Source organism: Micropterus dolomieu, linkage group LG08, assembly GCF_021292245.1.
Source record: "Micropterus dolomieu isolate WLL.071019.BEF.003 ecotype Adirondacks linkage group LG08, ASM2129224v1, whole genome shotgun sequence".
In the NCBI taxonomy this organism is placed as follows: domain Eukaryota; kingdom Metazoa; phylum Chordata; class Actinopteri; order Centrarchiformes; family Centrarchidae; genus Micropterus; species Micropterus dolomieu.
Window position 1 is genome coordinate 28,100,651 of NC_060157.1, and position 143,200 is coordinate 28,243,850.

Consider the following 143,200-nt stretch of genomic DNA (forward strand, 5'->3'; position numbering starts at 1 on the left):
TTTTTATGAGTTTGACTTTTTTGAAAAATGTAATTTAGCATGCACTCACCTTTTCTTCTTCACTTCACCAAGTCCTTAAGTCATTCAATGACATTGAATTCCAAAAACTATACCTTTACAGAGAGGATCTGAAGGGTTGAACGAGGATTTTTGATGATCATATGTGACATGTCATTTCATTTTTGCCATTTTTGGAGGTGTTGTGCATAGCCTTTTCTAATTCATAGCATTCATAAATCTATGGATTGAGACCTTCCTATGGGATATTTTTTACCTTCATAAAAGTGATTGTGATTTTTTTTATTTTAAACACAAACGATGTGAGAAGTCATTGCACTATGTTAAGGAAAAAATTGTGAACTCTGTACAGATTTGAGTATAAAATGATACATGTAAAGGAACTACTCTCGTGATCAGCCATCATGCTTGTGCAAGATAAAAGAAAGTCATTGCCTGGAAAATGATAAAGAATCATTTCCGCCTGATCAATCAAACTGCTTTTGCTCCTTCACCATCAATCAACTTCTACGTCATTTCCGGACTCAACTCTCCATCCCAAAGTGTTCCCTGCCCCAGGAACTCGTGAGGGGACGTTTAGAGTTGTACAGTTTACACTCAATGCCTCAACAGGGGACTATATAAAGAATATTTAATTTGTTTATTTTTGTTTGCATCTTCTAGCCTAAGGGTATTGTGGACAATTGTGAAACTGTAAATATTATACATATTTAAAGACTGAAGTAATGTGGAGAGACCAAGTGAATTATTTTACAAGACAGATCATCAAGTTCCAATGTTTTCTTTCTTTCTTTGAGAAGGGGCAAGAGGGTGAAAGGATCTGTTGTATCCAGGAGCGATATTCACAGGAAGGTGTTTTTTTTTTTTTTTTTATTTATTTGTTTTTTTTAATTGATTCAGTGCCAAAATGTCTTTTGCAAACGCTCAACTCACGCAATGTATCTTTAAAAAAAAAACAAAAAAAAAAAAACAAAAGTTGATCAGAACCTATTTTCATATGTGACTTTGTATTTTGCCACTCAGAGGGCAGACTTGATTCATTGGTTTTGTATTGTCCATCAACCCAACTCTGTTACTACAGTGCTTTTACATTATGAAATAGTATCCTCATTTTGAAGGAACCATTGTATTGTAGGGTTGCATTTCTGTTTGTATTCCTTTTATCCTCTCCCTGATGTGGTCCTCTACTGCCCCCTCCTGTCTGAAAATCATCCTCTTGCATATTAAGGACTGCACCCTGAAGTCATTTAAGCTGTGACTTCATGACAGATGTGCTATAGCATGCTTTATTTTCAAATCTCATATTGTAAAGTAAAATCACAGAGGCAAAGAATGTGAGTTGAACTTATCATCATGCCGCTAATGGATGTGTTGATCATAAGTCTCCATCCCTGTCCTTAACTGTCTCCTTGAGCCAAGCTGTAAATACTAATGTCCTTAATCTGTGCTCTTGTGTATTTCCCCCCTTTATAATTGTCTTTCTTCAGGGTCCTTTTTTGTTTTGTGCAACAAAACAAAGCAGTCTGAAAGAGACAGGAGATGAGGTGTGTGAAACCGATGCTGAAAGTAAAACCATGCTTGTCAGTTTTGTGGTGTAAATATTTCTATGACTGCAAGCTGAATACTGTCATGGTTGTGTTGAAGGCACTTATAATTTTTGATAAACAAATGAGAAGAAAATACAAAAAACAAACAAACTTAAAACGGTGATTAATATGAAAACTGTCTTTTGATCAATCTTCATTTTGAGTGTACTTTGCTGTTCCTCCATGAGGACATTTTAAACTGTAAAATAAATGGTTGTTTAACTTACTTCTGAAGATCATTAAATGGTCCGTCACTCTTGGTTTCTGTATTTGTGACTTGTGTTTTGATTTTGATGCTCTGACTGGAAAAGAAATCTCCAGAATTATGACTGTGGATCAAGAAAGAAGACTACAGTATTGAATCTGCTCACTATCTGGATCCATGAAGTTGTGTTGCTCAGCAACATGCTGAAACACTCTCCGAGAGTTGCAGCAGTTTAAACAGTGAAAATACTTAAATACTTACCTGATATACCATCTCTCATCAGAATCAGTGCTGCAGTCCATTCAGCAGTCAGAAGATGTCAGTATCTGCCTAAACTACATTACTGAGGTTCAAGCTCTGACACAGCTTTGTGAAGTGAATCAGGCAACACAGAAGTCAATAGTAATTTCAATTCACAATGAAAGTGATTTGTTATTGGAAACTGTGGCCTTCATCTTGATATGACCATGTATTTCCTGGAGCATAGAATTTTCCTACATCTTTGAATTTGAATGTGTCAAAGGAAAGTGTCCACTATTAGAAGCAGAGAACCACCAAAACATGTCTGTCTTAGTCAGGGAAGATTCTACTATCTACTACCATTGTACTTCATTGTATTGGTGCTTTAATGCATATAGAGAATGCTTTCTCAAGTCATCCCTCATCTTGGAAGAAATAACGAGGAAATTATCATTTTAAAAAGCATTGTCTTTCACATAAGAAATATATGAAAAGGAAAAATGCAGTGTGCAGAAAACACCAGCACTGTGTCAAATATTTATGAAATGACAAAACTTGAACGTAAGTGAGAAATTCTAACAAATATTGTTGTGGCTCAGTTTTTAGAGCGGTGTTCAAATACTGCTACGGAGCAAGACAATTTGAGCACCATGGCTGTCAAGACTGCCGACTCATCCCTGACGAAAACAGCTCCATGGTTTCGGGAATTTTAAGGCCGTGGCTTGAACATAAGGGTTTCCGGCTGCACCCGTCAGTACAGTACACTAGCTAACAGATTCCCCAGAGGAAGGCCTGTGGGAATTTAGTGGTGATTGGAATTCCATTTGGAAACATTTGGTGGTCAGGGCTGCAGGATCTTTCATTATTTTTGGAAGTACTCCTTAGAGTACAATTAATTACAATCAAATGCAGAAATTCTGTGAACATAGTGTAGATTTACTAGGATTTTTAGTTTATAAGAAAACGTTTATGTAACAACAACACTGCTATTTTTCATCTTCAAGTATGATGCTCTAGGTCAAGGCTTCACATAAAAAAGGATGACACTGAGCAGCAGCAAGCTGGTGACTGTGCATCCAAAGGGGAGTACAGAGGGCCAGGCCCATGATTTACTCACTTTCTCTCTGCTGTTATTATGCCTACAGTAGAAAGAAAAGAGGGTAACCTCTGGGAAGAGGTGAGGCATAATTGATTTCTAGTGCCTTGACAGGCCTAGAGTTGGAATGTTAATTGACGCCCTGTTTGCAGGGAAAAGAAGCAGACCAGATTGGGACATGGCAGTGAAAAGACAAGACTTAAGGAGAAATTCAAAATACTTCCCTGCACGTTCCCCCTCCTCCAGATTTGTAGTTCTTCTAAGATTACAGGTTCTGCCTTTGAGCGATGAAGTGAAGTCAAGGAGTCATGTGCCCTTGTCCTTAAAGTAGACCCTTTTTCATATTTCTGAGCCGTTCTCCTCTTGAATTCTTTGCCACAAGATGACATTTTGAAAGCCCAATTTTAGCTAGAAAATGAGAAGAATGTTAAAAATTCAGAGGTTGGTTTTTTAGACACTGATAAGTGCTTGTTTTCTTGTTTGTGTCCTTTTGGCATTGAGTTCCCTACATTCCATGCTGGTGTTTGGACAATTTGTCCTTACATGAGATCACAGAATAAAACGTGTTTGCATGAAGCTGTCCATACATTTTAACCCGTGCCCAACTGGACCTCTCATTATCACTGATTCTGGGCACAACTGGTTGAGTGGTTACATTACTACTGTTCAATGAACTTAAATACGAGATGCATGAACATAGTCATGACAGGAGCTCTGGAAAAATCTGTTTTGACAAGCATTTACCCGTAATCTAACAGCCAATATGAAAACTGACAGAAAGAGTTGTTGAGAGTAATAAAAAAGAAGCTCAGAGGGTTTTGAAAGTGAACTTATGCTCAACAGATGATTGCCTGGCTGCTTTTCTTGCCACAAAAGCCTTAACCTCCATAACCAGAGGCAGCATTAATATTACCTTTTAAAAAGCCACCAACCTTTTGTTGTGAGCCTCAAGCCCGACTTGTGGTTGTAGCTGAAAATTTGGCTCACCTCTGCCCGCAGCTGCTTGGGAGAATTTTTATACAGCAGTGCTGTGATTTGTTCCAGGTCATAGACATTTAGAAGCTTTTGTATTTGTGTGTACTCTTTTGTGGACGATGAGTCCCTCATGTGATTCTGGGATTTGGGATGTTAATTGCAGTTGTTAGCTGCTGGGAATGTAAATCAGGCTTTCTACATAGTTTGTGGATTTTTAGTGTTGTTGTTGCATTTTTGTTTCATGCGATATTAAAAAAAGCCTCTTCAAAATACATGTTCTAGCTTTATCAGCTTTCATAAAACCTTAAAGCATTTCTTTGTCAGCTCATCTCTTAGAACTGTGTTAATACATTTCAGCTTTTTTATTTGGCCTCATTTGTGAAATGAGAAAATACATAAATCCAGATATTTTAATTATTTGTATAAACACATTATATACCGAATAAGTTATAAGAGTAGTAAGTCACTTTTTTTCTCATTGAGAGATTGTAAACAAACTACTTGTGACCATAGTTTCTATAGATTCTTACCCCCCTACTTTCTTTCTTGTATGTTTCTTTTCTCGTATATATTTTATTTAGTTCTGACATCAGTGAATTGCTAGACTGATTTAAGGTGGTCAAGGGCTTGTAAGTGAAAAGGATATTTGTCTATATTGGTGTAATGTTTAAGGTGTGAGTTTTGTGATAATACTGCATGGTTGTATTTGTATGCATGAATATGCATATTAGACACATGTATTTAATTTCATTGTCATGTTTAAAGCACTGCAAAGCACATACACATCACTGTGACTATTTTTGCCATATCCATGATATCCATCCAAGCTCAAGTATTGTTATCTTTCCAACTTTTTAGCTGTAATCTCTGCTGTCTATAAATGTTTACCTTCTATTGCTTGCCACTGAACTAGCCTTACTCTGTCAAGCTGGTGACTGTGAGGCAGTTATGAACAGTCAAAAGTGGCCCCTGGCCCCCCCTTGGCAGTGCCCCAGGCTTTTACTGGTTGTTTCTTGTCACATTATTGGCAAGGATATCAATAGACCAAACTCCCAAAGAAGGAACGAATGAGATGTTGTCTCCACTGGCCTCATCAGTCTCAAAGACGGAACAGGCACTAATGTGAGAGCAGGAGACGTAAGTCAGCATTTTCTAATGAAACAACCACTCACACAAAGTAGACATGGCTGATTTAGATGTTTGCTTGATAAGGTACTATAATACAGATTCTGTTTGTTTATTGTGCTGACATTACTGTTTGCTAATGGTCGAATTAATGATCAGAGCATGTTTGGGAGACAAACATTGCTTGGAGCCTAAGTGTAAATGCTTTAATCTGAGAGATTTAATGTGAACATAAACTGCAGAGAAAGCATATGAGTTAGATTAGATGCTGTTTTAGTGTTTTAGTCGGCCTACCAGAGCATTACAGTCAGGAAGAACAAGAGGCAATGTATGGATAAATACACACAGACTCTATCTAGTAATTTACAAAATGTTTACGGGGTGATATCAGTAAAACTTTAACTTTCAATCCATCTTGTAACCCTGTAAATAAGTTGTCATGCAAACAATATGTCACATAGCTGAATTATAATATCTGTGCATGTAAAGTAAATATGCTTCTCCAGGCTGAATATGAAAGGTCAGCGTAAGGCAAACACCACTGAATGAAATGCAATGATTTCATCGCTCCACTTTACAATTGACATCAGTTAGAAATAGATCAAATGACTGACTGGGTTACATACACATTAGGTGTGGAAAGGCAATTCTACAGCTATATGGCCTCACCCTTGTGACTCAAGACTCATAACACCTTCCTTACGTCAGTGCTTGGTGTCCTTGTAGCAATTTGATATCTGCGATGTAATGCGTGAGCTTTCATATTCTATTTCTCCTTGCTTCATTTGGTTTCATTAAACCTCTGCTGTTCTCTTAGACAGCACTAAAATATTATGTAAATGTGACTTTAGAGGTTTTTAAAAAAATCTGTTCTGTATTTTTTTTCATGTATAAAAGATCTAATAAATGAGATGAGGCACCTGAACATTATTAGTTCCATAGGAATGCACAATTTAGACAGAATGTTTTTCATCAGAGCACTCTCTAGACTATCAGAGGCAAACATGGGCTATTAAGCCATTAGCATTCTTGATTCCTGTGCAGCTGGAGGAAATCACTTCTTAAATCTAATAGTTCGTTTTAATCAATAACAAAGAGCAAAGATTATTACAGCCACATCTTTAACTGTCAGCCATAACAATTTAGCTCAGATTTGTTTTGTGACAATTTGTAAAATTGTAAAAAACAAAAGAGGGACCTACTTGTAACTGCATTGCTGCAAGGACACTACTAGTGGTCAAAAACTCCACAAGGTACCTTTAACTTGTTGAGTAAAATATAAAAATTCAGAACACAAGTAGGCATGAAATACCTTTTTGCAATTAAAAGCATTCAAATGAACAGTAGTTAAATACAGTGCTATGGTCCATATATTACAGTGGGTACTGTGTTCATGTATTGTTCCATTCCTTCTTTCCCGGAGCGGCAGGGTTTGAGTTGTGATCTGGCTCCAGGGAGATGTGAAGTTGATTTGCAGTTCTTTCACTTTTCAGGGAAAATAAAAGACAGACTCGTGTGTTGTCTCTCCCTCCAGAACCCAATTTGTCAGTCAGTGTGAATAAGTGTGAGAGACTTGAAATTGTGCCTTGGGTGGCAAAACTGACCTGGATCCGAGGTCACTTGAGGTGGGTGTTGGTTTGAAAACAGTGTGTATGTGCCTGACTCATTCTGAAATAAGTTTCCAGAGGTGGGGCGGGGGAGTACAAAGAGCTTTTATGCCAGTCAGGATGTGTTGATTGTTCAGCGTGCCCTGCCTGCTTAGTGCTGAGCATCCGCGCAGGGAAAATAATGGGGTTGGAATTTTTAAGACTGGAAAATGCTAAAGTGGAATTAAGGATGAGGTAAAACACAAAGTAAAGCATTTAACAAGAACTGTCAGGATTCCTCAACAGTGTTCTTTTCCATCATGTGTCTGTTTGTGTTTGTTGGTAGGCTAATTGTAAAGTCTCTGCATTGCTGGCTTTTGAATCTCCTCTGCTTAGCATCCAGTGCACTTACAAGCTGTAAGTTGTTTACAAGAATATCACTGCTGCCCTCAAACCTCAACCATGTTATGATTTATGGAAAGTGGTGGTCTCACCAGAGATTTAGGAAATTACCAAAGACTAGTTTCACACAGATTTATATCCTGGTGAGAGACTCTTTTGCCTTTAAAGTTGTGTAAACTGGAACATGGTGCCTCTGACAATAGTAGATCTATAATAATAACTGGCTATTTTGCATTTTTGGTGATGGTTGGTTAAAGTCAAGATTATTTCCCCGAATTCTTATGAAATTGCCTTTAAATTTCTAACTTAGGAATATGTATTCTTGAGCAGAGAAGAATCTTGTTCCATTTTAATCTGCATTGTTTTAGGTGAATGAGCAATCTTTTGTGGCTTAAAGTTACTAGGTAGAAAGTGCCCTGTAAGGTTGGACTTCAAATGCAATTGAAGAAACACAAAAAATGACTATTTTATTAGTTGTTAGCTGGGCCATGGTTAGGATCTTGAAACATTGGGGGCTTAGCCCAGAAGAGAAATCTTCACATTTTCCCCTGATAATTACACCCCCTACCCCACCTCCCGACACGTACCAGCACACTGAAACATACATTTCCCGTCTAGGTGAAATGTACGCCAGGGGCAAGTTTGTGGGGAAAAAAGCTGTTTTTCCTCACCCATGTCCCTAAACCATATCAGACAATGAGGTGTGTGCCAGGTTCTATGAATTTTCAAGCCATTTTCAATTGCACTGCTCAAATGTGATGTCGATCACCACACTTATGCTCCTGAACCATATCAGACACCACAGTACACCCCTTCTGTTTCGTGGTGTCAAGAATCCATAGCTTCTCAAAAAAACAGCTTCCTGTTAAATGGCGAATAATGCCTCGCTAAGGCAACGCAATTAGACTATAACTGACATGTTTTACGGCATTGAATCATCAAGGTTTTGAGGCTTTTCTAAGACAGTTTTTAGCCAAATCACATCAACCTGCCAGGATGAGTTCATCAAAGGATAAAACAGTCATTTCCTGTTGACAGTATGTGGCGCTATAACTATGAGTGAATATTGACAGGTAGATGTATTCAGGGCTGGACTCTTATCAAACCTATGATGTGTGTGGTGTATATATGACCATTTGCAAAATCCATCCTTTTTCATGGTGAAACATCCAAATTCAACGCCCCGCCAGGGACTGTGATGGATCCTAAAAAGCTCTGCAATTTTGTAAAAAGGCTAAAATGCCTTTAGTGTTATAGAGGTGACGTGCAAACCCAAACCCAAATATGACATCAAATCAAAACATTACCAGTTCAAGTGTGAGTGCAAAGTTTCGTGGCTCTTTGAGCATCCTAAAGTCCTCAGACATCTGTTTAAAGAATTGAAAATGATGCAGAAAATGCAAAATGGCTGACTTCCTGTTGGGTAAAAACTCAACTCAAAGAAAGAAAGAAAGAAAGAAAGGAGCACAACATCTCATGAAGATCAAAGCGACTTTGTCCAAAACATAGCATGTGTTTGGGAGTGCCACGCAATTTTCATGTGGATTTGAGTATCCTAAGACCTTAAAAAATGTGTTTCTGGTGGATAATAATATCTGAGCAAAAACAACAGGTTCCTTGAACTTTGTGCCAAGGACACCATTGGTGCCCTGGCACTTTCGTGCTCGGACCCTAATTAGGGGGTGTGGGGGTCCTTCCCAGAAAATCTTGAGTGTAAGGCAAGGCAAGGCAAGTTTATTTGTATAGCACATTTCAACAACAAGGCATTTCAAAGTGCTTTACATTAAACATAAAAGCAACATAGGGAAAGTGAAAAAATAAAACACATACACAACACACAAAACAAGATAAAAAACAGGGTAAAACAGGACAGTAAAAGTTACAGTCAATCAGGGCACTGAAAATCTAAAAACAAAGAAAATGAAAACTGGACATTACAGTGCAGTGAAAGGTACCAATCTATGGCTTTAATTGAATTTAATTAAAAGTGGTGGTAAAAAGAAATGTCTTAATTTAAAAGAACTGACAGTTTCAGCAGACCTGCAGTTATCTGGGAGTTTGTTCCAAATATACGGAGCATAATTACTGAATGCTTCTCCTTGTTTAGTTTTGACTCTGGGGACAGAAAGCAGACCTGATCCCAGACGACCTGAGAGGTCTGGATGGTTCGTAATGAAGCAGAAGATCAGAAATGTATTTTGGCCCTAAACCATTTAGTGCTTTATAAACTAACAGCAGGATTTTGAAATCAATTCTTTGTCATACAGGATGCCAATTCCTTTCCTGCATTCTGGTGACATGCACCAATTTCTGCCTTTTCTGCATCAACGCATGGTGGGAATGTCTTACACAAAATTCAGGCGGCAGGTGACAATTTAAAAAATAAAAATATAATGAAATATAAGGCTTTCAGGAATTCTGTATTGGCCTCAAATATGTATTCATTTGTAGATATAGTATATGTATATTTGTAACGAGAATAAAGTCATAATTTATTTATTAATTTTTTTTACATCTACCTGCATTATACTCTGTTCACACCCGTTTGGTGACAGAGGACCCAACAATACCATATTATTTCTCTGGACAGAGGAGAGCTGATCATACCTGTCACTAGAATTACATTTGGGCCAATCAAGCAACAACCACTAAGACCAGTGTTAATGTAGGAGTTAATGTGCAGTGCCACTGATGGTTAGAAGATGCTGGCCCTAGAACATCTTTCATGACTAAAACCTATTTTAGACATTTAATGTAAGCAATAGTTTGTCACTCAAAGTAGCTTGAAACTAAAATATCAGCTATACATTATCCAGTACACCCAGGATGCAGTTTCTGGAAAGACATGTTGCTGCTGATTTAATCATATGTCACTCTTCAAAGCTTTGATCAATACAAATGCAATTCCATTTAGCTCCATTGAATTTTGGTGGAGGCAGAAATCTCAGACATGGATATCTCAAAACATCAGCAGATAAAACCGAAACTATCTGCTTGGCTACACCCCATAAGGGTATGTGATGAAATATGTTTTTTTGTGATTTCAGTGATCTCAAACTTTGTTTCAGCCTTTGAGAAACCTATTGGGTGTTAATTTTTGCATATTTTCTCAACTCAGCAGCAGACTTCAGAGAAGGCAGTTTGTAAAGTGTAAAGGCCATGACCGTGACATGGAAGTATTAACTGATGTTAATGTATTGTTTTTAGCAATGCTAGCAGCTTTTGTACAAATATTTGATTGTCATCAGAGGATGAATTACAATTATTTTTGGTGATCCTCTGACATTTTCTCTACTGCCACCATGAGGCTCACCTTTTTGGTTTTGATTGAAATATCTTGACAACTATTTGACGGATTAACATTACATATGGTGTAGATAATCAAGGTTCCCAGATTCTCCTGATTTTGGTTTAGTTTTCACTTATCCTGTAAAATATCTCAACTTGTACTGGGTGGATGGGCACACAAATATGCGCCTGAAAAATTCACAGTCATTACAAAACTTATTTTCTCTTTTGTTCTCATCTCACGCCCACATGCTAGCAGGCATACCTCATCAGCCTCACAGGTGCAGAGAAGGACTTGCTGTGGTATTTGGTGTTTGTTGAAAGAGATCAACAGGCAAGAACAGGCTCTTTACGAAGCGGTCCTGACAGACTTTCTTTGAAATGAGCTGCCGTTCCAGCATTGTGATATACATTGCGCCGCTGAACCACTTTTACCACCATCCCTTGTGTTCAGTGACTCTCTAATATGGTGCGCACGCACGCACACACACACACACACACACACACACACACACACACACACGCGCGCACACACACACATACATACATACATACATACGTGCAAGCATGCGCACATCCTGCATTCCCACACTTGAATCTATGGATGTAACAGCTGCAGACAGGCTGTCTAAACACTGCAATACTACAACTGCTTCTGACAGCACTGCATGTGAAAGTGAACTTGTGTGGATAAAGTAGTTTGCCATCTGGAGGGTCATTTTAGGTGTGTTTATGGTGGCAAAGGGTTAAAAGACTCTAGCAGTTTTCTATCTTTTGGCAAAGCCAACAGTTGCATGGCACCACCTGAGTTCCTCTGTAAACAAGGAAATAAAGCGATACCATCTCTTATGCTGGCATTTTAGACACATACCCATACATGCCTCACCCTGCAATATCACCTGACTTGCAAGCTACGCTTTTTTTCTTTTTTGGGGGGACAATTTTGTCTTTCTCATTGACACACCCAGGTGTGGCAGCTAATGAAGATTCAGGTGGGGATACTTTAGAATATTACTTTCAAATATTTTTTCCTGGTATTCCTCAATTAATTTTTTAAACCATTTTTTGTGACAAAAATAAAACTGCAAATCATCACAAGTAATTCATGTTTACCAAAGGAATTGTAAATGCTCTGTATTTGTATAGCGCCTTTCTAGTCTTTTCGACTACTCAAAGCACTTTTACACTACATCTGCATTCACACACTGAGCTGAAGTGCTCAAACAGAAACTAATATTCATACATACACTGGCAGAACAGCCACCAGGCAATTCTGGCTTCAGTATCTTGCCCAAGGACACTTCGACATGCAGCCTGGAGGAACCGGGGATTGAACCGCCGGCCTTCCAATTAATGCGAAACCCGCTCTTTCTCCTGAGCCACAATCACCCCTCATCTCTTGTGTACTTGAAAGGTGGAAAGTGAAACAACACTTAATAGACACACACTAGAACAAAATAACTCCGTGGATAATATTACAACCACTACTGCAACTGCTACGACCACTACTACTGCTAGTTTTGCAACTCTACAACTGCTGCATTCAATCAAAACATACATGTGTAAAATTTGATCACTTCACACATCAACACTTCAAGTCCAGAACAGCAGAACTGAACAATTTCCCAATTATTATATAATCTGGAAAATTTCTTTATACTAGTCATCAGTATTTATAGGGAATGTGTGGCTCTTTAGCTGTGCGATGCACCACTATGTTCACTACCTAGTCACAAACTTTCTTGGTTAATGAATCCCAGGATGTCTAATGTAGTTGCTAACTAGCCGTTTGGTGGGTTTATGCAGCCCTGTTGCTAAGGCGGGCCGCTTTCAGTCCATTACATCATGAAATGTATCAGAACTTCTTAAATGTAGATGTGTGAAGTAGCATTGAATGGAAATAAAATAAACATCCAGCCTACTTCAAGACCAGCATGTGAGCACACACACACACACACACACACACACACACAGACACACACAGCTGTTCCAACACTTTCACTGGCACTGCAGGCCTTCGTTACTTGGTGTCAGAGTTAGACAATCCTAACATGCCTACCTCAGCGAACCACAAACCACCTTGGGGAGGTGGGCTCCAACCACCAGGACAGGTGCTGCTGACATGACATCACTGCCTATTGTGGTGGCTCTCACATATCCAAGACCAAGCAGTGATGACAGCTGCAACTGTGAGATTATAGACATATAATACTAAAGAGAGTGTGACCAACAATCCAAGCGCTAGCACTACTGTGGTCTCTTTAGCCTTACAAATGAAGAATTAAAGCTTTTAGTAGCTGTGGAGATAAAGTGCAGCCGTGACAGAGATTTATGATTAAGGCACGATGTGGGATCTGTGATCACACAGAAAGGAAATGATGCATGAATCATCCTCAACACATCAACTGAAGACTGCAGTGGTTTAATTATTATTATTATTGTATTATTAATGGCTGGCCAACTGTTTAAATAACCAGAGAGCAGCCTTTTGGCTAAAGAGTTAGAGTTCTGCAAGCACGATTCAGACATTTAATTTTTGTGTGAACTCAGCAAAAGTAATACCCATGTTGTATGAATAAAAATAAGTAGTTTTAAATATCAGAATCTTGGCAGAGTTGTCTGTTTGCTTTTTAAAGTTGTGTAGTTTGGGCATCTGACCAAGTAGGATCAACAGTGAAGCATCACTCACCTGTAGCTAATTGCTACTGGCAGTGTGGGTGAAGAGAGGATCGGCACGGAAACTGCAAGTGTTTATCCTACTGTTGATCTTTAAACTTACCTACCACAGCTTTAACATCTGAGGCGCCTTTTTAGGCGAGTCGTCTGCAGATTATACTTAGTCAGCTGGACTGAGAGGAGCTATTTTAGATTTAGTCATTAAGCTGTTGGTAGGTCTTTATCATCCAGCTGAGTATGCACACACAGACTGTCAAAGCATTGGGGTTTGATGGGCTTTCACTGGAAGTCTACGTAAGTGTTCACTGCTAACTATGGAAGGAGCCAGTTGATTTACAACGCCACCCTCTCCTATAGCCATGAGCTTTGGGTAATGACTAAAAGAATGATCGTGGTTACAAGCGGCCAAATTTTGTTTTTTTTCGCTGGGTGTCTGGGCGCAGTGGAACAAGATCCTTTGAAATCCGGAGGGAACTTGGAGTAGAACCCCTTTGTGTCAATAGAAAATTTTTGAGGTGGTTTAGGCATCTGATCAACGTGCCTCCTGGATGCCTCCCTCTGGAGTTAGTCATCCAGACACATCAAACTGGGAGGAGATCAGAACCACAAAGTCCTGGAGGGATGCCCCATCTGACCCGGCAACCCCTAATGGAGGAGCTGGAGGACATGGCTGGGAAGAAAGATAACTCGGTTGCTTTTCTTAGACTTCTGCCTCCTCAACCAGGACTTGGATAAGTGGCTGAAAATAAAAGGATGGATGTATGGCAAAGGGGCAGCTTGTTTAAGGGAAATTAAAATGGGGCCTAAAACAGAATTCTGTGGAACGCCACTAAGAGGAAGATATGAACGAAATGTCATTAGAAATAAATAATAAATAATAATAAATAAATTTGTTGCTATGTCTATTCTTCCAGCCTGTTCTCATCCCAGGACGTCAAATACGATATTTGACACAGAAGGGGGATAACTCCAATGTAACCCATCATCACATCACGTGACGTAACATAGTCAAAGTTCACTTATTTAAACATACATTACATACGTGAGTTATGTCATGTAATGTACTTATTTCAACACGAATCATGATCTTTTCCTAAACCTAACCGAGTAGTTTTGCTGCCTAAACCTAACCAAACAGCAACCTTTTCACAATGTTAACCATGTTAAAAAGGGTCAAATACAAAAGTTTGTCAAAGTCTTGGTATTTGACCCCTGGAATGAGAACATGTTGATTCTGCTGCTCTTCCTTTCTTCTTTTGTGCGCTATAAATAAACAAAACCATAAAATAACATACCGGCTGCCATCCACATATTTAATAGTGTCTAATCCTTACATTCTATCTAATAAAGTGTCTTCTAGAGTTTTATACTTAGCTATGCTTTGTGTTTAGTGCAAATGTTAGCATGCTAACACACTAAACCAAGATGGTGAACATGGTAATCATTATACCAGCTTAACATCAGCATTTTGGCATTTTCATTGTGAGCGTGTTACTATGCTGACATTAGCACTTCACTCAAAGCAAGTCCAAGTACAGCGTCACAGAACTGCTAGTATGGCTGTAGACTTTTAGTCGTGTTTTGTTTGATATTAAGTGTAATTCTTTCATTTGTTATATATATATTTTTTGCTGTAATTGTGTCCTCAGATTTTGACCAACAGAATAGAAGCCCCAAACTCAAAAGCATTAAGGCATGCAAGTATAAACACCTGAACATAAAAGCTAATTTTCACACACTCCCCCATCAAAACACACCTCTCCATTTCCTCCCTCTTTCCATCCCATCTGATATCAGCAAGCCCAGTAGGGTCAACTGGAACTATATCAACAGGTGGATTTCAATGAAGACTCTCAGCAGCCCAGGGGCCCCTAGTCATAGCCCAGAGGATGTCCCTCCTCCTGAGCCCTTCCAGGAATCCAATCTCGACCTTTTTCTTAGCTCTGTCTCCCTTCCTCTGCACTTTAAACGTAAACAACGGCCTTTAGGCTAGCAGTCACTTGATATGGAAGAAGAGGAAGGAGGCGCCTGAAGGAACAGGTCATTCTACTTTGGTGAGCAAATAGGAACATCTGCCACTCCAGTTTGACCCGTGTCTCCAATAAAAAGGGAGGTGTTGTCTGAGAATATGAGCATGTTCCAGCTCAGGGCATAGGAATGCTGAGATAATGTTGTGATAAGAAGTTGAATGAATGGTACGATGCATATATTCTGCCTTTCCCCCTGCAGGGTGCATCTGTACTTTCCAAGGACAGTTACCTCTGCAAGGTTAGGTAATGACTTGATTCTAAGGTTAGATAAGCTTCTAAGTCAGGGGGATGCTGCTGTGAATTGGGTAGGTATTAATTTTGAATACATGTGGACATAGTGAGGGCCCATGTGAATTATGAATAGATTATATTTATATTTTTAATTTTAGATTGTATTATATTTGTAGTAGTAGTTCAATAACAAATGAAACCAGATAAAAATAACACTGTAAAAAAAATGTTGAGCATCTTTTAATTAGCTTAATTGGCTGAATTAGCATTAATTTACAATTAAAATTAAAATTTAGTTTAGCAGTTATTTTGCCACCATTTTACAAGCAATTCACTTACTATTTTCATCAACCATAGATGTCAGAAATTCTTGATATCTCGTAATTAAAATTATACATAGGAGGCTAACATGAACAGGGTTTTCTTCATGACTTCTTGTAATTATGGTCTGTATGATGAACATTACAATACATATTTGAGCAGAGACTATCCAAGGTGGATAAAAAAAAAAGGGCAAATCAAACTCACCTTGGATGACAAAAAGTCTTCTGTTTGATAAATTGAAGTGGGTTCCACTAAATAGTATTTTTAATGGAAACTCTAAAGTATTGAACAGACTGAGAAAATATGTACAGCTCTGAAAATGTGAAAGGTTGACTATGAATGGTATTGCAAGCTCAACTTTGAAAGTAGGGGAGATTAATCTCAGAATCAGCTGTCACTGAATCTTTCTCTTCAGCCTGGCCTCTTTAGCTGTTTGATGTACAAATGACCACACTGAAGCCAACCACACATGGTTGGTTTACATTACAACTCAACACGTAGGTCACACATGCCCTCGAGCTTCCCAGCCTCTCACCTCAATACACACACCAGGGCCATATTAACACCAACATTTGCTCATTACCACATACACACATTTGTATGCATAATATATACAACTTGCAGATGTCTGCCTTGTATGTTGATTTGTGAAAATCCAGCTGCCATGTGTGCAGCTCCTACAGTGACTGACGAAAAGTATTAACAATATGTGGTTTCAGGCTATTAAGGATAAGGGTTTGCAGCAGAAATGGAAATTCATATTGATCATTACCTTTCATTTAACTGTGAACTGTCCATGCTGAATGTAACAAATACATCTGCAACAAATAGCCTGATGTACAATGAACCTGATTTTTAATTAGGTAGCAGTGAAACTGACAAGGCACATGAAACTAGTTTCTCCTGCAGGTTCTGAACATAGCTGGATCAGCAGGATCAGGTGTTGTTGGGGGGTGGGGGGCATATAAAGCTAATCAGACTAACAGATGAGCCAATATCCAGTTCTCGCATTTGCTTGCCTCGGCCACACTTGTTGCGCTATATGTTTGTGTATGTGGGAACAATGGCCCTGCTGTTTGCCCATCCACCACTGCTGCTGTAGTTGCCTTACACCTGTGCTTGGCAGCCCTCCCGGCACCCCCCCACCCCCACCCAAAACACACACATAACCCCAATCTACCCACCCACCCCCAGCCCTCAACCACACTCCCCAATCCACTTTAGTTCTCAGTTTACATCCTGCGTTAGCTTTTAGTGCTGCACTACAAAGAACAATATATACTCAACAGGCTAACCAGGAATGATAATGCACATGTGACATCGTAGGCACGTCTTATTGTTTCATATCAAAATAGAAAAAGGAATGATATCAAGGGTTTTTTTCATTCCTCTGCGCTAGACCCCATCCCCCACCCCCCCATCAATACCTGAACCCGTAATTCTGTAGACCCCCTGTTCATGAGGTGTGACAAGTGAATGGGTGAAGAACAGTTGTGTACACAAGAGTGTGCGGGTGAGTGCTTGGATTTTAGGGGTTCAAAAGCTCAGAGCCATGGCGTTCTTCTGTGGTTTAAGGGGGCCTTTGTGAAACTAGAGCCCCCAGAAGGCCGGGAGTGGGGGATGAAGGGAGGGTACAGGGGGTCTGGGATACAGCCTCAGCCAGCAGAAGCCCACCTCTTTTCCCGCAGTGTCAGCGTCACAGGTGTGTGAATGACAATGCATGTGTGTTTGAGAAAGAGACCCATGTCTAATCATCTATTGTGGGGACAAGGCTGGTGCTCAAAGGTAAACACCACTGGGAATAAACTCTTAGGAATCAGGTACAACCCTCTGGCTAGAGTGCTGTATTCAGTCATATAAAGGGTCAGGGGAAGGATTGAAAAGCAATATGTCCTCCTTATCGTTTCCATAGCCGTTGCTCAACACTTTGCCATAGTAACACTGGGCAACAAACAATGAAAGTAAGTCAGATAAAGCTTGACAGTGAATTCCACTCTGCACCAGTTGCTAGGTAAAGGACTTTTCTTAATTCCCCATATTCATACTGGTTACTCCCACTCCCACTCCCACATACCCTCCTGAGACTGAGAAACCAGATTAAATTTTTTTTGTTCATAACTTGACCACTGTCTATCTACAGGGTTGGCAGGGTGCAACATATTTGGGATATTTCCCATAAATTATGATGGGCTATCAGTAGGCCAGCTGTACTGTGAATTCTGGTGTTCAGAGTTGCTATTATGCTTATATGAATACATCTCTCTCCGCCTGTCAAAACAATTTTACCTCTGTATGTGGGGATGATCAGAACAAAGGGATGTCAAGTAAAGCGGCTCCTGCTTTCCGCTCCTCAGGCCCATTCAACGTGGCAAACAATTCTAAATCAACACCTCCATGTAAATGATTCTGTTGTCCTGCAGCCTGCTAGATAGTCAGCCAAGCAAACTGTAACCAGCGTTATGGTGCCTTCAAGTGCCCCCTGTAAACTCTACTTCAAGGAGGGAGGCTGACAAGTCAGTACTTGAAAGTTAGGAAGACAATATAGTGCAAATTAAAGCTGCATTTAAAGATTATTTTCCTTATTAATTACTATTTAATTAATTGTGAATTAGTAAGTTAGTAATTGTTTTTAAAATGATTTCATTTTTTTCACAAGATGGTGACAAATATCACCAAATATGAAGCCTTCGAATTGCTTGTCTTCCTTTGAGGTGATATAAAATGAGACAAAAGCAGCAAATCCTCATATCTCAAAAACTTGAATCAACAAACGTTTGACATTTTGGCTCGATAAATAAATTAAACAATTAATTGATTATGAAAATTCAATCACTTTTCTATCGATCGACTGATTCATTGGTGGTTTCAACAAGTGGCTATAACTACACATGTTCTCTAGGATCCACGAACATTCATGTAACTATTTATTCATTACATCTATTACCATTTCCTCTCCCTTATTTCAGTATCTCAGGCCACCATGGAAGTCGGCACCAGTTCACCTAGATAAGCAATGACAAAGTACAGCACTTGTTATCAGTGGTGGAAAGTAAGTAACACAGGCCTACTTGTACTTTACTTGAGTATTTCCACTGTATGTCACTTTTGTCATTACATACAATTTGTTGCATTGCTGCAAATTAAACTATCTGACAATATATAAAGTTACTGACTATCAGCTCCCCCTTCACCATCTATGTTACTACTTCAAAATGCTACTCATACATAAATGCAAGCATAATAATAAAAACTCACAGCACTTGTCATATTTTTACACTGTTGAATTGCTACTTTAACTTAAGTAAAAGATCTGAATACTTCTTCCACTACTTCTTTTTAGACTTTGCTTCAGTGAACCCATATAATAAGTTGTTGTGTATATCAATTCCATATGGAACAAAGGACACGTGTTGATTTGCAGGTCCATAATTTACCATATTGTAATAATGCAGATAGGCATGTATATATTTTATCTTGTCTATCAGTTGTCATTACAATTTGTCCCTAGAAATTCCACACATAGCAGTGTTTGGACAGTTTGGACTTGCATTAGATATAACGATAGTAGCCTACAGTTTTTCAAATTTAAAATGTCAACTTTTAGGACTTGTTCACTTGCCTTTCCTATGTGCAGCAAATTCTGAAATGTCTGACAGTCCCTGAAAGTTGCAAAACTTTCTCATGTAACCCCCCTCCCCCCAGCCCCACCCCAAAGCACACCAAGCACACACACACACACACACGCACGCACGCACGCACGCACACACACACACACACACACACACACACACACACGCTCGCGCATGCATTCCAGCAGGCGGAGTCTGTGACGCTGTGGCCGTTTGTGAATGAGCTGCAGAGAGCAGCGCTCACCTCTCAGAGCAGAGTCCCAGCCAAGCCCAGGAGCGGAGACAGAGGAAGGAAAAGTTTGCCAAATGGATTTCTTTCGTGGAGTCAGACCCTTATTATTTTCTTATGTACTCATTAACGGTATACTGATTACATTACAGACTAAGGAAGGTGAGTGTTAAAAAAAACAACAACAGATTTCCCTAAAATTGATCATCTTATTTTATTTTAAGTTTATTGAAGGGAAGCACGCGTACCATGCGATGAGCCTCCTCTAAAGAATTATAACTAGGAAACACACTTTCTTAATTTGGTGACATTGAGTTTTATTTTATGTAAACGATTTAATAGTTAAAAACTGTTTCTCATGTAGTTGTGTAATAACTTGGAACCAATTGAGCAGAGAGCGTAGCCTGCATGTGCGCTGCTCTAAACTTACTCCAGCAGGTGAATTCTGGAGATAGTTTGTTGGTACAGTTCCTTTCTGAGATATATAAATCACATTGTGATCTTTTGTAAACTGTTTTTTTTTTAAATTGTGCATAGTGCATTTTACCTATTAGTGTTTCAAGTATATAAAGAACAAGTATATAAGTTTGTAAGTTTGTAATAAGTATATCAAAGTGTATTTCTTGGTACTGCTAAGTAAAATGCTACATGTGGCCAGTAAAACTTTACTCATTTGAGTATTAATGTTAGAGTTTTTGACTAAAGGTGTTGGTTTTGTTGAATGAGATTGGTAGTTATGCAGCAAATTCAAAATCAGCGTCATTTGTAAGTGTTTTTCCATTTGCAAGAATCTTACAAATGTTTTTCTAAGAAATATACCTGGGTCAGATGATGTCCATCAATTCCAAGTCAAAACGAGTCTTTTCTGATGAGTTTAAAGTTTTTTTTGTGATGTACTGAAGTTGTTCTCGTGTCTTTACAGAGGTGCTTTTGGATATGAAGGCAACAGGAGGTGAACTGGGCTGGTTGACATGGCCCTTAGATCAGGGAGACAAGCCTGGGGTGAGTATTGCTCCTGCTTCTCCTCCAACTCCCACGTTTCCACTCGGAATTTGCCTTAGGATAAATTTGCGTAGAGAAATGCACAGAAAGGGCCCGTCTGAATCGAGAGCCTCCGGTGCAAAATATTTGACCATTTGACTTGAGGTTAGTTGTTCACTGGGCCTCATGTGTGTACATGTCAGGTTTCTATAAAATCTGGCAGTTAGAGCCTAATAATTGCTTGAGTATGGACATGAGAGGGAGTTGTAGGATCCTATCAGGAGTTGCCTGCAGAGCATGTCTGGGCTACACCAAAGCTTAGGCAGACAGAATAGCTGCTAGCTCTGAACTGGGAATACTTGTGGCTTCTTGCGGTTTCAAGGCTTCAGCTTCAGAATTGTATGTTAGAGAGCAATTAACTTTTAAAGTTTGCAGCATATGGTACCCGTTTTTAGAGGGGGAGGGCTTTCACATGGAGCCAATCAGTCAGAGTCACCTTTTGCTTAAACCAGGGTAAAATGTCTACATTTAGAGATGCGTCTAGACAATAGCTACATTATTACACCAAAATGCTGTGGTTATCTTTGTGCCAGTACACGTTTAGTATACAGTATATGTGTGCCTTCTTCCACATTGCGGTTTCAAAGTAATTGACCAGTCAGGCTCATGCAAATTCACTGTAAATAGCCTCATTTCATGTGCTGATGACTCAAAGGCATGTGCAGGCGTGCTGTTCAGTGGCTCACCCAACTTCTTCTAAGAGAGGTTTCATTGCTTAAATAATCACTTCAACACTTAAGTTTCACTTTTTGCACTAATAAGCATCAGATGGTGTTTTTATTTTTTCGAGGTTTGTTGGAAACATTTTTTTTTATTGTGCACTCTTTCCCATGTAACTACCATCACTTATGATAATTATTATTTTAAGTTTGAAAGCCCTCTTATAAAAACAAAAAAACAGTCTCCAGCTGTTTAATAAAGGTGTTGGTTCTACTGTTCATCAAGTTTACAACCAGAGCCACACAGTCAGCCAACATAGCACATTCCTTTAATTAACAGCACAGTGACTACATGCAGAGAGCAAACCACAGCCTTTGCCCCATTGGGGGCAAGTTGCTCCTCAACGGCCAAGGTTGCATTAAAACATGCCATCAGTTTTTTCAAAAATATTTGTGGCAGCATTTAATATGTGAACTGCTATTTCGGGCGGATGCCAATGCCAACAGCCTATGAAAGACTGAACTGGAAATTATTTGGTATCTCTGCTATGTCAGAAATGGTTTGTCACTCAAAGTTTTTGAGGTTCGCTGCATTGATATGCTGTAAAGGCTCATAAAGTGGAGTTCTCCATGTTGCAGAAAGGTATTAGGTATTAGGCCTACTGCTATGAAAGCTAAACATTCAAGGGATTAATTAGCGAGCCATGGGTTTCCCTACACACAGACTGTTCTTGTTTCCAGGTTCAGATTACCGTTGTTGAACCCTAATGTGAAGTCAACCCAGTGTGCTGATGGACTCTTCAGGGATCAGTGTTCGTACCTCTAACCTTCTTGGTTTGTTTGATTTTGTTTCAGTGGGAGGTTGTCCAGAGGACCCTGAACGGCTCTCAGTTCTACACCTACTCTGTCTGCAATGTTGGGGAACGTGAGCAGGACAACTGGCTGCGCACCACCTTCATCCAGCGGCGTCCAGCAGCTTCGCGGGTTTTTGTTGAACTACAGTTTATTGTACGCGACTGCAACTCTTTTGGTGGCACCTCGCTGACCTGCAAGGAAACCTTCAACCTGTTCACGTCTGAGTCGGACGCAGACGTGGGCACTACCTTCCGCAAGGGCCAGTTTAAGAAAGTGACCACCATAGCGCCTGATGAGATCACCAGCAAAAATGAACTGCGTATCAACACTGAGACGCGAGTGGTGGAGAACTTGTCTCGAAAAGGCTTCTACTTGGCCTTTCAGGACATTGGAGCCTGCGTCGCACTTCTCTCCGTCAGGGTCTACTACAAAACTTGCCCGGCCACAGTGAAGAGCCTTGCGTTGTTCCCTGAAACCATAGCAGGAGGTGAGAACCAAGCGCTGAGGGAAGTGAGTGGGGTGTGCGTGGAGAACGCCATCAGTGAGGAGTTGCCTCGCATTTACTGCACTGTGGATGGCGAGTGGGTGGTACCCGTTGGACAGTGCCAGTGCAAACCAGGCTATGAAGAAGTTGAAGACACATGTCAAGGTAAGGGCGTTCTCTTGAAGCTTTGGTATTTGTAAAGGTCTTTGTGCTCCCAGGCACTTGGCCCTGTCTGGATGTAAATCCTGGAAGCAGTTCCCATGAGAATGTGTTTTTTTTTTTACCTTTATTTCAATTGCTGTAGGTTATAAAACAAGCCCATATGGCAGACTGTGGATATTTATCAAAGGTGTTATTATCATTGTTCAATGGAATTCTCCCTTTGGCACATTGCTCCACTGCAATGGAAAGAATGCTTAGGCCTACTTGTACATGCCCCGGCATCATCCCTGACCTTGAACCAATACCTATAAAATTAGGAAATGTGCTTTTGAGTTTCTTCTATGATTTGAAGATGTACAGTTCTGTGGAATGCTATGTACAAGTCTTGATCACTTGCTTGTGCCTCATGTGTCATCAACGCTTAAATTGGGCAGTGAGAAAAGTCAATCTGAAGGTGTTAAGAACTCACAATCAGGTTGCATTTGCTGGTTTTAAAACCTAAATGAACACTTTACCATTTTGTTCTGAAATAAATTTCTCCTAATTAAAAAGTTGTTTAATGAATGTTGAAGTCATGCTCAAAAGCTTCACCTTTCACTACACTTCTCATTGTTCATAACTTACATGCCCGTTGCATCAGGTGATTTCCTGCTCCCTCAGTATCATCTGTTCTCTTATCTTTTAATGGGCGTGCTACGTAGTCCAATCATATATCAGTCCTTTGACTCTGTAGTTGCGTTTTAAGTCCTGCAAAGAAGGCTTTTGTTGTTGTGGGAAGGGCTGTCAGGGTGACTGAAAGTGATCAAAGAAGCCAGAGAGCTACTGTACTGTGATGGATTAGCATCTTCAAGGGTGGTGGAGGGTGACAGCAGGGAGGAGACAGGATGAAACTCATGAGCCTCACTGACTTTGTTCATCCCAAGCATCACAGAAAACAGAGGCCCACCTCCTGTGAGCGGACATGCCGACTACATGTTCCCCAGTCTGTCACTGCATCCATCTCTCACTCTTCCCTCTCTGTTTTCTTGAATTTACTGATCCTCAGCTTTGGGGTGTATTGTGTAGCTCCTGCAGTGTATGTGAACATACAACACATGCTGGCATGCAAGGGCCTGTTGAGATCTGCTCCATGACAGAACACCTTAAGACTCCCATCAGCCCTAAGTACTCCTCCTCCGCTGCTTTTTGTGGAACTTGTTTGTGCACACACACACACACACACACACACACACACACACACACCTAGACACGCACACCCATAGATGCATGATCTGAAACACGCAAACGCAGTTACCTTTAAATACACTCTGGAACACACTCTGAACTAGTTGTAAATCCACATGCATCCTGCCTACAATAGATTTGCTTTCTCATTTCGTTTCTATCCAATTGGCAACAAACCGCTAAAAGCGATGAAGTTTTCTGTCAGTACATCATTTTTAGCTGCGGGAAAGTGCCAGGTAAGATGATTAGAGAGGACGAGGAGAGGCAGAGAGGAATGAAAGAAAAGTTATACAAATGTGACAGAGGTTGTGTTTAGTGTGTGTGTGTGTGTGTGTGGGGGGGGTGATTTTAAAACAGAGAGAGGTGAGGAATGGAATGTAAAGGTAGGAGAACAATGAAGCGCTGTGTTTCCCTGCGAGGCCGGAGGAACCCACCTCCACCTCCTTTCCCCCTTGCTTGGTACATTCCTGATCAGTTTGCCGAGCAGGAGCCTCCCAACAGTACTTGGGACCTGTGGAATTCCCAGGGGAGGAAGAGCAGCTCCGGGTCAAGCCCTCACATAAAAATGACTAAACAAAGAAAACCCCCCAAAACTACTGAGATGAAGTCAAATTAGAGATTGGAAGACGCATGAGGGCAGTTATAGATGAAGCTGGAAATGAATCATAGGCCTTCAGTGCGAGTCCAAGATGAATGGTTTGAAGGGCTTTAAGTGGAATCTCATACAGACACACAGTTAATCATTCTCCCTACTTCTTTCCTGTGCTGCGTGCTGTTCGGGGAGAAACCACAAAACTTCAATTGTGGTGTTTTTTTCTTACTTAAGGTTAAAAGTTTCCATGTTCACCGATGTGTTCACTCAGTTTTATGACTCTACAACCCCGTGGGACCTGTTAAAGTAGAAATCTGTGACTCTATCTGGTTTTTGTCTCCGTCTCCTCATCAGCCCCTACCACTGTGGTGTTTTTGGCTTTGAGATCACTCGTCCGTCAAACTGTGCTTCTAGGATCTTTTTTTCCTTAAACTGCCTGTTGAAGTCTCTGTCTGTGCCGTGTGGTGCTCTTCTCTTGGTGGCCGTCATTGCTAAAGTAAAAGTTAGTTAAAGAGTACTTCTTTTGGACAAACAAACTAGAGATAAAATACAGCACTTCCTGTGCTGCAGAGACCTACCAGAGTGTTTAAAGCAACAATTGTAAAAGCTTTTATGAACCGGTTGTAAATCATATCAGTCAGCAGTAGGGAGGCACAAAACAGGCTTTTGTTTTTTTTTATGAAGGCATTACAGAATACAATTAAAGCGAATTACTTTGGGTCTCAAAATACATAAGCGGCAATTATACATGAATCGGAAATAGAGTAAGCACAGTGTGAGCTGCTCTCAGGATTTATGCTTATTACCACAATCCTCACAAGACTGATGAAGGCCTGGTGTCTTTCTTGTCTATACTCTTTATGGTGTGTATTTGATTTTTGTCTCTCATACTCTCTCTTACGGCTTTACCAGCTTATGCAGTACTAAAACAAATAGGCCTATAGAAACAAAATATTGCATCGAGAATAAAACATTTTTAACTGGTGAAAGAAGTAGTCAAATCTTTTACTTAAGTAACATGTAAAAATACTCATTACTTGTAAAAGTCCTGCATTCAAAAGTTTATCTTGGTGAAAGATTATTAGCAGTAAATTATTATGCAGAATGACTCAAAACTATACTCACTGTAAGCACAGTACTAGTCATTTTTCATGACTGAAGCTTCCAGTGTGTGGACTGACTTGGCACCTGTTTTAGATCAGGATGCCGTGATTTCAGTCTCCTTAGTGAGAAAAATAAACACTTTCTTTTTAATTCTGGGGGGAAAAAGTCTTTTTGTCAAAACCTTTTTTTGCAATTAAGTGGTTGGCTTTTAAATTGACAGCAGCACTGTGGGTTTCTACATTTGACTCACTGTTTACACTGACACAGTTTTCCTCCGTTGCCTATCACGCCCTTCCTTACCCATAATCCTCCCTGTCACAATAGAACAGCATACCGTGTGTCACCCCACAAAGGACCATGGGCTGCCCGGCTGGTCCTCAGGATTGTGTTTAATTGTCCAGGTCCACACCTCATCAGACGTACTAAAGTCTCAACAAATAAGGCTTAATCCCACATCATGGTTTCCACAAGACACAATGTGGAATATTTGGACTGCTGAGGGCAGTTTTGGTGTAAATGGCGTCTTGGTGGAACAACTGTCCACTGAGTTCCAGTAAAGTTATTATTCCTCTCGCCAAAGCGGTTCCAGTAACCATTTTCTCTTTTTCCCCTCCTTCCCTTTTCTGTCTGTCTCCAAACTCATCCTCAGCAGCAGTTGGTGACTAAGTTGTAGTTGTGTGACTACGTGCTGTGGTGAGTGATTTGTATGGGTAGTAATTGACTTGGGTGTGTTTGTGCTTTTAAGTGAAGTAACTACTAGCTCTATGTGCTTTTTTGCCTTTGTGTCATTTTTTGCCGTCCTCTACCTCTCTCCCCGCATCCTGCCTGTCCCTGAAGATTATCTCTATTTTAGCCTCATTCTTCTGCCTCCCGTGTCCTATTTATTTGACAGATTCTTATCTCAACACATAAAACCCAACATCATTTTACAGTTCTTAATGTGATTTACTGAGACGTACACTGTTGCACAAAAGTATAACAAACTGACAAACAAAACATTTTTCTTTCGTGTGTTGTGTACTTGTGTGTGAAATCACAGAGCAACTGTTATTTTTGGCTGTTGTGCAGGTCATGAAAATGACACCAATATAGTTTAAACATCCCGTTTCACACGGGCCTGAGGAGACTGTTTAGCCTGTGCACAGATCTCATTCTCACTGGTATACATTTCTCCATGACTGACTTATAAAGATAAATAGAGGCTACAATTGAACAATGCTGCCAATCAGAGAATTTTTAGTGGAGGGAGAGAAAAACAACTGGCCCTGTTCACATAGTATTTAAGATATAAACATTTAGTGAAGGTGAAATGTAAACTTTAACTGTCAGTTTTTGTTTTCATTGGTGAACTTTAAGATTAGGATTTGGAATGCTGATTGTTCACTTGGACACACATCCTACAGAAAGCATTTCATGGCCAATAGTCTTTAAAACTGTTCGTGCCGGGAGCCAACTGGTTTATCATAATCACCCAAAATATTTTAAGACCGAAGTCTTGTGCAATTTCAGTTTATCTGATGGAGAGAATACAAAGGAAACACAGCACCACACCTCAGGATCTCAGGGATTTTATTTACTAGGCTTACGGTGGTGTCACATAGTGATATCATCTCATTCCATGCAGGATAATCCTCACACTGAAATTTTCTGCTCTGCTGAATTCCCTTGGCTCTTGTTCCCTGTAGCCAGTCAGAAATAAATAAAAAGTCACAAGTCAACGACTTATCGGAGAACGATGCTCATTTAGATGCGCAGTCTGGATATAGCCTCTTTTTTTTCTTCCCCAGCTCTCAAAAGCCACCGTGATTACTTTGAATTTGTGGATTGCTCAGATCTTGTGCCAAGGTAACGTCTGCCTAGTGGGCTGAACTTCAGGAGTTGGTTAGATAATGGGGGGACTCTGAAGGCACTTTCAAGTGGTGTCATGCACCGTCTTGTTGGGCCATGTTTGGAGTGAACAGAACACTGGCTATTACTGCGAATAAGATGACAGGAAATGTAGCAAAGAGGAGATCTGGTGGCCCCTATCACTCTTTAATGTGGATTGGAGCAAATCGTACTGTTGTGGATTAAAAAGTGTCGTCACTGTGAAGGTGGAGCATTATATCAGATATGTTAACTTTTGAGGCACTGCGCACAGATATTAAAAAATTACTTGGCTACTTGACACGCACACTACAACACAACAGTAAAGTTAGCTCATTTACACATCCAGCAGATACACATTCATTTCAAGTTTTTTCCAATAATAAATATTTCAGCTCTGGTTTGGCCTCGTACCAATTACTAGATGTTACTGATATCTTAATAACTAAGACAATGAGTAAAAAGAGGCAGAGATGTTACTTCAGGTTTTAAGCAAACTGTGACTATTTTGTTTTTTATCAACCAATTATTGTGTTTAAATGTCTCCTAATTTAGTTTCTAAATGTCTGCCATTAGTCAAACAACTTAGTTGCTGCAATTCTTGGCTTTTTAGTGTGTGTGTTTGGTTATAGTGGGGAAGTTGGGACATATTTCCTCCTGGTGACATTCCTGAGCCTGTGTGTGTGTTATGGTGGGGGGAGTCCAGAGCAATGTGAAGCACACTGTATTGTACTGCTGGTGTGTGAGGTCAGCACTTTCCTTCCACCATGTCAGTCAGTCACCCCCCCTCCCCCAGCACAACACACCACACCACCCACCCACCCTTCACTGCTAACAGGACGAGCCCGTGGCGGAAACCGGAGGTCACCTAATCCCTTGGTGACTCCCCGACCCGTTGGCTCAGGGCTTTCCATTGTCGCTCCGCACTCAGCGGCCTCGCTCAGCCACTTTCTATTTTGTTGTCCTGCCTGATAAGTCATTTTGTTTATTGGTGCATTTGGTCCAACTTTGGCCCGTTCCCCTAACCAGGAAGCAGACAGTTGTCGGCATCCAGTGTGTGACCTGTTGGCTGAGCGTGGTGTAGTGAAATGGTGTTGTGTTTGCCACCTGGCTGTCTGAATTTGACCAGCGACATGGAGAAAAGTGGCCAAATGACCATGACTGTGGTCTAGCTGGCCTCTGGAAGCTGTTTGGGACTTTATGGTCAGCCAGGATTATAAAGTATCTGCTTTACTTTAGACCATGTTGAATTTGTTTTGTGCCTCCTTGACTCCACTTTTCACTCCCTCTAACCCTCCTTCTGTCAGTGAGCCTGAGTGGACAGAAGGAGTGAGAGGAGAAAGGGGATCAGGGAATTTATTGTGTTTGTTAACAACCCCCAGATGAAAGCCTGAGTGCAATTGTAAAACAGATGTAATGCCCTTACAGCTGCTCCATTGGTCAGTTAATCCTTTTGACTAATGCCCCCTCCCGCACACGTGCACACACTTCCATCAGCCCCTACACCTTTACTGCCCCCCGCCCCCCATCTACCTCAGTGACCCCTGCCTCATGTTACCGGCTCACATCCCCCATCAGAGGCCTCCATTGTTCCACCACAACCCGACTCCCCCAAAATGCTAATGACATGTTGTCACCCAGCATACAAACAAAATGACATGACATATTGCAATCACGGGTCTGACCAACTCTGGAATGAAAATCGGGGGGTGGGGAGGAGACGTGAAGTAGATGAGGGCACAGACCAAGCGAGGACTCACATGCCTCCAGATATATTTGGGGAGCTGCCCTGATAAAGATCTTGACATTGTGTTTATTTCTTATGGATTTATTTCTCCAAGATGTTTTTTTTGTTCAGTGGCCATACTTCTGGATTTAACCTCTTTTCTCATGAGACGTGCCACCGTCTGCTGCTGCAACTCTTATCCCTCCTCCTCACTGCGAGGAGGCATGTGTTTGTTTTACTTGGCCACTGACTCCCTGTAAGCCATGCACAGTTTAACTCACAACTACCCCGAGGCAGACATGACCTTTCTGCCTTTTAAAAGCCCAGCGCCGGACTCAATTGTGCGGGGGCCCCCTACCACTTACTTCTGCAGTCCTGAGGGTGATTTCTGTTGTCAAGCCACCATGTTACCCATTCATCCATCTATCCGGCCATGCATTCATCACTGTCGCCATCTCATCCATCTTAACTTCTGCCGACAAACCGGGGGGGCCCTCGGGGGCTCCCACTCTAATGCCACTCAGGCTCCCAGAATGTAACAGGGCCCTGTACTCACTATCAATAAACAAACACAGAACCACTCAAGGCGCACAAGGCCTCTCAAATGACAAACAGGTCTTTGCTCTCAAGAAATAGGGAGGGAAAAAATGGCCGTTTGTCAGATGTTTCAACTCAGAAGAGGCTGAGAGACTTTTGTTTATGAGAGAGAAAGCGTTCATCTCAGGAGCCCCCCCTTGGGTTTAGTGCCCGCGTTCATGTCGGGTCAACACATTTTGGCTTCCTTTTCAGTTGTTATTATTCTTTCTCAGTACTCTGGTAGTCTCACCACAAGTTCTTCATTTGGTCACGCTTCCCTGTGTTTCCATGCTTTGATTGGCTGCTTTAGGAAGGAAGGCTGCATCAGCCTCACACTTCCTGCTTCCTGTTGTGTCCAGCAACAATCCTCCACCTTCTCCATGGAACCAAGAAGTTTCCTTACACCGGACTTTGCTCTATTGTCGAGGAATCCTCTTGTTAAATACCTCCGCAGAGAGTCCACTAGTTTAATTTACTGTCACTGTGACTCATGTGTGAAAGATACACAAACTCATTAACCTTTTCACTGGAGAACTGGGCTGAAACCGAAGCTGCAGCGAAGGCGCTCTGCTACAGGCCTCCTGTTGGGTGGTGTGCACTGGAATGCATCATGATTATAGAGGCGGCTCACAGTGTAAGGCCATCATCTTCGCAGACCTGACCAAAATGCATTGCAGCCTGCACTGTAGCGCCAAAAAGAGGCTAGTCCTCCTCTATTCAGTTGCCATGTGGCATTTCAGCTATTCCCATCTGCAATGCTTGTGTGTGTGTGTGTGTGTGTGTGTTTTCTCTTTCAGCACTTGAATGGCATGGTATTCTCCTTGCCTGCTGGTCAGTGGTGAATAGCAATGTTAATGGGTTAGCTTGGAGCCTTTTTAGTGAGGACTGGGAGGAGAGAAAGGAGGGGAGGAAGGAATTTGGGGATTACGAGGAGGAGAGGTAGGGGTATGAATTTGGGTTTGAGACAGCAGCTGTTCCCCCTTCTCAATGGAAGAGTTCGCCCTGGCCTGTCGGTTTTCTTTCCCCCCTATTTTCTTCAGTCCTCAGCAGGATACAGTATACCTCTCTTTCTTTCTTGAGCCTTCTGTTCCTTCATAGCTCCTCTCTTCAGCCCGACCTCATTCGCGTTAATGAGTAGCAGTGGCTGTTAGAGAAACAGCTGGCCAAGACAGAGAGGCGATGCTGTCTTGAGGGAAGGGTAGAGTAACATGCAAGCCCATTGGACAAACTTACAAATTCTTCTCATGCTGCGATGTTTCTTTCCACCGTTGTTGCCAGTTCTCCAGTCAATACACACCTCTTCACAGCAGCTCTGCCTCAACTTGATAAACCGCAATGATAGAAAAGCTGAATGGAGTCGAGAAGAAATTCATGGTCAATCAAGTTAATCCCCTTGATATGACTTAAATGGAGCGGGAGCCGTTTGCTTTCTGTTTTGTGTGTGGTCACTTGTGGCTTCCAAATGAACTTCATACAAGTGAACCGCAGTGAAAAGCAGTCGTAGACTGAGACAGTATCTCTGAGTGAATCTGATATTGTCTTTGTCCTTGGTTTTGCTTTTCTACTTGCCCGTGTTGGAATCTGACATCCAAACTGTGTGTTTGCCTTTGACCTAATGTTTCATTGCTTCCCTCCGGTCACCGGTGTGAACTTTAATCTCTCGCACATGCTTCATTTCATTTGGCTATCATGTACTCTTTTTACCTTGTCTGATTGCTCTCTCTTGCCATACTCTTTTCCATTTCTCATTGCCAGTCTTTCTTTCTTTTCCCTCCTGCTTCTTTCTCCTCTGGAGTCCTTTTGGCCTGAATCTTCACTGTCATTTGCATTGTCAACATCTTAAGACTCTCATGGGCTATTTAAAATGCTCCAGGCAAATGACTTGGAAGGAAGGAAGGATGGAAGGAAATGTCTGTGTATATTATACATGTGTATAAATACATATAGCATACACACACATATACATACGTGTGTGTGTGTGTGTGTGTGTGTGTGTGTGTGTGTGGCTGAATTGCCTTGGCAGAGGGACATGAACAGGTGACAGGCAGCGAACATATTGTAATCCCCCTTCTGATGTCAGATTTACCCATGTGTCCACGAGTGTGCTTTCCATACATGTACATGTATTTTGTGCATACATATGGGAGTGGGTGGATGTGTGCAATGCATACATGGACGTGTGTGTGTGTGTGTGTGTGTGTGTGTGTGTGTGTATGGATGAATGTGTGATGGTGTGAGGAGTGAGCAGCAGCCGTTGGAATGCTCTTGCAGAGTTAAAGGGGGGGCTTTCTCGTTTTCACTCGCCTTTATGGCGCGCTCTCTCAAAAATTTCACACCATATTAAGTTCATATTTCACCACTGCTACGCACAGCTGGTTCCTCTACCTGTATTTCTTTATTCTGAGTTGGATGTGTGAAATTAGGTGTCATCTTATCTAGACGATACAGTTTCAAAAGTCTGCATGTGGCTTTCTGAAAGAAAAATTATAATTGACTGTGAAGCACAAACGGAGGCTCTTTTTTGGGCGGCTTTACTTTTATTTCTTGTAGCTTTCCTGATTTTTGTTTCCTTTTAATCTGTCTGACTTACTGTCATGGAATGTGGGTTGACTTGTTATGTTTGTTGAGAGAGAGATAGTAAGAAAGAGACCTTAAGAAAGCAACATCAGAGGGGGGTTGGGTGGTTGAAACAGTAAAGAGTAGGAGTGCCGGCTAAGCAGGAACTCTGCATTTTTGTTTCAGGGTTGGGCTCATGCGAGAAGCGTCTTAGCTGATGTTTTTGAATGAGTAGAGTAGAGAACAGAGTAGAGTGCAGAGCCTTGCCTTTGTAATCCCTCTCATATCTCTTCCACTTGTCCAAATCCAACCTTTAGCCATGACATAATAACATGTCCACTCTACTTTGCTGTGTTGCATGAAAGGTGAGAAGTTCACAGCGTTAATGATCTTTCAACAAGACTTGAATGATCTGGAGGAACTGGCTATGCACTGTGTTGTATGATGTTGCCTGAAGTCGCTATTGTCCTTGTACAGCTGCTCATGCAAATGTCTTTGGGTTTGCAGAATGTCAACCTGGCTTCTTCAAAGCTGCAGCATTTGGTGACAAGTGTGAGCCATGTCCTGCTAACACCCAGAGGCTGGACTCCGGGGCTTTGTTTTGTCCCTGCATGAATGACTTCTACCGGGCCCCTACTGACCCCCCTACTGGACCCTGCTCAGGTAACGAGTCCCCTTTTTCTCTAATGAGAACCTAGCAATAAGTACATTTTGAAATATTAGCTGTCACTTTCCTAGTGTGAGCTCAGAAAGTAAAAAAATAAATTGAAATTTTGAATTTTCTTGTTGCACTTGTTTTTCCTGCACAAAGTAGTGTGTGGTTTAAGGACCATGGTTTCTGATCTCAGAATGGAGGTGTGAGTTTGAGTCTCAGATTGGGAATTATAATCTTGATTTTTATGACATCCGTTAAAATTCAAAACAGTGCTCTCGACTTTCTAATGTTACTGTCATGTCTGAAAACAGTCCCCCGCATTTTGCTTCTCATGGTTCTCTTCTTCTCTGTTTCTACCTAACATCCCATGTCCTTGTTTTCAACAGGCCCCCCCTCTGCCCCACAAGACCTTGTGGCCACCACCACCCAGCTCTCTGCCGGAAAACTCCTCCTCTCTTGGAGCCCGCCTAAAGACACCGGAGGTCGAGCCGACATCACCTACAGCATTGAATGTCAGCGCTGCGAGGGCATTGTGTGCCAGACATGCGGAGAGAAAATCCGCTATGAGCCAGCAAGCACGGGCCTGACTGACACCAAGGTTTCAGTGAGCGAACTGGACGCTCACCTCAACTACACCTTCACTGTGGAGGCACATAGCGGTGTGTCGCTGTTTGCTAGTAAGGCAACGCCTAGGGCTAATAGACCACCATCCACCAGTGCTCTGACTACATCTCTACACTACACAGGTGAGAGCTGCTGATATGAGGCAGTGGAGTGATGCTATCTGTGCTGCAATCATGCTGCAGGGGTGAAATGAAATGAGGTTTTCATGTCCCAAAGGTACTGAAGTATTCTATACCCTCTGTCCACAGATCCCCCCAAGATTACCTTGATGCGACTGGTTGAGAGGACCTCCATCAGCTTGTCCCTTTCCTGGGATATATCCCCCCGACCACTGGTTCAAGCCCGGCCCATACGCTATGAACTTACCTACCGCAAGAAGGTGGGTCACTCTTGGTTATTCTCCTGCTATATGTTTAAATTAAAGATTAAAGAAGGATTCTTTTTGAATTCAAGAATTTATCACTGTATATGTTTTAAAACTACTTCTAAGATATTTAATTGAAATAACACATACACGCATTCAAGAGATAAACATAAATTTCATGTGCAAAAACTGAAAGGACACATCACAGTACTGTGACAGGTGACAGGAAAGTCCACTTGCTACCATAAATGTCTAAATTTCTCGCTAACTTAAATGCTACAATTTAATCTGTGGCCTCCATCTCCAACATCGGTCTTTCTCTTCCTGAATTTTGCCCTGATCTTTCTTTTTCTGTGTCCCAGGATGATAACCTGGATGTCACTACCTACATCGTGCTCATACTTGAGAAAAATTTTGTACAGATCAACGATCTGGCCCCAGGCACAGCCTACCTGTTCAGAGTGCAGGCCCTCAGCAGCGATGGCAGCCCTGGAGGCTCTAGCATGGAGGAACAGTTCGAGACCTTGCCCGAAGGTACAGAGGAGAACCACCATTGAAAAAGTTTCACAAGCTTTATTTAGGAATGGGATTCATTTGATGTGTGTTTCCTTTACTTTTCTAGAACATCTTACTCAAAACAACACGGCAGTCATCTTTGGCGCAGCAGTTGGAGGAGCGGCCATGTTGTTCATTGTGGTCGTAGTCCTATTCCTACGCAGACGGTCAGTATCCGCCCCCCCCCCCCACTGTTGCTCTCCCTGTCTTTCTGTCCTGTTGATCAGTCAGCATGCACCCTCCTTCACTGGCTTCCTCTCTCATTCTTCTGCCTTTCCTTTGTGGGGCCTCCAAATGGCCTTTGCATTCACTCTGTCCTCACCTCTCTCTTTCTCTCTTCCTTTAGCCAACTTTTTCTTTCTCTTTATCTGGATATGTGTCCCAGCACTCACTAGGGAAGAATTTGCGTTGAATGCGCCTTGTCATTGCTCAATGGTTATATTCTACTGAGTGTTGGGGCCTTTGAAAGGAAATTGGTCCGGGGTGGTACATTGTTGGTGATAAGAGGCGCTTGGTTCTTTCTGTACCAGACCGCATGCCCTTTGTAAAGGTGACCTAGGCCTGTACTGTAGCAGACTGTAGCCCGTCTGTCCACCTCCCTCCTGCTTGCTTGTCTGTCTTTCAGTCTTTAAATCGGCTTGGCAAACACAGTCTATCATCAGCCTTTATCAAAGGGCCGCTTCTGTATGAATGGACGCATTGCACTAGTGTTGGGATCCTTTTGAAAGCCTCAGAACGTCTTGAAAATGATAACAAAGGTTGCTATGTGCTACTGATATTAAGCAGGCAAATGGTATAAAGACAAAAGTTCATTTGTTCTTTGAAAGTGGGATATTCATTTGCAGAGGGTTTTTTTTCTTTTTATCCAGGAAAAGGAACTCTCACACCAGACAAGGACCAGAGGACACCTACTTCTCCAGCTCAGGTAGACGAAAAGTCTCTCTCATCTCTTCATGTCATTGTATTCAATTTATTTTATCAATTTGTTAACAATTTTCTTTTTTCACAGAGCAATTGAAGCCTCTGAAGACCTACGTGGATCCACATACATACGAGGACCCCAACACAGCTGTCATGAAGTTTGCAACTGAAATCCACCCTAGCCACATAACCAAACAGAAAGTCATTGGAGCTGGTGAGTGACAACCCTGCTGAGACAATCTGCTGTGGGGCTTAACTCCGAGATGTTGAAAGATTTTCCCAATCCCCAAATTCGCTGTTTATGTTGTGCATTTTCCACATCTTAACAGGCTGACTGACAGTGGTTCTTTAGTGCGATTAACATCCATCTGGCTGAGTTCTCACACAACAAGTTGAGACATTTTGTTGTGTGCCAACTCTTGGCTGTGAGATCTATGTGTTTTGACTGAAGTTGACATTAACAATTACATAAAAGAAAGTGTTGCAGAAGCAGTATTTTGGAAGGAAATCAGAGCACTGCCCAGAGTTTTTATGATTGTTTATTTAAGTGCAACCACCTTAACCCTTTGAACCGGCAGTCTTTTTCAACATACACCCCCTCCTCAGTTCCCACGACCTTGGCCCCCCTTTCTCCTCATGTGACAGCTGATTCTCATGCTTCTGCACCACAGATCCTCTACCATTTTTACAACATAGGCTCTCTTTCAACACCCAGAACACACCTCTGTGAGAGAGCCTCAGGCTAAACAGCCGCAGAGACTTCCTTACTTGCACTGTGTTGCATAGCAAACCACTGCAGCCAGAAACCCAAGAAAACTTATCAAACTGGTATTCATCTGGTATCCCTTTTCTAAACTGATTGTCCCATTGATGTTGTTTTCCTGCAGGGGAGTTTGGTGAGGTGTACCGTGGTATTCTGAAGGTGCCCGGAAGGAAAGAGGTGGCAGTGGCGATCAAGACGTTGAAGCCAGGCTACACAGAGAAACAGAGGCAGGACTTTCTAAGCGAGGCCTCCATCATGGGACAGTTTTCCCACCAGAACATCATTCGCCTGGAGGGGGTGGTCACCAAATGTAAGGACTTTTGTGAGTTTTGCTACTTTTTTTCCTACTTTTCCCACAATCTTGACTGTTTTTGACCAGTTTGTGCAAGCAATTTATTCTTTATTTGTGTGCTTGCAGTCAAGCCTGCTATGATTGTGACTGAATACATGGAGAATGGAGCACTGGACAGATACCTGAGGGTAAGCCCACCGCATACCATTTTTGTAGATGGAACTGTCTTTACTATGACCGTTGACACAGTGATGATACACAGTATTTGCAAACAGAAAAACTTCTATATCTAGATATATTTCTGGGCCCTGATATCTTTTTTTTTTCATTTTGCACTATACTATCATGTCTATGTTTAATTTTGTTTGGGTCACACTAAAATTGATCTGTGCTAATATTTCTCCCATCAGGACCACGATGGAGAATTTCCCTCCTTCCAGCTGGTGGGCATGCTGCGTGGCATTGCTGCTGGCATGAAGTACCTCTCTGACATGAGCTACGTCCACCGTGACCTAGCTGCCCGCAACATCCTTGTCAACAACACCCTGGAGTGTAAAGTATCAGACTTCGGCCTGTCCAGGGTGCTGGAGGATGACCCTGAGGGGACGTACACAACAAGCGTAAGTTTTGAAATGTTTGCCTCAGTCATTGCAAGGTGCAGCGTGGTGTCAAGGGGCAGCAACGTTGGTTTTAAGATTCTTACGTCCTTTTTTTGTCTCTAACCTGAAGCTTTTTTTTCATAAACAGGGAGGCAAGATCCCCATTCGCTGGACAGCCCCAGAAGCAATAGCATACAGAAAGTTCACTTCAGCTAGCGACGTGTGGAGTTTTGGCATCGTCATGTGGGAGGTCATGGCCTTTGGCGAAAGGCCTTACTGGGACATGAGTAACCATGAGGTAAGTGTTGCTTTTTTATGTTAAGCGATAATTTCAGAAATGTCAACACAGATTTGAAGAAACCTACCAGTGAGAGAAGATCTGATTATTCATCTGAAAAACTTCTTGTAGGTGATGAAGGCCATCAATGAGGCTTTTAGGCTTCCGGCGCCGATGGACTGTCCTTCAGCCGTTTATCAGCTGATGCTGCAGTGCTGGCTCCAGGATCGCTCCAAGAGGCCACGCTTTGGAGACATTGTCAGCCTGCTGGACAAGCTGCTGCGGAGCCCGGACTCTCTGAAGACCATTGCGGACTTTGACCCACGGTAAGATCTATTTATATACCAGACTGAGGGCTTGAAATGCATATTTTTCCATATTTTTCACTGAAACATCCCTGTGACCAAAACTACTTCTAATATAAATTCCCTTTTAGTCTCACTCCTTTTGTACTCTTATCAGTTTCCCATCTGGTTGATGTTTTTTACTCATGTAGCATAAAACCCTGATAATATGCACCCGAAATTATGTGGTCTCCTCTAATTGCTCTGTGAGCCTAAAAAGAAACAACAGTTTCGACTGACTTGAAACTTGACTTTTGCCTGTCTCAACGTTCTGGAGACTTGACCTGGATCAGCTTCAAAACATTTAAAAACAGCTCAAGCAGCAGTTCCCCATTTACTTTAAGTTAAATTGATGCTGGGTGTTTAGGGTAGTTTGGGAAAGAAAGGGGAATAGCTTTAAGATGTTCTACTTAAACCATTAAAAGGACATACTGACACGTACCTTGCCTGCCAGGCTAATGAAAGAAATGTGTGTACACTCCTGCCGGCGGATTACTAAAGCTTTGTATTTGATTGTGTGCATGAATGCATATTTTCCCTTTTGTGAGGGCGCATTAAAACCAGAAATGTTAAGAAAGGACAAAAGGCTGCAGTGCTCATGTCTTAATGGGCTCTTCTGACTGCTTAAACTGGTTTTTATCATCAACAAGTTTCCAGAACAGTAATTACAGTCCTCAGTCATCTGCCTTTGCTGTGGGTAAAGCTTGTTGATTATTATGATTTGGATCTACTGTTCTTTGCTTGCAGCATATCCATACGCCTGCCCAGCACTAGCGGCTCGGATGGTTCCCCCTTCCGGTCGGTGTCTGACTGGCTGGAGTCAATCAAGATGAGTCAGTACAGTGAGAACTTCACCTGCGCTGGGGTCGTCACCATGGACCAGGTCCTGCAGATGAAGAACGAGTAAGTGGGACATGATTTCTTTGATTTCGTTGTCAAATTATAAATGAATCAAGCATTAAAACAAACAAGTTGCACATTGAATGGTTTTCCTCTGAAGTGGTTTTCCAAGATAAAGTCTGTTATAGACTTCCACCAAGTAGTTTATGTATTTGTTTTCCTAAAAATGTTGCTTTTTAACAACCAGCGGAATAGTTTGTGTACAATATAATCTCCAACCTCAGTTACAACTTGAGAAATGTTTGAGATGGAAAAAATAATGGAGGGAAGGAGAAGGAGTGGGCTCATTTGTGGTAGTTTGGTGGTGGTGGCTTGTGGTCGCTGCAGTCCTTATTCTTCTTTCCTGTCTCCATTCTTTCTCTCATCCCGCCCTTCACCCACACACACTAGCTGCACTTTTGCCTGTTTAGGGCAAAAGCCTTTTGTGGCTTCTTCAACATTAAAGGGGGGAAGGAAGAGGAGAGAATAGTCTGTGGAGCAGGCGCAAGGAGAGGTGATTAAAGAACTGAAATAGATGGACGAGATTTGAAATCCCATAGTCGGCACATTTGTACTTCTAGAAAGATTGAAGAGGTGTGCTTAGAATGTATCACCTGAACTTATCACATGGTATCTGAAGGCAAGTGGATCTTCTCAGATGTGTAGGAGCGCGAAGGGGGCAATTTAATGAAATGAACTCAACCCTTTGGAAAAAAGGCTAAGTGAAGGTTGTTTTAGAGCAATAACGAGGGCCAGAGCTTTTCCTAACCACATGACCAGCTAAAAGGAATCCCCCCAGCTGTGGTATACGTATCTCAGTTGGTCTTGCTTGTGATTTTGGAAGATGGGTAGACTGTAAAGCAGACGACAAACCCTTTTGAAGTATTTGTCATATGGAATGGTGTGATTTCATGGCACCATGTTTCCATCTCAGGGCATCTGGTAGCACTCTCGGAAAACCAGCAGTCATTTACGACCCACCCTCTGCTTGCCAGACAAGTGATTCATGGTCAACAGGGAGAATCCTTGTTAAGTAATTAAGGCTGTAATTAGGGCTTTGGCTTTGGACTGCTGTGTTGCAGGGCATTTGCAGGTTTGCATCAGATGCTTGTGAAGGATTCTCCTTTAATGTTGAAGATAAATTTAAGCCGTGGTAGATTATTAACTTGGAACACACCCCACCTTGTTGCACTGGTTCTATGATCAAGCTAGACATGAATGGCTGGCATTTTGTCATGTGAGTGATTATTAAGGCTTGAGAACTAGGAAGTGTGTGTGAAAAGGGTTTCAACAAGGCCAAAGTGTAAATCCATGTGCAGCTCCTCTTTTATTCTGTCACGTCTCTCTCTTTTACAGGGATATTAAGAACATCGGGGTGAGGCTGCCTGGCCATTTGAAAAGAATTGCCTACAGCATCTTGGGTTTAAAGGACCAGACCAGCACCCTGAGCGTGTTTGCAGTGTGATCCTGACAACGAAGGGAATTCAATTCTGGCACTGAAGCAGGCAGCCCTTTGAACTCTGAGCTGAGCTGGAGCAAAACTGCAGGGACGGCTTTGGATCGGCAGGACCAAGAGAACCATGCCATCATTTGGGGCCGACTGATACAGACTGACTTACTGTACATTTTTGATTTCTTCATCTTATCCACACAGAAATTGAGCAAATATACAACAATAGATGTATCAAGTAGACTCTGTATATTTAGATATCTATTTTTATTATCCATGTCTTGTATAGATACAATTCATTGCTCATGCATTTGTTCCTTCATTTCACATTCTTGCTTTATAAAAATCAATAATCAAGCCAGTTCTGGGAACGGCTTCAACTTTACAAAATTGCACCCTGACCTTGTCGCATCCAGTATCAAACAATGTAAGCAGAGTAAGTGTGAGAGTATGGAGTGGAGTCTAGCCCTGGCTCAGGTTGTGGTTGCTGCTGATGTCACAGCATCTCCCTTTAATTGGCACTTGGGACCATTTCCTGTTAGACCCGTGAGGGTGGAGCGTTGAGAGGGCTGAAATGAGTTTGAGTTGGCCCAAAGTTAAAGAGACGGTGGTGCTTAGGCATATAAACACAGTTGGACCTGGTGTTGTTTCTGGCCTTCTACTGGCTCCGTGCAGAAATTAAGTTATAATTATAGAAGTGATGTTGTATGAAATAAGGAAATATATGAGGTACTCTGTGTGTACAGATTAAAATTTTTCTTTTCTTTTTCTTGCGCGTTCAGGAAATTACCAAAAACTTTGGGATTAAAATTTATAATGTAGCACTTGGATCAAGAATCTCATTGTCTTGGGTTGTCTCAGAATTGCAAGAAAAAAGTGATAACACACAAAATCCAGAACAAAAAGAAATGGTATCGAAGTGAGAAATGGTGTGAATGAAATAAATTTAAATTAGAATGCAATACCTCTGTTTGTAGCACAGCAGTGATGAAGAGGGAGACGGTGAAGTTTGCTAAAATGTAAATTGGCCGAAAAAAAAAATTGATTGTTGTGGTTGAGATAATTTCATATTTAATAATAGTTTGGTTTGCAATTTAAATGTGTCATTTAGTTTTGTAGAAACTTTACAAAAAAACATTTATTTTTCTGTTGGTTTAGGTAACACGTTGACGGGATGAAACTATACGCTTCGACAATTAAGTGCTCAACTCATTCCAGACATTCAAACAAATTTTAAAGTGCCTGTTTGTGGAACATTAGTGGGAGTTTGCTTCTATCTCTTTTAATGAAGCAACTTCCCAGTGTAGTGGGAAGCATATCGTGGATGGTTTCTCCAGTGCTCTTCTTTGATGACTGCAAATCATTGTGTTACTGATGTATACCTTACTTGAATTTTTACTTTACTGTCAAATGTATCTATGCTTCTGTTGTAGTTGATAGCTCCATCTTTGGAAAAGGGATTTCTTTTTTGTTTTGCTTTTCTGGTTTACTGGTTGCAATTACATTTTGAACATTTTGTATGATTTCACAATTTACCATATTACCAAACTGATTATTTTCCCATCACTTTCCAAAGCAATGTCTCCTACTTTTGCTGTCTTTCCAAACATGTTGAGAGATCGTTCATCAAAGAGCAAACTCCTTCCTTTTTGCCTGTTGTTTTATACTGTATTTAATAGCCTATTTATTTTTTACTTTTATTTATTTATGCTGATAAACACAGAGCTGGGATTATAATTGAAGGTTGTTCTCTCATTCTCAATAATAATAAAAAAAAAAAGCTTTTATGTGCCTCCCTTTTCTCCTCCATTCCTGAATTATTCAAACGGTGCCAAGTTGTTTATACTTCCAACTGGATATCCTTATAATGCTGCTGGATGGTTTCATTCCACAGTTGTTGTCCAACCTGCAATAAACATCTGAGTGCTTTATTACCCGCAGGGAAAAACTGATGGCCAGACACACACACACACACACACACACACACACACATACACACACACACACACACACACACACACACACACACACACACACACACACACACACACACACACACATACACATACTGTACTAATCAACATTTTCCTGTCAACAGTTACTGAGAACATTTTCTTAGATTTATATCTTCTAATAAAATCAACCAGACATTAAACCGTGAGATAAAAGTAAACTTAATAATCTAGAATTTAGCTCTTATGTCTGTATTTATTAAACAGACATCACACTGTGATCTGCCGGTTGATTACTCTTGCCTTGGGAGATGACCCGCTGTGTGACACCACATTTTCTTCTCCCATGAACTCTTCTAATGTTACAGTCAAAATTGGATGACAGTAAACCTGCCTTCCTACATCCAGTGGAATGGCCCTTCACGTCTGATGTCTGGATAGGAAACTAAGGAGAAGAACTGCTAGATAGAGTTATCTGACATTATCATAGCTTCATACACCTCATGTCTTTAATGTAATACTTTAATGTTTTTCAGATGCTTGCAGTCTTTAATGCTTTAATGCTGTTCCAGCTTTGCATGACCACAAATCTATCAACTTGTGTGGTAAATGGTTAAACATGTGACATGTGGAATTGCATGTGCAGTTCTGAATATTTTATGGGTACATTAAGTTGATAAATATGACTCAAATAAGACCCGCATTGTAATAAACTGGAATTATCTCTTAAATCTCATTGATTTCCACTAGAGCATGGGATGTGTCAGAAATCTGTGTGACTCTGAGGCCAAAACTTAACCACAGAAGCACCCGTAAATAAACTTGTATGTAAGGCACACTTCTCTCATTACCTGCAGCAGTCTAGTTATTTTTTTCAACACTAAACCAGAGGTCAGAGTTTAGACATTTTATTTTTGGAACTTCCAATGTCTGAGCTTAAATGGAATGCAGCGTAGCTTTGGGAAAAGAAGGAGAGCATGTAAATGTCACTTTGGTGGCAGATTGCATCAGTTAGCTTTTCAGATTGCAAGATTCACCTGCTGAGGACAAAAATTATAACACAATGTAATAAAATGTAAATGTTCACACCAGAGAATTCAGCAAGTCCAAACATGTCCCACTTTGTACTTCACCTTGGCAGATTTCCTTATCTCACTCACTCTGACCTTGCAGTGGTAGGGAAGTCCCTGGCGCCGCACATTTTGAAAATTATCAACTTTGGTTGATTGATACAAGTGACAAAGTCTTAAATGCATTCCTAAGATAAGAACCACACATTAGAGAGAGGAATGTCAATATTTAGGTATTGAATTAATCTGCGAGTCAACAGAGAAGGGGCAAGAAAAAGCCCAATGCAGACGGAGCATGGGAACTTGGATCTGTCTCCTTGTCAGTCTTTGTCCTTGACTTCCAGCTGGCTGTGTGTTCTTGCCGCTGTTAAACCAATAGGACTTCTAGAAATAGTCATTCTTTGTGTGGCGACTATAAATTGAGAAAGTCCACTTCCACCATTTTCCATCTCCTTCCATCCATACCCTCAGTGTTTCACAGTGTGGTGGATTTTTTTCTCTCCTTTCCATCAAGGATGGAAAAAGAAGAGCAGAGACACACCGTTTAGCTGCTGACTGTACTGTTTGTATTTATGCAAATCCACGTCTGAGTGCATCCAAACTGGAGTTTGGTTTATGTCCCTGTCGTCGGCTGTAATGCGATTATCCTCACTCTGCGGGGGTTGAATGTGTGGAAGTTTGTGTCTTGTCATTAGGACTGTAAATGACAGGGATGCATGGAGAGACAGAGAAAGAACGGGGGAGGAGAGTGAGGCCTGGTGGTGAGGGTGGGGGTGGAGGGGGTTAGCTGGAGATTTGAGCCATACCAGGGCTTTACTGCAGGCCACAATAGCATGTGTGGTGATTGTGTTGAAGGCTTGGCGTCCAGGGCTCAAGCCTCCCCCCGTGGACTGTTATGTGTGGGGGCCGCGGCTTTCGCTTTCAGAGCTTTTCTCCTCCTTTTTGTGGCTTGTTAGATGTCTTTGTTCTGAGGACGAAGGTCAATTTGAAAAGAAGTAAGGAAGAAGGAAAACATTACCATGGCACTGTTCATGCATGACCTCTCCCTATACTGCCAGCTTTCTAATTTTTTTTGTTTGTTTTATGTTATCCTGGCAGCTCTCAGTGTCTTGAAAACCAGCAACGCTGAGGAATTTACATCCTCGCTAATTTTAGCAATGGGTTCCTGACCAGAAAACACATCCTCCAATTTCTGTCTATATTGGTCTTCCTGCGTCTTTCCGCTGCTCTTTCTCTCACCAGCACTCCAGGGCTTTTGTAGATTATTCTGCTCCCTAAGTCTCCTGCAAGCCCCTCAATTTTCCTGTTTTCACTGCACTCTCTTCTAAGAGAGTTTGCATGTCCTGATCCAAGATTACACTCTGAATGCTGCCAAAGCTCCTCTCCAGGTTTAATCTGTGTAAAAACAAACTAAGTTGCTAGAACTAAATCCTTCAATGAACTTGTTCAATAATAGTGAGGAGCAAATAATTATTACCAGCATCAAGCATTACCGAAACTGTGCTGCTGAGATCTGTTTGATGTCAGCACAAGGCGACATGAGGGGGAGTGGAGAGCAGAAACACAAGCCGTTGTTGATATATGCCTTGTCTCTCTGCAGACTCTGTATATTTTGAAACCCCTGGACTAATTCATTCCATATTCTTGCTAATGACACTGCTGATGTCACTCAACACATAAAACGTCTCACACATCCATCTTTACAAGAGCCTATTAAAATCTCGGTGCTTCTGTTCCAATGGGGCTTTTTTGTTTGCTGCAGTTTTGCAGCAGAAGGACTGTAAAGGACAGAATAATCACATTGGACCAGCAGAGACCAGATAACTTCCAGTGAGGTCCGCACATATGGAAAGCTGGTCTTGACAACATACTATTTAGTATTTTATTTTTTGTTTAACACTGAGAAATAAATGTATCTATGTAACTGCAACATTAAAATTAAAAGACGTTTTAACCCACTCAACTGCCATTTAAGTTGTCATTCAATTCTACCATCTACAATGGTCATTTTCTGAATAGGGCTTTGTAGAATACCAGTTTTAAGTGATTTTTATTGTAATGATCTCAACTAGTAACCCTAAAAACTGAATTGTTAACATGACTTGGGGTCAGCAGAGGAAAACTGCTTCAACAATTAGCTTACTGGTAGGAAGGTGATTCATGGCAAGCTTTTGTAACTGTTTACCAACAAGATTTTCTACTGGACATTTAAATGTGATGTAATCTGACCAGATGTTAAGATCATCTGTGATCCTCTCAATATTAAGTTATTGCATCTATATTTTAAGGAGTTGTGTTTAATTTGCATGATGCACAAATGTAAGTTTAATGAGAGTGTCGTGCAGTGTAAATCATTTGTAAACACCTATTTTAACAAAATCAGTACCACAGTACAGAATTGCAGAAAAGATGAGGAACAAAGATCAAACAAAGATGCATAAAATATAGGAGAATGTTTAAGATCCAGAATTAGGTCCATGAGCGTGGATTTTATATGATCATATGATTTAGTTTAAGCTTTAAGGTCTGTGGTGTCAACAACAAGTTTCTGAAGAGATGTTTTCAAGCCTGGTTTTGAGTTTACTGCTCGCTGCTATTGTTGTAAGCTACTGAAACCAGAAAATCCACATTTGGGTAGGGTAGACCAGTAGAGTGGGTTGAGTGGCTACCACTCTTACAGGCCAAGACACCTGTCATTTAAGAAAACATCCCTAAAAAGTCAGAGTCATCTACTGGTCAAGTGTGTTGACGCATGGGTTCTCTGTTCTTGATGTTCTCACACACACAGAGCTGAAAACAAATGTACAGGAAGATACCAATATAGACATAAAGCTAAACACAGAAAGCAAGGCTAAACAGAGATAAGCAAACATAAATATATGGATGTTCAGGTATGTAGGTATGCAAATAAAACATACAGTTTTTATATACAGGTCACATTGATACTTCATAAACAGGATTGTGGTGTGGTACTTTGCTAAACAAGCAGTGCAGAAAGCATGGCAGTGAAAATAATGGTGAAATAGTTAAGTAGGTGTAATGCAATACTCTACGTCTTGAGATACAGCTGAAACGGTGTCGATTAATCAGTCAGTTGACTGAAAATTGAGTCATTGTTGAAGCTGGGGGGTGGTGATGGCGCATAGACAAGATGCTTGCCTTTGCTGTGGGAGACCTGGGTTTGATTCCCACTCTGAGACATCTACCATGTCAGAGGCGTGCGACCTCTGACATGTATAGCAATTGTAAGTCGCTTTGGATAAAAGCATCAGCTAAATGTAAAATGCAAAGCGTTTCAGTTGAGAGGATCAGTTGCATTTCTTTGTCTTGTGGGACAGTAAATTCAGTACATGTGGGTTTTGGACTGTTGGTAAATAGCATAAGCTTTAGAAGTAAAATGTGGGGAAAAACCAATTACTTCAAAAGAAAAGCTGAACTTTTTAAAATGGAATTCAAGACAGGCAGACATCCTTTGGAGCCAACATCTACAGGACAGTAGTGGTACTGCAACTGAAGTCATTCAGCCTTCAGACACTGTGGTGGCTGCTTGTACATGGATGTTTTCTGGAGCATCGTAAATTTCTCTTTTACCTTTTCACTGCAAGGGCGGCATGTCCTGTTTATGCCACAGATGACATCTAATTAAATGGGGTTTTATTCAATCAAAATAGGAACCAACTTCCAGAAGTTAACACAACATTTTACATTAACAGCAACAAAATTCCCATAAAGAAGAAGAAAAAAAACCATGCTAAACGCTGTGTCATTATTCTATTTCTCTCACCAGAAGAATCTGTCTCTCTCTGCAACTTTTTCTGCAGGGCTATTCTTTGTCTCAGTGCCCCCCTCTCTTAATTTCCGCCTGTCTGCATGTGTTTTGGAGGCCATTAATCGTCCCCAGCACAACATGCACCCCAGCAGATAATTACGGTCATTAAACCAATTAAGGAGCACATGGAGGGGAGGTTTCAGTCAGGCCCCGAGGCCTCCCACTCCTGTTCTTCGGCCGAGGTGGTCTGCTGAAACTCTGGCAAAGCTTTGAATAAAGAAGGGAGTGAATTACTTCAGCCCAGCTCTGGATTAATGCAGTTTCCTGTTGGTGAAACCTTGAGAGACCTTGCCAACTTTGCTGCAGGCCAAGTAACCACAGTCATTAGCCAGCAAAAGTCCTGCCCATTTTCATAACCCTTTTCTTTTTAGAGCCGATGCAGCCATTTACGTTGGTCATCAAAATATGCAAAGCTATTTTGGTGCTTCTGTGGCAAAACACAGAAAATGAGAAAAATAGGACAGAAGTGACAGAAAGGGAGGGAAGACTGGTCAATCTGCAGACAGTGCTTTTCAACATGCTCAGTCTATCATGTGATTCTAGAGCTAATATTATGGTTTCATTGAGCCTGACACAGTGGGAGTTCTGGCAGAATGAGGCTGTAACACAAAATACATACAACTATGATTATTGTGACAAAAGGAACAGAGACTTCCAGTCACCGTGCACATGTGCAGGCAAGCCACAGAAAGTCCCTCACACTTCCTCGGAAAGTCTCATATGGTTAGTCATGTTGGACAACAAAGTGTCCTCCGTTTTTTGAGCGAGATATTTCCCATCATTCTTCATGTTGTGCTTGGCATGTGAACTCTGCAAAGAAAGCAAAAGTGAAAGCCAACAAGGAATAAGGAGCTTCATGCAAGTTTTCTCTGCTTACTTATGAATGACATGTAAAAGTGAAATGTAGATCTTGTAATTGCTCCAGAATACATCAACAAAGAAAAACATATCAAATACTGCAGGTTGAAGATACGATCAGGGCTCCAACCCTGACCATATAATTAATGGTATGAGCTTTTTTGTTGGAACCTCCAAAGTTAGAAAATGTGGATCAAAGAAAGTAAACAATAAATGAAAAATGAAGAAACGAAGAATTGAGGAACTTTTTTCCTCAATCTTTAGAGGTGCAACTTGTAAGAAATATTGTAACGGGGTGTGTACAAGGCAGCATGCAAGAGGACCCAAATGCAGAGACCCTGACAGGCTTGAACAGTTCATTGATTTTAATGGAAACAAAATATTCACACAATTTCAAAGGCACACAAAGGCAGGTCCAAACAGAAGTAGTCGAGAATCTACAGGTAAACAGGAACGGGGCAGCTCAAATTATGGGGAAACAGCTATAGCATTAATTTCTCCACAATTTAAAATGCACCTACATCAGAGCTTACTAATAAACACATTGCATCTTGTTTGCTTAATCTATTCATAAAAAGCCAAAGAAAGTACTGGGCAGATGGATAAACTGAACAGAAATAGTCGTTCTGCCAGTCTTTATGTTAAGCTAGGCTAATTGCCTCCCTACTTTTGCTCTGTACTAAAAAGAGAGACATGAGAGTGTTCTATAAAAAATGTTCTGAGAAAAACACAAATATACAAAGGTGCTTTGTATTTGAGTGTTTTTCTTGCATGTCAGCATTGAGACTCTTTTTGCCTTCAGGTAGTGGACTTAAATTCACCCAGAAAATATGAAGAAGACTTTACTAGCTTGTTTAAAATCTGTTAAAGAAATTGTATATTGTAACACAACTGAAATAGCTCCTATAGATCTTTTGAAACATTATAATATCTCTCGCTGTGAGACAGGATTTTATAGTCAAAACACTCCCATGGAAAAAACGTGTTTTAAGTGTGAAATGCAGAACTGAGTGAATGTGAAGCAGGGGTGGCCTATAAAAAGCATGGTGGTCTGTCAGCTTGACCTTGGGAAAGGTTTAAAATATACAGCCATCATATTTGACTTATATCAGAGTGAGAAATTCCCACATTGACATGCACTGTAAAATAAGACTGGTTAAATTTACCCAGAAGCTGAATCACTACTCTTTTGCAATTATGATCAAAGTAATTACTCTTGTATTCCATCATAACTTGACAGTATTAAATAAAAATGCTGTTTCATGTATGATGTGCACAGAAATGTCAATGTTTGAGAATCATCCAGTATTGAAACACCACCAACTACCACTTTGCCTTGATGGACCACAGAAATGACTGTTGCTGAATGTCTGTGGCTTCCCAACGAGGAGCATCACAGTGTATGTGTGTTCGTGGACGTTAAACATTCCTTCTGCTCCCTTCGCTCTCTTCAAATACAATGCAAAACCCCACATTCTCATCTAATCAAATTCAAGATTTATTGTGTTTGATGAACGATCTGAACAGAGTAGAGATTTACCCAAGAGTCACACATAAGGAACATTAGAAAAACTTTATGAAGAGTAGATTTAAGAGTTGCACACAGGGACAAAAAGGTTTGCACAGCAGCCGGGATCGACAATGACTTTCTGTTACATATGAGGTGAGAAGCAGGAACCGACCCTTGGGGGATTAGGCAAGACATTGTCCTGCTGAACTGAATTATTGATGGAACACCTTTCCTCTGCATTTTCTCTGTAATCTCACAGATCTTCCTGCTTTGACCATGAGCCCTGATTGGATAAATGATAACAGAAAATACTCTGAAGCAGAACATATGTGAAAGTTGTAATGTTGCTTTCCAAGATACACTGCATTTGATACTGCATGTGCACTGCACATTTGTCTTTTTACCACAAGAGGTCAGACTGCTCCTTCCAGCCCTGTCACAATGAGAAGTGCATCCCAATATGCGGCACAAGGACCTAAAAGAGTCAAAAGGTTCCAAATACAATTAAGAATATTCCAGAGGGATTTCACAGTTGCGTGAAGGGGTAACAAGGTTTCTTGGGCTCTTCCATGTTTGTTTCTTTAGCTTCTTAAAAGTGTGTTCTTCATCTTCATGCAGGCCCAGAGGATGTTCCACAGGTCCTAAAAGTGGTTCCAGGGTCACTTGTTCCACAATATCCTGGTGAGGTTTTATGGTTCATTGAGGCTTTTCAGGATTCAAAATTCAAAATATTATCAGCCTGCCCTCAAGGGACCTCTGACAAAACCCTCAAGGAACCACCTCCAGAAACCCACAGACCTCTAGAATCCCCTGAAAGCAGCCTGCAACTATGTTAATGACCTCTGGAGAGGCATTCCAGGTCCTTGCTGGTTTCATGCTAATACAAGTTTAAGCTCAGGCATATCAGTCAACAAAAATCTCTCAATGTATTGTTGCATGGAGCGGCTTGGTTGCCATGGCAACAAGCTTTTCCCCGCGATGGAGGAAAAGGCGCTGTTGCTGCAGGTGATGTAAGCAAGCCCTAGTTACATTATCCCAGCATTTGCACCATCTGAGACAAACAGGGACACCAACAAGGGCCATGGAAGGAACATTGTGTCTGATTGTTTCATTATAGGGTAGTGTGTGTGTGTGTGTGTGTGTGTTGTATTACTGATGTAGTGGGGACATAAATCTGTTTACGCAGTCACATTGTGGGGACTTGCCTTTCTGGGGAAAAAAACCGCAAATACCCATGATGTAAATAATTACATTATAGGGTGAAGACTTGGTTTAAGGTTAGGGTGAGGATAGGCCTAGGTTCGGTTTAGGGGTAGAATAAATCTACAGGAAATTAATGCCAGTCAATGTAATGTCCTATGAAGTGATGGAAACACAACCGTGTGTGTGTGTGTGTGTGTGTGTGTGTGTGTGTGTGTGACACAGCACTAATGAGGTCACAGGAGACCCTGTTTGCTGTGAATAAAGGTGTGTGTTACCAAGTCCATATATCTGTGACGTTTCACTGTGAGTGTGTGATTAGATTATATATCATGGTATAGATGACTGGGTAGATGACAAAATGTATGTTTTTGTAGCGTCGAGTAACTAAAGCTGTCATGTACCAAAAGTTGCCAAAGAATACCAGGTAAGATTCTTACTTTTTTAAAAACATTTATTACAAAATTGATTATATATTGCTTTTGATCTCAATACCAAAAGTATGTCTTGAAAAATTTCAAAGCATACTAAACCCTAGCAAGCTAGCTAGATGGATAGATATAGCATGGCATAAAGTAAAGTACAGAGACTGACCTAAAAACTACAACCATACTATAATATTTACTGAATATAAACTAATAGTCCCTAATCACACACTGTAGCTATATGAGTAGTAGCAGTAGACATAACTGTATACCATAAAATAAAGCCCTGGTTTGTTTGCATGGATTGACCAAAATTTGCCATAAAATGCCATTTTTAATAAAATGTTTGATATTATTTTTTAGAAAAATAATTAAAAATTATATATTTTTTTTATTAAATTAAAAATAATAATTTTGGTCTCAGTACCAAAGTGTACAGTATATCGTGTTGGCAAGAGTACTGAAAAAAATATTCATAACAACATAGCTCCGTCATCAAGCCCTCCATTCACAGTGAGAATATACACAGTAGGATGGAGAGGAAGAAAAGAGTGGGAGGAGAATAGAAGAAATAGAGGGGAGGGGATACAAAATCGTCAGACATTCATCCTTTCTCCCTGTTTTTCCTATCTCTCTCTCTGTCCCCCCTCCCCACACATTGTCTGTGTCGCTCTCTCAACTCTCTCCTCCCATCCAGAAAAGTCAGCCAGTGCATCAGTGTGCAGCTCATCTGGCATCCGCTCTCACTTTCCCCCTGCCTCAGTTCCTCACTGCTCTCTGCTCCTCCGCTAACTGATACTTCTGCTACTACTGCTGCCTCTTTTCTCCCCTTTCTTCCTCTCTTTCACCTGCTCCTCTTCCTCCTCATCCTTGAGCCACCATGGTGAACAGATAACCACCCAGCCGTGCTGAGACCATGGGTGCCTGCCTCTGCAAAGGTCACAAAGGTCAGTCCCACCTGTTTGTCTGTCTGTTTGAGGGTTGGATCAACCTGTAGATAGTGTTGACAGCAGCTAACAAACATTTGACGAGCAGAACTCAGAAAGTTACATCATTCATCTTTTGGGGCTGTGTGTGAGAGAAAATAGAAAGGCTAAGTAATTTAAAGAAAAGAGTTGTTCACAGCAGATGTAGAGGGTGAAACCATTACAGGAACAATGACACAGATTCTGTCATGAAAGCATTCATCCAAAAACTTCTTATGATCTGCTCTTTCACAGCTCTTCTTTGAGTGAATCTGTGGAAACTGCATTAGAAACAAGGCTTGGGGGCAAGAGGTTGATGGGAGGGTTTGTGAGGATAAGCGGAGGACAACAATGGCTTCAGGATATGACAAACCTTTCCGAAGCTCATCATCAGGCTATCTGGATAAAATAACAATGCCTTAGCTGGCAGCAGGGCCTCTTTTAGGAAGAAGTACTAATTTGTGCTGTCAAAACAAAAAGTCTACTAAAACAAAATGCTGATTTGAGGAGTACCAGCTTCCTGTGATACTTCCAAACAGCAATCTACTTGTTATTTTGTCCCTATGACATTTAACATCACTTAACACTCTCACACATTATTTTCAAGCGTGGATCTGCAGTCTGACAATGTTTTGTGAGTCTACTTTTGTTCAGGAAGAGTCCCTTTTAACAAGGTGGCGGTGTAGAGAGTGCAGCGTTATCCAGCTGGGAAGAAAGAGGGAAGGCAGCTGTGAGGCTCCAGACATACATCTAAAAGAAGAGCGTGTGTGTGTGTGTGTGTGTGTGAGAGAGAGAGAGAGAGAGAGTGAGTCAGGCTGGGATTTAACCCCACAAGTACTGTGGATTGGTTCAGGAATCATGATAGGTTCCCTGCTAATAGCATTTGATGAGGCCAGGGACCAGATACTGCGAGTATGCTGGCGACCGTGACTTAAGTAAATGGAAGGGTCTCAGTCTCCTCCTGTTGCTGTAGTGTTTCCATAACGACAGCCAATTGTCTTGACAACATCTCCCAGGGGAAATCCCAAGTGTGTCTTTGTGTGTGTGTGTGTGTGTGTGTGTGTGTGTGTGTGTGTGTGTGTCCACTGACCTTTCGTAGGATGTTAATTCTCTATCTCTCTGAGCTGTCATTCATTTCCTCTTGTCATTCATTTGAACCTCCTCACCATCAATTATTAGGCAAATATGCAGAGTGTGGTTAGAGTTAAACATGCAGAGTGCCTCTGGTTAAATGACTGTATGAGGATTCAACTCTCTCCCTCTGTTTCTCATTCATTACATATGAGCCTCACTTAACCCCTGGCCATTCGAAGCAACTGGGTTTTGGCTTTAAAGACCATGACCCCTGCCTCGAAACACACAAAAAACACCAGATAGAGCATGAATCAAAAATCTAACTGTGTGATTCCCCACAGAGCTCCACCACCCAATTACAGCACTGCAGGTCCAGTCTGAGGAGGGTCAGCCATCCTCTGTCAAGGTGAATAAAAGCCCTCACTTCCATTTTAGTGTGTTTGCTTCCTATATGTACATGGAAAGGAACATCTTTTGGCTTTTATGGTGCTGTGTCACCAGAAGGACAACAGCATTCAGAAGAACTCTTTTCTAGCAAAGAAAAATATAGTCCCTATAAAACAGTTAATGTTCCCTGAGATAACTTCTGTTATTTGATTGGTGGTTTGTTTCTATATTTCATTTTCATTTTAATATCCTGTGTAATTGGGATGCTGTTTCTTGTTAAAACAATTTAAAACATTTTTCAATACTGTGAGCAGTGTATCTAAATTGTATCCGGCTCGGGAAAGAAATCAGATATCTCAAAATAAGGGTAAATAAAACCAAAACAATATGCATTCCTGATACCGTTAGAGAAGTATGACAGAATATTTTTCTGCAATTTAGCTCAACTGATCCTTTAACTGCTGATTCAATAAGAGTGAAATAAACAGAAGGTTTAATGGAGGTTTCAATAGTCCACATTACCAGCTTGCATTAAAATGATCAAGCCTTTTCTTAACACAAACAGCACGGCTCAGATTAAACTTGCAGTATAGCTAGTTATCTGGCTATGTTTATTGCACAGTAAGATAGATGTGGCTGTTGACTGGAAGATTTGCTCGATTTTATGGTTAATATCTCTCTTGCGCGTGCTGAATCTGCTCCTCAGCCAGGCTGCAACACACTCTCCACGTGGGCTCCTGGAGTGAAATTTTCCTGCTTTTTACCAAGATGAGTAATGAGTAGAAGAATTCTCTGTATTTGTGAACGTTATATATCAACATCTATTAAAATTTATGCCACCACTATTCTACAAATTCTCAAATGTTAAAAAAACATGTAGTTTATGAGCTCTGAGAGAATAGCATTTACACCCAACCTTTTTATTATCTTATTATAGTGAATTTTTATAACATTAAACAAAGTTAAATCTGCCAGTGTCTTATGATGATTAAATGGTACATTTACAGATTTAATAATGTTAAATGACAATTTAAAACATTTATTTAAAAAAATGATTGATGTATTTAGTAAAAAGAGCAGTTTGTCTGATGAATGGGCCAAGGAGTTTAAAAGATCTCTTTGGTTTTGCAGTGACCACACATCTGGCAATGAAGCAGCAGTCCGGTGATGTGAAAAACAGAAACAGCATCACTCAGTTTTCCCACTTTGCTCTTTTTACATTCAAGTGACTTTTATGTAGAATTTTATTGACTTTAAATCTCTGAATTGGAACCATGCCCATGTAAGCATGTACTTACTCCCATTTTGCTTGTAACATCATCAAGAAGCTTGAAAATTTTACTCTTTTAAGTGCACTTTCCATATTGAATGAGGTAAAAATACCTTCCTTCGAAATGTAGTTCAGTTTGTGACTGCTGCAGGATTTCAACAAATGCTGGCTGTAACTGTCATTATCACCGTTTCTCTGTGAAGAACAGATATTGGGGGATTGAGTCATCACACATAGGATGTGTTTGCCAGGGGAGGATGTATGCAAACTCGCTTGTGTGTGTGTGTGTGTGTGTGTGTGTGTGTGTGTGTGTGTGTGTGTGTGTGTGTGGAAACCTCATAACTCTGCTCCCGTGTGTATGATTCAGAACTCTCTTTTTGGCATATACTGTACGTTTTTTATCCCAACCCATAGAAAATGTCATAAATGCATTGCCGACAAGCTAAAATTAAGCAATTTTCTTAGTTCACACAGCAAACAGAATATCATTCAATATCATCAACATATCAATGAAGATGTGGTATTCTCCCTCTTCTTTTGTATCATCTTGTGCAGGATGGCCAGAATCCCTCTAATGGCAGTGTGGCAGATAAAACCAGCCAATATGACATCGGCGAGCTGGCCACATCCTCTTTAATGGGTTAGACACACACACACACACGTGCGCACACACACACACACACACACACACACACACACACACACACACATCAACAAGCTTACTTCATGTTGTGTTTCATTATGAATTAAACATATAAAACTGGCAAACCACCATGGGAGGTCAGTAATGTAATTTCTCTTCTCTTTCATGCCATTTCTCTCTCACGCATGCTAACACCAATATAGATAGGCTTGAGTAAAAAATCTGGGAGACGTACACACATATTTCCTTCTCCCATTTGATTTTTTTTCTCTACTTTTGAATCTGGCTTCCTCCTCTCTTAATGTTTGTGCCTCATACCCATTTCCATCCCTTTTTACCCATCCTGTTTCTGTCTGACTCATCTTGACTGCTTCCCTCTCTCTAAGGGAGGTTAATTATCTGAGTTAATGTGTGATGCCTGGCTAAACTTTTCCCAGTGAACGCTCCTTTATTATCCTGACAATGTAATTATTAATTTGTTAGACAAATACAGACTTTCAGGCAGACGGCTGAAAGAATAACAGAATTGGTCCAGTAAAACAATTAAAAAGCTTTTAAACATTTATTCTGGCTTAATCACTTGTCATTACTTAAATTGGCAAAGGAAATTCTGTAGAGTTGGGTTGTCACAAAATGTAGCTGACAACCTACCTCCTCAAATCAGATCATACTGTGCAAACTCAAATATTGTACAAATATAATTATATTTAGAAGAATACCATACAGACAGTATTGCTACTTTTATTCTTCTTGCATGATACTGTGATAGAAATATCAGGCTGATGCAATTTTATTAGCAGTAAAAGGCTAAAGCACTGTTTGCGGCACCTAGAAACTGGAATGTTTAGATTCCACAAATGCAATAGTGTTGGACCGAACAAGTTAATGACAATTTTGTTACTCTTATAGGCTAGTAGTGGGACTAAACATGCAAAGTTTGTCTTGAGGGTGGCATTAAAAGGAATCAAACTCACACACTCAAGGCCCAGATCTTACCGACAGAAATATACAAATACATACACCCATACATACATTTGTATATACATTCTCAGGAAAATGTTTGTGAACCCTTTGGAATTACCAGGATTTCTGCATAAATTGGTCATGAAATTTGATCTGATCTTCATCTTAGTCACAACAATAGACAGCCACAGTCTGCTTAAACTAAGACAATTATATGTTTTTATGTTTTTATTGAACACTTCATGTAAATGTGCAGGGTGAAAAAAATGTCTGTGAACCCGTAGGCCAATGACTTCTCCAAAAGCTAATCAGAGTCAGGAATCAGCCAACCTGGAGTCCAATCAATGAGAAGAGATTGGAGGTGGTGGTTAGAGCTGCCCTGCCCCATGAAAAACACACACCAAGGCACTGCCCGATGTGAACATGACTCGAACAAAAGTGCTCTTGACAATTAATTAATTAAATTGTTGACTTGCATGAAGCTGGAAAGGGTTACAAAAGTATCTCTAAAAGCCATGATGTTCATCAGTCCGGGGAAAGAAAAACTGTCTATGAATGGAGAAATTTCAGCACTGTTGCTACTACTCTCCCTTGGAGTGGCCATCTTGCAAAGATGACTGCATGAGCACAGTGCAGACTGCTCAATGAGGTTAAGAAGAAGGTTCAGCTGAAGCCTTACAAAAATCTCTTGAACATGCTTACATCTCTGTGGATAACTTTACAATACATAAAACACTAAACAAGAATGGAGTTCATAGGAGGACATAGAGGAAACCACTGCGAGTCCAAAAAAACCCATTGCTGCACATCTGAAGTTTGCAAAAGAGCACCTGGATGTTCCACAGCACTACTGGCAAAATATTCTGTGGGCAGATGAAACCACAGTAGAGTTGTTTGGAAGGAACACACAACCCTATATGTAGAGAAAAAATGCAACACCAACATTAAAACCCCATCCTAACTATGAAGTATGGTGGAGGGGGAATCATGGTTTGGGGCTGCTTCACTGCCTAAGGGCCTGGAAGGGTTGCTATCATCAACAGAAAATAGAATTCCATATTTTATCAATAAATGTTGCAGGAAAATGTATGGCCATCTGTCCACAAATTGAACCTCAACAGAAGATGGATGATGCAGCAGAACAACGACCAAAAACACAGACGTAAATCAACAACAGAATGGCTTCAGCAGAAGAAAATGTGCGCTGGAGTAGCCCAGTCAGAGTCATGACCTCAATGCGATTCAGATGCTGTGGCACAGGGCACCTTATAGAGGGGAAAAGTTAGGACCATTTCAAGGGCCCCTGACTGACAGGGGCCCCCCAAAAAATTGGTAAAAACTAATATCAAATTATATTTATATAAACCATCATCACTGAGTATTTTAAATATAATAATACAATTAATGATCTCTTTGTTTTTGGGAATAGAAGTTAAATATCCCTATTGACCAAAAGGTAAACATCCATATTGACCGACCAACCCCCTGTATCTACGTGAAATGGTTTCGTCCTGCCTTAGCACATTCATCAGTGATGGTGTTTAGTTGCAGTCAGTAGAAATACAGTGAACACAATATTACCTAGTAAACCAAAATCTGGTTTTCAAAGAAGGAAAGAGAGAAAGGAAAGAGAGGAAAGACAAAGGAAAGGATGTCAAACTGTAATTCAGTTTTTCACCAAGAAAGGTGGGTAGCCTTTAGTCTGTGAGTGGTGTTAACCTGTTGGCTTAATGTCCATAGTGAAATAAGCTAGCTAGCTAAAGACTAGTGTTAGCCTACATTTCATCAACATTTAATCAGTGCAGGGAAACGTTTAGCAAGAAATTCATATTAAATCATTGTCCCTGTCCCTTTTAGCAGACTAACAACAGATGAGTCAGCAGCAACCCAGTCTCCCCATAACTGTAGCCTCCCTGTCCCAATGAAGAAGAGCCTGTGGGGATTTCTCTGTCTCTCTTGCTCTTTTTATCATAACAAAAAGAAAATGAAAAGTTCAAATTATTTTTCTCACATAATAATCATTATGAAATAAAATAAAAACAACCTCCTGTCTGTACTGGGTGATGGACAGTTGGAAACAGTGAGCCTGCATGTAATTTACAGACAGTATTAAAATAATCCAGTTTCATACGTTCATTTAAATTTAATTAAGCCGCTTAAACAAGACAGTTGCAAGCCTTTAATTAGAGTGATGTAAAGCTTTTGATGTGACAGTTAGGTCCTAGAGATGTGGTGACAACAGCTGCGCAGAGGGGGTCCAATTCGATTTTCTGTCATGGGGCCCAAAGTTTCTGGCGGCGCCGCTGCTGTAGCACGACCTCAAGAGAGAGATTCACACGAGACATCCCTCAAGAATTTTGCTGAACTGAAACAGTCGAGGAATGGTCCAAATTTCTTCTTGACCGTTGCTCAGGTCTGATCTGCAACTACAGGATACGTTGCCAAAGGAGAGTCAAGAAGTTTTTAAAGGTTCAGTGTGTAAGTTTAAGTGGCATCTAGTCGTGAGGGTTGCGAATTGCAACCAGTGGCTCACGATGCATTCACATGCCCCTTGGATAGTCCTATTTCCTGAGTTGTTCTTCCGACTTCAGTGTGTTCATGTGCTTTTACAAAGATGTACTGGATTAGCATTATTAGAGCATTGAAAGCAAACGAACCGTTATAACCATTTTATAAATTACATGTTTGTAAAACATGTAAATGCAAAATGTGATGCATGAATTAAAGTTCTGTGTACTTCTTTATGTCGCATGTACACTTTATTTCTCTATTTGCAACGAAGATTTAAGGAGGAAAAATAGATTCTGATTATAGAAACTGTAGAAACAACTTCCTTGAAGGGCTGACCCCAAATAGTCGAAGGTTCGATGCTTCGATGGGCGGAGCCTGATTTGACTGTCAATCTCACAGTCGAAGCTTCGCAGTGAAACAAGGATCACACCATTTTGCCGATATGGGGGAGCTCAACGTCTGATTTTACATAGAACTACTTTTCTCCCAATAAGTTAATATACAGCCTATTACAATAAACATTTCAAAATTTAATGCTGTGAATAAACATGTAAAAAGAATAAAACTTCCCATAAAGGTTGTGCGTAAATAAATCCAAAATTGTAACCCCAACCCTGGGTCGTCAGTGCGCATGTGTAGGCAAAGCGTGTATGTGTGTAGTGGCAGGAGGAAAACTTGCTGAAGAGATGGAGCCACAGCTTCATCAGTGTTGTGCCGAGTTGTCTGCACCTCGTGGGATTTTCGGATAATTTATCACCGTTGATGAACCACACAAAGAATATTTTATCATTTTTAAATAGCCAGGTACTTGAAATAGAACCGCGAGGAACTGACGACGTGCATGCAGTTTTCGGCAGCACGGCAAAAACTCTGCACAAGACCGGTGAATAGCAGGCGAGAGAGATAGAAAGAGAGAGAAAATGATCAAAAATAAGCATCAGTTTAGCTTTGGCTCGTAATCGCCTTGCACAAAAACACACATGATTAGACTATCAGGACTTGATGATTCTGATTCGACTGTAAATCCTTAGTCTGGGACAGCCTTCCTAGTAAAGGGACCGCGGAAGGCCTTCATACACCAATGAAAACATAGTTCTGTTTATTATATAATAGGGATGTCCCCGACTAAGGATTTACATAGTTGAATCAAAATCGTCAAGTCATGCCTGTAGTCGACTGATAGTCGAATCACAAAACCGGGGTGGGGTGGTGGGGTGGGGAGGTTACACACAGTAGCTCCGCTCTAATCTTGAGAAGCTGCAGAGCTGCAGTCTCTAGTCATTCAACTTACACTGTAAATTTCCAGCTAAACTGAGGCTTTTGAACACCCTTTTCTCTCGCCTGTCATTGACTGGTCTTGTGTGAGTTTTGCGTGGATGCCGTGCTGCCAGTCTATTTGAAGTAGCCGGCTATTTAAAAACGATAAAATATTCTTTGTGTGGTTCATCAACTGTGATAAATTACCCGAAAGTCCCGCGAGGTGCGGATAACTTGGCACAACACCAGTGAAGCCGGGGCTCAGTTTTATTCTTTTCACATGTTTATTTACAGCATTAAACGTTGAAATGTATATTGTAATAGGCTGTACATTAACTTATTGGGAGAAAACTGGTAGTTCTATGTAAAATCAGACGGCATTTGGAGGAAGACGCTCTGCCATGAGAAGGTTTTATCACAGATCATATCAAGTTATTAGAATACGAAGTTATCCTATGAAGTATTTGGGCCACAATTGCATACATGCAAAAATCATAAAGTGGGGCCTGCAAATAGGCTCGTAAAGGATAAAAGCAGGCTATGTTTACACAGTCCATATGTATCTCCTTGAATGACTGAAGAGTTGCGTAAATGACCCTACAAGCTACATACATGAGTTCAATATATCAAAAGATGCTACCCTTTCATCAAGAATAAATATAGCAAAGTATTATTATTATTATTAAATATTGTACAAGTTTGCATAGTTAGATTGTTCTATTTCTATTCTATATTTGTGTTCTCCAGTGTTGCAATACTGTGCCTTTCTTTTTATTTCCTCTTAATATGTTTATTGTATCAAACAACAAGGAAAATATGAATAAGGGGAGTACTGGCACTTTTTTTTCACTTCATGCACTGGTCTTAAGTTCATCTACATGCTGCATCAGGTACCTAGACACGTTGATGAGAATAAACACAGTGAAAACAAACAATACCAGTATTTTTTTGGAATTATGGTCTTCAATATCACACATTGTTTGGATCCTAAATGTGTTTTCACCACAGTTACCAGTGCAGCTTTGATTTGCTTTTTTTATTCTTTAGCTCTACCACTGCTTGAAATCGACTCTAGACGCTTGCCAAAAGACAAATTACAGTACTTGTAAATTTTTACCACGTTTAGAATGTGATTATGTTATTTTCTAGAATAACTCCCCCTTTAGCTAGTTACTAACAAAGCTCTGAATACAGCTCCTTCAGATTTTCACTCCGTGTTTGCTCATCTGTCTGTTTGTACATCCACAATGTTTCATCACAACATACAGCAGGGAGTCACGCTTCACATAATGCAATAAACTGTATGTCTATTTTTATAACGTGACATTTTCCTGACTGTGGTTACTTTATTATACTTGCAACCCAGTGTTTACTGCAGCATCATGATAAACATTTCTGAGAAATACAGTCCTTTCTCACAGCAACCAGGTAAACTCAGAAGGCTGAACAATGTCGGCTATGGCTGAACAGACGTCACCTGCCGACCTGTCAATTAGGCTTCTTTTAATGAATAATAACAGTTCTCACATACATTCTGAAGCTTTTTACAAACTGACAAATTGCTGTGACTGTTACACAACTATGAAACACATTAATGAATCTGGCTGTATACCATTTTTTTCTGGCTGTGCAAAAATAGCATGTGAACATAATGGAGCATTACAGAGTCAGACATTTCCCTCAGGAGTTTGTGAAGACCAACAGCTAGTTAATACTGGAATTATATTTGTCAGGTGGCCAGACACACAACTCTAAAGTCATGCTAATCAGCTCTGTGTGTGTTGGATGTGTAAATAAGCAACTGTATTTAACAAATCCACCCTATCCACTTTATGCTGTGATAATATATCATTGTTGTGTTTACAACTTGTTTCTGCTGCCCAAAGTAGCAAAAAGAAATAAGAGAATGTAGGTTTAAGATTTATGCTACCATCTAACTGTGCAAACTTCACACAAAATGTTTTTTTAATCCAACATAAGTGCAACTTTAGTCCTGCATAGAAACATGCAGTTGCACAATCAGTAGCCCCAAACATTACAGGGTTTTTTTTCACTCTCCTCAGGAGCTGAAAGTGTTTTAATACTGTTTGTTAGCTGCACTGTAGACTCCTTACAAATCAACTAAAAAATCTTGACTTGCTTGTTGGTGCCCAAATGCATGTATTCACAAATGGACACATCAAACACATGACTTACTATGTTGGTTACTAGGTACTATGTTATATGATTTGATTCTTTTCTCACTACAGTGTGGACTGTAAGCCCAAAACATCCAGTTTGAAAAACAGATGGTATTTTTTCTGCTGTGTCCACATAATTTAAATAGATGCAAACATAGGTCCCTCAGCAGCCAGAACAGAGCCTCGCTGTGTGAAAGCAGTGTGCGAGAGCATTGGGTGTCACAGTGCACAAAAACAGATATGAGTGTCTAGGTGTTGAGCTCAAACGAAAAAAACATGTTGTGATGTTTTTCTTCTAGTGCAGGCTGCCAATTCTCTTCCTTCTTTTATTTAAACGTTTTCACTGAATCCATTTTTCATTCTGAAATATTCATCATCATTTCTAAGCTTGTTAACCTGTCCTACCTTCTTCCTGGTCTTGTCATTGTTCTGCCTTTTTTCTTTAACTTCTTACCTTAACCTTTCCTCATCATTCTCTTTCTCCACCTTTGCCTTTTCAACCTTTCCTTTTTTGTTCTTTTACATCTGCTTAATCTGCCTGTTCTGCAATACGACCAAGGTTTGTTGTCTCTTTCACTTGACTTTTTCATTTCCGTAGACCTTTCTACCCCTGTCTCTAGTGATTAAAAAAAATGATGGCTTCTTTGTAGTTTTGCCCAGTGATTCACTTTCTGTCTGTACACACCTTTAGACCTATATGCATTGAATGGACTTGTCATATTTATGTGTAAAACAGTATGACCAACTTAGGAATGAAAACACTACAGTGAGAGGGGTCATTTTAAAAGTCAGCATTGAGAGACCTGAAGGACTTGCAACTGACTTGCAATTTCCTCATGAAAACTTGAATTTCACAGCTCTGGCAAGCAACAAGTTTTAACCAGGCCTAGTAACTAAGGGCTGAAATGACTATCAAATCAAAACTACAAAATAATTATTATGTTGTGTGCTGTAGAAGGGAAGAAAATGTACAATTCTCCCCAGAATCCCCTTGAGCGCTGTTACATTCTCATTTTCAATCTTCTCCAGTTTGCTTTTTATGGAACTCTACATGAGGAGGCAACAGCAGAAATGCCTGTTTCATGGTTCAGGTTAAGCAAATCAGGAATATATTCTCACACAAGTCTGAATTATGCTAAAAAGTTAGAATTTTTTCTCAAGCATAAATATCTCATAATTCTTCTCCCAGGTCTCTCTCTCTCTCTCTCTCTCTCTCTCTCTCTCTTACTCTCTCACACACTCTTTGTCTTTAGCCTTTATTTGATAGGACAGTAGATAGACAAGGAAATGAGGGAGAGAGATAGGGGGGCGACACACAGCAAAGGGCCGCAGGGTGCTGCAGTAAGGACTCAGCCTTGTACATGGGGTGCAAGCTCTACCAACTGAGCTCCATATCTGATTCATCTGTACCTTACGGAAGAGCAAAACTGCCAAAATCTAAAAATAAATAAATAAATGACTAAATAAATAAATTTATATGCTATTAAATGCACCACAAATACAAAAATAAATGTAGACATTCATTAACTTATAAATGAGACATAAATTGATATTTCTGTTTTAATTTTCTCCTGCATTTATTTACCTTTGCATTTATCTCCCCTATTTATTTCCATGCTTATGTATTTTATTAATCTGTGCATTTTTTCCCATTGCATTTGCCCCTCCATTTATTTCCCCAAACTTGTGTATTTCTGTGTGTTCTTTTTACATTTGTTTTTTTTTTACATGCATTTCTGCTTCATTATTTACAAAGGTAAATTAATACAGAAATAAATGTCACATTTATAAGTTACATTTATATTTTTTACACATATATATATATATAAATTTTCATGCATTTTATTGCGTCACTCTCTTCACTATCATTCACTGTACACCATTTCATAGTAGCATATCAGTTTATCTTTTCCTCAAATGATCTATTTCTTTTCTCTGCTACCATACATACTGTGTATTCCATCTTTGCCTGGTTATCTTTTATCTAATCCACTTCATCAAGATTTTTTTTTCTCCTACCCTTATTTAGGTCTGGTGGCAACAATAAAGGAGCATATTACCAAGCCGACAGCGATGGCCCAGGGGCGAGTTGCTCACTTGATTGAGTGGAAAGGGTGGGGTGGGGGTGGCGGAGCCAGGGGAGATGGGGGTGGTTGGAGTGGGGCCTGGGGTAAAGGAGGCGGAGGCTGGGGCGGAATGGGGGCTGAGCTGCAGGAGGATGAACAGTTCTACTCCCAAATGACGGACGAGATCAAGGAAGCTCGCTTCGCTGCAGGTGGGACAGAAAGATGAATTTAATTCCAGAAAAACAAGATGTGGTCAGTGAAGATGAAGTGACGCTCACATTGTTTTTGTTCGATTGGCTTGTCCAAAGGGAGCGTCTACAAAAATCAATGGCCCTTAAGACGTCCTATGACAGTGACTCAAATCAAGCACACTTGTTCGATTTCCCTTTGTTTGTGATAGTTGCAGTATTGGTGTAAAACATCTTGGGGGTCGATTTCTGAGAAAAGCAACAATAAAATGTGTTTGTGTGCCTCTTGTTTGACAGGAGTAGCAGAGCAGTTTGCTTTGGCTGAGGCAGCCATGAATGTGTGGTCCATGAACGACAGCTCAGAGCAGCCCTCCACTAGCTTGCAAGGTTTGTCATGTAAAAGGATCGCGTGTCACTGGAGCTTCAAGTAATACATTTCTCTTTTATTTTCATTTTAATTTCTCTCTGAGGTTTTCCTGTGTCTGAATACAAGTGAACCTATTAAAACAACCAGGTAATAAGGCATTTTTGTTGTAATGCTCTCTCTCTGGGTTTGGCTGATTATAATCTCAAAGTCCTTATTTGACCTTGCAGTCTTTTCTTTAATGTTGGTAATGGATATTTGAGACAAATTCCACATAGCAGGTAACAGATAACATAATTAATTCCTGTTTCACAACATAATTGATTTTATACAGTACATATTTAGCAAACATATATAATACAGTATATTAGGTTATATAATGTTATGTGAAAATATATATAATTTCTCAATGACATAATTTCTTGAGATCACAGTGCAGATCCCATCCCAATAACTAATATAGCACCAATCAGGCCTATTTAGGCAGATTCATGTTTCGTGGCACCAAATTTGAATGAATCATGAGTGTGATCTGTGCAGTTTATTTCACTTTCAGATATCTTGATTTTTCAATGAAGTTTTTAGCCACACTAATGGTATTGTTGTATGGAGTGTAAGGTTAGTCACTCTGTTGCCCCAGTTGGGATTCACTGTTTCTTAAATTAAATATAATATCTTAAATATTAAAAAATAAATCATTGCACATATGCTCCTTATGAATTTACATGTATTGCCAATTGCTTTCTCATGGGATTTGCAGTCATGAATTCAAGCACTGGTTGCATGTGTAGTACTATCTATAGCTTCACAGGTCTCTACCCAGCTGTCACTTTTTGTCTTTGTGTAGTTATGGCTATTTGGTTATTTTTTTTAGTGTTTCCAAGAAGCAACTATTTGACTGATACTGTTATTATCAATCCTCAGCTGCACAAAGCCACTTCTTGTCTCAGTTCCTGCTGGATGGTGGAAGCGTCAGCGTTCCCCAGCACCTGTACAGCATCCACGCCCAGACTTATGGTGACAACAGGGCAGCCAGCCTGGTCCCTCCGCCAACGGTCGACTCCATTTCCCCGGCGTCCAACACTCAGCAGGAGAGAGATCATCCCTTTGTGGACAGAAGCGCTGCAACTGCAGAGGCCGTCCGACACGTAGACAGCAGCTCACTATCTGAGGATGATGTTTTTTATAACTAGGCCTAACAGAAAGACAGCAATCTTGATGGCAATCTCTAAAATGAGCCTCACTGAGAGGACTTGAGTCTCAACCACCAGCAATGACGGACACAAAACATAAACGCACACATCTGTGAGATTTCTCAAGAGGCAGTTTCTCAAATGGCTTGTCTGGAAAGGTTTAAGCGATTGGTCTTCAGAGACAATGTACACAGTTCCCCAGGTACATTTTCATTTTTTATTCAGTGTACATTAAACACTTTCATATTACATGTAGAATTGAACTGTGAAGAGTCAAACAATACTGGTGTAAATATCTTGTTATAAAACATCACTTTTATTGTATGTGCTGTATCAGGCGGTCCGATTCTGTTTCTGATGCCTTTTATTTTCAAAGTGATGACTTGAACAAAATAATTTGGTTATGGTAAGGAAGAATAACATGAAGGCAGTCTGAGTAGAGAAAAGTTTATGAAAGACATTGGAAATCTGAATTCTTTGAGATTCCTCATCTGAATCTAGAGAGAAGTCTTCTGTAAAGAAAGCGTCCACCCAATTATCTGTTTGAGTCCCATCTATGATTAGCTATTATTCACACTTTTCTGTCTGAGAGCAATTGGTGCAGGAGAGCGGTGCAGAGGAAAGTGGAGAAAAACAGCGGGAGAAGGACGCAGAACCTGTCATTGTGCATATGGTCGGTGTGTATTTCTGCATGTATGTCAGCATGCCTGTGTGTTAGAGAGTGAGAGATGGTTGATGAATGGAGGTGTTAGTGTCACCTGTCATGGTGTTCTTTTAGCACAAAATGAAGCTGTGCTGTGTGATGCGTCTGGCTGTTATCTCACTGAATGTTATTCGGCTGATGTAAAAAAAAAACAACAACAAACAAATAATATGAGTTCTAATTAGTTGCTCAATGTAACAACAGCTGCTGTGGCCTTTCACTGTGACAGAAACGTGACGCAGTAGAAAAGTGAAAGGTATCAGTATCTAATTTGACATTTACACATTGACAAGCTGCAAGTTATTGAAGTTTTGCATTTCTTTGTTCTAAAGGTTTAAGGTGTCAGAGAAATATTGTTCTCTGTTCTCCAGTCCTACAATGCCCCGAATCTTAGAAATTACTTTCCTGTTTAGTTTACTTTAAATTTCTTTAGAAAATGAGTTGCACAATTTTAAAACGAGTCATCTCCTTAGATAGTCCATTGACCTGAATCCTCAAGTGTGAATATCATTTTGAAGAATTCCTTAAACAATCATTTCAGTTTGTTAATGCTATCTTATATAATTTATATGTTTTATGTTGGCAGGTTCACCTAATAGCCCAAGATATTCTTTTTTTAAATACATCTTATTTATGATTCATGTTTTTCCTGAGTTTTAATAATCACACCAGAAAAACACTCATAACAACTTGGATTTGATTAAGCTGAGTAGAAACCTCATCACCAAGGCAACTGAGGAGAGTTTTAATGCGTATTATTCTGATGGCATGCTCAAATTTAACACATACTAGCTTTAACTTGAGACTATTTGTTGCAACATCTTTAAATACAGTTCCTAATAGAAATAGTAGGCTGAAATACTAACTACCTGCATCACCACATGATGCTGATAAAACTTTGTCAAACCAGGTAAAATGGGCATGATGCATATGTGATGGTTTACTTATCTCAAGGACCTTTCAATGGTCTGCAACATAATTTTTATAGATTACTGAAATAAATAGAAACCAAAGCCTGCATGGAAATTTATGGTATGCATTGGAGCAATAGGTACTACTGTATATACAGAGAAGTGTGGGTTACACCAGTAGTGTTACATTGTGTTAATTGTACAAACCGTTTTGTAGGCTTTTCTTTTCCTCCCCGATGGATATTATTCTGGGAAGACACACTTTTAATAATGCTGTATCACAAAGTGCAGATCAGTGAATGAGATTGTGAGAGTGCGTAATGTCCTCAGTGGAAGAGATCCTGCTAATTACAATAAGGGGCAAGACAATAAGCTCTGATAAATGTGTGTCATAGGAGCCTCCAGCTAATAACAGTTTTGCTTGTGTACAAATATTGCTATGCTTGCGAAATGAAGAATTTATATTTATCTAAAGCGACTTACAATTGCTATACATGTCAGAGGTCTCACACCTCTGGAGCAACTAGGAGTTAAGTGTCTTGCTGAGAGACACAGTGGCAAAGGCAAGCATCTTATCTATGCGCCATCACCACCATCACCACCATCATTATTATATATCATTATTAGAGCCAGGCTCGTGTTACAGCTAATCAGACAAAGATGGATCCATGCTCATGCTTAAAAAAAGGTCAGGGGATATGCTTATTTCTGCTGTGTCGCTGCTTAGATTTCTCTGGCCAAGTCCTCTAATATTCTCTTCATCTAGAGGAGAAAACAGTGAAAGAAATAGGGAGGGGGGGGAAGGAGAGAAAGAAACAGCTTTGAATCTGTAAGTAGCCATTTAGCCATAATATTAATAAATCCATACAGGGACATGTTCTTGGATGAGACAAATGCCCACAGAGGAAACAACGAATCAAGCTGTATGTCATTAAGATAATATTGGATTAGATTATATTTGTGTGTATTGGTGAGTGTGAATACACATTACATTGCTAACCATCCTTACCTCTGGCCATGTGATGAGCCCGACCAGCCTCCCCCTGTCTGCGACAAACAAGGTCTGGCCTCGAACCAGACTCAGGATACTGTGAGCCTGTGAGGATGTAGAGAGAACTGGGTTTGAAGGTAATATATTCACTTTCTTACCAAGGGTTAGATGAGGAGACTGATACAATTCTCATGACATTAAACCTGCAATTACTAATATTTCTGGCCACTTGAGGGCAGCAAAAACAAGTTGTGACCACTGCATTTAGTGTACATAACACCTTTTAAGTTGAAATGGCAAACTTGTTAGCTAACAGATGCTTATTTATACATCCAGCAGTTACAGAGCAACATTATCATTCATTTGTCATATTTGTGTCCACCTGGCGAATGTAAGTCTTATATTCACAGTCTTCTAGTTTTGCTTCTGGTCTCTACAAACTCCCAAGGGAAATGGCTCTTTAGCTGCTAAATGCTCCACACTGCTTACCAGCTAGTTGCTAACTTTGTCTGACATTTGGTGCTGGGATTTTGGTGATATTTTGCTGAAACTGAAAATTATGCTATGAGAGCGATGATAGTGAACCAAAGCAGTTTAAAGTAGCAGGTCAGAAAGCTAAACAATGAGCGGGAACTTGCTATATATAAGTCAGGTGATAATTGTCTGTGGTGTTCACTACAAGCAACCCCTTCACATTGTCACATTATACAAATTATACATACATAATATCACTTATAGCCACCTTAACTACAGCGCTGGAGTCAGGACGTGGCTAGCCAAGCATTGCATAGAAGTGGAAACAAACAGAACTGTAAAAACAATTTGCAATTTTAGGTAGAATTATGTGCTATAACCACTTTGTGACAAACAATGACATTTGACTTTAATGATTCTGATAAACAAACAAGACACTAAGCTAGGCTAATCGCCTCCCAGCTTTACCTCTGTACGTAAAACACAGAAATGAGAGGTGTAACAATCTACAAGTGTCGAACTATTCCTTTAAATTCATCTATACTAATGACATTTCCCAACGTCTCCCTACCTCCTCAACAGTGTTGTGAGGTGACAACAGGACAGAAGTTGGGTAAATGCAGCACACTTCATCCAGATTTTTCTCCAGAGTCTGCACAGAACAGCATAAAAATATTCACATTTGTATGCATTTTCTGTCAGATGCATACTTGTCATGCAGTAGCATTCAGGATTATTTGAGAAACTGTGATTCTCAGTTTCTATTGCCTAAAAAACAAATTTCATACTTTCTCTAGTGTATCCTTGGACGTTGCTACAATTTTAAAACAATTTTAATCAGCAGCTCTATTCATTTTCCATCACTGGCTGCTTTAAAATGCTTTAAAAAGATGTCACTTATGTCATAAAATGAGCTTTTACGTCAGCCAGCAGTTCTGTCTGTACAATCTTGCCTTTTTTTGCAACTGTTTTACATTCAGTCAATGTCAAACAGATTGTAGAGACACGACCTGCCTTTTAAACAGCATCAGACAATTCACTCCTCTACATTATTCTGAACACTGCAGAGTCCTGTCTGACTCCTCCAGCCATTTACCTCAGTCTTACAGTGACGCAGGAACATCAGCAGCTCTGATCGGAGAACAAACCCCAGTAAAATCTGTGACTCTTTAACAGAAGAGAGGAGAAGAAATCAATTTTCTTTGCCACAGTCGGTGCTACAGTTTTGAGTGTGTGCAGCTCTCTAGTGAGTCGTTTGTTGCAAACATTACCACTGAAAGGCTCAGCTGGCCGATTATTTTCTCATACTTCTCAGCTCCTTATCGAGGCACTTTCACACTGCGGAATTGCTACAGCTTTTAAAAACGATGACAATTTTCATCATCTCTCTCATTTTCTTTTTAGGGCTCTATGTAGCCTCATAACTATGTGTTTGACCAGCATGTATCTGACATTTTCATAAGGATCCTGCTGATTTTGTGCCAATATTGCATACCCTTAAATATAATGTATTTCTTGTGAATAGATTTAGACAAAACGCGACTGGGATAAAATACTGTTAAACAGCTTTGTCTGCGCACCATGTGAGTCCACCACAGGGATTTGTGTTTCAGTGCTGGTGTTGACAGCATGCTGAACCTCCACTGGCCCAGCTGCTTTCTGAAGCTGCTCTGATTTTACTCCCAAAACCTGTCCGACTGGTGTGGAGGAAACCCTGCAACAGAGATTAATCATTTCATACCAGGAACAAAAGCAGTTGTGGTTAACCTGTTAAAATCCATTGGTGGGTGGTGCACCAGACCAGGGTTAAGGTATAGGGATGCCAGTGACACCACAAACTAAAAACTTCACTGTAAGCGACTTACAATTGCTATATGTCAGAGGTCGCACGCCTCCCTGAGCAAGACACTTAACCCCTAGTTGCTCCAGAGGCGTGCGACCTCTGACATGTATAGCAACCGTAAGTCGCTTTGGATAAAAGCGTCAGCAAAATGACTAATTATGATAATTCTAGAGATGCACTGTTCAAAGTATATGGTCATCTAATTTTCTTTATATTTTACAACTTGAATACATTTTCCATGGACTCCTGTCACACAGTTCTCTACATTGTATGTAACCCTCAGCCACAACAATCAACTGTTTATTTATATCTTTAATGAGTGCTTTGAAGGAATATTTACTCATAGCAAATGAGTAACACATGCCTGGTGTGGAAAATGACTGATCACAATTCAAAATGTCAAGGTCTCACTTTGATACCACGTCACTGACACTGATAGATAATTAACCCAGATAAAAAAAAAATATCTTTTAGCAGGTTTGTAGCACTTTTACTGTCTGGAAAAAGTGAATTTCTTCTTTCAGTAGAGACGCTTTACTTTAACATAGCATAATACGTTCTCAGTGCAGAAATGGCCACATACATTTTTTTTTTTTTTTGCAATTGTAAATAAGGTTTTCCCCCTTCAGAGCACAAATTGAGAATAACAAATTTGTAGTTTATGTCTGCTATCATTATTTAACAGCCGATCACAGAGATGATCATCCCAAAACTTGGAAACTGGGTTTTTACTTACCGGGGGCATACCTTCATCAGGGAGGGCAGGTGTGGGAGCCTTTTGCTGATAGAGAGAGCATCATAGAAAGATGGACGGTTCCCTGAGCGAGCCAGGGCATTAGCCAGCAGAGTGGCAAGGAGGATGGGTGCAGCATGGCTGAACTGGCCAGTTAACTCTAAAGCCAGAAGAGCTGGGGACAAGGTGTGTGTCACAGCCCCGGTGAAGGCTGCTGCACCTACAAAGCAGAAATCAAATCAACCTAATGCAACATTTCAGTAGATTCGACACAATTTTATGTCAAAATTTAATTCTGTTTCTTAGGGTTTTTACGTTCTGATATGAAGCACTGAATATTAGCAATTTTCTGAAATAAGTTAACGTAAAAATGTTACAGATTTACAGATGATCATTTAGAGAAGTTTATTAATATTGGCTTGAATATTAGCTCTTGGCAGATTCGGTGCACAAATAGGCTTTCAAAAACTATATAAAAAACAAAGAGCTATTGTTTTTGTACCAGCAAGTGCGTAACCCCCAGGATTTATAGAAACCCACTGTTGGCCTGAAGTCACTCCAGTAGAAGACACGTAAGCTACTCCTTCTCCAAGCAAACGACCCAAAGCTGCCCCTGGAAAAAATAAAAAAAACAAGAGGAGTTTTTCTATCTTCATATTTCAGTCCCCCCCCACCCCCACCCCCGTTTACGTTCTGGTGAGGGGATGCAGTATGACAAATTCAAATTTGTGCCATTCAGGTGTTCTGTAGATCAAGTCCACGTCCTCTCTGTTCACTCACCATAGATAAACACTGGCATGACATATCCAGCTGGCAGAGGCAGAGTGCAGGCGAGGATCATCATCCACATCTCAGAACCAACAACAGAGACACAGACTGTCAAATCTCTCCCCGGCATCTGAACAGCCACAACAGCTCAACTAGCACATGTAGCACAGCAGAGAAGTCACTGTCAGTCTGTGTGCAGGGAAATGTTTGCTAATACATTTTGCACAAATCAATATTGAATTATGGAAATTTACATTTCACGTTTGCATGTGGTGTGACGGGAGAAACAACAGTCATAATAAGTGGATCCTGCTGAGTGGGTCCTGGAAAAGGGATTTTCTCACAGAGCTTAATGCATAGAGATGTTTTACTCTGCTGGTTTGCTGTTAAAATTCAAAATCCATCCATCCATTCCAGTGTTGCTTAGAGTAGGAATCAGGTATCAGAAGACATTTCAGCCTGAAAGGTTAAACAGTCTTTAGCTCGCTTATTCTACTGTGAAAATGTCAATTACTGTATGTCAATTAGGGGCCACTGTTATCCAAGGGAACAAAGCAGTGGGTAGCTGAGCTTGCCTTGTATGATCCTTCACCCCCCCCCTTTCTTTCCCTCCTCTCCCTTTCTTTCTCAACCCAACAGGTCGAGGCAGTCGGCTGCCCACCCAGAGTCTAGGATCTGCTCAAGGTTTCTACCTGTTAAAAGGGAGTTTTCCTTGCACTGATGCCAATGCTCATGGTGGGACTCTGTAAATAAGATTCCAGAGAGTACGGTCTAGACCTACTCTATAGGAAAAGTGCAATGAGATAATTTCTGTTATGAAATGGTGCTACATAAATAAAATTGAATTCAATTGTACCTTCATGAGAAGAAAGACAGACAAAGAAAGGAAGACAGGACTCCCTGATGAGCTCCACTCCAACCAAGGCTCAGGCCCCAGTTGAACAGAGGCATTGTGGGATTGAGAGCTCCACTGCTTGCTATCCAGTAAGGAGGTGAGGAGTTGCTTCATGGTGTACTGTGAAAGAGATTACTGCCATTCAGATTACTGTCTATACCCAAGAAAAACTGGAGTGAAACAAGGGTGAACAATAAAGAACAAAGCTGTTATTATTCTATATTTTCTTATTGTCAACAAGTCTCATGAAAAGACAAGACAAACTATTAGTCCGCTCTCGGTACTTTCTGACTTCCCTACCCTGTCTGCGACCATCAGCCCCCAATCCCATTCATTCCTCTTAAAAAATGGGTCACAAATATATAGTCTCATCTTTATGCAAGACTTTCCGTTTTCAGTTGTCAGTCATGCTAGCAGCTATGACTGTACTTAGGCCCCATCCACACTACTTTGTTTTTGTTTAAAAATGGAGTTTCAAAATGAATATGATTTTAGCTGCGTAGCAGAGTTGATCTCTGTCTATAGTAGAAGAAGAAGATACCTTTATTGTCACATACATGTTGTGAAATTCATTCTCTTTATTTAACCCATCCCTCAAGGGAGCAGTGGGCAGCCACTGTGCAGCGCCAGGGGACCAACTCCAGATGTATATATCAGTGTCTAGTCAATGGCACTGACTGGAGTACAACATGTTTTTTGATGGTGGGGGAAACCAGAGCACCCAGAGGAAACCCACGCAGACACAGATGGTCTACTCTGTAGTTACAGAAGATTTGGCGAACGAATAAAGAAATACAGATCAGTAACGAGCTGAGACTGTTACTGAATGTAACATGGGAGTTAAAAGCGGCTGTGGCGACAGAAAAGAGACGGCGAAAAGTAAACGGCGACAACGGCGACATACACAGAACAGTGTAGGCTATAAGTGTTGCAGGGTACAAAATATTTTAATAAAACAAAAAAAAAAAATCAAGAACTCTGTCAGTAGCATCATGTTTCTGCTTTGCATGACTTATGAGAGCCAATCAGAGAGCCAAACATGAGCATCTGGGTCAAGTCGGTTGCCCGTCCACTTAAACGCAACCTGGAGTTTTAAAATGAAAAACGGGGTCGGCAGCGTTTTCAAACGTCTCTATCTCTATCTTCTATATCTAAATAATCTTACTTGACTGGTAGCCAATCATGGATTAGATTGACAAAGCTATCAAGATGCTGCAGGTATACCATGATGGTTTTTTCTCCCTATTTCTTTGATCAATGTGAAAAACATTAACAGCTCCTAGCAACCACTGCTGCAGCCTCCATGAACACTGAAAATGACGTTGCTGGACGGATCTGTCACTCATTACTGAATGGTTTGGGAAAAACAAAACAAAATACCTCTTCACTCATGGTTCATGTTAATGAAGGAACATGTCACCCAAAACAGTGTGACTTTAAGGTTTTGCGCTTGATAAGAAAAATATAGAATATCACCAGCCTCATTCTTTTAAGACACAATCTGGTATTCACACCCCAAAATCTAAACATTAGTAAAGTTAATCATTTTTATCTTGCTGTTAAATGTTTATTTGCACCAGTAATTTGTTTGTAAACACGGAGTAAAACATTTTGGTCGTGAAACAACAAAATTCCTTGTGTACAATATAGCTCTAACTTATCCGTTATGTATGCATCCACAAAAATTACAGACTGAGCCTTTAAACTTACCCACCTTAGAAGCCATATATTGACCAGCACAATGGGGAAATGTCAGAGATGCCAGGAGGAAGGCCACCATGCCCGAGTATAGAGCCTTCCTGTAAAGAGGTATACACATAAACAGGCACTGTTGTTATAATGTTGTTTTCATTTAGACCATTCCAATTGAAACTGAAATAAGTTTTTGGTTTCGGTTGACTATGGTCTCTGTGACCTTATCAGAATAAACTTTAGCACTAGACCTGCTCTTTTTCCAATCCTTGCTTTCAAATGTTTACAGTTTTTTTTTAAAAGTCTGCTTTTTTCAATATGAAAAAAGTAAACTATCGATTTTCCATTTTTTATGATCATATCAATAAGATCATCAGGGGATTTTAAACCATTTAAATGTGACTTAAAAGGCACTGGACAATCATTTATCATATTCTGTGCTTACAATACAAAAAAAACACAATTTTTTAAAAAAGTTGTTTATATAGTTACATAACTTCAGTCAGGCCATTCAGGGGCTAACAAAGTCTGATTTGTTCTTGTGCAATATGAATCATCCTTAGAGAAACACAGCAAGTTTTGGGGACACGCTTTGGCTTATCAATCTGCTTGAATTGATCCTCCACCCAAAATCTGCTTTACACTGCAGATGACTCATCACTGCATCCCAATCTAGCTTTCACATTGTGAAGAGCACTCACTCTGTCGTCAGCATCTTGATAAAGACTGGGTTTGTTTTGGAGAATCGCAGGATCCACCTATGGCAGAAGAGGTAGCAGCAGCACACAGCTCCACACAGCAGCCTGTTTCCAGACAGAAAGCAGACTCAGACGAGAAAGACGAGAGGCTTATTTTAACCCAGGCAGACTATCGGAAGTCATTAGACATGGGGAAGTGAGGTGGATGATGATGATGATGATGATGATGATGATGATGATTATGATGATGATGATGATGATGATGAGGAGGAGGAGGAGGAGGCCAGGAAATTATTTGGTATGAAAAAAAAATCACTGAACGCTAATTACAATAGGAGGAAAACACAGCAGAACTGCCTTTTCGTCGTGACAGATGCAAATATGAATACAGTCAGTTTTTAATCGTAAGACACAGATAAATATAGAAGTTGTTTAACTATGCAGATGCTGTCAAAAATAAACTTACCCCAGGAAAGCAAACAGCAGAATCTCCAGCGGGTAGAAAGGTAAAGCAGAGGGGAAATTAGTTTTGAACAATGCCTGAAGAGTCTCTGTGGACACAAAACAAATTGGAGTCATCCCTGCAATTTCTCCCATAGCCTTTTAAAATCAAATCTTCCCTCAGTTTATTGCATTGAGATTTAATTGAAATGTACAGTCTGTCAGCTTAAATGTTGCCAATTGTGCCTAAGCTCATGTTGCCAGTTATCATCAGGTCCAGTAGATGTAAACTTAACTGACGAGCTAAAATGGCCTAAGATTTACATCTACTTAGAAAGTATTGTGTCAGTCTAAAACAAACTGAATTTAAACATTTGTCCACACTTATTGGCAATCACATATACAGTATAAAATATGTAAGACCTTATACAAATTGGTAGGATTGTTTGTTGATTTCAACATATATAATTTATAAAATGTGGACACCTAAACATTACAGGCATATGCGGTGGTGGAACCTTTTATTATACAATACCATGGGCATTAATATGCTGCTGTAACAGCTCCCTCTCTCTGTAACCTGGAGATATGCTACTACACCAAACTTGGAAAACCATTTCCCTATGGACCTGGCTTTGTGCATGGTGGCACAGTCTTTTTGAAACAGGAAGGGGCCTTACCCTCCCCAAACTATTGCCACAAGCATTTCTGAAATATCATTGTTTGCTGCTGCATTAAGATTTCCCTCAATTGGAATGAAGGGTCCTAGCTGAAACCATGAAAAACAGCCCCAGACCAAAAGTAAACAAAAGTATGTGGACAGGGTTGTTATATATATGTTTGGCCATATAGTGTGTTAAACTTCCTCAATAAAATCTTAGAACTTAGGTCATGCTATTGGGTTTCTGGTCCCTTTTCCTCAGGTCAATGTGTCAGTGACTCTAAAGTGAACCTTCTCCTTGTTGATGAGTGCTAATCAGGGCCTCCATTACCTCCATCTCCACTCCACACTGAGAACAGGCGGAAGGTCAGCGCCCCGCAGGCGGTTGAAAAGAAACATGGGCAGTAATTCCTCAGGGCAAAGTGAGAATACATCACTTCCACACTAAAAAACACACCTACAGGAGCAAAAGAAAAAACAGCAAAGATCAGTTAAAACAGTAAAAAAAAAAATGCAGTCTTTACCCTACAATAGTGACATTTTGAATTTATCTTACAGTGTGAGAACCCCAAACACGGTTGCGAAATGAAATAAATAGTAAAGTGAGGGGATCAAAATATTAGGCGGACAGGTGATCAAAGAAGGAAGAGATGAGAGAAAAGCACATATAAAAGCGATTGAGGTGCATAGCTGTGAGGGAGGATAAAAGGGAAGAGCAAATGAAAGGTGAAAACGTAACCAGACAAGTGTGAGAAGGACAACTATAGCGCAAGCAAATACATAAAAATCGTGGATTCCTAATGCTGAACTGTACTGGCTCTCTCACCGCTGATGGGCGCACCGAAGCAGCTGGCTACCCCAACAGCAGCCGCTACAACCAGCATTTCTCCAGCAGCTTTTTCCTAAAAGAGAAATGTACTTTATGTGCTGTCTTCTTACATCTTTATATCCTATGGAAAGTTAAAGCAACATGAATAATGATTTTAATTTATTTTGTTCCACACCTGGGGAGAAAATTCACTTTGTCAACATTTTCCAGTTTCTGGGCTACTATTTTAATTAAAAATGTATTTATTACTTTCCTTTTTGAAGATTTAAAATTGTGTTTAACTTTTCACATTGACTTCACAGTGAACTAATATCCCCATCATTCCTTCCCATTCATATTCTGAAAAATATTTATAAAATAGAATGAACCATGTTAAGTGCATTTAAAGCCTTTGCTCTTCTCTAAAGCTGCAGCAATCTTTTTGGCCACTTGATGGCATCTGATGTGTTATCACAAGTTGTAACTGTGAATGCCTGACAGAAGAGTTATTTTTGTCTATTTACATAAGCATTTTAACTAAATTAATAAATGTATAAATACATCTTGACAATAAGTAGCATAATCTACATATTGTTTCTTGAAACATTGCACAGCAACAGTGAATAAAATATTATTGTAGGAGCATATAAAAAAATTATTATATTATTTTATATTATAATATAAAAAAATTATCTTGACTCAAGGTGTACTTATTGGCTCTCAGCTGCGTATCATGGTCTTCATCAGCAGATGATTGCTAAGTTAGTAAATAGACCTTGAGTCAAGAAACAAAAACAACTGTTTTCAAGGTTAAGAACTTTCACCCAGCATTCATTTGGAATGTATTCTATGGCAACACGATAATGTTAAATCTCTTTTTAGGGGGAACTATTTGGCTCCACTATTTGTTCACCAGCTAGTCTGTCTGGTGTTTGGTGCTGGGTATTTTCACATTCACCCATTCACAAGCACATTCATATGCTGATGGCAGTGACTGCCATGCAAAGTGCCAACTGCTCATCAGAAGGAAACTTCCATTCACACTCAGGTTCAGGACACTTCAACATGCAGATTGGAGGAGCCGGGGGTTTACCCACCGACCTTCTGCTCTATGATTTATTTTGACATTTTTATTTATGACAGACAAAATGTTTTAAAAAACTGCACAACTAAAATGTGTGTGTGTTGGATAAAGTGGAAAAGCTTTTCACTACTTAAATACTTGAAAGTGATTTTACCTTCTCAGTGGCTTGTAAAAGAGTGCAGAGGTTGCTCAGGTAGGCTCCAACCATGGTGGAAAGATGCACAAATGGACCCTGATGTTAGTAGACAAATATATAATACTGTGTTCATAACTCATAATGATGCAGACATCACACAATTTTAAAGAATAGCTGCATATTTTGTATGACAAACAGCATGCTGAGACGTCGCTCACCACTTTGCCCAGGAAAACAGTGCTGCCAGCTGCCAGTGTACAGATAAGGCCCAGGAACTTGGTAAACATATTAGTGATAGACAAGTAATGAGGCATTTCAATGCCAGCCAGCATGGTTCTCACCTCTGGTATCCCTGAGCCTGGGGAGAAAAGACACAACAGCACAAGATATTTGAAATAAGCAAAGGTCTTAATGCAATCAAGACGTTTAAAAGGTGTTCTAAGTCAATCCAGGTCATAGTTATCCAACGAAGGTTAAAATCAAGGGCAACTGGACTTGGTTGAAGATACTGGAAGACGTTTCGTCCCTCATCTAAAGGACTTCTTCAGTTCTGACTGACTGGCAGGGAAACTCAGCTATTTAACCTCAGTGGGGTCGTTGGCCCGGGTCATCGATACCGCTGGTTCGTTAGTGTTCCTTGTTGCTGTGACGACAGTCGTTACAGTCGTTAAGACTACCGGTGGCCAAGACTGAACGACCATTGTTGGTATCTTCACCTGAGGCCAATAGGTTACGTTTGTTGAGTTTCCTGGGAAGTGATGAAAGGACAGCATTGCAAGTGGGGGATAAGTGGTGGCGTAGACCCCCTCCCCTGTTCAATGACGGTGTCAGATGTAACATCTGAAGGACAGAGGACACTCGTTTGAGGACCACCAGGTGCACATTTTAGACAGAGAAGATGGATGGTCTGAAAGAGGTGTCAAGGAAGCCATCTACACCAGGGTTGAGAAGCCGTCATTGAACAGGGGAGGGGGTCTACGATGGCTGTTCCACAGTGAGTGTGTGATTAGTGGTCCTGTTTGAGGCTCACTGCTTGAAAATGGGTGAATGCAATGTATTGTAACAGCTTTGAGTGGTCGAAAGACTAGAAAGGTGTTATACAAATACAGAACATTTACATTTGGGGCCGGTGGAAACGAGCTGTAAACATCAGCATTAGCACCTTTAAGTTGGCAAACTTGTTAGTTGTTTATTTACACATTCAGCAGCTACAAAGCAAGGGTGTACTGGGACTGAAATTCAGCCCTCCCTTTGAGACAGAGAGGCCTTTTATGCGAGCACCCTTTGGGAGCGCGGAGAAATATTTTTTGCAGTTCTTTTAATACATATAAGTGTTTTTGTTGTATATAATCAATCAGATTATGGTGAAGACTTTAAAGGAACTTCAGAATGACAGTTTGTATAAGCATGGCAGCTCTGCACTGAACAAGACCAGGTCAGGCAAGCCTGAGTCAGTCAGAATGCTAAAATACTTAAATAATAATAATATAATATATATAAAAACAATGCAGTCCTGTAAAATAGAGCAGTGTGCATGTGTGTTTGTGCATAAAAATCTAATCCCTCATCTTCAGCTCAGGGTAGACCTCTCCCTGGCTCAGCTTCCCCTGTGCTGGACCATCTGCTTGTATTGATTGTCCAGCTACTTGTGCATGAGAAGAATCAGTAATAAATATGACTAACAATAATCCATTTTCTAATTTAATCAATGCATAATATGATTGCCTACCCACCCTGCACACTGCCCCTGTACCTGTCACTGTTTTGTCTGGTTACTATTGACCTTCTCCTCCTGCAGCTCCTCCTATTCCTTCTCTCCCTCCTCATCAACATGACTGGGGTCATTATTCCCCTGTCTCTCTGCATCACCTCCACTGACCTTAACAGCTAATATACGTACAAAGTGATTCCTCACTTATAGAACAATGTTGTCTTTGTGTGATAACACATTGTTGTTTATAATATATATAATATAGCCTATATGCCTATACAAAAATGTATATATAAATCATTAAATATATATCATAATACTTGTCGTGCACCTGTCTCTGAGCTGGGTCCTGCCTCACCTGTGCCTGCCACATCACCTTTCCACCAAGGAAGAGGTCGGCTAATTTGGCGCATTTTGTGCCAACATTTTTTTCAACTTAATTCTTAGTTTTTCGGGCAACACACATTTCTTTTTCGTCTTTCTTTCATTTCGAAGTACCACCTCTGTTGCGATTGTCACTCCATCCTGGGCTGAGTTCAGCCCCAAAAAAACAGTTTGAGATTGAACTCGTCTCAGATGGAAGGTAAAAACTAGGATCAGTCCAAATTGGGAGGGGCCGCTCATATCCCCTCTCAATATTGAAAGAATTAGTTTGGCTCATTCTGATAGACACACAGACAGCATCTGCTGCAGCTGACCGGCTGGCTTGCGAGGTCGCGGATCATCAAGTTAAACTAAAAAACTGAACAACAAAACCTTTTAACCACTGGCCGCCCAGATGGAGTACAACGGCCAGATGGCCAATCCACTCCTGCTACGAAGCAACATTAGCATTCATTAGGAGTCGTGTTTGTGTCTAGTTGACAAAGGTGAATTTTATTTGTACCAACTACACTACTTTGTTGCTAACTTTGTCTGTCTGCTATTAGGTGCCACTCATAGCGTAAAGGGGTTGTAGAGTCTTTTTCTCCACTCAGGACAGCTATCTGCTGTGGCCCAAAACAACACTATGAGAGCAGTTAGAGTAAACCAAAACAGTAAAGTTGCAGGCTGGGAAAACTTGCCAAACTTACCATTCTCAACTGTGCTGACCACAGACAATATGAGTTCTTTATGTCAGGCTGCTTCTGCAGAGTGCTGCTAGCCATACAAAAAGACAAATGTTCGCATTTATAGCAGTGCTTACTGATATGCATTATGTGTTTGCTCCTTATTGTCTTCTGCGATGTTACCTTACATTAAATCCTGCACTAAATATTCCATACACTATGCTACAGTTGCATATATATGACACTTAAAGTGGTGTTGTATTATTCATTAGTTGAGGGATTCAATACGTTAGCCAGTCAAGTCAATAAATTCAGTTAAGTCATATCTGCCAGTTCACAAACTTGGTCAGTAACATTACTTTTGCCTTCAGTGTTTCTGGGCCTTCGAAAAATTTCAACTTCAAAACTAAAAAAAAATTCACATACTGTTGCTGGACATACCTGTGGAGAAGGGACAGATGTTATGGGAGAACGATGATGCGACAGCACAGAGACATGCTGGGTAAAGAGTCCAGCAGAAGAACTGCAGGACAGTGTTGCCTTCCAGCTTCATATAAAGCCATTGGTGAGCTGCAAAAGGAACGAGAGAGAAACAGTAATCTGTTCTTTGCTCTCTCATGTTTTATCTTGTATATCAATGTGCATGTGTGTGTGTGTGTGTGTGTGTGTGCGTGTGTGTGCGTGCGCGTGTGTACCTCTCAGCAGCTTTGTTACACTGAGATCCATGAGGAAGCTAAGGATGGCAGTCAAAATGCCCAGAGCAGCGTAGCCATACCACTCCATTCCACACGCTGCTCCCAAACAACACCTCAGCTTCAACAGCCATCCTATGGACACACACATGTGGGTTAGCCTTCCTAAACCTTTTTTTGCGTGTTAGACACGTGAGGCCAGAAATTGGGCTTTAGAGTGAAATACTCTTTATGGAGATTGTCTGTAAGAACCTTTTTATATACAGTCTATGGTAAGAACACAGAGGGATTATGTTTAACACAGGCATTGTTGAACAAAAGCTGTCTTCATTAGTAGCTGGGGGGAGGAGACCATTTGGGAGCTGGAGTCAGTGGTAATAAATAAAAAAGTGGATCAGACAATTTGCATCTGGCAGCTGGCAGAAATGAACATGCAATAACAATATCAGCGCCACACTTCTTCCATTGTTATCTGACCCAACAACTGCTTACTTATTCAATTTACTCACTCACCTACCCAAACAGTGCATAAAAATACATCGGAAATGCAAGGAAGAACCTAGTAAGGCATCACAAGGTTCATAAAAGCCAAGCCCAAGGTTACGGGTTGTTAAATCTGTGAAGTGGAAAAGGGCTATGAGACTTTAACTCTATTTGGAATGCAGCCAGATGCAAATAGTAATTGGATGCAGAGAGAGAGAAAAAACGGATGGAGGTACCCTCTTATTAAAATACGAGCATTTACATAGCAATATGTTCAAAAATATACCAAATTACAGCATATGTGCAGAGTATGCAAAAGCTCATATTTATGAATTGATAATGAATATTAATGAAATAGAAATCTCTAACAGTCTGTACTTAGGAAAACAGTTAAAATCTGTCTCCCAGTAACTCTTAATGCAGAATATACACATTTTAATAGCATTACAAATTACATCATAAAAGTCTTCTAGCACATTAATTGTGTTGTCCTTGAACTTAACAATAATCTATGACTTCTCAGATTAAGGTCAAACAAAGATCAAGTTCTTGTACGATGTTACATGCATGATGCAGATTGGCTTCGAAATAGCAACTCTCTGATGTATTGGCCGGGACATCATTGATCAAATTCTAATTACTTTTCTTATGAGTCTGACCTTTGACAATTGCACGGGTCCCTCTGCATGGTTTCCATGTATCAGCAAGCAGCAGACTCTTATTATGGGATGTCTCTGATTGATTTTCTGGCTCCCAGTTGACGTTGTCTCTGATGGTTTCACTCCCAGGAGCCACATCCAGGCTATTCATTTTGTCTTGAATTGTTTGTGTTATTGTGTGATTACAATAGTTTCAAACAAACACTAAGGCTCAATGAAGATAATAAAAAACATAATAATGCACTGATAAAGATTGTTATTGCTATAGCAACTGCAAAATATAAATAAAAGACATGGAAACTTACCTTCAAGTCGCACTGGAAGTGTTACATCTGTCCGTGTGGTTATATGTGTGTGTGTGTGTAGTGTAGGTGTGTTGGTACCACCACTGACCCATGTTAAGGTATTAGCATAGAAGTGATGGAGCAGTCATGGTTGAAAGAGTAGCTAAAATTAACTCTTTGGAGGAACATTGGTAATGCCCTTCAACTGTCTTGATTGCAGAAATGCAGTGTGAGAGACAAAAACATATTCCTGGCATTCAGCTTTTTAATAGATTTTAGGCGATGTTATCAACCATACTTCAGATAATCTTATAATACATGTTCCAGTCTAGTATAATCCCATAAATGTAATCACGAGCTACAACAACTGATACTCCTAGTGATTATAATCATAGTGATCTATTTGCCATCTACCTATCTATCTCTCTATCTATCTAGATATAAATTTATATGGTCAAGAATGAATTTTCAAGCTTACATTTTGTAAAATCTTTTTCTAGCAGAAATTACAGGATGCTTTGAAGAAAGATATAACAATACAATTAGTACAAAAGTGACATATTAAGGATGGGAAAGACATTTGAATTAAAATAGATGAGAAACCAAGTCCGGTGAAGATATATCAACACCTGAACCTTCGAACAGTCAGAGCAGTAAAATATGCTGTGAAACGTTGATGCATTAATGAAAATGTTATTTGGCAGCTGACTGACGTCTTCCTCCAGCTGCAAAGTGTGAATTATGGTTTATAGTTGTAACGCAGACCATGCATTTACTGTACACCCTCTTGGAAGTGCCAAGAAGCCCCCAATTTTATTTTATTTTGTAAGAGGTATTTTCTTTCATACCAGGCTGAGCATGAAGGCTTACATTTTTGTATTAAAGGAGTACATTTAAACCATAAAGTCCCCAGGCACAGATGCTCTAAACAGACAAGGTGGTGAAATTGGAAGTTTTACTGTGATTAATGGCCCCCCTTTATTGCCATGAGATCACTATTGTGATTAACATTTTACAGCTCAGATGAATATGAACACATGTCATTGCTATGACCTCCCTAATGTCAGTGATTGGCTTCAAAGACACTAATTTGAAAAGCCCCCAAGGCCCAGAAAAAGATATTCAACATTCAACAACAATCATTAATCCTCCAAATGTCCTGTACTTTGTAGGAAATCAAGATGTCTTTCTGGATTTCAGCAGCCTGCTCAAGGTCAAGGTAATCATTGTTCAGATCCTGGAATACACACACACACACACACACACACACACACACACACTTAGTTAACATTTATTTTCCACAGTTCTACCTCCCCTTCAGGCATTCAGTTAGCACTTGTGTTATTAGAGATTTGAAATCTGCATGCTGTGAGCGTCAGTCACACCCACACATATACACCAAGGTACAGACTGCTTCCCTCAGTATAAAAACTTGTTTCCATGGGAACAGCACACCTAGGTGACTGGAGAGCTAGACAGGAGGTTACTTTACTCTCATAAACAATCATTGTGGACAGCCTGAGAAGTTTCTCCTCAAGCAACTAAGAAACTTGGCAAATCATATTATGTAGTTTCAAAATCAAAAAACTGAATCTGAACATATTTACTAATAAATGTAAAGCAAAAAGTCACAGTTTAATGTCAATGTAATGTGTTATTCAAATGAATGAGAATGTGAGAACAAGAACAATATTTCATTGAACTGATAGGAAATCAAACAGTGATTTGCTATATTTTATTAACAATATTGCTTTGCCATTCAGGACAACCAAATCCAATGGTTTGTAACACAACATGTAGACCAAACATGCTGCTGCTGTGTATTCTGTACTTACTTTGTACATGTAGTATTGTAGCAACAGTAATTGCAGAATTAGGAAATATTTTTTTATTTTAATTTTCTATAGAAATGTAGTCATTATTCAAGAAAGATTTATATAAAATGTACCAGAATTATTACTCAAATCTGCAGTTCCCCTCAGAGCCTTTTAACCTCTTTAAATACACTGTTTTGGTTTTCCAACCACAACTCCCCTCTCAGCAAAAACAGGCAGCTGTCTGTCAGTTCAAAAATGAATTAATCCAGGATTGTACTGATTTCAAACATGACAATAGTATCATCATAGTCAGTTTCAATGAGATACTATATGAAATTGAATAAAATCAGCAATTTCATTTCCACTTGCTTGGTTTTGTGTGTCAGTGGATTAACATAGAGCAGTTACATATTTTTTTACAAGTTTAAAAGTAAAGTAAACTTGAACGCTAATAGATTAAATGTAAAATTTGTATTCAATACATTTGTAAAACTCCTACCAAATTTAAACGTTAATTTTATTTAACTCAGTCTAAAAAAATGCACAATTGGTATTAATTTAAATGTTTTATATCAGTGAAAGCAATGAATGGAGCTCCAAGTGTTAGTGGTAGCTACCTTTCTAACTACATTTGCTTACAAAGCTGACCATTATGAAAATAAATTAGCAGCAGTGATATGACCTTCCTGGGACTGGTCTGTCTGTCTGCGACATTATGTAACACACAGCAGCTGAGGCAGACACAACCCAACACAGTGTGTGTGTGTGTGTGTGTGTGTGTGTGTGTGTGTGTGTGTGTTGGGGGGGGGTCTTAGTGTTTTATGTGGGCAGATAGGAATGCTCACACAAAAACACACATATAGAGGTGACTCAGTGTCATTGGTGAGACAACATGGATTACTGTCAACTGGATCAAATTCACTCTCTTACATTTCTTCCTTCCACTCTTTTGTCATTCTTGTTTGTCATTCTTATAATTCCTGTGTTCCTGGCCTGTTGCCTGAAGTTATTATTAGCTATATTTTATCTTGTTTATTGATGACTGCCGTGTTTCTCCCTCCTTTCTTAAAATACCGACTCCATCTTTGGTGCTAAGCTGAATTGCAGGATAAACATTATTTATCCGGATTCTAACCTTATAAGACAACACTGGTTCCTGTGTATGTGTATCTCCAATTACTTTGACCTACATATTTGAATGCTTTAAGGCAGCGATCAAACTGGACGCCTATGAGATAATAAGGCCATTCATTTTTTTGCTTTTTAAAGAGGTGGTATTATGCTTTTTGGCTTTTTCACTCTCCTTTATTGAATTATAAACCTTTTTTGTGCATGTAATAGGTTTGCAAAGTGAAAAAGCCCAAAGTCCAGCCCAAAGGGAGTTCCCATCTCCCACAGAAAGCACTGCTCTGAACTGACTGAAAGCTCGTTTGTAGTCCAGCCGCTTCCCTTTCATCCCTGTGACGTCACAGGAATGAAAGCTAAATGCGCTTCATATAACGCTCGCCAAGCGGTTACTCCGACACGCCCTCAAAAACAGCAGTGGAAAAACAGTGAGCTGCAGCACACACCTCTGCTCTCCCTTCCAAACACTAGCTACCCTCCAGGCAGTCAGTGGACAGAAAGTTGTTACTGTGATGTAGATACTTTGGAGCAAGAGTTTCAGAGTTGTGAGTTATTAATCTGTAACAAGTCGATGTTGCCAAGCTGGTCAGCAACATGTAGCCTACAGCTGAATCAAAGCTGTTTTTCTCTGCTTCTGATTGGCTAGTAGTCCTTAACTAGGAACTGAGCATGTGAAACTCCCAACAAAGATCATTTAGAGACAAGATGTATCACTCCATAGCTCAAACCAAGCCTTCAACACAGGGTGAAAAGAGGAGCTAAAAAATATGGTGTTTTTTTGAAAATTAAACCATGTAAACCTGTTCTGGTACAACCCCTAAATAGGATTTTGAACCTGAAAATGAGCAAAACACCACCTCTTTTATTTGTGAATGTGTTATGAGCGTTCCAACACACACCTCTTAGGTGTTATCATCAAGAACTTCTTTGCATCCCAACAACCAAACCGAAATTTTAGAATATACCAGGTCATCTTTTTGTATTGATGGGTGAGAAAATATTCTAGTTTTTATGAAAAATAATGTAACTCAATCAGGTGTTCTCAGAAGCACTTTTTAAATAATCACCCATCTAAACTTTAAAAACACCTGCACCAGAATATCCATGATTTTAATTCATCTGCAATTCCAGACTCCAAAACATTTCAACATAATTTTAACAACATCAATTATAGATATTTAGAAAAATATCCACCAGCTTGCTTCATATTCCAAACTTTAAGGTTAAGGTTAAAGGAGCATGACAATGCTGTTCTGTCTTTGTTGATTATTCAGGCTTGGACACTATGCTCTATACTGTGTATTCCAACCCTTTCATCTCTCCGTTATCTCAGTGGTTCTCTGCTATTACAGCTCCATCTGACACCCTTTCATCTTTGTCTCACTCTTCCTATCAGCCCTCATCCCATCTTCCCCATGATGCTTCCCTGCACACGCCGCTCTTTCATTTTCACCACATAATTCCTCTAGAATAGCTGCCTGGTGGGGGGGGTGGGGGGCTCTTGACTGACAGAACCCTGATTAAGGGGATTAATACCAATGCCAGTGCCTACAGTGTTTATTATTATTATTTGACCAGCTTTACATTAATTAGACTATGAGAGACTGGTGAATTTTGGGGATATGATTTGATTTGATCACTTGTCACAGGCTGCTGTTCATGAGTTGCAAACAGTTCAACTAAAGAGCGATGTACCCCCTTCAGGTAGTTTCATTTGAATGGTTTTTGAAATACATCAGAGATGTTTTTTTTATTTTTTATTATTAAGCATCTCATGACCCCTCAACCTTAGCAAACTTAGGGATCCAGATCCCCAGGCTGGGAACCACTGATTTGGGTAAATGACTTTTATTTTCTTGCATCATTTTAAAAAACTGAGATACCAACTGAGATCAGTTTGTCCTTTGCAAAAAAAACATGATTGACAAATAAATAAATGAAATGACCAGCATCACATTTCATAATACATTTTGCAGAGTACCACTAGCTTCATCTCCATCAAAGGTGCAAAAAGCCGTCTGGTCAATATCTAATTTTGCATAAAAGGACAGAGCAAATCAACAATATTACTGCTGTTACTAAGGAGGGGAGGAGGCTTTGTGCGCACTCTGGCATGAAGGTGGTGAGTTGCTGGGCTGGATTTAGACCTTCAGCAGGGGGCTCTGAGCTCTATACTGATAAGACTGGAAGCACATTTAGCTGTGTGCTGTCATTGGTAATGCTGGGTAACCTTCCAAACATGGCTTCAAAACAAAAGATGCAACATTTGTGTATTTTATTTCAACAGCAGACTGCCTTGAAATTCAATTTTAGCATGACTGGGATGGCATTTAGTTGATGATCGCGACCTAGGTTGTGGTGTCAGTCGATAAATCAGTGTCATATACAGTTCATCTGTAAGTTATCGGCAAGCTACTCTTGATTGAAATGATAAAGAGCCCATAAACGGACTTAATGGACTAGCTGTTACCAGCACTAACTAGTAAGGATAGCAGTGAGTGTTTCCTAATCATGATAGCCTGTGTTCTCCTTGCAGATATTAATAGACACAAAGAAATGTCACTACTAAGTCCCTTGCTCCTGCTGACAGCTTTGTTTTCGAGCACATTCTTTCCATCTTTGTTTTGCTCTCAACTTATCCGCTGAGATAAGAGGCAAAGCTCCTTTTTCACCTTTCAAGTCCCTTTCCTCTCTCCATCCAGCTCAGCAGGAGAGGACAGCATTTTCCAGCTAATCACTTAGTTAATGCTGTGTTTTCAGAGGTTTAACATATATAAGATTTAATCTATAACTAAATGACTTGAGGATGGATTTTAGTTGAAAACAGGGCATGAAAAAAACAAAAATCTCTCTCATGAGGCAAACCATGCTGTGAAAACATTTAACACTATGTCATTTGATGGCAGAACCATGTGAGGATCCAATTGCAGGACAAAGGCATGCCACTGACTCTTAAGAAAGGGAAGCAGGGAAAATTAAAGCAAGGAGAGGGAAGCTATTTCAGGGGTGATGTGTCCAGAATGACAACTGTTGCCCCCCTCACCCTCTGCTCGTTCTCTGCCTCTCTCTCCACCAAATCCCACTCTCTCTCCTGCTGTTAACCTCGGGGCCTTCAATGCCCAGAACCTTTCCAACCACAGACCCTTCTCTCTATCGCTCTGTGCTTCTCATGATAAATATAGAACACTATTACCCTTTCCCAATGAGCTGCGACACACGTGCGCACCGCCCAACCACGCATGAGACCATACAGTATTTAAGGGCCAAGGGTGAGTGGCTACAGGAGAGTGGGAAAATAAGTGATCTTACTCAATTTGAATTAGAAAAAAAGGAAAGACAGGAAGACAGAAGAAATCTGCCCATTATTTCTTACATTGTAGCCTCTGGAAGAGCCTCCCAGAGCAGCCACCTCCCTCTTCCCTGCCTTTACTCTCCTCCTCTGTCTTACTTAGGACTCTCAGCCATCCATGAGTGTGACCAACTCCTCTGCCTATCGATCGGAGCGTAGTTTCCACCAGACTTCATCCTCATCCTCATCCTCTGGTAACCCATACATGGAGAAGAGCCGGGGACTGTTTGCTGAGGATTTTGGCTCCTTCATGAGGCCTGGGAGCGACACCTTGGGATTTTCCAGTAAGTTGGAGGCAATTGCAGGTTTCTGTAACCCATTTTGTATACAAAAGTGGTATACAACAGCAGGTTGAAGTGACAGCTTTGACTATAAAATAGATTTAGGTCTGTGCTTGGAAGCAATTTGTTTAAAGTTTGGTATTTTTCTCCATAAAGTAGTGAAAACATGTCCAAGGTGACAATTAAGAGGAGGAAGACAACAGGCAGGATTGAGTTTAAAAGTCAAAATGACTGGTGTGGTTGATGTGTGTGGACAAATTTGTTTCTAAGCAAGCGTGTAAGCATGGTGCTGTTTTAATGGAATAACTGATAACAGAACCAAACATTTTTTGGCTTTGTCTTCCAGGTATTCAGACATTTGTATGTTTAAATACGCATTACGGTCAGGAGATATTTCTCTTTACAGTGCCTGGTTCTTCTTCTTGCTCAGTAATGTGTGGAGCTGGTGTGAACTGTTCTGTATAAGTTCACTGCTTCCGCACACAGACGTGTAACTGTGTGGCATCTAAATAGCAGAAATGTTTTGGAACCATGGTTGGTATCCTATAGGTGCAGCACAGGAGCCAGAGGATGGGTCCCGCTAAAGGGAAAGCAAGACACACACACACACACACACACACACAAAAGTAAGCCAGTGAATGCTGGAACGACTGCCAGCAGTGTGACTTCATACACTGAGAATCTGGAATGAAGCCTGCATAAGGAATGACCAGATGGTTACCCAGTGACCAGCATACACACTAAATACATACACAAACAGTTGGAATGATGTCACACAATTAAACTCCATATTGAAGTCAGAGCTAAGATCACCCACACACTTGTTTCCAGTCTGGTGACGTGTGTGAGCTCATGTGTTACCACATAGTTCTTCACTGATCTCAGTATCGCTAGGGACAGACAGCTGTCACTGAACGGAAAATGCATCAGACTGAATGATTATCATGTTTCTCTTCTGTATCTTTACATGTTTGCTGCTGCCATGAACCTGTTTTCCCATACAGATCATTAGTTGCGCTAATCAATATTTTTATATTAACAATGTATCAAATGACTGAAAGGCTTTGCTTATAAACCCACAGAGATTAGAACCCAACTCTGCAGTTCCCACAGTGCTTTTTAAACTCTTTTAGCTCATTGTTTTGGTTTTCCATCCCCACACTCTGCTCCAGTCAACTTCAATCTTTCAGCAGCAGCAGGCAGCTGTTTTTAATGAAATGGCGATGAGAAATCTGTTAGTACCTGCAGCAGAAAGACAATGCTAGCAACTAGCTGGGGAAGAAAGTTGATCATATAGTTCCTTCCTCTGAAGTTAATGGAGATCAAAACAGAGCTAAACAGCGATACTGGGCTTACATTCATCAGGTGGAGCTCTAACAAGCTCTAATATAATGTTAGTGTTGCTTTGTGTAAATAGACAATTAGATAACACATTCGCCATAACAACTTTATAGGGTGCTAATACTGTATGTCGGATGTTGATTCCCACAAGAGGCCAACAAACCATCAGTGACTGCAGTAAAGTAAACAAAGTCATAAGCAAAAATGATAGAGACACAAAAATTCTCATAACCAAAAGTTACAAAAAGCAGAAAGAGAAATTATTGGTAGTTGCAAAAACAACATGGCTGATACACTTGGAAGATGAATACTAGAGGAACATCACATTTCATGTTTTCAGTGACATGAAACAAGTTAGTTTGCTGTTCTGTCAATCTAAAAGTATTCAATAATTTGTACAATATATTCACCCTAATGAAAGTGAAATTGATTTAGCAAAGAGAAAATATACAAAGTATGGATAAACTCCTCCTTTTTCTCCAGTTGTCTAACATACTGACTCACCTTGTTGTGGGTTTAGGCGGAGCTGGAAATATCAAGGCTCTTGGGGATTCGTACCAGTTCACAGTTGACGTGCGAGACTTCTCCCCTGAAGATGTCATCGTCACCACATCAAATAACCAGATTGAAGTTCATGCAGAAAAGGTGAGCAGCCTTCTGTATGATTTGGAATGATGACAGAAGTCTTGGAGCTGTTAAAACAATGTTAGTCTTCCCACAATAGCATCTTGAAACTGAGCTTTGCGGTCCCAATAGGCATTTTGCAAAAGCTGTCTAAATGAGAGCAGACGTTATCACTTATCACAGCATCCATCTTCAGTCGTAGTACATTAAGTCATTGCTGATGTTCTGTCTCTGACAGTTGGCCCAGGATGGCTCGGTGATGAACACTTTCACACACAAGTGCCAACTACCTGAGGACGTGGACCCCACCTCAGTGACATCATCACTGGGCGGTGAGGGGACCCTAACAGTCAGAGCACGGCGACACCCGGCCAAACACGAGCTCGTACAGACCTTCCGCACCGAGATCAAGATCTAGAGAGGGACCCACTATCTCATCACAAACCTTTCACTTTTTGTGTTTTTATTTGTGTTCTCTGTTTCCTGTCCATTCTACTTTAAATACACATAAGGCACTGTGTTCAATAAAGCATGCCATGTCCTTCTTACAATGACTGCAGCAATGCCTGTTGCTGCTCATTTATATTCTAGTCAGTTCACTACACACATCTGCAATAGGTCACACCTGCACTTAACATATTGAGACAGGGGCTTGGACATATATGCAAATACACACACACACACACACACACACACACACACACACACACACACACAATTAACTGATGGTTGCCACATTAATTATAATTTATTGTATGTTATTATTTGTGTGAATAAATATTTTTAGATCAGAACCAGAACTTTCAAAGTATCACTGTCTTTATTTAACATGCTGATGAATTAATACCCCAACACCATTGTTTTCTTCAAGGCTTCCAAAGCAAACGACTCTCAAAATCAATCCAAAACAGAGTAGGCCTAGCATTCAGTTACTTTACAAAGGATAAATGGTGCCTCTATCCGGTCTTTTGTGTGTTGAGGCGTTTATGAGGCATCTGTCCTGTTTTCTTGAGAAAAGACTTTCAAAGGGGTTATTCATGCAAAATAATTGTAAAGCCCTTGTTATATGGCTATAATTTACTACGTTTGAGGCAGGTTGTGGCCTTTGCATTTTGATGCGCTTCCCTCTGATGAAGACCACATGATTAAGAGATTTATGAAAAAAAGCAGAAAAAATATTGATGTATGATGATTTTTTGTGCATGTACATTTTTACCACGAAGGTGTCCAGAGGGTGCCTAAATTTAAATCTGACACCACAGAATAAATACTAATGCAATCAATTAAATTTTGTTGGTAATCTTTGACATATTCAAGACTCTAATTACCACCAAATCCCCATCCCACTACTATTTATTTTATGGAATATAATTCACTTTTTGTGTTTTTTTGTAATAAATAATAATTCAAATGATTAAAGTGGCATTTAAAGGGTTAAAATCCTTAATTTTAAAAAACGTTTGGTAGGTTTGAGCAAGTTTGAAGTTGTTTAAGTAATTTATGAAAAAAAAGCAAAAACAGATATTAATGTATGATGATTTAACAGCAGGGTTTTTTTGTGCATGTACATTTTTGACACAAAGGTGTCCAGAGGGTGCAAAATTTGAGGGCATAGCCTAAGGGTTAAAAACACATCATGATTTATAATGTTGTAGCCTACTGTAAGTAGCCTTGAAATTAATGCTTTTTATGTTCCCTTGAAGAGGGCTGTGGAAGTGATTCTGTATGATTGGAGCTCGCATAATTCACATCAGTTTGATACTACTCAGTACGACATAGCAAAATATTATTTTGAATGAGTACAGATTAAAGTATAAGATGCATCTTGGCTGGGTAAATCAGTTTTTTCTGTAATGTGGATGACTTTGTACATGGTTCCAGTCTGTAGCAAGGAGACGTCAAGTGGGTCCCCAGCCAAGCACTTGTAGAGTGTACTTCTGTGATAAACGATATACAGTTAATAGTGTGTGGCATCCTGTCATGCAGGACACAGGTAAATATGTAGGAAAAACTGCACTGTCTGCTTAGTTGCAATGTTACCAACACACTAAAAGTGCATATAATATTAGGAGCTTGCTTATTCTATTAATTCTCTGTTATTAAGAAACCATTAGAAGCAAGCATGGGCATCAGTGATTAGAAGGCCACTGTTAAGGCCACCTATAGGAATGTCAATTATACATCCTGGCTGCAGTCTTAACACCCACCCTGATGCAACTGTGACCAATACTATTGTATTTGTTTATTGACCCAGGTTTCACAGCCTGACCAAAAAACAACCAGTCCAGTAAAATATGTAACAAGTGCCTATATCAAGACAACGAGAGCAAAACAAAATTGCATTTACTAAGACATTGCTCTCCATCTAAGGTTGCTGACCGTTCACAAATAGGCCTCTACAGATTATGTTCCCAAAACATTCGTCTCCTTGTTTAAAATTAAATATCACTAATCCCAGGAAAATTAAGCCTATGAATTGAGTCTCCACACTTACAACTGTTCTGGCCTTGTGGCATTGCTGCAGCAAACCTTGTGTGTGTATTTCTGCTGTAGAAGTCCAAGCCCTCTGAATCTCAATGTTATGTGCAGGGATGACCTGAATTGCTGCTGTGTGTGTGGTGAAATAACTAAGGGTGATGATACTTTTTGTACGGTTTGGTCATGTGACGTTCGACAGAAAGCCTATTGCGCCACCACGCGTTCATCATCAGCACAGCACGTGCTTTTACTGCGCGTGCTCTTGTGACACATCCGCCCGGTCCGTATCAATCGATCAGAGAGAGGAAGATGGCGGTGGATGGAGTTAGCGGGGCAGCATCGATCACCGAAAAACTCGATTGGGTTTGTTTTTCCTAACTGAGTTAAACATTCTGAAACAACGCCTGGTCCTGCAGTTTGAACCCGGAGAGAAGAAGCGCTAACAAGCAGGTAATTCAGGAGTAGGTATATATTAAAATGGCGCGTGCTGTAAGCAAAAAGAGCAAGCTAGCTGTGAAAACAACAAGGGATGAAGACAGGCCCGACTCGTCGGTCCGCCATCTTGTCTCTATACTGGACATGCATGTCAAGGCACGCTAAATTAATCCCTGATAACAAAGCCACAAGGATGGAGGAATTATAATCGATGGATAGCACTGTCAAACCAATATGTCAAAACTTTTAGAGAAAAGAAAGTTTCCAGGTTCAAAACATCAGCGTTTACAAAAAAAAATCCTGTATTTTGTGACTAGTGCATGGATGTAACGTCATTATCAGGACATCCGTTGAAGCTAAACGTTGGTGTCATTCTGGTGAATGCCACTCGTTTAACGTTAACTTAACTTAGGTGTAACGTTAGTTTAGCTAAATAGCCTATATTTTCAATTAGTTGTTAAAACATACTGGGTTGAAATCGTGTCTGTGTCTCGGGTATTTCCTGGTGGTGACCTGCGGGAAAAGCCTGGTGTCTAACGTTACACCATAACATACAGTCTATGGTCTATTAGTGCAGCGCTGCCCCAGAGACCCTTTCCACAAGATAAATAAAGTAACTTACTTGTTCGACTTTTGTATTAACATAAAGCAAGGCAAACCTTCATAGATATGTGTGTATTGTTTGCATTGTAAAGTGTATTGATACAACCCATCGACCTAACATACGGCTCATTTTTGGCTAACAAACATAGTGATTTATTACATTGAAATAATAATAAAAAATATTCAAGATAAACCAAATGTCTTCGATCTTCAACCAAGTCCAGTTGTCCTTGATTGTAACCCACCTTGGATAACTATGACCTGGATGACAGATAATCTTCACAACATCCATTCATGTGTTTTCTGGAGGCTGATACTGCAATTTTAACTGCACATTACACTCTAAAATTAGATTGCTGTGCTATTCTCAGGGAGGAGACATAGACGTATCAGAGGTGAACAATATTGGTATTGTTTAATAAAAGGCTAATGAATGTCATGCCAGTGTAAAGACAAACTGTGTTACCAGTCAAGGTGATTATCAGCATTTTGAGCCTTGACATGACATTTGCTTGTCAGTGGTCCACAGTGCCTGTGCCTGCCTGCCAGCCTCTTCCACCATCCTCAAACCTTCAGGACAATGGAGTTCCCATGGCACAGTGGGAAGGTTCTGGAGCAGCTCAACCGCCAGCGCAAGCAGGGCCTGCTGTGTGATTGCACCTTTGTTGTGGACGGGGTGGACTTCAAGGCCCACAAAGCTGTGTTGGCGGCCTGCAGTGTCTACTTCCGCACCCTCTTCCTGGACCAGAAAGATGTGGTGCATCTGGACATCAGCAATGCAGCAGGTGAGGTCCCCCTTAGCCTGTGGACACATCTGTTTGCATGCTTTCATATTATGTAATCAACTGTGTTCATTTTCATCTTTCAGTGCTCTGACTTTGCATACCATCTATTGTTGATAATCGTTGCAGGTTTGGGTCAGGTCCTGGAGTTTATGTACACAGCCAAGCTGAGTTTAAGTCCACAGAATGTAGAAGACGTGCTGGCTGTTGCTAACTTTCTACAGATGCAAGAAATTGTAAATGCCTGCTCTGCGTACCAGTCAATGGCAAATCCAGCTCCGTCCCTCATAACATTGGATTTTGCCGTTGGTGAGTCTAGTCCTTACATAACTGTGTCCACGTTTTCAATCATTTGTTGTTGGTTGTGAAAAGGGCAACATAAGTTTTCTATATTGAACCGTCACTTCCCATGGGATGATGTTTCCTATGTTTGTATTGCTATATGACAAAGAAGTTTCACTCTCTCCATAGTTGGTTGCAGTATTTCCAGATAGCATTCCTCACTTGTATTATAAAGAAATAAGAAGTCAGAGCTTTAAGTTTTAAACTGTAGTTAATCATTGTTAACTGTTGGTATAGTGAGTTTATATGAGCTATTTTACTAAAATTCACATCTGGTAAAATCTTCTTCTCATGTGATGATTATGATACAATTTAATATTTTTTCTTTAACAAACCAGAAGAAAAAACAGATGAAGGAGAGCAGAGAGAGGACCCGGAGAGTGACCTGGCAGAAGTGGCATCACAAGCAGCAGAGGAGATTCCTCCTAGCACCCCCACAGCAGATAAAGAGCCCACACAAAATCAAGAAAATGTAAAGGAAGACATCTCTGCTGAAACACAACAGACTGTTTGTCAGGCCAATCCCGCTAGAACCCACTCAGGCAGAGGACGCCCCCCCAAAACCACCCCCCTTTCTGTTCAAAAGAAGATATCTGTAAAGAAGGAGAAGGAAGAAAGTGCTGCACAGGATGCGCCTAGATTTCAGGATGACCCCTCAGATGCTGACTACACGCCCAGTAAGTACATATTTATGGAATGTCTTCTAATCTGTCCATTTGGCATGTGTCCCAACATCTCTATATAGATTTTTTGAAGGTCTACATGATGCATTACAGTGTCTGTAACAAGTGTTGAGCGTTTTTATCGCCCAATAAACTAAGAGATATTGTCTTTGTTTACAGACTCATTGTTGAAATCTGCTGGCAGTTCATCCTACCTGAGCTCTCGGGGGAGAAGAATCAGAAAACCTCGTAGACGAAACTTCTCACCTGGTGAGCGGGCTGCGCTGATTTGCTCTGCTGTATCTAGCCAAACAGCATCCGCTTTTCTCTCTAAGCTTTCCACTGGTTTTGGAATATTTTTGGTATCATCATCCAGAAACATATTCCAGATGGAAAAATTTGATACATTTAAAAAAAATGATTCAGGATTTTACGAATGAGTTTCAAAAGAACTTTTTTGTTTAGTCTTACATTCAATTCCAAGTATTAGTGACCAGTAACATTTTTAAAAGTGGCTTTCTGAAACCTGCAGAGACTTTGCTCTTATAGCAATTGCCATTTCCAGGCAAGACTCCGGACATTATGTCATTTTCAAGACTTCCCTCTTGTCGTCCTCGTAGACAATGACTCGGAAGATGAAGGCACATCAAAAACAAAATCTAGGAAGAGGGTGGCGGTGCCAGCAGAAGTGACCGGAGAACAGGATGATGACTCTGGGGAGACTGGTGACGGGGAAGCTGATGATGAAGAGGGGGCCGGAGAAGAAGATGACGAAGTTAGCCACGAGGTGGGAGGAGCTGATTCAAGCAGTGAGAGAGCTCAGTCAGCGTCTATGAGCAGCCGATCCGAGTCAAAGCCTTACAGCTCCATAACACACAAATGTGAGGTAAGAAATATCAGTCTGGTGCAGGAGAGAAGAATAATGTTACTAAGTACAAATAGAGTTTTTTTGCCAGTCTTTAGAGGCTATTAAATGCAAATCTTGGTGGAGTTATGTGCCAGTATTGGTCACAGTTGCATACAAATCTTCACATTAAAAGGTTTTGTCAGCTCACTCTTCATGACTTATTTTCTTCTTTCCAGGACTGTGGGAAGAAATTCACCCACACTGGTAATTTTAAAAGACACATGCGTATTCACACAGGAGAGAAGCCTTTCAGCTGTAGGGATTGCAACAAGGCTTTCTCTGACCCCGCTGCCTGTAAAGCCCACGAGAAAACACACAGGTGAATTACTTATTTTATCCAGAGACGATTAGTTTACCCACACTCCTTTTTACTGACACCTGCCTAGTTCGCTCTGTCAGGTTTATGTCTTAAAGTTAGCTCTTGTTTCCTCCTAGCCCTCTGAAGCCATACTGCTGCTCAACTTGTGGGAAGAGCTACCGGCAGATCAGCCTGCTCAACCTGCACCGCAAACGGCACACGGGCGAAGCGCGGTACAGCTGCGAAGTGTGTGGCAAGCTCTTCACCACATCTGGCAACCTGAAGCGCCACCAACTGGTGCACAGTGGCGCGAAGCCGTACCACTGCGACTACTGCGAGAAGTCCTTCTCTGACCCGACCGCCAAGATGCGCCATCTGGAGACGCACGACACGGAGAAGGGCAACAAGTGTCCACACTGCGACAAACGCTTCAACCAGGTAACAACAAGTTGGTGAAAGTTTTGCTTGTCTGTGGAGCAGCTGTCACAGCGTCACTTTTCTTTTATAAAACATATTTGCACAACTGTGCTACGAACATAATGCTAGGATTGCAAGATTTTCAGAAACATTTTGTAGCCACATGTATACATGTTAACTTGTTAACTAATTTTGTGTTTTTTATAGCTGGGAAATCTTAAGGCTCACTTAAAAATCCATATTGCAGACGGGCCTCTCAAGTGCAAGGAATGTGGCAAACAGTTTACCACTTCAGGTAAGAAGATAGATAGTATGGATCAAAGATATGTGCAGACATTTTTTGAGAAAAATGAAAGAATCTTGTCCCCATTAAAAGGGTTTTTTCGGGGAGGATTTTGTCTTTATGCTGATCGAGTGTCTAAGGACAGAGGGTGTCTCACGCTGCACAGATTGTAAAGCCCCTTGAGGCTAATTTGTGATTGTGTTATTGGGGTATTTAAATAAAACTGACTTGACTTGACACTGTTTCTCAGCAAATTGAAATTCTACCTAAACTTGAGGATTTTTTATGATTGTAAATTGTATATCTTTGAGTGCGGGACTTTTGTTCAATAGATAAATTTATAATGAAAATAATGCCACCCCACTCTTCTCATGATTTATTTCAGTTAAAGTTAGTAAGAGACCAACCAACTAACTAATTTAAATGTTATTTTAACCATTCAAAAGAATTCCATAAAGTACACATTATATCACCATTTTATCTGGAGCAAACATATCATCTGCTTTCAGTTTGTGTGCACGTTATCTAAAGGAAGTTGACTTCTGTAGTTGTGTTTTTGCTTGGAGGCATCTGGCATAACCTTTGTATGATGGTATCTGCATTGTAGGAAATCTGAAGAGACACCTGCGGGTTCACAGTGGAGAGAAACCGTACATCTGTATGCACTGTCAGAGAGCTTTCAGTGACCCTGGAGCTCTGCAGCGGCATGAACGCATCCACACAGGTACTCCCATGACATTCAGACAAACAGACATATTCTGATTTTTCAATCTGAAACCCAGCACCAATATTATCTACACCCCACCATGGTGAGACTCTTAATTCCTGTTTGCCAGGAGAGAAGCCCTGTGTCTGTCTTATCTGTGGCAAGGCCTTCACCCAGGCCAGCTCACTCATCGCTCACGTCCGCCAACACACCGGAGAGAAACCCTACGTGTGTGATCGCTGTGGCAAAAGGTCAGCAAGCAGATAAATCAGTGCTGTCTTTTTTTCAAACTCACTTGTACCTTGGGTTTAAAACCTGACATTGTTTTACTTAATCTACTTAACAAGGACATTTGGAAATATGTGAAAAGAGAACAGAGAGCATAAGCTGTTGGTTAAAACGTTTACCTTGCATAGGGAATAGTGGGAATCACATGCATTGTGTAGCAAGTGTTTTGTTAAGTCTACCATTAAACAAAACAAAAACTGCCACTAGAAGTAAGTTTTTTTTGTAAACTGGTCCTTTAACGGCAGGGTAAATGTTGGAAACCAAATAAGGGAAAAATCTTGTGTCTCTCTCTGGACAGGTTTGTGCAGTCCAGCCAACTGGCCAATCACATTCGGCATCACGACAATGTCCGGCCGCACAAGTGTCAGATGTGCAACAAGGCATTTGTTAATGTGGGAGACCTGTCGAAGCACATTATCATTCACACAGGTGAGGACAAAATTAATGTCAAATAATGATGAGGCTTTGCGTTAATGGAGGAAATAGGGAGACGGCGTTTCTTTTGTTGCGCTGCTAAGTCACTGTTACTGTTCCTTTACATTCAGCAGAGCTCAGAGCTTTCACACTGTTTACTTCTCTCCATCGTGTTCTCTCAGGGGAGAAACCTTTCCTGTGTGACAAATGCGGCAGAGGGTTCAACCGGGTGGACAATCTGCGTTCTCACGTCAAGACCGTCCACCAAGGCAAGGCCGGCATGAAGCGGCTAGTGCTAGCCGGAGGCAGCGCAGACGAAGGGGCTGATGGGTGTGCAGGGGCATCCACCTCTGACAGCGAGATCAACATAGTTACTGTGACCACAGAGGACATTGTCACCCTGGCAACAGAGGCCCTGGCAGCCAGTGCTGTAGCTCAGCTGACAGGTCAGACAGCGTCTACCAGGCAGTGATTTTAGGGGAAATGTCCCCTATATAAAAATCCTGGGCTAAGACCTTTTGATAAATGCTGCAGATAGCACCATGAACTTCAGCAGATAATAAAACATGCATGAGGATGAAAGGGCTTCGACAGTGATGAGTGTTTGGTTTACCTTGTGTCATGTGTTCTTTTACAGTAGTTCCAGTGGCTGCTTCAGTGTCTGCAGACGAGACAGAGGCTTTGAAAGCTGAAATCACCAAGGCCGTAGAGAAAGTGCAAGAAGCAGGTAAGACTGCAAGGAGCTTTTTAAACGGCATCAATTCAAGCATCTGTACAACCATACAAACAATGGGAACATTAGTGGCATTTAGAACAGGATATCAGACATGGGATGGAAGAAATGGAAAAAAACAACAACAAAAAAACCTAATGTTAGGAATGTATATATTGCATGATTGTGAGGTTCATACTAATGAAGATACTAATGTTATTCTAAATATAATTGTAATTTATTTTACAGCATCCTGTGCTCATTTCAGCGTTCAGCAGAGTTTTATGTCATGTCAATGGCCAGTGCCCAGGATGATGCTCGATCACACTTATAGTGAGAGTGTGAGCAACAGTATGCTGACTGCAGTTCAGTTAACGGCCACCACTTTCTGAACGTTACACATGAAACCTTTTAAATTTAAAAAGATTATATTGTATTTAAAGGGCAAAGCTGTGGTGAGGGTTTGGGTGGCTGAGAGTTTAGGATGCCGCAGTGGAATTTAATTCATACATGAGCACGTTGGGTGCAATGGTGCAGCAGCAGTATTCCATACTAAATCACCATCTGTATTTGGGCTGAATATGTATGTTGCTTGAGTTAGTATTTAGCATCAACAGTCATCACATTTCAGAGAAATGGGGCTTGTTAAAAGCCCTATTTAGACTTTGTAGACTGTATGCTATATGATATATTAGCTTGGTGATTCTCAGCTGAAAATCAGTGAACTATACATTTGTGTAAATTTGTGGTTGCACTAGTGCATTGAAACATGATGAGAAGTTTGATTAAAATAAGAAAAGTGACATGATGTTGAGAAAACAACCTTCTATTTGAAATCTGTTCAGGAGGTTTCATGATATCTTGTGATTTTGATCAGCAGACAGAGTTTGTCCAGTTATTATGGAAATGGAGATGTTCAAATTTCCATTTTATCTAAGCATTTTAAAGACTTTTCACATTAACTATACCATGCCGGCCTAAAAGCAACAGCAGTTGAGAGAAGGATTTTGTCAATGTTTTATTTTGTCAGTGTTGTTCACTGTCAAGGAAAATAAAATAATACAAAATTTAAACAAAACATATGTATGAGATTATGTACTGCTGTGTTAAGTTTCATCACTTAAAGTAAAAGAGGTAGTCAGACCTTCCAGGTGGGAATGTGTAACTTAAAGGGAATACAGTATGAGAAATGTGAATGGCTTATTTTGTTTGTCAACCTTCCTTTTGTTCCCAGACCCCAACACCCAGATCTTGTATGCTTGTGATTCGTGTGGTGATAAATTCTTGGACGGCAGCTCCCTAGCCCAGCATGTACGCATCCACACAGCTCAGGCCCTAGTCATGTTTCAGGCAGATTCAGACTTCTACCAATACACCACAGCCACCACCACCGCTGAGGGGGATTCTGCCACAACATGGCAACCCACATCTGAACAGGTCATCCAGGGAGGAGAGCTGATCTTCCGTGCGCAGGATGGAGAGGGAGAGGCAGAAGGAGCGATGGCGAGTGAGACACAAGGACAAGAAGAAGGGTCGGGAGGGGGGAATCATGAGGGCGGAGAGGTGGAAACCAACACTGAGCTCCACACAGAGGGAAAGGATGAAGCTGCAGCAGAGGTAGAGGAGGAGAAAGAAGAGGAGACTGAATGTGAGAGTCAGGCATAGTGGTGCAGCTTTGTGAAGAGTGTATGTAACATTGGTTGCAACAGAAATCGAATTTATACAGGAACAGGAAATACAAGAAAAGTGAGTTGATGAAGCCTCATAGTTTAAACATGCCATGATGTTAAAAATAAATCTGAACTGGATTCATAAGATACAACACTTATTAAACAGAATTATATTAGGGTGTATGGTCAAAAATCATGTTATTGCAGTTCTTATTCCAGGAAATGAGGTGTGAGATCAAGTGATTTGGTAAATATTGTTGGGATTTATTTCAGAGATGAATATATTACTTTGTATAGTTTATTTTTAGACTGAAATGCAGGACTATGCATTGTTCTTCGTATAAAACATGTAGATCAATTCTGTCTGACCTAATATAACTTAAATAAAGACTTCCGTGTTACCCAGTCAAAATATTTGGCTGTACTCAGTTTCACGTTGATACCAAGACAGCTTTTTTTGGTATTGCAGTAAATTGGTCACATGGTATGAAGACAGTTCCCTGCCACCAATGGTTTTATGGCACTAGTTTGTTTATATTAACACATGCAGCATGCCCTGTTTAATATCAGTAACATTGCTTAGACTCACTGGAAGTCATCATCTGATTAATAAACAATTATCACACAGATTGTCCAGCCTTGTGTTGTGCTGTTATTATAAAACAATGTACTTTTACTTTTTCCCTTAGAGTTTACATTATTCATGGAATTCCTTGAACATCATGTGTTTTGGAAATGTGTAATAAATAAATAATAAAATGTATACATCCCATAAGGAAACTAAGGTACTTTACAGAATTATAGCATAATAACATGTTTTACACATTAATTGCATTTAGATGGTTGTTTTCAGCCAAGTTAATGGCAACCATACTGCATCTCTTAAAATCTATTTGGAATTTTAAGTCATTTTGGCACTTTATTTTAACTCGCAATATAGTAATAGAACTATTGATCTTGGTAATGGTTAATTCAATTAATTTGGTGGAAATTCTCATTTTAGTACCTAAAAATGTATTCTTACCAGTCTTCCGTGATTGTCTTATAATAAAGCTTTCATCCCATTGGTGCAGTCAGCGCGACGCGTTCCTCTCAGTGATTGGCTGGATCTCGGGGTCAAAGTTAAGTCGACTGCTAACGCTGACGTCGACTTCTGCTGCAAAATGGCGTCGTTGACAGAAGTCATGCAGACGAACCGGTCCAGTTCTTCATCATTATTCAAAAAACGCACAGGAATGATGACCCAAAGGAGGTTCAGACTTTTGGACAATAGTGTCCTTTTATTCCTTTCGTTAGCCTCCATGTTGCATTGTGCTCTGGCTGACGGCAAAACCTTGGTTCTGCTGGACAACCTCAACATCCGAGACACCCATTCAATCTTCTTCCGCAGTCTGGCAGGTCAGTGATTCGTGGTTTTTCATCCATAAAAACAATCCGCTTTACTGATTTAGATCTACCTTGTATTGCATTCAGGTCTCCGGCAGGGAACATAGAGCCATGGGGAGTTGGGCTTGTAGACCTGAGCTTTATGTTGCACATGCTAACATTATAGCTTAGCTTAATTGTGTACGCTGGGTCTTGCCAAACTCTATTCAAGCTTCGGGCAGTTTAATGTACTTTTTAAAAAAAACAAAAGAAGGGTAACTTTTAGTGTATTCTTAACTTGCACTGCAGTGAATCAGACTACCCTCCATTTCGGCATTTTTACAGTAAACCAAATAGTTTTATTAGAATATTTCTTCTAATAAATTAAATTGTGCCCAATCCAATAGATCGGGGCTAACGTTATATATTTCAATTATACATAAGGTTGTTCACAGGATGTTAACACGTTATCCTAAATGAATAAGTATCCTGTTGATATGCTGTAAATGGGCTTAACAATTCATCATAACAATTCGAATAAGAATAACGAAAAAGGATAAATTAATACATGATTTTGAAAATACAACGTTTTTGTAATACTGGTGGTGTCCCTTGAAACTTGTAATTATAATCACAGGTATATAGTTTTATTGTCTGTGACGTCAGTGCTTACAAAATATTAATAGAGCTATAGCAACGGAGTTATAGAGCTTCCGAGTCCTTGGTAACTTTTAATGCAGTGCACTGCCACTTTGTTAAAGTTACTGCAGAAATGCATGATAAGTATGTTTCAGTGCTGCTTATAATGTATGTCTCCTTTTCAGATCGTGGCTTTGACATCACATTCAAGACAGCTGATGATCCTTCCCTAACTCTGATCAAATATGGCCAGTTCGTGTATGACCATTTAATCATCTTTTCACCATCTGTTGAGGGTAAATTTTACACTGTTAATTCAAAATCAAGTTAACCATCCTATGGCCTATGTTTTCCTTGTTGAAACATTGTTTTACAATGTAATTTCATTTTGGTCACCTGCAGACTTTGGAGGAAATATAAATGTGGAGACTATTACATCCTTTATTGATGGTGGAGGCAACGTCCTGGTTGCTGCCAGTTCAGATATTGGTCAGTTGAGTTCCAGAAGCCTTTGCTGTAATAATATATGAAATGCCATAATATTGTCTATTGCCTATATTAATGCCATTCTCATGTCACACAGGTGACCCTCTGAGGGAGCTGGGCAGTGAGTGTGGCATCGAGTTTGATGAGGAAAAGACTGCTGTCATTGACCATCACCACTATGACGTGTCTGACCCCGGAGAGGTAAACAGAATTCTGTTCAGACAGCAGGCACATCCAGTTTGTTTGATAAATCCAGTCTTTAGAACTTGCACTTCATGTTAGTATTTACAAGTGTCCCTTCTTGTCTCCAGCACACTCTGATTGTTGCTGATCCAGAGAACCTGCTGAAAGCACCAACTATTGTCGGCAAACCCACCAATAAACCTGTTTTATTCAAGGGTGTTGGGTAAGCACATCCGAACACGATTTAAATGGCAACAACCAAGATTTCCACTGGATCACATGGAGTACTAAATGATCCTAATATACTGAATCCGGGAGGGTGCTGAAATCTGGCATTGGCATTGTCCTCTCATACATTATTTTACTGTACTGTAACTATACATTTTGTTGCATCTTGGGAGGGTTGGCTCATCTGGACTAACATAGAAAAGTAAATGAAGAACATCTCAAAAACTATCACATCTAGTGCATCAAGTATGACCACTGACAGATAACGGGAAAATGTAAGCCTCACTGTTTCTGCACCACAGTCCATTATAAACCACATAATACATGAAGTTTACACAGGCATTGTCAGGGGAGGATAGAGACTCCTCTCCACTTTGTTCAATTAGATAAGCAATCTGCAAATCTTCGCAGAATATATTATTATTTTTTTGAAATATAATAGAAACACAAAGTAGTACTAATAGCCATCATTTTAGCTTGTGGTAAAACATTGCATATATAGGTATTTACCCTTTGAATTATAGTATAAAGAAGCAGCAAAGAAATTCACTCGCCAAATATTTACTTGACTGTAGCAGAGACTTTTGAAAAAAGAAACGCTTTGTGCTTAAGCTTGAAAAGTGCTATATAAAAAAATATAGTATTTGATGTTGCATCTGTTCAGTAATTTTCAAAGATTAACTACATCACTCACAGCAAACGCAAGCCACATAAAATGTAACTAACATGCCACGCTCCCCCTACCTTCCAGCATGGTGGCAGACCCAGAGAACCCTCTGGTCCTGGACATCCTTACTGGCTCTTCTACTTCCTACTCCTTTTTCCCTGACAGACCTATCTCTCAGGTAAGATCACTGAACAATAACAATTATGTTAACTTTATACAGAAAGAAATACACCCATGTGATATAATAATCCTCCTGTGTACTGAGTTTGATTGGGAGCAGCTTATTCTCTGAAGCTCTGCCAGAAGACGAACAGGTGGGAATTTAACTACTGGCGGCTTGAGAGGAAATCCAATTATATTTTCCTCAGCTTTGACTAAGCTTTGGAAATGAAAGTGTCTCTGTATGGTAGTCTATATATTTCGAATTAGAAATCAACTACACAAGATTTAAGATTTAACAGAATGTGCTCCGTTTCTGACTAATGATTGTTATCATTATTTCTCCAGTACCCCCATGCTGTTGGCAAGAACACCCTGCTGATCGCTGGACTTCAGGCCAGAAACAATGCCAGAGTGGTTTTCAGCGGCTCCCTGGACTTCTTCAGTGACGCCTTTTTCAACTCTGCTGTGCAGAAAGCCACACCTGGCTCCCAGAGGTAGTCTTCTTCATTACATCCCTCCTTTTTCTGTCCATTGGAGCATATTACAGCTTCCAGTTACAAAATCAAAACTGCCACCGGTGACATTATAACTACTGTCAGATTTGTTGCCATGTGAACAGGTGTTGTGTTACTACTCAACCATGTTTAATGCAGGCATTTGCAAGTCCTTACAGAGTACTGAGATACTTACAGTTCAGTGTCTTAAAAGCCCTAGAAGGTTGCCTTAAACCTGCAGCTCCGCACATTTTAAATCACTTTTCTCTGGTGAGAAATGTCCCCATTTGTGTGTACTTTACTTTTTTAACTCATCACTTACATTTTCTTTGAATACGTATTAAGGAATTACATTTAAAACCTGTATTGTTAACGTAGTAGTGTAACACTGTTACAACCGCTGAGCATTTGTTAGTGCACTCTTGGTCGGTATCGATGATTTGGCCTTTGGTTGGAACTCCTTTTTTTTTTTTTTTGCTAATTAGCAGAAAATAAAACATAGACGTTTTGATGTTCAAACAGAACTAAAGGGGTAACGTTTCAGAATTATTTAAACTGCTTCAGATCTGTAGTGTTTAAATGTACTCTTATTCTTCGACACACAAACAATAAAATATTGTTCAGTTCTACTCCAAATTTCTGTAATGAAACAAAACTACGGAAGCGCATTGCATTCACCAAAGAAAAAAAAAATTGGAAGCCTTATCTCATAATTACGAGATCAGGATCTCGTAATTAAAGATGTCATAATTACGAGATAAGATGTCATAATTACGAGATAAGATGAGATCCGGATCTCGTAATTAGAGATGACTGGAAAGGTGCCATTTATTACTGAGTTCAGTAAAGTTGGAAATGGACTCACAGATTTGAGCTTCTGGGATCAATAACTCGTAAGCAAAACATGTTTAAAACACAATCGACGCCTCTTTATTATCGTAGTTAAGTAGACAACGAGCTACAAGTACATTTTCACATAAATGAGTCTTCCTAGGAGCAGAACAAATGACATTGGTCTCTACGTGCAGCCGGCTGTGAGACGAGTGCGCAGGGACCGTCTACAAAGTGCAACACCGAAAACACATTCTGCAGAGATATTCAATAACTTCACACTTACACAATATAGTGCCCCCAAAATCACCTTACACATTAATGATATACTGCTGGTTATACTACAACACTTTGTTTAGGGTAAGACTTTTGCATACCTAATATTAGGTAGGTCTATTTTCGACCTCTGACATGTATAGCGATTGTAAGTCGCTTTGGATAAAAGTGTGTGCTAAATGAATAAATGTCATGTTATAAGCAGTAGTGTCTCCAAAATCACTTCAATCATCAGTGGTCTTCTATTGCTGATACTACAACACTTGTTTGAAAAAATTTGCTTTGAGGTAATTTTGGGGGATTTTAATATTAAATAACTTCACTGTTCAGTATTGTCCAGTTATCCTGTGGTTGACGCACTCCTCTTCTTGTCGTCGTCGTCTTTGTTAGGTACGAGCAGACAGGGAACATGGAGCTGGCCGAGGCTCTGTCTCGCTGGGTGTTCAAGGAGGCCGGAGTCCTCAGAGTAGGAGCCGTCACCCATCATCCTGTTGGAGAGACCACTCCCCCCGCGGCATACACAATCACAGACCTTGTGGTGAGTTTAAAAGCTAAGTGACTTATGTGAACAATCATCACCCTGAAGATGTTTTGTCTTGGCCTCAGTGAGCAGCTGTGTATTTTTACGTGAATTTCTCATTCAGTGTGAAACTTTCCCATGCAGGAGTACAGCATTGTCATTGAGATGTTGTCCGAGGGCCGCTGGGTTCCCTTCGACGGAGATGATATTCAGCTTGAGTTTGTGAGGATAGATCCCTTCGTCAGGACTTATCTCAAGAAAAATGGTACGTTGCTGTGGTTATGAAACAAATACAGAATTACTTTGACTTAATGCTTACAAACTAGATGCATTGTATCCTTGTGATTTGGGGGTTTGAGATGCACCTTTGCCGTCACAAACTGTATCCACTATAAATGCTGTGTTGTCTGTCTGTCTGTCTTCTAGGAGGTAAATATAGCGTCCAGTTCAAGCTGCCTGATGTGTACGGAGTCTTCCAGTTTAAGGTGGACTACAACCGACTGGGATACACACATCTCTACTCCTCCACTCAGGCAAGTTAATCAGGTTTACTTCATGTATTAGGTAATTAGGGCATACCCTAATTACCTAATTAAATACTGGTATGGTTGCTGTATGGTGATCTCCATGCGTGTAAAGTGACAAATGCAGATGTGATGTGTGTAGAAATACTAGAGATCAAATCATTCCACAACCTTCATGCACTATTTTAAAAGTTTACCTTTTGAATACTGTGGCTTGGCAGAAGTTCCTTCTACTTGTATTGCATTTAACAACCATGCTCTAATGTACGACGGGCTAACTTCTACCATTTTTCTTTCACAGGTATCTGTCCGTCCCCTGCAGCACACTCAGTATGAGCGCTTCATCCCCTCAGCCTATCCATACTATGCCAGCGTTTTCTCCATGATGGCTGGACTCTTTGTCTTCAGCATAGTCTTCCTGCACATGAAAGAGAAGGAGAAGTCAGACTAAAGCAAAGAAACAGCGGGGAAGATAACAAGATTATAGAACAGAACTTCTGGTGTGAAGAGTTGAAATTGAATGTCTTGATGGCTTGAATCTTCATGCAGGGAGTTGGACTGTTGTCCTTTGTAAAAATACAGTTTCTGTTCGGTTATTGGGGCACTCAACTAATTGGGTCCTGAGGCGAAAAGGGGTGCTGACTGTAACACAATGTAGTGGATGGGGTTTTTTGTTTGTTTGTTTTCAAAGGCCTGTAAATGTCATGAACTGAGTCAGCATTTATGTAAAGTTGCTTTACATTTGATAAAATAAAATGATCTCCTAAGTAGAGCACTTGCCTTGCCTTTATAATGTAATCCATATTAAAATTTGACCCACATTTTGTCAATCGGGAAAGATTAATAGTTAACTACATGCACTGATGAACTGTTCATTTGTATTTGATAAGACTTTAATGTGTTTCCAAAAAAGTTGGGAGTCATCTTAACAATAAAAATTGACGTTCCACTCAATGGAAATTCCTGTCCTTTCTGCGACATGACATAATTGTGCTGTGTTCACAATGCCTTGTCCCCTGGACCTGATAGATGACGTTTTACTTTGTGTTAAACATAGTGTTGTTAGGTGTTGGTATGAATAAATAGTATGCATGCCAGTTTAAAAATACGGTCATTTTAAAGGTGCAGCTGCTTTGCAAGAAACGAAACATGCACATCTTATACAACATGACCAAAGACCTTTTCATGAATTTTGATAAACTACCTCTCACTATGCATTATTCACCCTGCAGTGTAAATGGAAAGTCTTACTTCTTTAATCGGGGCTTTAGCTTCCTCCACGTGATCCGCATAGGAACATGAAGTGAATGAGAAGGATACTGGGAGCCAATTTAAAACGCAGGTTAATTTATGAGTAAGTTCAAACATGGAGTCTTGCATGCGCGCCGAATTCAAAATATCATCGTGATGATTAAAAATCAAGTCATATTTCATGTGACTGACAAACATTTCAACGCCCTTCATTCATAGTTACTAAAGCGGCTAGTGGTGACGTAATCCACTAGTGTGGGAGTCCAGACTCAGACCAGTTTAGGTCAGGAGCACAAAAAGTAGACTGAGCCTCCGTGACTTTGACGTAAGGGCAAATAGCAGATACGTGACTTATATTCACATTAGCTAACCAGAGTGATGAAACGGAGAGTATGATGAGCAAAAAACTGCTGTTGAAACGTATCCAAAACTTGCTAGCTACCGCCCTCCTGAGTAGCCTTTGGGAAAAAGTCAAGTGGCTATAGCTAACGCGAAGCTAGGAAACATTACTTGGCTAACCGGGTCCGTTGACAGGTTGACTTGTCACGCTGCTTGCTTAGCCATTACGGCTGCGAACTAGCGGCGTTGCCAAATTCAATGTGTACAATTGACATCCAAAACTGTATGGTAAGATAATGTTAGAAAGCCAAAGCGGGCGGCATTAGCTTTAGCATAACAAGAGCTCTGCTTTGGGAGTCAGCTGACAGCCTGCTGTAAGCTGCCAATAGTCCAGTGATGGATCAACTGAAAGTAAAGGATCGCATATTGGAAAACATCTCCCTGTCTGTCAAGAAGGTAAGCGCTGTCCGGTTGGTCGCCACGCTGAAATATTGTCAATTATTTTCACATGCTTGAATTACTGTAGCAAACGTTAGGTCATCTTTTGTCTTCTCAAGAAGGCAACTTTCTAGTCGGGGGGACATTACCAGCTCACTGTCATGTAGGGGCCTTGGCATTACTCATGTAATCAAATAACGTATACACGATTCCCTACAATTTCACAGTTCACCTTTTATGTTTTACAGCTCTAGTTTTCGGTTGTCATGCTCTATTTTCTTTTTTTCCTGACCATGGTGAACAATAGTTGCACCAAGCTCCTGTGTTTGCTCACTGCCGCATATGTTGTAAACACACTTGCAGCCATACTGCGGACACACATTTGCAACATAAGGGTTAGCCAATAGATCGTTGCTCCTAAATTCCATTTCAGCTTTAAAATGTGTAACAATTTTTGTTCCAGCTATGCCTGGTGTTGCGAAATTACCTTTCTCATAACCTGATAGACAACATTGCAACCTCCCCCCTCTCTCCCTGCATCTTAGTACATTCACTTTTCCAGGACATGTGCATTTGAGTTTTTATTTTGCACGGGCTTTCTCATCTGTCTCTGTTTTTTCCCATTAGAGTCCACCAAAAAGATAGAAAGACCCATCTTAGTGGGTTTAATGCACTGAGCCCAGTATTGTGTCTTACTTCCTTTATCCACATTTGTCTAATAGTTTTAAGTCCAAATGACTACAGAAGGACCATGAATGTGCTCATGAAATAATATGCCTCAAGCTTCCAAGAAAGTGTACAGTGTTTACCTCGGACAAACATTGCTTAGTCATGTGGATATAGTCACAGGATACAAATTCTCTGTCTTTGGGTCACATTACTCAGACCGACACTTCAGTTGGTCATAACTCAGGGTTCCTTAAGTTCAAGAGGGTTCTGCAGGACACTGTAGGACGGTGGACCATAATGAAACACATTTAGCATCATCTGCATGCAAGTGGTACCTTTCAGTAGAGCAGCCTGTTATCTTCCCTGGTGATGCTCTGTCAGACTTATGCTGCAGCCAACTTCACTTACTGTTTGTTCCATGGGTTTAATGGGTCTGTCTGGTCTTCAGCATTGAAATTGCAATACAAGGAGCACCTCCACACTGGAATCACAGCAGTAAAACACAACCTCAGTTGGATTTAGATCAGCAGCATTCCACTGCTTAGCACTAAATTCCTTAGTTGCTTTGACTGTATGTTGCACTGTAGGATCTTTGTGCTGCTATATGGCCCTAAACCAAGGGGATAATGTTCTTTGTGATAACTTTTCAAATTCAGTCAGTTCTTGAGATATAGTAGTAGCACTATTATACTTGGAATTGGAGATAAAATGTTCCTCTCCCCAGCAAAAAAACAGCAGAGAAACCCTGTCTCTCTACAGTTGCAGAGTTACTTTGCGGCCTGTGAAGATGAGACTCCAGCTATCCGAAATCATGACCGGGTCCTGCAGCGCCTCTGTGAACACCTTGACCATGCTCTGTTGTATGGGTAAGAGGCTTACTGGAAATAAATTGTGCACTTGAAAGAGGAAAAGTGCATAGGAGAAGATAGTATTCTGAATAGTTTTTATTTTTCATGCAAAAACTCTTTTTATGAATCCTATTATTCTAGTATTTTTGACATATGTACTAGCCTCATTGATCTAGATGTGGATACTACTGTTACATTGCTGTGAAAATTAAGTTCTTGTGCCATCTCTCTGCTCCCCTTGCCTCTTTTGGCCTCATGCATGTGATATTATTAGCTATTTTCTACATTGCAGGCTGCAGGACATCTCCTCAGGCTACTGGATCCTGGTCCTTCACTTCACTAGGAGAGAGGCTGTCCGCCAGATAGATGAGCTTCAGCACATAGCAACCAACCTTGGTCGAAGTGAGACATCTCTCTCACACAGTCAGACACACTCAACACGTACAGCACTTGGGGGGTAAAGCATCATTCATCTTTCAGTGGGTTATATGCATAGAAACAAACTCTTCTCCTTTCTGCATAGGCCGTGCATGGTTATACCTGGCATTGAGTGAGAGCTCTTTGGAGAGCTATCTGCGCCTCTTCCAGGAGAACCAAGGATTACTGCAGAAGTATTATTTCAAGTAAGTCATGCAGAAACCCTGATGTGAATTCACAAACTGATGCTATGTAACAGCTGGAAGTTGGATTGCATTTATGGAATTGCTTTTTGTTGTTATGCTGGAGAATAAATTGATATATTATTGTATTTTGTGGTGAGTAAATGTGTGCCTCTCTCTCACATGAAGCTAAGTGATTTTCTTGTCCACTAGGAATGCACTGGTTTGCAGTCATGACCACCTCACGCTATTCCTCACCCTGGTGTCTGGCCTTGAGTTCATTCGCTTTGATCTGGAGCTGGTTAGCATATATTTCTTTGCTCAATAGAAATTCAGCTCCTAAATGTGATCAGCATGTCCGTAATGTCTCTGTTGGGTCTAACTGGTTCAGGATGTGCCCTATCTGGATGTGGCCCCCTACATGCCTGAATATTACAAACCCCACAACCTGCTGGACTTTGAGGAGAGGCTGCCCAGCTCAGACAGCTTGTCCCTGCACTCCTTCACCTCCCTCACCTCCACCAACCTGGAGTGGGATGACAGTGCCATAGCCCCGTCCAGTGAAGGTAAGCAGTAGGGATGTCCAACCCTGTTCAAAGTTTTTAATATTGGGTGTCTGCCGAAAAAGAGTCAGAACCGATACTTGTCCGATATATATCCATCCATCCATCGTCAACCGCTTATCCTGCGTACACGGTCCGATATATATCATTATATTAAATTTACCTAAATGTTGATTAAATGTGTATCTGACACATTTAAATAACAGCCTGAATGCGCAGCCTTCTAAATTTGGCACAACTTATTTTTCCGTGATCTACTTGAGCCAGATACTAAGGACCCTGAAGGCCCAAAACCTTGCTGGTGAGCTTCCATCGTTGATATGATATGAATAAAAGTTAACTAGGAAAGTGACTCCTGAAATTGACGTGACACACTCTGCCAGAGAGAAGATGGATCACTCTGTTGAAGCTGTTAAGACTACAGAAACAGTCCATTCGCAGTTTTACAGTGGTGTTAGAGTGAATCTTAAATGTTATTTTATTAAAAATAATCTTTCACACTCACACACCAGCACTAGCAGGCTGAGGTGGACAGTAGAGTTCAGTAAAGAAATGATAGTAAGCAGCGCTGGTTTTCTCTCTTTGTCATTTGATCTAATGCTCAACTTTATCTCCAGCGATTGTCCACATTTAGAAGAGGTACACACAGTTAGACTAACTGGTTTGTCTAAAATTTACTGGTTTTTAATTCAGAATAATCTTTGGTCAGTTGGTGTCACTCCCACTAAATTACCCCCGTCAAATACCTAGTGTAATTTCTATGTGCTGCTGTGTCTTGAAATGCCTCTAATCGAGACACTTGTTATTATATGGACTAATTGGGATGTGACTGTCTTGCTGAATGGCAGCCTTTATTTTTGGGTTTATGATTTGATCAGGCCCGGCTGGAGTGCACATACACATTCAAATGCTTTGGCACGAATTCATACAGTGATGTCTAGCTAATGGCATGTTGTGACTCACTGATACCAAAGTGCATTTTATCAAATTGATCACTTGGCGTGCAGAGGCTGATGGTTACAGAATGTTCTCACTGGGGTTGTTGCAGCGCTCACTGAATGCCTTCCCCATCGCTCTCCACAAAATACGGAGCCGGTTTCCCTGTTCTAGTTCCCACATGTCTATTTTTCCCCATCAATTCTGTTATTTCAAATACCACATGTCATGTTAATTTTTTTTGTTTTTCTGCCATTGTCTCAATCTCCTCTCTCCTGTCTATACTCCATCACTCTCTAATGTTGAATGTTATCCCTCCTTTTTTTAGATTATGATTTCGGTGACATCTTCCCCGTGTTGCAGTCATTGCCAAGTGCAGACTGGGAAGGTGGGACATTGGTCAACCCCTCCCCACCCTGCCTTCCCCTCCCTCCCTCCCTCCTATCTGGCATGTCCATTCCACAGTTTGTGCTTAATGCATGCTGGGTACTTTAGCCAGTTATTAGACCTGTTCATGTAAAATACAGCTACCTGGTGCAAAAGACAGCTGATCAGAGAACATGAAAACAAGTATGATCAAAGGGTAATGGGTGAAAAGTGCTTTGATTTTTGGGAATGTATTCAGTTGGAAGACATGTAGACTTGGATCTGAAGTTGTGTGGCACATGACTTACGAACTATTAATATAAATGAAGTGGCATGTCGCTATGATTATAGCATAACTGGATTTGATGATCATAGGAAGCCTGTAGCTGACAACAAACCTCTACGGTGACCAGTTAGTTGATCTAACATCAAAGCCTTCTTTTGCCACACATTGCTATTTTCATTTACAGTAATACTTTTTCAGAAAGATTTTCTTAATATTAATTTTATGAGTTGACTTAACAGACAAGTAAATGAACAAAAATACAAAGCGTAATCTTACACAAAAAGTTGACAGGTAAGTTTGGGAAGAAGCGAGCACCTCTTTAGTTCACTGGAGAAGTCTGTGTTGGGTGGGTACATGGAACTATTCTGCATGTGTTACTCATCTGGGATGTGATCCTAATGCTCACTCTGCCTTATTATTTACCACAGCAAGATAAATGTCTGATCTAGCTGGTGCTCACCTCGTCCAGTCTTTCTCCATTTCACTGTGTTACTTGTTTGTCTGGTGTATCAGTTTTTGTAAAGCCTTCTCTTCCTGTGTGAGATGCAGCACAGGCCTAGGTTCAGCTCAGCTGTAGTGTGAGATAACAATCAAGAATAGTTGCTAAAGGCCATAGAGTGCAAATTTCTGTGTATTTCTACAACATCTGTTTGCAGTAAGCTGCTCTATGCACATGTCTGTTGTCTCATGGTTGACCATTCATTTCATGGTCTTAAGTTTATATATGTATATTTGTTTTTTACTTTGATGAAGCTCTTAATGAAAGTAGTTAGTGAAAGCAGAAGTGTCTCTTGTGATTTGGTCTATGCCATAGCTTGGTCAGTCCACTCGTGAATACAAAAATGCTGATTCTTGCAAATTATATTATTTAAATGTTTGTTTAGTATAACCCATCTCTAGCTGCAGCCGTAATGTTGACCTAGCCCTGTGCCACTGCAACGACAGCTGCCTGTGTACCTACTTCATGTCTTGCATTGCGTTTTGTGCCTCTTTGACCCTGCCAAAGAACACTGCAGCCCCTAACATTTGTTTGTGTGCAAAGCTGATGAAGAAATACACATTTTTGTGAAATTGTCTTGTTGATCAACTTTCCATTAGTGATCAAAACATAAACAACTGTAGTCTAAATTGCATTATATGGTAAACGCTTTGGTTTCCATTTTAGTACTCAACTTACCAGCAAGACAGTGTCAAAAAGTCTGTGTATTTATGTATATATATATATATATATATACAGTACTGTACAAAAGTTTTACCCAGGTATTGTAAAAGTGCTGTAAAATAAGAATGATGTCAAAAATAGACATGTAAATAGATTATATTTATCAATGAACAAAATGCAAAGTGAGTGAATAGAAGAGAAATCTAAATTACTTCAACGTTTGATGTGACCACCCGTTGCCTTCAAAGCAGCATCACTTCTTCTAAGTTCACTTGCACAACTCCATATACGTAATAGGCATAGGCATACCGCGTGTAGGAGGAATAAAACTGGGTAAGGAACAGCCAAACAGCCTTAAGACTGTCAAAAAAGTCATGCACTATGGCAAAGTCTCTCCCAGGCAGAAGATTCAAAGCAGATGGTTTTTAGGATGTGCTGTCCAAGACCTTTTGAAGAAGCACAAAGAAAACGTGCAGCATTGAGGACCTTAGACGTAGTGGTCAGCCAAGGAAACTTACAGCAGCAGATGAAAGATACGTCATGCTTATTTCCCTCCAAAATCTAAAGATGTCCAGCAGTGCCATCAGCTCAGTCCTGCAGAAAACGGTGGGACCCTGGTACACCCATCTACTGTCTGGTCAGAAGTGGCCTTCATGGAAGACTTGTGGCCAAAAAGCCATACCTCCGACATGGAAGGCCACTGCACTCATCTATGCCCCAAAACATGGGAACTGGGGTGCAGTAAAATAGCAGCAGGTGCTCTGGACTGATGAGTCAAATAATTTGAAATATTTGGCTGTAGCATGACATACAGTGAAAGTCATTAAGACCTATCTTCAGCATACAGGAGAACATTGAGTCCTGGAAGTGATGGTATGGCTCCCACAGAGCCCTGATCTCAACATCACCAAGTCTGTCTTACATGAAGAGAGAGAAGCAACTGAGGCTGCCTAAATCTACAGAAGACCTGTGGGTAGTTGTCCAAGATGTTTGGGCCAACCTTCCTGCTGAGTTCCATCAAAAAATATGTGCATGTGTACCTAGAAGAAATGATGCTGTTTAGAAGGCAAATGGTGGTCAACCAAATACTGATTTGATTTAAAACTTTTGCACAGTACTGTATATTTATGTATATATGTGTGACTATAATTAAATGTGAGTGACTGCTGCTTTTGTATTAACTCTTGGTGTCTTGGTGTTGCTTTTCATGGTAGAAGGTGACCTGACCGACCAGGCCAGCTGCCCACGATCCAGTGGCTCTGATCCCCAGACAGTCATCAGCGACGCGGTGGTCCCTTCTGCTGGCACTGTCAAGGTGAAAGTAGCAACTCATCTTTCTCCACACAGCCCAACGTTCAGGCACAACCCCTTCAACGAGGATTCGGACACCAACACCTCAGCTGACGTCACGCCAGTTCACGTGGCCAGCCGCCACACCACCACCACCATCACTGGAGATGACATGGACGGCACCTGCGATGAGCTGGAGGTCATCAGGTACAGTAGCTACAGCTTCAGTTTCTGGCTTGTATAGTTGATCGAACTGAAGTAGAACACATCTAACCACTCTGGTCTTCCAGGATGGCCAGGCGAAGGAAACCAGCCAAGAAGCGACGAGGGAAAGGCTCCACAGATTCCAGCAGCAGCATCCATAACTCCGTCTCCTCTGAGCACATGGAAATGGACAACAGCCTCCTGGCATCGGAGGATGTGGATTCATTAAACTGCACTGTAATTCAGCTGGATGCTGAAGCAGAGTTGAGGAGAAGCAGAGGGGGATCAGAGGTTGTGGAGGAAGATGAGGACGGAGTCGAAGGCCTCCTACGGCTCCCAGAGATGACAGACACGTCCATGGACACTGTGGGCCAACCCCTCCGTGAAGTGATGGACCGGCTCAATGGGGCTCTGGATAGGGAGGAGGCCTGGGAGCACCCACAGGAGGGGGAGGAGAATAACAGTGAAGGCTGTGACCAGGGCCCTGAGCTGCCTGCGCAGCAGCCCTTTCGAGAAGATTCAGGGGGCAAGCCACCTGACCCAGTCTCCTTCCTGCAGGCCTCTCCTGCATCCACAGACTTATGCTGCTTTACCCCCCTCAGTCCAGACCCTACTCCCACAGGTGGTGGCCACTATGACTTTACAGAGCATAGCCAGTTGCAGACTATTTCAGGTGGCCTTGAAGATGAAGGAGAGGCAAAAGAGGCAGCAAGACAGGAGCCAAAAATGAAACCCGGGGAGGAAGACACAGAAAAAGGAGAGGAAACGGACAAGAACACACTTACTAAGGAAGCAGAACAACTACAAGAGGATAAGCTTAGTCCCTCTGATAGTTCTCACCCTGCAGAGTTTAAGTAAGGCATTTCAATAAAATGAATTGTTTGTTGTTCTAATGCTGTTTAAAGTGTGTCTCATGTTCTTCATTGTTCACATTTCAGGGTGGATAACAATCACTTGCTTCTTCTCATGATTCATGTATTCAGAGAGAATGAGGAGCAGCTCTTCAAGGTGAAGGTTTAATCATTTTGGAAGAAGTAAACATTTTTGGAATAACTGCTGTAACATTAATAATAGAGTGATACAATTTTGAGAAGACAATACAGTGATGTCCTGGCCTTTTAACAGGCCTGTTTTGGAAAAAAAAAAGATTGTCTTGAAAAGTAATCTTTCTTTCACCTGCCTTTAAGACACTGAGGAAGGCATTGAGGAAGTGGTTTGGAGACTGTTGCTCTGTGGTGTGCTGCAAAGCTCAGTTTGTCAGTTGCCTATTAACTGCTTGTACTCAGGCTGTAGTAATTTACATCTGTTTTACTGTTTTCCACTTCTTTCTAAATTATGCAAATAAAAGGCAATTAATTAATATTATTTCACATTAGCTTCTAAATTTTTTTCAAGTATAAAGTGATTGAAGACTTCACTGATTTGTGATAAACGATGAAAACCAACAGCTGCTGACTGTATGGCTATGGCTGTATGTTTATTTAGTCTGTAATCTGCTATATTTGTGGCAGCACTTTGCTACAGATACAGTCTGCTATCTGGTTGCCCCAACCCATCACTAGTGAACAGAGGAGTTTGATACAGATGAATATGGAGGTTGCAGACATTTGACAGAACCGATCTGTTTTTAGATGGTGAGAATGAGTACAGGCCATATGGAGGGAGACCTGCAGCCCCTTTACCTGCTGCTGACGGACTGTTACATCTACCTGCTAAGGAAGGGTAAGTGGCTAAAAACCCAGCGTACATTGACTTTATTCTGTAACAAGGGGTTGGACAGTACAAGTCTTTAGATATATATAAGTATGGGGAGTCGCAATACATTTTTTACAATGGAAAACGAGCATTGAGCTCTTACATGTAGGGAATACAATTTTGATCATGACTGTAAACTGATGGTGGCCACCTGTACTAGCAGCCCTGAGAGTTGCTTTTTCTGAATGATCCCTGCAGATCTGAGAGTTTCTATCATTGTAATTGTCCTATAAGATCTACACGATGTTCAAAAAAGACATTTAAATAGGGTTATTCTGTAGAAAGAAAATATATAACTTGCTTGGCTGCACATGTGTTTTCCTCCACAGGTGCAGCAGAGAAGCCCTACACAGTAGAAGATGCTGTTTCTTACAATGAGCTAGACTATCTTTCAGTAAGTGTCCTGCACAACAAAGGTTCTTTTTTCTCTCATTTGTCCATTTCTTATGTTACATATATTCTCCTACAAACCCTTTCCTGTTGTCTACTTGCAGTCATCTAAGGGCTTTTAGGGATCTAAAGTTCCTTAATGTTACAAAACATGTTGTGAGTTAATAGAGTTGTATGTTCTTGTTGTACAGTGCTCTATTGCCCCACAACTGTCACATCATCTTGAATCTGTAGAAGAGCTGATGATTTTGGAGAATAATCAAATTTTTTTTTACTATTATTGCAATTGTGATTTAATATGCAATTCATTTTTACACTTTTTTTTTCTTTAAAACAGACAAGCAGTAAATCAGTGTATAGTATTAGATAGATTGAACATCCACTTGTAGGACAGGCCTGTGTTAGGATGAAATTGGGTGATTCATGAATTGCATGAATTATTATTATGAGCAATGGTGGAAAAGAAGTATGAAATTATAATAATACAAGAAAGATAATTTGAGTCAAGTCATGGCATTAAATAATATGATATGATATAATATCATCAGATCGGCCTACTTACAGACCACAAGAAAAACTAAATTTACCACATTGTATTATACAGTAAGAGCTCAATATAAAACCCACAGTTCAACCACCAATTAATGAGTCCTTTTCTCAGTTCAAATCCCCACAAGAGTCCATCTCTGATCAAAAACCTCCTTTTCTATATCCCTGTAAGCAAACAAAAAAAACCAACTCAGTTTGAGGTTCAATTCAAAAGTTGGCCAACGAAAATAAAACCAAGTGACGCCTCTCTTGTTTAATAGACAAGCTTAGTAATTCTCCGACAACACCGGAGCACCCCGGTGTGCCCCCGATGCTGGTGAGCAGCACACTGGCTGTAACCAGGCTCTAAAGTTTCTGTAGTGTCAGCTTCTGTCAAGCTTAAGGCCGTTGTACATCAACAAGTGAATGTAAAGCGTAACGTGCAAAGTTTATGCTTCCTCAGCAGACTAGTTTACTCTGGTGTGTCATTTGACCAGAGTGTAATAACAGCCTTTGCGATTAGAAAATCTCATTTTATCATATCGCGATAATATCGCAAATGCAATTAATCGTTCAGTCCTAATCTGTAGTCTTGTTAATGACGTGATATTTAGGAACCATATAGACTCGAGCATGATGTGACAGCTACGGTAGTAGAACACAAAGTTAGTTTTGTGTCTTATGTATTAGTTGTAATGCTGTTTTCCTTTAGGTGGGCCTTGACCAACAGACTGTGACAGTGGTGTGTACCAACAGACGAAGAAAATTCCTATTGGATACAGCTGATACCTCTCTGACTATGTGAGTGTATCATTATGTTTCTTGATACTCTGACATACTGGATTAGATACAAAGATTGTAAAATTGAACTTTTCAAAACATCCAACATTCATTTCCACTGTTTTTGCAAGCTATGCACAGACACCTATTGTGTCCTCCTGCCAAGAGCCAGCATGCTCACCTCTAAAATCTCAGCTACTCATGTGCACATCTGTGGTGTTATGGGTTAAGAATATTGACTTTGAGCTGAAGAGGACTCATCACAAAATGGATGATTGTTACTCTCTCCTCTGACCCTATTCAATCCGTCCTTCTTCATTTACAGCTGGTTCTTGTCGGTACTCAAGTCAGCCATGGTGAAGGGCTGTCGTGAGCCTCCTTACCCCTCTGTTCTGACTGATGCTACTATGGAAAGACTGTCTCTCACTAAGTTTGTCTCCCAGGAGTCTCACTGTGAGGTAAAGACATTTTAAACTTCACATATACTGTACAGGTCCGAGGTCTCATTTATAAAATGTGAGTAGGATCCTAACTAAAAATGTACACACAAGCTGAAAATGGGGTGCAGACTTTCCTGATTCATGGCTGAATCTTTGTGAGCCGGTTTCACTGGTTGCTTTTGAATTGAAGCTGGCAATTCTGCCTTCAGATGTTATGACTGATTACTTAACAACATTTTGATATTTTATGACCTTGTAACTGATTATTTATTTCCATCTTAAATGTGCAATTGTACTACTGCCTGCCTTGGCCAGGACACTCCTTGGAAAAATAGTTTTTCTGGTTTAATAAAGGTATATTAAAACAATTTAAAATCTAAAACTGTAACAGAATATAATGCAGAGCAGCTGCTAGTTAATGTAGCCACGACACAAATGTATTCAGTTCTTCTAATATTACACTTGTCTGTGATATTCCCTGTCTCACTTGGCCCTGACTCTCCCTGTTCTGTGGTCACTTCAGCTCACAGGAAAGCAACAAATGTTTGTGAACACCAAACTGTCTTCAATGCAAACTCTGATGACATGCTATTAACCTAACAAAGTCATTTTACTCTGTGAATTATACAGCATGTCTACTAGCTATCCATACAACTTCCAAGCTCATCCTCCTCAGTTATTTCTGCTCCTCTGTCCTCTTCCTCTTAAAATACTGCAGGATGCTCATCTCTGTGTGAACATTTTGACCACTGTTACTTTTAAATTGTTTATGGACATGCATGTACACATACAGGACTTTTTTAAGGTCAAGGATGGTCAGAGACAGGGGCCAAAAAGTGGCCCAGGCGTTTGTCCCTGTTCAGTCCACTCTCCATGTCTTTAGAGAACTTTATTCCTGCATTCTTAAGAATTTTATGCAAGTAGAGTGTATAACTTTATGAGCCAATACATTTTCATAACTAGAAACCCCTCTCTAACTCTTCTAAAGTAATCACCTCAGCTGACCCCTTGAGTATGATAAATAATAAGCCATATCATCATGCTTACCATAAACTGGTGCTTTGTGCTGTGCTGGTTCTGACTCTGCTATAGACCTCATCTCTGCTGTCTGTCTCATGTTCACCATGTCAGCGTAAGTACTGGTGCCACTGGTCAGCAGCGGGTAGAGTACTCAAAATCTTTACTCAAGAAAAAGTACAATTACTCCCATAAAAAGTAAAAGAATACAAATGACAAACCTATTTCATCTGCTGTTCATCAGGTTAGCTGTGCAACATGGTTATTTCAAGGGAATTCAATTTGCAATTATCTGTAATTTAGCTATTTCTACAACTATTTTCCTTTTTAAATCTCCATGAACTTATTGATAAGATCGCTTTAAAGTATCACGCTTGCTGCCCAGCCAACTATTGTTGCCTGTCTCTTTTATTATGGAGATGTATCCAACCAAACCACTTGCACATGCACAGGCAGCCAATACAATCTGATTATATAAAGAATCTAAATAATCTTCACAACGCAAAGAATGATTGTGGCGCTTTACTGCATAACTGCGTGCACAGCCTGGATGAGCTCATTTCGGTTAAGGAAGGAAAATGCAGATTACAGACTGGTGAAGTTATGAAGATATGAATGGAAAACTTAGCGAAATTAAAAGTAGGCCTACATTAGATGTACCCACCCCTGCTGCAGACCTCATCACTCCCTTCAGCTAGAAGTAACAGCAGCACAAAAGAAAAGTCTGTAATATTGAGACACTTTGGTGCACCGGCATCGAACAACTTCTTTTTTTCTCCCTCAACATTTCTACAGGCTACATTTTGTCCACGACTGATGTGGAGTGTGTGAGTGATTGACTGGTCACTTAGTAACCTGCCTCCTATATGAGCCAGCTCCGAAATCGCCTGAGCCAGGAAGGCAATGCCAAATAAAACTTTACATTAGTAAAGAGGGGGGGACCAAACATAGATTTTGAAATGAAATATGTATAATGCCTCCTCTGCCTATCAGGTGATGAATCTCACCACAAATCCACGCAAGTTAATTTCAGCGCCTCTGATACAGTGCAGCTCACAGCTTCAGGTGGAGCAGAGAGGACAGACACAGAGCTACAGCTGGATCATCTTATTCTCCACTAATTTGCAGGAGAATAAATAATAACAATAATCTAGTTAGTAAAGCGAGTAAAGTTCAATTTTCGGCCTTTTGTTGTTTGTTTTTTAAAAATCCTTCTGAGATCCGGGACTTTTCAAAAAACCCCAGGCTAACGACGACGCTGCTTACAGAGATGAAGCTGATTTACAGAAAGCTGAAAAGAAATCTCAAACACCAAAGTATGCTTCAGAAAGTGGTTAGCAGTAATGTAAAGTATACATGATTTGAAGTCAGCTATGCAAACACTGATTGCTAATGTTTGCTAATGTTGACTTTGAAGGAGTGGTCAACTAATGCTACTAATGCTTGCCTGTTTCTGCAGGTATCTGAAGTGTCTATCCAACTGTATTCACTGGTCCATTGGGAGGATCCAATGGACATGAATTTGTCACCCCAGGGCGGCCCTCCAAAGTCTGGAGTACCTTCCAGCACCAAGGAGGGGACTCTGCAGTACCGAGCTGGAACCACCTATCTGGGCAAAGAGCTGTGGAAAAGCTGCTACCTTGTCCTCAGGTAATGGGCAGGTTGTACAGATCATTACTCCTTGCAGCTGGTATGTTCCCTTAAATATACATCGGCTGGGTGTCGTACTGAATATCTCACATTAACCTTGCCAGCTTCCCAATACACAGTGGGGGGGGGTCTCTCTTTATCACAAAAACACTGATGGGCATTCATGTTACTTCCCATTGTAATATTCATACATTTATTGAACATTGATTTATCTCTAGTTCCATTGTATTATATTTAGGGATGGGATTATTATATTCAGGGACAGGATCAGCCCCAGATAGGGCCCCTTGTCACCGATACCCGATCCAGCTATTTCAGTCAGTATCATTCGATATTGGTATCAGATCGGAACATATCTAATTAAATTATAGGAGTAATACCTGATAGAGCTATGGCAATGAGAAAGGCTTACATGCTGCACATCCTTTTATTGGTGGCAAAATAAATTATGACTTTATCTTTGCTCAAATCACTGCCACCTGCCCTACATCAGTGGCGTGACAGGTTAAATCAAGTGTACTCAATGGGAAAAATAACAGCAAAACTCAATGTAATTGGTTAGTTTAGATTACCAATGTGATAAAGTGCTGTTCTTTTAAGGTATTTTTATTTTTTGGAGACTTCTCTATATCAGGCCGTGATTGGTGTTTTTTTGTTTGTTGTTTTGTATTTGTTTGCTGAACTTTATATACTGTAGTTTTTCTCTTTTATTTTCTGACATCTAACATATTGTAATCGTGAAAAAGCTAGTGAAATATATGAGGGGAAAAAACAAATTGGAAGTGCCTTTTATTTTTTTGTAAAACAGTCCAGATTAATGCATTCTATAAAGCTCAAAATGTATGCTATATATTATATTAAAAACGTAATTTAATGTCACACTTCTGATTAGGTGAATATAAATCGTTGTCCTCTTTTCTTGCAGCAATGGGATTCTGTACCTGTATGCAGCAAGATCTGATGTGACACCTCTGCAGTCAGTCACTATGGGGTAAGCTTCAGCTTGCTGAAAGATGGTCCATGTTGACATTTTGACTTGTCATAGTATGAAAAACACTTCCCACAAGTGTCCCGGTAAGCCATGGCAGGGTTCACAATACTAGGACCCTGAAACTGAAGCAGCTAAATGGAATTCAATCTTTTTATAATTCACTCTGTCGACTACTGTGATATATCAGTGATGTCTTCAGGGAAAAAGGCCTATTAGACCGGAGATGGTTAACCTGCAGAGGCCTTTACTAAAAACAGTACTTTTAAGAAAATAATGTTCACTGATACATTTTCATGCTCTTTGTTATCATTTCCCAACAGAGGAGAGCACTGTGGAGGCTGCCGTCGCTCAAACAGCACAGAGCGTCCCCATGCCTTTCAAGTCATCCTGACAGAGCGGCCTCCACTGGAGCTCAGTGCCAATGATGAGCAGGACATGGCTGACTGGATGCAGCTGCTCTGCCAGTCTGTCTCCAAAGGGGTAAGGAATTGCATAGCACACAAACCACATGTTTAGCAAACTTTTTTTTTTTTTACATTTCCAATATTGCATGCATCTCAACTTTTTAATAGATACAGGGGGACAATGCTTGGTGTCACAGTCTGTCTGTTCATTAGTCCACACAAGGTTTACACAGTCCATAAAAAATAAAACTAAACTAAAACAATTCAGCTATGTATGTACAACACTATATACTTTGCACCAACCAGTCACATGTACTGTCAATACTGTCAATGTACAACATGCTGAATTAGAACAAACACTTTGTGATATCCCACATACTGTTGTGTTTAATCTTAAGTGGAGAAACTCTTCAGTCAAGTTAGATTGGCTTTCCTCACAGCTTTTTAACAAGAAGTGACCATACATAAACACCCTTAATAAATAATCCCTGTAGCATGCTAACCTGGCTGTACAGACTGAAAAAGTGAATTGTTAGGACAGCTGCTGATGTACATCGTATGCAAGAGGCGTATGTTCTCTTAATGCAAAATGTCAGTATGGATTAATAGATAAACCCTGATTATATTGGTAAGGATTAATCTACAACTCCTTACCTGCAGGTCATCCCTCAGGGTGTGGCCCCCACTCCATGTATCCCCTGTTGCCTGGTGATGACCGACGAGAAGCTGCTTACTTGCCATCAGGACTGTCAGACCAGCTTCTTCCGTTCGTTGGGCAGTGCAGACATCTGCGACATCACTGCTGTCAGCCTGGAGGCCGACAAGGAGTACTGTGTCATTGTAAGTGACCATCTGTTTAACCCCTCTTGGACTCCTTTTACACTTTAATTCATTATTTTATGTATTTGTGTGCATCTACATATACCCACAGTTTTAATGTATTAACTATGGAATTAAGTTAAGTTTTCAGGAGTGTCCTTCACTCAGGTTAAAAAAAATTTCCTTTGTGATGTTTTTTAAGCTAGATGCTGAAAGTCACGAATGATCTCTGCAAAACAATTTGTGATGCAGATGAAGTGCTGAGTTAATAAAACTGAATTATAAATATAAGAAAGCACCAGTTCCATCATGGCATCCTAATGTAAATAATAATATTAATAATACATTTTTATTTAAACAAATTTAAACAGTCTGTGGTGTCCTCAGGAGGTCAGGGAGAGCATTCCACAGAAGTGTGGATCATACCAGGCCTGTTGCAAAGAATCATCTGTCGTCCGGTTGGCCAATAATTTAAGTTCCGAGTAGCACGCCACAAAGCTTGTGCAATCCTGTTTTTACGATCTTAGAAATATATCAAAAATACGATCAATTTTAACTTTTAAGGACGCTAAGACCATTTAACATGCCTTTTATATCATCTCGACTGGATTATTGCAACAGACCTTTTACTACCCAAAAATCTATTAATTGACTCCAGACTGTCCAGAACTCAGCTGCCAGGCTTTTGACCAGAACAAAGAAATATAATCACATCACCTGTGTTTTAGCTTCATGACACTGGCTCCTAGTATGTCTTAGAATAGACTTTATTGATTACTTCTTCGTCGCCTCTCTCCTTGTCATATCTCTGACCTTTTAGTCCTAAATGCACCCGCACATACTTTGAGATCCTCGGGCAGAGGTCTGTTGTCTGTTCCAGAGTCTCAACCGCAAACTAAAAGGGACAAAGCATTTGCAGTCAGGGCCCTGTTCATTTATACCAAACAAACTGTACTAGCTTACTTGGGTATTTTAAGACCTGATGGGTCTAGGAAATAGTTAAACTCTAGTTACATTTTGTCATTTATCAAGTATCTTCCACCATTACATTTTCTCTTTTGCTTTGTAACAAATAATCGCACACAGACAGAACAAGAGGAATTTGTTTTCTAGTTTAATTTAGATTTTACTCTATGTATCTGAAGGCATTCCATCATATATATATATATATATATATATATATATATATATATATATATATATATATAAAAATAAGTATGTTGTACTGCTATAATTATCTTATGTTTAGGACCTTTAATGTAAGCCTTCACTCTTTGCTTTTTCTGATTTTTGCCTCTGTAGGAGTTTGCAGCAGATCGGACACAGTTCCTTCCTCCATGGGTCTTGTACTTTAGCGGGTATGGAGAGAGACATCGACTGCTGGAAGCATTAAACAACACATGGAAGGCCATTTACCAGGTGGGAAGAGAAACTGTTGTTTTTTTTCTTTTGTTTCTCAGTGAGATCACGTTGTTCATTACAGTTTTGTATGACAGTTATCAGTTAATATTGTAATATTGCAACACTTGCTGTCCCAAAATTCGTCATTGAAAACTTAAATCCGCTGGCCATCCATCTGTTTGAACTCTCTCGTATGTCACTATACACAGGTTGACCTTCCCCACAGAGATGTGTCAGATCCGTCTGTGCAGAAGCGTTGTGGTGAGGCACTCGCCCTGATGAGCAGCGCCTGGCAGAGGGCAGACAGTCTGGCGCGAGGCAGAGCCCAGCGTGAACCCTGGTGCTGATGAACGCACACATACACTTACCTGTGGGTAACCACGGAGACAGACTGATAGTTTAACAGTCTGATATAACTCTAGGATAGATTTAACTCTTACATTACAGTCTGTGTCACTGCAAACTGTTCAGAGTTCTGAAAGACTGAGAGAAACCAATTCGGTGTGGTTATTGGTTGCTTAAGCTTACGATGCACCACTGATTGACTGATGAAATGTTTCTATCAGAGAAACTTCCTGCAGAAGAAGCAATGTATATGGCACATCGCATCGCAATGATGCAACAGTAAGACGTTGAAATGAAATTATGAAATGAAATTATATGAACGAGCCTCTGGCAGTCCATTACAACAGATTTGATTTGATGCTGGTAATACATTTCCGTAATTCCTTTGTTTGAAGTTTTTCCGAGATAACAGCAGTGCAGAACAAATCTGCTGAATCAAGGAACAGTCTGGTGTCACATGATGTGATATTTTTTTACTCTCTGGATGGAAAAAGCTCTGTAGGAAATGGTAAAGGATTTTTTGATGGATAAGTGGACAACGCACATACACTAGTTGTGTCATGGGGGGGGGGGCATCAATATAAATCCTGCTGAGTTTAGTTCAAGTTTTGTCTCCACCAAGTAAACATCATACAGTTGTCTTTAGAGGTGAATCGACCTTAAAATCAACACTGATATAGAAATGTTCTCTTCTAAGCCTTGGCTTTGAGATATGGACAGCACTGAAAATGACATCAATCTGGATGGTCCTTGTGATATATATCAAGAAAGCTATAAATGAAGGGACAGTTGCTGCTTGTTTGCATCATGGAACAGTGTGACTCCTTGCTTACTAACAGTTAGTGTGCAACAATTATAGTGCAAATGTACAGCGCTGCACAGTAATGCATAATCACTGATGGTTGTGTGTGTGTCTTATATTCAGCTTGAGAGAATGAGGACATGAAGAATATCTGGATATTTAACACTTGGCATTGTTACATGACATGCTTATGCCTGTCGTCTATCTGAGATCTTGCCTATTTAAATGTTGCTCTCAGATAAAAAACCTATCAGGAAATGCAACAGATATGCCTTTTTCTCCGCTCTGTAGATACGAGCGGAGGCTTCCATGCAGACTTGCACATTGTTAGTGTTATTATTTTTTTATTTTATGGTTCCAGTCATGGTTTTGTGTTAATTTCATAACATGTTTTATTTCCATTTTAGAGAAAATGGGAACAGTTGTTACTAAATTATTCCATTGAGTGGTAACATTTTAATGGTATTGACTTTGCTACTTCTCCTTTATTGTAGGTAAGTATAGAGTAAGAATTGTAGTCCATGTCAAAAATCCTTTGCGGACTGACAGCTAAAAGTTCTCGTGGCTTGTCATTTTTATTTTGCGTCAGTGTTTGGTACTGTACAGTACACTAAGATCTGGCCACTCCACTAAATAACAACATCCCTTTCTGCACTTTTAGTGGTGTAGGATAATGTTGGAGGTTCCTCGTAACTTCCTTAAATAGCCTTTCAACTTAGAGCAAGTGTAGCATCTGTTAAATGTTCAAGCTTTACTTGTAAAGGAATAAGAACTACAAGGCCCTAAACCAAACCCTTTTATTTTCCCTACAAATCATATTCAGTAGATGGAAGTGCGTGTGTTACAATCTGTCCGTACTAGAGTAATGCTGCTCTGTCATTTAGCGTGTGTGACTGCTTTCATTGCAAGGCTGAGATAAGTGTGAGACTTACTTTGCAATGACAATGTTGCCTTTTTCACAACCTTGACTGAACTGGACAAAATGGCCAATTCGTTTAACTAAAGCACTATTTTTCCTGTTTGTAGTTGCCTTACACTGTAAAAATAGGTTGACTACATTGGGACACTTTAAACAATCATCTTCGTTAAAATTGTGGTTCTGATTTCTTTTGATAGAGAGGTTGAATATTTGCTTGATGTAGGGCTGGGTATTGATCCTAGAAGTGATCTCTCTGAGTAGAGACATAATGGTGTTCATATTGAATGTTGGCACAGAATTGTTGCTTATTGTCATCTGATTATTCTCTGATCAGATATAGTTTAATTGCTTTTGAAAACCCGGCAGGTTTTTGTAGAGAGTAAGGTATTGAAAGAATACAGTTTGGGTATTTTTACCAAAACTTGGGTACTGGGGTAAGCACCAGTATGGAAAAACCTTCAAATGATGCCCAGCCCTACTCATATGTCACTTAGGTATGTTTGTATGAAATCTTTCTCAGTCACATTGTTTAATGTCAGCATTAATCAGTGTTTTAAGCCTTTCTAAGTGCCACTCGGTCTCACTCATCTTCTGCTCTGTTACAAAGAAATCTAATCTCAGGTGAAAAAGGTACGTCACATCCAAAACCTTAAGACTCACCGTGTGTTTTTATTGCTGCTGTTTTGTCTAATTACATCTTTTTTAGTTCCCCTTTTTTATTTTGGTTCCTCCCATGTCCCATACAGCATTATGAAGTCACTATACGCACACAGAGAAGGTTGGAGTGATATTAAATGTTGAAAAAGGTTTTACGTAAGTCGTTTAATAATTTACTGGGCTCCAAAGTAGGATTGGTGGGCCGTGAATCCGCTCCCCCAGTAGATTATTTAAGGACATTCTGACCTAATAGTTGGACTTACTTGCCATGTTTGCTGGATTATCAATTAAAAAATGTACTGCTTTGAGTTGTGGCACATGAAGTGTATATAAAGAAAAGGTTGAAGTTAGTGTTTGAGCAGTGTTTTGAATGTGGGACATTGATGGATGACATCTTCTAAGTGATGCATTGTGAAGAAGTGCTTCTTGGTTTTGTTCATAAACGTATGCATGTAACATTTGTATTATGTTTAGTGTTTGTTTTTTTTTTCCAATTGTAAATAGAGCACTAAGCAAATATAACATACTGTACATTCACACATAAAGACTTGCATGTTCAGAAGGTTTTATACTGTTCATAATTGTAATGACTGTACAAATAAACCTTTGTGATTGAACAGTGTAAATGAATAAACTGAAATGAAACCTTGGCGGTGGTGTATGTGCAACATGTACCAGTACCTCTGCTTTTGACATATGCATCTCTGTCGTAGGTTGAACCAGTGAAGTGCTGTGCATTGAAAAAAGAGGGGGGGGGGAGGCACAAAAAACTGCACACAAAAAAATGGTTAAATAAAAGATAAGCGTGGTCCATGTTCTATGCTGTGCTCTTTCAGAGATGTCCGAGATGTTTTACCAATGTTGCAGTTCCCCCCAGACACCTGTAGAGGTCTTCTTATACCTATTATTAACAAGAATGTGGCCTGCCTGTATTTTACACAACAAATAGGTAATAAGTAATTTATAAACACAACCTTTTATAGAGACTTACTTTTAGCTTTCTCATCACATGACTAAAGGTACTAATGCAAAAATCTGATCTGAGACTGTGTTTCATGGTTTGGTCAAATTTCAGGCAAAAGTGTGCTTCCAACAGTTTGGGGAGGCGATCTCCTGTTTCAGCATGACAACCCGAGTGCACAACTCCAGGTCTATAAAGTAATTGTTATCATTTTTTGTGGGAAGACTTTCTAGGAGTCTGATAAAAGCATTATAATGCTAATAGCATTAGGAAAAAGACATGAATGTAATGATCTAGTGTCAACCATGTAGTGTATTTATCAATTGGACAGTTGCTCAGCACCATATTCTTGAGTGAACCACCCTGTTATGTATTTATTTTAGTCATATTTCCAGTTGCAGCTACCCAGCACAACCTCTGTGTTCTACCCCAGTGAGAAGCTCCATCACAGCATTTAGGGAAGTGTTTTGCTAAAAGGCTTGTTGACTTGAGATTTTAGGGCTTTCTTTTCAGCCCTATTTTATTTTGCAATATGGAAAATGCTGAACTTAATCTATCTTAATCTACTCCAAGTCTTTTTTCCTAATTTTGGTGAAGCAAAATCAGTCTCACTTGTCTCAGCTGACTCAACTGTCTTATTTGCATCTTACAAATGCCACAGATATTATAAATGCTCATAAATGAATACATTGAGAATATAGATCCCTTTGCAGCTATAATGATTTCATAGTGCAAAGAAGACAAGACAAAATACCAACACAGCTTATTTTTCTGTAGTTGCTAGGGCAACAAGTTACCACAGGTCTATATCAGATACTTTTTTTTTTTGCCAGCATAATTATGTCACCTTGGGTGTACTGTTACCATGGTTTCAACAAGCCATAAACTCTTCTCCCTGTCTGTATTGTTTTCTCTGCACCCAACAATACAGAACCAGATCAAAGAGGATTATAGGAAAGTGTGTTTTCACTCATTATGATGGGGGTTTAAAGAGTTTCAAGAGCTTAGAGAGGAAGGGAGGAAAAGACATCAATCCCCTGCGGGAATGGAAATTTAGGAAGATAATATAGCAGGAGGCATACGCAGACTGAAAGTTAACAGGCGATGAGATGATCAATCAGCATGCAGGGAACTGAGCAGAACCCAAGAACAGAGGGATGTCACTAGACACTGTGTAAAATTGATATCAATGACGCAGTACTTACAGAAAACTGTGCTGAGGGTGCCAGGCCTATTGTAAGTAGAAACAGCATGTAGTCGATGGAAAGTTTTGGATGACTCAGCAAGGGGTAGAAAAATGAAGTCAAGGAAGAGAAACACTCTCAGGTCAAGAAGATAAGTCAAATAGTGTGGGTTGTGTATCTTGGGAGTAACTTCTCAAAGACAATCCAACCACTGCCAGTATTCAGTCCACCCTCCAAAATGTAAGTGTTGCTTTGAATTAACACCATCATGATGATTCTGTGTTTCTTAAAGCATTGGCCAATACAAAAAGGAAGATTACTGGGCATTATTAGTGCTCCTTTCTCAGTGATCATTATGTAACGCCTGTTAATGTCTAATCACTGCAAAGTCTCACTGTGTTTATTAAACCCATCTGTAGAGTCACCCCATTCACAGAAACAGGCCCCCTCCAAAATAAAAGTGATTTAAGACTAGTTGCACTGAACATGAAGAAGTGGAAAGGGCAGGATATTATTTTCTATAAGAATACATTTAATTCAGTGGCAGGATTCGTGGTCAAAAATCGAAGTAGCAGAGGCCAGAATATCCTGATTTGTTGTCTCTAGCTCGGAACAAGCTCCAAAGACACTGGATCCTTTCCCAAAATGCAACTTGATCCATCTTTCATTAGACTCTCCCTGCCCACATTCAAACTCTATTCCCCTAATTTTACATGCAGGCATTCCACTAAAAAGCCACTCTGAGATAACTGATGACATTATTGTGTGTAAAATGGGTGGAGTACCCCTTTAATTTGGCAACATAACTTATTTTTTGGAAAATTGATTTGTTTTGACCGAGAGAGTCATGTTTAAAGATTTCAGTTATTACTGTTAATAGTTTTTGTTTATAGTGCTATAGAATGGATTTGCCCACCCAAGAGTTTTTTCAAGTAGATGTTGAACCCTGCATTGATGCACAGTCAAATGGAATAATCGTCCCCCATAATTGGTTGTTGTTGGTGAATGCAGTGCTGTTTTGCGGTGAACTTACTTCTACTAATTAAATAGTACTGGTGTTCAACCCCCCCCCCGCCCTGTATGCAGGATAAGCGGTTGACAATGGATGGATGGATGGATGGAGTTCAAACCATGTTCTGCTTTGCCTTTCATTTTCTCTGCTCTGCAGGGTTGTTGTTTTTTTTGCAATCTTATCACCTCACTGGACGTTAGCCCCACACCTACCTGCTTCCTCCTTCTGTCTCCCTTTTCCACCTCTTTACTAAGCTGTTCATCCACGTCTTACATCCAGCTTTATTTTGGCTGCAGCAATGCAGAAAAGGAGGAGTGGTGTTAGGGGGAAAAAAGGTTGTCAGATTAGAGGACCTTTGAATATTGGCCAGTCAGCATTTTACGTATTTATAGTGTGCACATCCCTAGTCTTGGGCCTGTGATGATGCAGATCAAGAAATAAAGCTTAGATGGGTGGAGCTTCTCTTCTAGTGCTGTTAATAATTTATGTTAATTGTGTGAGTACATTTCAAAACGAATGAAATTAAATGTGCGAAACATTTTGCACAGTACAGATGAGAGACTAACTATTAACATCAAAGAGGCGATCCCCCCCCACCACCACCACCACCACCACACACACACACACACACACGTGTTATATCCTGATTATGAGCGTGTTAGAGAGAGTTCTGACTTTATTCTCTTATTCTCTGCTGCTGACTGACTATTACATTATTAATGAAGTGGGGATGTGCGCTGTACTGTATGTCCTAAAGTACATGTCGTCTGCTGAAATGCAGCAGAGTGCCAGCTGCTGCCTGCGTGCTAGGTCCATTACGGTAGTTCTCAGCTATCTAACAGTGGAGCAGAGGATCTTAACGGATGCAGATATAGAGAAGAAGGTGAGGACAAGGGAAGCACAGCTTGCTGCAAATCCAGACTGTAGCAGCAGCCTCATTTTTGCAAGAACAAAGGTAAAATATCGAGTTTTTTTTTTCTCTTTTCAGTATCTCTTTAAAGCATGTGTCTAGGTGTGAGATTTGTTTTCTTCTGCAGTACAATTTTATGTGAATGCTCCGTATTTTTGCCCAGTCACAGGACCTGTCATCCTCATGTTGAGGAAGGGCTCAGAGCTGCTGAAGGGAGACAGGGAGGTTCTCCTGGATCTGGACTATGGGGGTGAAGCATCAACCACAGACAGCTATGGGAGTCTGCAGAACGGGAGCTTCATCCCGTCAAGATATGTAAGCACTATTTAACTTCTTTTCCTACAATGCTGCAGTATGTTTTCCTTTAATATAGAATCAGAAACATAATAACTGCACATTCACACAGCAGCCATTACACTACTGCTTTGCTCATCCCTTCACACCTCACTGACTTCTCTGAGATTTTGCAGTGAATCTGATACTCGCAGGAGCACAATATGGTACGAGGTACTATATATCACTGGGAAAATCAAAATGTCTGAAATGGTGAAACGTGGCTTTACTGCACTGAAAGATTGTTCTCAACCATACTGTAAATAGCTCAACTACCATTTTCTTTCTGGACTTATTATTGCAAAGTGGAGGCTTTTATGAGGCTGTTAAATGTCACAGGATTTTACTGTTAAATCTCATCAAAAGGAAATTAACTGTTCACATAAAGGGTTTACATGTGAGCAGAAAATAGTTTGTGTTTGCCTGTAGCTCTCGCAGCTTTTAATTAATGAACAGATTTTCTCTCTTTGGATGCTTTTAGCTTTCAGCTGCAGCTGCTGACGAAGACATAGATGATGATGATCCCATTTATATTCACTGTGATACAAGAAGTAACCAGCCAGTCCCACAGCTGGGGAATTACTTTAGAGACGGAAAGACCAAAATCGGTAGGCAGCATCAGCAGCTCGCTTTACATTAGCTCTCTGATGGATGGATGGAGTCAGTCCTTCATTTAACTTTTTGGACCTTTATGGTTAATCTGGGTTTAGACTTTGTACTGGTGTGGGAAGTTCGCTCACGGAGGAAACGGCGAGGGAAGGGGAAGAGAGAAGTGACCAGTGAGGAGGGGGAAGCTGTGCCCACTGAGGAGAACAGCAGGTCTGAACGAAGGAAAGCACAGCTGGCACAGTGGAGGGAGAAGTTTGTTCAGAATCTGGAAAGTGCTGGATTGCTTATGGAAAAGGTACTGTAGATAAGATTAAAGATTATTAATCTTTTATTTATTATTTAACTTCTTAATCTGCTCATTACTTTTGTCGACGCATTAACAAGCATAACAACTTCTCCACGTTGCCTCTCTTCTCTTTAGGAAGAAACTGCGAATGAGAAGAAAACAATACATTTTCTGAAACTTAGCGCTCCTTGGGATGTGTTGGTGTATTATGCTGAGGAACTCTGTGTGAGAGCTCCATTACAGGTTAGTGCTGCTGTTTATAACTGAAAATGTCACATTAAAGTTATAGTACTTAAGATTTTAATTGATGGCAGTGTCAGTCTGTTAGTTGGACAGTCCAGACTTAAATATCTCAACAAGCATTGGATGGAATGCTAGGGAATTTGTACCGACATTAAAGGATTCAAGGTGTTTTATTTGTCGTTATACAACACGATTGCACAATGACAGCAGTTGTTGCCCTCTCCACGCTACACACACAAAAACTGTATGAACAGATATTTTAATTTTTTAATTATAATAGAATTCAAACAATAAATGTGTGTGTGTGTGTGTGTGTGTGTGTGTGTGTGTGTGTGTACGTATAGTTACTAACAAATTGCGTGGCTTCCGAGTATGCAGCACTTCACTGCACTAAATGGCAGCACCTTACTGCATAATCAGAACTTTAATCTTCATAACCCTGTAAAGAACATTGTGGTGTCTTTTATATTGTGTTGTATTGTATATTTAATATATTGTTTTATTGTGTAGTTGTTTTGCACATTGACCTGCCGGGGACAACAGATTAGAAATAGCCTTCAGGCTAATTCTGGCATATTCACATTGCTGTAAAGCAAATTGTTCATTATATGCACTGTTCCTTTTAAATAAATAAATACATTTAAAAAATCTAGTGCAACCTAGACAAAATTTTCGCGTACCCTGTGAAATATCTCAACACCTACTGCCACAATTCCAACATTTTGTACAGACTTCATGGACAGACTAAACTAACATGGTAAACACATTATATATGGCACATTGTACCTGCTAAACATCAGCATGGTAGCACTGTGAGCATGTTAGCATTTTACTCAAAGCACTGTTGTACAACCTCATGGAGCTGCTAGCATGGCTGTAGACTCTTTATTATTACATTAAACCCCAGTCATCCCATTTCCTAAGCGGGATTCAGATGTGTAACCACACACAAAGGATCCACAGGAAAATGCAAAAAAGAAACATTTTAAGGGTTGTAACTTAAGGAGGATAAAACATTCCTCATACTGAATTAATGTGTGTTTGGCTTCCAGGCACAGCCAAATCTGGACTTGAACACATCTGCTCGGCTGCTGAGTAGACTATGCATACCTAATGTAATGATAGAATCAGTGCCAAACAGGCCGTTGGACTATTACACATGTGCCTTTCGCAAGTCAAAAATGAACAGGTGAGTTCTAACAAGTTCTCAACGAAAGTAAATATTACGATCAGTTAACATTATATCACAGTTTATTAAAGTGTCTTTCCTCTACAGGTTCCTTGGTTGTGACAACCATGAAACCTACTTCACTAATACACAAAGACACCGTATTGTGAGTAACAGAAATTCCTCTACATCCTGTACATGTACTCAGTGAAATTATTTTCTCATGGAGTCAGAGTTTGTGTATTATTTCAGGTATATGAGATTCTTGCCAGGACGGTGTATGGCAAAAGGAAAAGGGCAGAGGTTGGTGTGGACAGACTGGTGAATGAAGGGGTATACGCAGCAGCTTTTCCCCTGCACGAGGTCAGATATTATTGATCTGCAATTTATCTGATTTTGCACAGAAGTTGTTTTTCCTCAATCAACGTTTTTTTTTTTACAGGGCCCATTTAAGCTTCCAAGTTACGAGATTCGCCCCGACGAGCTGAATCAGAGGCAGATTCTTTACCACTACTGGGCCCGCTGGTTCAAATGGTACAAGTACCAACCACTGGACCACATCAGGGACTACTTTGGAGAAAAGATTGCCCTCTACTTTGCCTGGCTGGGTAAATGTAATTTCTTGTTCAGACATGTTAGGCACAGACACATATTCAAACCCCCTCTAGATTCTCATGTGAATATAAGCACAAATAATAACACAAATAATTGAATGCATATGTATTAATCAACTTTGCTGTGGCACACTTTAACCTTCAATGAAGCCGGCAGTTGTTTTAACAAGTTGAATACCTGTAGGTTCCAGACCTCTGAATCATCATCCACATTCTCAAATAATGAATGAAGGGAAACGAAATACCAATTATCATACTAAGTCACCTATGTATATTCAAGCTATTACAAGAAATTTGAGGATAAATGCATCTGGTCCCATAAATGGTTTGTCAAATTCCTGAAGAAAACTACATTTGACAAAGGAACATTTAATCAGAATCAGAAATACTTTATTGATCCCGAGGGGAAATTCTTGAGCAGACATATAAAAAGGGAAGGGGACATTATTTCTCTTCATTTGGAGCAGTGGGCTGCCATCGTACAGGGAGCAGTTCAGGGTTCAGGGCCTTGCTCAGGGGACACCTTCGGCATTGGTTGGTGCTAGACTCAATCCGGAGACCCACCGGTTTCCAAGCCAAGTCCTAACAGGCTGAGCTAATGCCGCCTACAACAATTTGATTTAATTCAACAACCGTGAAATGAGTAGTTTTACACAAAAAATGCAACTCAAGGTCAATGTACTAGCATGTAGTCATATATGATAAAGACCAGGAGGTATAGTTGAAAGGTTTGGGAAAAAAAGTCTTTTAATGTACTTATCCTACAAGACTCCCCTCATAAATACCTGGAGCTAATGTTATATACCCAGAAGTGGGTATTTAGCATTGGAAGTAAAATCCATTATGTCTGAACAAAGAGAAGAGTGAAGCATGCATAACATCTAACTTTAACAGTAGAAAATGTAAGGAAAAGCTTGAGACAATAAAACTTTCATCCTGAACATCTGTGACGCCAACAAACTCTTAAACAGCATTAAACAACAGTGCTGCAATGTAATTGCACAACCCCCCCTCCCCTGCCCCCGCCTAATGGAGCTTTATGTCTGCAGGTTTCTACACAGCCTGGCTGCTACCAGCGGCTATAGTTGGAACCCTGGTCTTTGTGTCTGGAGTCATGTCCATGAGTACCAACACACCAGCGTGAGTCCACACACAACACAGGAAATACATGTTTATTTGCATAACACAAGATAAATGAGGAGCAAAATGTGTACAGTACATTATGACATTATGAGTTATATTAGTCAATTCTTCAAGGGGTATTCATACATATCATTATGTAATGATTTTGATTTTGCCGAATTGACTGATCATTCCTACTATGTAACTGAAAAAGAAACAACGCAATCTTAAAATTGGACTTTATAAGCATTATAAGCAATAAGACATACCCTGGCTCCAAGATAGTCAGAGGTTTTGCTGCTATAATCTTACCCGGTCTGGAATGACCAGTAGCTTAAGGTGGATAATATTAGTAACTGAATGTCAGTTACTGTGTCACTTTGTTGTCTTTGTAACTCCTCAGTGCTGCTGTTATGTTTTGGTAATGACATCAAAGTTCCATTAACGTGTCATCATTTCATTCATGAGTAATGGTCGAAAAGTATTTGATCTATTTCTTGGTGAACAGCAGCTGGGCGCAATGACTTCCCGGAGTCACAGTAAGGTCGCCAGGTTTGGTACCATCGTGCCTATACAGAGACCTATACCAAAACATGTGCCTGCAGACCATATCTGGCATCCAGTTTTTGACCAGGGGTCTCATTTATAAAACTCTACGTAGAAAATACTCCTAAAGATTGAGAACATTCAAAACACAGGAAGTGAGTACTCACAAAATATTCTGATTTAATACACCCATTTCCCTTTATAAATCACAATCAACATGAAATGTGGCTAATGTGAGCAAGCTCCTTGTCCGACCCTTTAAACGCCCATAGTTGCCCATAAATGGTCAGTGAAACGCCCCTCATTAATATTAATACGTACTGACTGCATCAAGAAAAGGAGGGAAAATTGTGACAGAACAGCTTCAAAAAGAAATTTAACCCGGTGTGACACTGACGTTCATTTTGGTGAAGCTGAAGCATGTTGTTTGGTGGGTACAACACGCTCTTACACGCAACGCTTGTGCACCGGAGGAAAGGGGGCACCGGAGCTCCACGCCTTTATAACCGATCTGCAGGAAAGTGCATCCCTCCTGAGTAGTGTCAGAGGTGGAGGACACACTGGATGACACGGTACATAATTTGGATTCCCTCATTTGAAAAGAGAGTAAACCAAATCATTCCACTTTAAACATTTATTTAGTCACAAACACTCCACTCACTCAACGAGGCTGCTGTTGAGTTAAAAGAAATATGACTGGTTTTATGTGTAATAAACGGCACACTGGAATCAATCAAACGGGTGTGTTTATTCAGAAAGGCATCTGTTTGCATCTGTTTGGCAAATTAATAATATTATGAAATTATGTTAAGTTTTATTGGCCTATAATGCTCAGCGGTAATATTTCGATTTTAATAGTATCCATTTCAAACGTTTCATCCTTCTGCCATGTGAGTCGCCGTTTCTCATTTCTCCAGTTTATGTGTGTACGCATGGCTCAGAGTTTGCGCGGAGGACCGCACATTCTCCCGTCAAGTTTGTTTTTTATAGATCACAACCTTTACGTGGGAAGTGGGGTACCCACGTTTCCATCCCTGTTTTGTATGTACGCACCGTTTATAGATGAGGCCCCTGCACTTGTGTTTTGAACAACATGTAAAGAGAGTTGTTCAGCTATGTTTTTATCGTTTGATAATTATAGCCAAGTTTAAGTTTTTATTTCACCACAGATCTGGAGAAACTCATCCATACTTATCTCCTCCTGCTTCGGCTACTGTAACTTCCTGTACACCTGTCTCAGACAGAATTCCATTCACTTCTTGCAATTAGCCCAAAATGCTGTTTTAGCATCCATGCACTGGCTGCCTGTTTTTTAATATTGATTTTAAAATAATTTTAATTACTTTTAAGACCTGGCAGGGGCTAACCGACTCATACTATATTGCTGAGATCCTCTGGTAGAGCACTGCTAGCCATTCCTAGGTCTATGCTAAAAACCAAAGGATACAGGGCCTCTTCTGTCAGGGCCCCTACACTCTGGAACAAACTACCAGAGGAGATCAGTCTTGCAATTTTTGCTTTATAGCACTTTGCCTGTATTGAAAGATGCTATACAAATAAAGCTATTATTTTAAATTAAATTAAATTATTTTAAGCAAGCACAGTTTGAGACACTAATATACCAAAGCATCAAAGCACAGCAGTCTGTTCTGCATAAAAACAAACCCCATAATTATACAATCCACATGGGAATGTCTGTTCCCAATACATTATACATTATACAGTGGGTTCTACTCTGCCTACACAGTACTGTGGAATAACTTAAGCAGTAAGTGTACCTTAAAGTGCTTGCACCCTAATATTGCCTTACCAATTGTTTTGTGTTTAACATTCTGTTTCTAGAGCATCCTATTGGATTCAGGGACAGAAAATTAATTCCGCTATAAAGTAACAAGAGAGGTTAGAGAGACTCAGGACAGGAAACAACCAAATGTCTCAGGATCATGAGGTTCATTTGTTCATACTGTGGATTACATCTATTGATTAGTGGACAATGGATGTACAGTTTGTGGCGACAATAAACTGCAGCCGTCTCATGTGCTAATGGACAATTAGTACTGAATAATCTCCCCATTACATAAATAAGTAAGATTTCTCAGTGAGTCTTGGCTTTATTTGTGCAGCAGATCCCATGTGTAGTCATGGTTTCAGTAACTCGCTGAATAACTCTAATAAGCCAACGTGCAGTAGCTCTGTTCCCTGGCTGCGAGCTTGGAGACTTGATTTCACCAACTTTCATTTTTCTATTTTCTCACTCAATCAATATATCCTGGATAGTGTGTGTACAAAATCAATTACCGTTATTTCACTCAAACCTTTAGCTCTTACTATAATAACAATGAGCATATGTGATTAAGGCCAAAAATCTCTGTTTCTGTCAAATTTGCTTGCCCACTCCATACATCAAAATCTGAAAAGCAGTCCTGTTTGAAAGCTTTAAAACATGTTTTCTCAGTTGTAAATAATTTGTGTCTTTCAACAGCAAGGAAATCTGTAACAGCGGAGCGGGTTATCTGATGTGTCCTCTCTGTAATACATGCAAGGCCTGGAACATGTCTGAAATCTGCACCATGGCCAAGGTAATGAACATTTCACTGGTAAACAACCCAGTGTATTATCATATTG

General features: G+C 40.3%; 9 protein-coding genes across 14 annotated transcripts in view; 8 read left to right on the plus strand and 1 right to left on the minus strand.

The window, feature by feature from the left end:
• Positions 1-1,830, plus strand: part of spen (spen family transcriptional repressor) — a 28,260-nt gene extending 26,430 nt beyond the window's left edge. For all 3 annotated transcript variants that reach the window (XM_046055301.1, XM_046055304.1, XM_046055303.1), the window contains one exon: positions 1-1,830. This exon is cut by the window's left edge and continues 212 nt beyond it. The gene's annotated coding sequence lies outside the window, so the exon portion shown is untranslated.
• A 17,852-nt stretch (positions 1,831-19,682) lies between these two features.
• Positions 19,683-41,993, plus strand: epha2b (eph receptor A2 b). 2 transcript variants are annotated; one of them, XM_046056018.1, is made up of 17 exons: positions 19,683-19,802; positions 20,563-20,642; positions 22,196-22,844; positions 32,993-33,148; positions 33,527-33,886; positions 34,013-34,143; positions 34,491-34,662; positions 34,751-34,850; positions 35,553-35,608; positions 35,693-35,818; positions 36,492-36,689; positions 36,786-36,847; positions 37,070-37,279; positions 37,407-37,556; positions 37,668-37,861; positions 38,627-38,782; positions 40,115-41,993. In XM_046056018.1, the coding sequence occupies exons 1-17, from the start codon at positions 19,718-19,720 to the stop codon at positions 40,221-40,223; spliced, it is 2,994 nt and encodes a 997-aa protein (XP_045911974.1). In that variant the 5' UTR covers positions 19,683-19,717; the 3' UTR covers positions 40,224-41,993. The 2 variants fall into 2 exon arrangements, with proteins under 2 accessions (XP_045911974.1, XP_045911975.1); XM_046056019.1 differs by having other exon boundaries at positions 36,492-36,677.
• Positions 41,994-51,862: 9,869 nt separating this feature from the next.
• On the plus strand, positions 51,863-66,544 carry fam131c (family with sequence similarity 131 member C). The gene is made up of 6 exons (XM_046056488.1): positions 51,863-51,999; positions 53,433-53,497; positions 55,304-55,388; positions 64,332-64,577; positions 64,854-64,943; positions 65,845-66,544. The coding sequence occupies exons 1-6, from the start codon at positions 51,969-51,971 to the stop codon at positions 66,111-66,113; spliced, it is 786 nt and encodes a 261-aa protein (XP_045912444.1). The 5' UTR covers positions 51,863-51,968; the 3' UTR covers positions 66,114-66,544.
• On the minus strand, positions 66,317-83,839 carry clcnk (chloride channel K). Its single transcript, XM_046056487.1, has 19 exons — positions 83,546-83,839; positions 82,407-82,538; positions 82,153-82,281; positions 79,170-79,309; positions 78,970-79,047; positions 77,750-77,825; positions 77,255-77,380; positions 76,288-76,372; positions 75,825-75,926; positions 75,146-75,230; positions 73,393-73,551; positions 72,549-72,618; positions 72,271-72,381; positions 71,772-71,988; positions 70,773-70,906; positions 70,289-70,359; positions 69,764-69,844; positions 68,737-68,823; positions 66,317-68,489 (listed from the first exon to the last, which is right to left on the minus strand). The coding sequence occupies exons 1-19, from the start codon at positions 83,694-83,696 to the stop codon at positions 68,451-68,453; spliced, it is 2,073 nt and encodes a 690-aa protein (XP_045912443.1). The 5' UTR covers positions 83,697-83,839; the 3' UTR covers positions 66,317-68,450.
• Positions 83,840-90,189: 6,350 nt separating this feature from the next.
• hspb7 (heat shock protein family, member 7 (cardiovascular)) lies at positions 90,190-93,649 on the plus strand. The gene is made up of 3 exons (XM_046057642.1): positions 90,190-90,404; positions 92,263-92,387; positions 92,605-93,649. The coding sequence occupies exons 1-3, from the start codon at positions 90,239-90,241 to the stop codon at positions 92,782-92,784; spliced, it is 471 nt and encodes a 156-aa protein (XP_045913598.1). The 5' UTR covers positions 90,190-90,238; the 3' UTR covers positions 92,785-93,649.
• Positions 93,650-95,138: 1,489 nt separating this feature from the next.
• zbtb17 (zinc finger and BTB domain containing 17) lies at positions 95,139-103,992 on the plus strand. Of its 2 annotated transcripts, none has more exons than XM_046057450.1 (15): positions 95,139-95,294; positions 96,402-96,667; positions 96,794-96,973; positions 97,345-97,683; positions 97,849-97,938; positions 98,289-98,554; positions 98,752-98,894; positions 99,011-99,311; positions 99,498-99,585; positions 100,181-100,297; positions 100,410-100,530; positions 100,866-100,996; positions 101,164-101,427; positions 101,619-101,708; positions 102,928-103,992. In XM_046057450.1, exons 2-15 carry the CDS (start codon positions 96,463-96,465, stop codon positions 103,356-103,358), a joined length of 2,766 nt encoding a protein of 921 aa, XP_045913406.1. In that variant the 5' UTR covers positions 95,139-95,294; positions 96,402-96,462; the 3' UTR covers positions 103,359-103,992. The 2 variants fall into 2 exon arrangements, with proteins under 2 accessions (XP_045913406.1, XP_045913407.1); XM_046057451.1 differs by having other exon boundaries at positions 97,348-97,683.
• A 509-nt stretch (positions 103,993-104,501) lies between these two features.
• Positions 104,502-110,692, plus strand: ddost (dolichyl-diphosphooligosaccharide--protein glycosyltransferase subunit (non-catalytic)). The gene is made up of 11 exons (XM_046057452.1): positions 104,502-104,761; positions 105,553-105,663; positions 105,770-105,856; positions 105,951-106,054; positions 106,165-106,259; positions 107,016-107,109; positions 107,439-107,587; positions 109,085-109,232; positions 109,359-109,479; positions 109,641-109,747; positions 110,040-110,692. Exons 1-11 carry the CDS (start codon positions 104,527-104,529, stop codon positions 110,187-110,189), a joined length of 1,401 nt encoding a protein of 466 aa, XP_045913408.1. The 5' UTR covers positions 104,502-104,526; the 3' UTR covers positions 110,190-110,692.
• Positions 110,693-111,053: 361 nt separating this feature from the next.
• On the plus strand, positions 111,054-132,237 carry plekhm2 (pleckstrin homology domain containing, family M (with RUN domain) member 2). Of its 2 annotated transcripts, XM_046057453.1 has the most exons (20): positions 111,054-111,784; positions 113,195-113,301; positions 113,576-113,685; positions 113,807-113,906; positions 114,096-114,183; positions 114,274-114,448; positions 115,710-115,769; positions 118,410-118,692; positions 118,776-119,543; positions 119,628-119,697; positions 120,321-120,411; positions 120,774-120,838; positions 122,075-122,163; positions 122,468-122,600; positions 125,059-125,249; positions 126,175-126,240; positions 126,561-126,720; positions 127,305-127,484; positions 128,766-128,882; positions 129,074-132,237. In XM_046057453.1, exons 1-20 carry the CDS (start codon positions 111,725-111,727, stop codon positions 129,209-129,211), a joined length of 3,051 nt encoding a protein of 1,016 aa, XP_045913409.1. In that variant the 5' UTR covers positions 111,054-111,724; the 3' UTR covers positions 129,212-132,237. The 2 variants fall into 2 exon arrangements, with proteins under 2 accessions (XP_045913409.1, XP_045913410.1); XM_046057454.1 differs by lacking the exon at positions 115,710-115,769.
• Positions 132,238-135,837: 3,600 nt separating this feature from the next.
• Positions 135,838-143,200, plus strand: part of ano11 (anoctamin 11) — a 106,276-nt gene continuing 98,913 nt past the window's right edge. The window contains exons 1-10 of the mRNA XM_046055293.1: positions 135,838-135,969; positions 136,469-136,595; positions 136,698-136,891; positions 137,018-137,125; positions 138,178-138,314; positions 138,402-138,459; positions 138,546-138,656; positions 138,736-138,901; positions 139,957-140,047; positions 143,058-143,154. Of these exons, the coding sequence (XP_045911249.1) occupies positions 135,838-135,969; positions 136,469-136,595; positions 136,698-136,891; positions 137,018-137,125; positions 138,178-138,314; positions 138,402-138,459; positions 138,546-138,656; positions 138,736-138,901; positions 139,957-140,047; positions 143,058-143,154 (1,221 nt within the window). The remainder of the gene's footprint in view (positions 135,970-136,468; positions 136,596-136,697; positions 136,892-137,017; positions 137,126-138,177; positions 138,315-138,401; positions 138,460-138,545; positions 138,657-138,735; positions 138,902-139,956; positions 140,048-143,057; positions 143,155-143,200) is intronic.

Excerpts from the sequence above, each read along its gene's own strand:
- hspb7 (XM_046057642.1), top strand. The coding sequence starts at position 90,239 with ATGAGTGTGACCAACTCCTCTGCCTATCGATCGGAGCGTAGTTTCCAC. Across the intron at positions 90,405-92,262 it reads CGACACCTTGGGATTTTCCA|GCGGAGCTGGAAATATCAAG; the intron begins GTAAGTTGGAGG and ends TTGTGGGTTTAG. Across the intron at positions 92,388-92,604 it reads TTGAAGTTCATGCAGAAAAG|TTGGCCCAGGATGGCTCGGT; the intron begins GTGAGCAGCCTT and ends TGTCTCTGACAG.
- plekhm2 (XM_046057453.1), top strand. The coding sequence starts at position 111,725 with ATGGATCAACTGAAAGTAAAGGATCGCATATTGGAAAACATCTCCCTG. Across the intron at positions 111,785-113,194 it reads TCTCCCTGTCTGTCAAGAAG|TTGCAGAGTTACTTTGCGGC; the intron begins GTAAGCGCTGTC and ends GTCTCTCTACAG. Across the intron at positions 113,302-113,575 it reads GACCATGCTCTGTTGTATGG|GCTGCAGGACATCTCCTCAG; the intron begins GTAAGAGGCTTA and ends TCTACATTGCAG.
- epha2b (XM_046056018.1), top strand. The coding sequence starts at position 19,718 with ATGGATTTCTTTCGTGGAGTCAGACCCTTATTATTTTCTTATGTACTC. Across the intron at positions 34,144-34,490 it reads AACTTACCTACCGCAAGAAG|GATGATAACCTGGATGTCAC; the intron begins GTGGGTCACTCT and ends TCTGTGTCCCAG. Across the intron at positions 38,783-40,114 it reads GTCCTGCAGATGAAGAACGA|GGATATTAAGAACATCGGGG; the intron begins GTAAGTGGGACA and ends TCTCTTTTACAG.
- ddost (XM_046057452.1), top strand. The coding sequence starts at position 104,527 with ATGGCGTCGTTGACAGAAGTCATGCAGACGAACCGGTCCAGTTCTTCA. Across the intron at positions 106,260-107,015 it reads GTTTTATTCAAGGGTGTTGG|CATGGTGGCAGACCCAGAGA; the intron begins GTAAGCACATCC and ends CCTACCTTCCAG. Across the intron at positions 109,748-110,039 it reads ATCTCTACTCCTCCACTCAG|GTATCTGTCCGTCCCCTGCA; the intron begins GCAAGTTAATCA and ends TTTCTTTCACAG.
- fam131c (XM_046056488.1), top strand. The coding sequence starts at position 51,969 with ATGGGTGCCTGCCTCTGCAAAGGTCACAAAG. Across the intron at positions 53,498-55,303 it reads GTCAGCCATCCTCTGTCAAG|GATGGCCAGAATCCCTCTAA; the intron begins GTGAATAAAAGC and ends CATCTTGTGCAG. Across the intron at positions 55,389-64,331 it reads GGCCACATCCTCTTTAATGG|GTCTGGTGGCAACAATAAAG; the intron begins GTTAGACACACA and ends ACCCTTATTTAG.
- clcnk (XM_046056487.1), bottom strand. The coding sequence starts at position 83,696 with ATGAATAGCCTGGATGTGGCTCCTGGGAGTGAAACCATCAGAGACAAC. Across the intron at positions 79,048-79,169 it reads CTGTTTTCCTGGGCAAAGTG|GGTCCATTTGTGCATCTTTC; the intron begins GTGAGCGACGTC and ends TACTAACATCAG. Across the intron at positions 73,552-75,145 it reads GTCAATATATGGCTTCTAAG|TACACCATGAAGCAACTCCT; the intron begins GTGGGTAAGTTT and ends TCTCTTTCACAG.
- zbtb17 (XM_046057450.1), top strand. The coding sequence starts at position 96,463 with ATGGAGTTCCCATGGCACAGTGGGAAGGTTCTGGAGCAGCTCAACCGC. Across the intron at positions 96,974-97,344 it reads AACATTGGATTTTGCCGTTG|AAGAAAAAACAGATGAAGGA; the intron begins GTGAGTCTAGTC and ends TTAACAAACCAG. Across the intron at positions 101,428-101,618 it reads TGCTGTAGCTCAGCTGACAG|TAGTTCCAGTGGCTGCTTCA; the intron begins GTCAGACAGCGT and ends GTTCTTTTACAG.